This window comes from Bos taurus, chromosome 1 (genome assembly GCF_002263795.3).
Source record: "Bos taurus isolate L1 Dominette 01449 registration number 42190680 breed Hereford chromosome 1, ARS-UCD2.0, whole genome shotgun sequence".
Classification (NCBI taxonomy): Eukaryota; Metazoa; Chordata; class Mammalia; order Artiodactyla; family Bovidae; genus Bos; species Bos taurus.
Genome location: NC_037328.1, coordinates 54,859,304 through 55,003,482, shown reverse-complemented (window position 1 = coordinate 55,003,482; position 144,179 = coordinate 54,859,304). Strand labels below are relative to the sequence as shown.

At 37.3% G+C, this 144,179-nt stretch overlaps 1 long non-coding RNA gene across 1 annotated transcript; it reads left to right on the top strand.

The window, feature by feature from the left end:
• Positions 1 to 50,660: 50,660 nt before the first annotated feature.
• LOC132346264 (uncharacterized) lies at positions 50,661 to 119,324 on the top strand. Its single transcript, XR_009496044.1, has 2 exons — positions 50,661 to 50,839; positions 117,120 to 119,324. It is a non-coding gene; the product is annotated as an uncharacterized lncRNA (long non-coding RNA).
• Positions 119,325 to 144,179: the final 24,855 nt, after the last annotated feature.

Here is a 144,179-nt window from a genome sequence, read left to right as displayed (position 1 = left end):
AATGACGTGGATGAAACTAGAGCCGATTATACAGAGTGAAGTAAGCCAGAAAGAAAAACACCAGTACTGTATACTAATGCATATATATGGAATTTAGAAAGATGGTAATGATAACCCTGTATGCTACACAGCAAAAGAGACACAGATGTATAGAACAGTCTTTTGGACTCTGTGGGAGAGGGCGAGGGTGGGATGATTTGGGAGAATGGCATTGAAACATGTATAATATCATATATGAAATGAATCGCCAGTCCAAGCTCGATGCATGATATTGGTTTCTTGGGGCTGGTGCACTGGGATGACCCAGAGGGATGGTACGGGGAGGGAGGAGGGAGGAGGGTTCAGGATGGGGAACACATGTATACCTGTGGCAGATTCACATTGATGTACGGCAAAACCAATACAATATTGTAAAGTAATTAACCTCCAATTAAAATAAATAAATTTATATTAAAAAATAAAAGTAATGAAAAAATACACCACATAGAAAATAATCAAGAGAATGCTTGGATGGCTATATTATTTTCAGACATAGTGGATTTATGAACAAAGAAAATTACTAGGAGAAAAATAGCAGAGGTTACTTTTCATAATCAGTTTTCTTTTCTTTTTTCAACCACTTGAGGTAATGATAGATGTCTTTAAAAATTGTACATATTTAATGTATAACACTTGATGAGTTTAGAGATAAGTGTATATCCATAAAACCATCACCACATTCTATACCAAAACACATCTAACACTTTCAAAAGTTTCCTCCTGCCCTCTTTATTCATTGCTATTATTATTGTTACTACAACAACACTTACTACTATCATTATCAATGGAACAATAACACAAGGTCTACCCTCTTCAGTTCAGTTCAGTCACTCAGTCGTGTCCGGCTCTTTGCGACCCCATGAATTGCAGCACACCAGGCCTCCCTGTCCATCACCAACTCTCAGAGTTCACTCAGACTCATGTCCATCAAGTCGGTGATGCCATCCAGCCATCTCATCCTCTGTCATCCCCTTCTCCTCCTGCCCCCAATCCCTCCCAGCATCAGGGTCTTTTCCAAGGAGTCAACTCTTCCCATGAAGTGGCCAAAGTATTGGAGTTTCAGCCTCAGCATCACTCCTGCCAATGAACACCCAGGACTGATCTCCTTCAGGATGGACTGGTTGGATCTCCTTGCAGTCCAAGGGACTCTCAAGAGTCTTCTCCAACACCACAGTTCATAAGAAATGATTCTTCAGAGCTTAGCTTTCTTGACATTCCAACTCTCACATCCATACATGACCCACAGGAAAAAACATAGCCTTGACTAGACAGACCTTTGTTGGCAAAGTAATGTCTCTGCTTTTGAATATGCTATCTAGATTGGTCATAACTTTCCTTCCAAGGAGTAAGCATCTTTTAATTTCATGGCTGCAGTCACCATCTGCAGTGATTTTGGAGCTCAGAAAAATAGTCTGACACTGTTTCCACTGTTTCCCCATCTATTTCCCATGAAGTGATGGGACCAGATGCCATGATCTTAGTTTTCTGAATATTGAGCTTTACACCAACTTTTTCACTCTCCTCTTTCACTTTCAACAAGAGGCTTTTTAGTTCCTCTTCACTTTCTGCCATAAGGGTGGTGTCATCTGCATATCTGAGGTTATTGATATTTCTCCCGGCAATCTTGATTCCAGCTTGTGCTTCTTCCAGCCCAGCGTTTCTCATGCGTATAAGTTTCTTATATGTGTTTCTCTGCATATAAGTTAAATAAGCAGGGTGACAATATACAACTTTGATGTACTCCTTTTTCTATTTGGAACCAGTCTGTTGTTCCATGTCCAGTTCTAACTGTTGCTTCCTGACCTGCATACAGGTCTCTCAAGAGGCAGGTCACGTGGTCTGATATTCCCATCTCTTTCAGAATTTTCCACAGTTTATTGTGATCCACACAGTCAAAGACTTTGGCATAGTCAATAAAGCAGAAATAGATGTTTTTTTCTGGAACTCTCATCCTTTTTCTATGATCCAGCAGATGTTGGCAATTTGATCTTTGGTTCCTCTGTCTTTTCTAAAACCAGCTTGAACATCTGGAAGTTCACAGTTCATGTACTGCTGAAGCCTGGCTTGGAGAATTTTGAGCATTACTTTACTAGCATGTGAGATGAGTGCAATTGTTCAATAGTTTGAGCATTCTTTGGCATTGCCTTTCTTTGGGATTGAAAATTTAAAAGTATACAATGCAGTATTGTTACACAGGCTCTCTGCTGTATAGTAAAGCCTTAGGCTTTATTTATCTTATATGACTAAAACTCTGCACCCTCCTTTATTACCTCCCATGTCCTCTTCCCCTTAGGTTTTCTTATCTCTCCTTTCTATTCTTTGGAATTCTGAATTCAAATGGGTATATCTTTCCTTTTCTCTTTGCCTTTCGCTTCTCTTCTTTTCACAGCTATTTGTAAGGCCTCCTCAGACAGCCATTTTGCTTTATTGCATTTTTTTTAATGGTCATCGGTGTTAAATTCACCCATTTCAGTCCATTTTAGTTCACTGATTCCTAAAATGTCGATGTTCACTCTTGCCATCTCCTGTTTGACCACTTCCAATTTGCTTTGATTCATGGACTTATCATTCCAGGTTCTTATGCAATATTGCTCTTTACAGCATTGGACTCTACTTCTATTACCAGTCACATCCACAACTGGGTGTTGTTTCACTGTTGGTAGAAATGTAAATGGATGCAACCACTATTAATCAGTATAGAAGTTCTCTAAAAAAATTTAAATGTAACTACTTTATGACTCAGCAATCCCACTTAAGATGTGTATTTAAAGGAATTTAAATCAGCTTATTGAAGAGATATCTACAATACCATTGCAGCATTATTTTTAATCACCCAAAACATTGAAGCAACCCATACGTCCACTGATGGATGAATGGATAAAAAAAAATTACGGGATACGTGTTCATACACAATGATCTTGCCATCTGTGACAGTACTGTTAAACCTGGAGGACATAAACACTAAGTGAAATAAGGCGGACAGAGAAGGATAACACTACATGATAGCACTTACATGAGGAATCTAAGGGCCTTCCCTGGTAGCTCAGTCGGTAAAGAAACTGCCTGCAGTGCAGGAGACCCAGTTTCAATCCCTGGGTCTGGAAGATCTGCTGGAAAAAGAGATGGCCGCCCACTTCAGTATTCTTGCCTGCAATTTTAAAATAAGTGTTCTTTTTATTGAGTGTTCTTCTATTATTGAATAGAAATAACAAATGTCTACTTAGCAGGGGAAAAGACTCACCAGGGGAAGAGACTCTACCAGAGCCTTATTCCACAAAGACAAAAGGGGACTTATGCAGCTCAAGAGCTTTGCAGCCTTCCTGTCTTTCTGAAGTGGGTGCTTGGTAAGCTAACGGAGCAGAGTATTGTGAAGAACACAGCCCAGAGACAGAGGCACTGAAAGACAGATTTAATCATAAGATTACAGAACACTTCCTCTTTCTACATCTTACCATCATATTAAATATAACAACAGTGGCCTACAGCTGAAAGAACTGCAAGACACTGACTCTTTTAAGGAGTTTTGGTGTATCCAAAGACAACAGGGGAAGAATAAAAGGATACCAGAGCAATTTGCAGGAGGGATAAATTGAAGCTAGAATAAAATTGGCACCAAAGCAAGCACTAAATACAGCACAATTCCTATTCAGATTAATATAAACCTCATATTAAAGACCCAGTAAGTCAGTTCCCATTTCTAATACATCATGTTTGTCTTTAACTAAAAATTACAAGTCATGATAAAAGGAAAAAACAAACAAACAACAAAAAACACAGCCTAAAAAGACAAAACAGAAATTAGAATCTATGATATGACATATATTTTGGAATTATTAGATAATATAAAATGACTAGGGTTAAAATGTTAAAGAGCTTTAATGGAGATTAGTAGACAACATGGAAGAAAAGAATTAGCAATGTAAGAAAAAAAGATTCAGATTCTAAGAAAGTATCAAAAGGAAATGCTAGAAATTGAAAACACCATAAAGCAGAAAGGAAGTGTACCTTTGATGGAATCATAGGATTGGACATAGACAAGGAAAGAATCAGTTTCCTTAAAGATATGTCAGTTGAAATTTCCCAAATAAAAGTAAAAAGAAAAGAAAAAGAATTGAAAAAGATGGACTAGCTCATCTGTGAACTATGGGACAATTTCAAGAGGTGTATGATATATGTATTTGGAATATCAGAAAGAGAAAAATTATATTGAGTGGATTAGAAGAAATAATTGAATAAATAATGACCAATAATTTTCCAAAATTAATGACATATACAAAACCACAGACCCAGGAAGCTCAGAGAATACTAAGCAGTATAAAAAAAGCACACCTAGATATAGCATATGCAATTGGCAGCAAATTAAAACACTGAGAAAAATATCTGGAAAAGGTCAAACAAAAGAAGAACAAGTATAAGAAATACAGTGGACTTCTTGTCAGAAACCATGTAAACAAGAAGAGAGTGGAATATAATATTTAAAGTATTGGGAAAAAAAAAACAAAACAAAACTTGGAATTCTATATCCAGTGAGATTATCTTTCAAAAATAAAGGCAAAATATTTTCTCAGAAAAGTAAAGAACTTAATTATCAGCACATCTGTCCTTCCAAATATGATAAAGAGTTCTTAAGGGAGAAGGAAAATGATAGAGGACAAGAATTCAGACATGCATAAAGATATAAGAGCATAGGATAAATAAATAAAGGTAAAATAAAATCTACTTTTTCTTATTGTTAACTTATCTAAAAGATATTTTTGAAGTATTTGATATAAGGGTAAAGGAAATGTATGACATGTCATAGGGGTATAAGGGAAGGAATTGATAGTACTGTTATGAACTGTCTACACTATACATGAAGGGATAGAGTTATTAGGAGACTCACTTAGATTGGTTTCAAATATATATTTCAAATTCTAGAACAATCATTAAAAAATGAAATAGAAGTATAATTTATGTCTTAAGAAAATAAATAAAATAGAGTCATAAAAATGCTCTACTAAAACCAAAAAAGGCAGGAGAAAAAAGACAGGGCAACAAATAGAAAGCACAAACTTGGCAGAAGTGAATTTAACTGTATCACTGACCACTTTAATGTCAACAGTATAAGTATACAGAACTTATCAGAATGGATAAATTAAAAACACCAGCTATATGCAACTATCTACAAGAAATCTATTTTAATATAAATGGATTCTAATTGGTTAAAAGTAAAGGGGCTGGGGAATATATGCCATGATAATACTAGTCAAAAAATAAGATAGAGTAGCTATATTAATTTAACATAAAGCCAACCTAAGAATAAGGAAAATTATCAGGGATACATAAGCATTACATAATGATAATGGTGTCAGTTTTCAGCAAAACCCTGATCCATAACATGTATATACCTAACAACAGGAAATTAGAATGCTTGGCTATGAAAATTGCTAGAGTTAAAAAAAGTCAGTCAACAAATATACAACTATAGTTGATGACATCAAGAGTAATCTTCAATAATTGATAGACCAAACAGGCCAACTTCCCTGGTGGCTCAGGCTGTAAAGAATACCACCTGAAATGCAGTAGACAGAGGTTCGATCCCTGGGTTGGGAAGATCCCCTGGAGAAAGGAATGGCTACCTACTCTAGTATTCTTGCCTGGATAATCCCATAGACAGAGAAGCCTGATGAGCTACAGTCCCTGGGGTCACAAAGAAACAGACACAACTAAGCGAATAAGCACACACACATAACAAGCAGGTAGATGATCAGTAAGAATAAAGCTATCCTAAGGACCACATTCAATCAACTTAATCTAAGTGATACAATATATTTCATCAAGCAACAGTTCAGTTCAGTTCAGTTCAGTCACTCAGTTGTGTCTGACTCTTTGAGACCCCATGGACTGCAACATGCCAGGCCTCCCTGTCCATCACCAATTCCTGGAGTTTACTCAAACTCATGCCCACTGAGTCTGTGATGCCATCCAACCATCTCATCCTCTGTCATCCCCTTCTCCTCCTGCCTTTGATCTTCTCTAGCATCACGGTCTTTTCCAATGACTCAGCTCTTTGCATCAGCTGGCCAAAGTATTGGAGTTTCAGCTTCAGCATTAGTCCTTCCAAAGAACATTCAGGACTGATTTCCTTTAGGATGGACTGGTTGGATATGCTTGCAGTCGAAGGGACTCTCAAGAGTCTTCTCTAACACCACAGTTCAAGAGCATCAATTCTTCTGAGTTCAGCTTTCTTTATGGTCCAACTCTCAAATCCAAACATGACTAGTGGAAAAATCATAACCTTGACTAGATGGACCTTTGTTGGCAAAATAATGCCTCTGCTATTTAATATGCTGTATAGGTTGGTCATAACTTTTCTTCCAAGGAGCAAGCATCTTTTAATTTCATGGCTGTAATCATCATCTGCAATGATTTTGGAGCCCCCCAAAATAAAGTCTGTCACTGTTTCCACTGTTTCTCCATCTATTTGCTGTGAAGTGATGAGAGCAGATGTCATGATCTTAGTTTTCTGGTGTTGAGTTTTAACCCAAATTTTTCATTCTCCTCTTTCACTTTCATCTACAGATTTTTTAGTTCCTCTTCACTTTCTGCCATAAGGATGGTGTCATTTGCATATCTAAGGTTACTGATATTTCTCCCAGCAATCTTGATTCCAGCTTGTGCTTCATCCAGCCCAGCATTCTCATGATGTACTCTGCATGTAAGTTAAATAAGTAAGATGACAATACATAGCCTTGAGGTACTCCTATTCCTATTTCAAACCAGTCTGTTGTTCCACGGCCAGTTCTAACTATTGCTTCCTGACCTGCATACATATTTCTCAAGAGGAAGGTCAGGTGGTCTGATATACCCATCTCTTTCAGAATTTTCCAGTTTGTTGTGATTGACACAGTCAAAGGCTTTGTCATAGTCAATAAAGCAGAAATAGATATGTTTCTGGAATGCTCTTGCTTTTTCAATAATCCAGCAGATGTTGGCAATTTGATCTCTGGTTCCTCTCCTTTTCCCAAAACCAGCTTGAATATCTGGAAGTTTACAGTTCATGAATTGTTGAAGCCTGGCTTGGAGAATTTTGAGTATTACTTTACTAACACATGAGATGAGTACAATTGTGCAATAGTTTGAGCATTCTTTGGCATTGCCTTTCTTTGGGATTGGAATGAAAACACCTTTTTCCAGTCCTGTGGCCACTGCTGAGTTTTCCAAATTTGCTGGCATATTGAGTGCAGCACTTTCACAGCATCATCTTTTAGGATTTGAAATAGCTCAACTGGAATTCCATCAGCTTCACTAGCTTTGTTCATGGTGATTCTTCCTAAGGCCCACCTGACCTCACACTCCAGGATGTCTGGCTCTCGGTGAGTTATCACACCATCGTGATTACCTGGTCATGAAGATCTTTTTTTGTACAGTTCTTCTGTGTATTCTTGCCAATCTTCTTAATATTTTCTACTACTATTAAGTCCATATCATTTCTGTTCTTTATGAAGCCTATCTTTGCATGAAATGTTCCCTTGGTTTCTCTAATTTTCTTGAAGAGATCTTTAGTCTTTCCCATTCTATTGTTTTCCTTTATTTCTTTGGACTGATCACTGAGGAAGGCTTTCTTATCTCTCCTTGCTATTCTTTGGAACTCTGCATTTAAATGGGTATATGTTTCCTTTTCTCCTTTGCTTTTTTTTTATTCTCGTCTTTACACAGCTATTTGTAAGGCCTCCTCAGATAGCCATATTGCTTTTTTGCATTTCTTTCTCTTGGGGATGGTCTTGCTCTCTGTCTCCTGTAGAATGTCATGAACCTCTGTCCATAGTTCATCAGGCATTCTGTCTACTCTATTTAGTCCCTTAAATCTATTTCTCACTTCCACTGTATAATCATTAGGGATTTGATTTAGGTCATACCTGAATGGTCTAGTGGTTTTCCCCACTTTCTTCAATATAAGTCAGAATTTTGCAATAAGGAGTTCATGATCTGAGCCATAGTCAGCTCCCAGTCATGCTTTTGCTGATTGTATAGAGCTTCACCATCTTTGGCTGCAAAGAATATAATCAATCCAATTTTGGTGTTGGCCATCTGGTGATGTCCATGTGTAGAGTCTTCTCATCTGTTGTTGGAAGAGGGTGTTTGCTATGACCAGTGCATTCTCTTAGCAGAACTCTATTAGCCTTAGCCCTGCTTCATTCTTTACTCCAAAGCCAAATTTGCCTGTTACTCCAGGTGTTTCTTGACTTCTTACTTTTGTCTTCCAGTCCCTTACAATTAAAAGCACATCTTTTTTGGGCGTTAGTTCTAGAAGGCCTTGTAGGTCTTCATAGAACCATTTAAATTCATTCTTCAGCATTATTGGTTGGGGCATAGACTTGGATTACCATGTTATTGAATGGTTTGCCTTGGAAACGAACAGAGATCATTCTGTCGTTTTTGAGACTGCATCCAAGTACTGCATTTCAGCCTTTTTTGTTGACTATGATGGTTACTCCATTTCTTCTGAGGGGATTCCTGCCTGCAGTAGTAGATACAATGGTCATCTGAGTCAAATTCACCCATTCCAGTCCATTTTAGTTCGCTTATTCCTAAAATGTTGACATTCACTCTTACCATCTCCAGTTTGATCAATTCCAATTTGCCTTGATTCATGGACCTAATATTCCAGGTTCCTATGCAATACTGTTCTTTACAGCATTGGACCTTGCTTCCATCAACAGTCACATCCACAACTGGGTGTTGTTTTTGCTTTGGCTCCATCTCTTCATTCTTTTTGCAGTTATTTCTCCACTGATCTCCAGTAGCATATTGGACACCTACCAACCTGGAGAGTTCATCTTTCAGTGTCCTATCTTTTTGCCTTTTCATACTGTTCAGGGAGTTCTCAAGGCAGGAATACTGAAGTGATTTGCCATTCCCTTCTCCAGTGGACCACATTTTGTCAGAAATCTCCAACACAACCCATCAAGCAACAGCAACACATTTTTCAAAGGCTCAGTGGAAATTTAATAAATCACATTGCAGGTCATAAAACACACTTTAGCAATCTGAAAGAATAGAAACCATACATAATGTACTCCCAGACTACAACAGATTTAAGGAAAATCAAATACTAGACACTAGTAATAGAAAGATAGTTGGAAAAGTCTCAATTATTTGGAGATAAAATACATACTTTTATATAACGCTGGGTCAAAAAAGTCTCAAAATAAAGTTAAATAATTTTGTACGAAAAAATTTACATACAGTCTATCAAAATGTCTGAAAAAAGCATAATGCAATTCTTAAAGGGAAATTTGTAATATTAAATGCATATATAAACTCTAAAATAAATAAACTCAGCTTTGAGAAATAAAAACTAGAGAAAGAATAATTTAGGTCTAAGCAAGCAGAAGAAATAAAAAAAGTCAGAGCAGAAAACAATGAAGTTAAAAACAGAAAATCAATAGAGAAAAACCAATGAAACTTGACCTCGTTCTCTGAAAAGAATTGATAAGTTGGTTCTTTGAAATGAAATTTTTAGGTCAGGAAGCAACAGTTAGAACTGGACATGAAACAACAGACTGGTTCCAAATAGGGAAAAGAGTACCACAAGGGTGTATATTGTCACCCTGATTATTTAACTTATATGCAGAGTACTTCATGAGAAATGCTGGGGTGGATGAAGTACAGTTCAGTTCAGTTCAGTCGCTCAGTCGTGTCCGACTCTTTGTGACCCTACGAATTGCAGCACACCAGGCCTCTCTGTCCATTACCAACCCCCAGAGTTCACCCAAACTCACATCCATCAAGTCCGTGATGCCATCTAGTCATCTCATCCTCTGTCGTCCCCTTCTCCTCATGCCCCCAATCCCTCCCAGCATCAGGGTCTTTTCCAATGAGTCAGCTCTTCCCATGAGGTGGCCAAAGTATTGGAGTTTCAGCCTCAGCATCAGTCCTTTCAATGAACACCCAGGACTGATCTCCTTTAGGATGGACTGGTTGGATTTCCTTACAGTCCAAGGGACTCTCAAAAGTCTTATTCAGCACCACAGTTCAAAAGCATCAATTCTTCGGCACTCAGCTTTCTTCACAGTCCAACTCTCACATCCATACGTGACCACTGGAAAAACCATAGCCTTGACTAGATGGACCTTTGTTGGCAAAGTAATATATCTGCTTTTTAATATGCTATCTAGGTTGGTCATAACTTTACTTCCAAGGAGTAAGTGCCTTTTAATTTCATGGCTCCAGTCACCATCTGCAGTGATTTTGGAGCCCCCCAAAAAATAAAGTCTGACACTGTTTCCACTGTTTCCCCATCTATTTGCCATGAAGTGATGGGACCAGATGCCACAGTCTTACTTTTCTGAATATCTATTAAGATGCAGTGAATTAATAATATTCCAAAATGGTAGAGCACAGGTCTTTATGTTTTTACTGGAATAGTCTATCAAACTTACAAGGAAGGAAATGATATCAGTTTTTCAAATTAAAATATTTATTACTTGTTCTTTACAAGGATTAGAGTACAGAAAGCACCCAGAGCCTATTACCTGACATAATGCACAATAATAGCTATCAAATATCACTTAAAAAGTTTTCATATTTAATAATTTGAAAATAACCCAGGAGAAAGGAATTTATAAACAGTTAAATTTTATTTTATATTCATTTTAAATGATAAAATTTTTTAAAAAAAGAGTATGTGATTTGTTCTTTTCCTTAAAATATAGAGATTTAAAAAAAAAATCAGGTTATAAATACATAAGAGCATCCAAATGGTTCTTCAGCAATAGAATGGCCAGGGAAAGTATCATCTTCATGTAATTTAGAAAATGGCACCCCACTCCAGTACCCTTGCCTGGAAAATCCCATGGACGGAGGAGCCTGGTAGGCTGCAGTCCATGGGGTCACTAAGAATTGGACACGACTGAGTGACTTCACTTTGACTTTTCACTTTCATGCATTGGAGAAGGAAATGGCAACCCACTCCAGTGTTCTTGCCTGGAGAATCCTAGGGACGGGGGAGCCTGGTGGGCTGCCGTCTATGGGGTCGCACAGAGTCAAACACAACTGAAGCGACTTAGCAGCAGCAGCAGCAATTTTTTATAGAAGATGAATCCTAATTTTTATTTTTATTATTATTTTTTAATTAATTAATTAATTTTTTAAATTCATTTTAATTGGAGGCTAATTACTTTACAATATTGTATTGGTTTTGCCATGCATCAACATGAATCTGCCACGGGTGTACACGTGTTCCCAATCCTGAACCCCTCTCCCACCTCCCTCCACATATATTAACTGTAAGTGCTTTGTGTTCATAAGCAGTTTTAGTATATTGCTATTTTCTGTTTAGTTGCTGAGTCATATCTGATTCTTAGCAACATCATTGACTGTAGCCGGCCAAGCTCCTCCATCCATCAAATTTTCCAGGCAAGAATACTGGAATGGGTTGCCATTTCCTCTTCCAGAGGATCTTCCTGACCCAGGGATAAAACCTGCATCTCCTGCTTGGCAGGCGGATTTTCTACCCCTGAGCTACCAGGGAAGACTAACTGTATTTAGTATATTAGAGAAAGAATTAGTTGCCCAGTCTTGTCTGACTCTTTGCAACCTCATGGACTGTAGCCCACCAGGCTCCTCTGTCCATGGAATTCTCCAGGCGAGAATACTGGAGTGGGTTGCCATTCCCTTCTTCAGGGGATCTTCCCAACTCAGGGATCGAAACCAGGTCTCTGCATTTAAATTTTGAGGTTATTTATGTCTTGTATGTTTAGTTCAGTTGTGGCTGATTTGGTGCATTACAAATGAAAGATTATATTTTCAACTTTAATTTCTCATAGAGTCAGAGTGTGTGTTTCTTGTTAGAAATGACTTAAAGGTAATTAGTTTAGCTAACCTAGAAACAAACAATTTACTAGGCAAGCAGAATTTTTAAATCTTTGTGGATACATGATTTGGTGCATCATTTTCCAGTCAGAATATATAAAGTAGTTTTATATTGGCTCTGATGCATCCTTTGGCGACTCTAAGTCAGATTTGATTTATATAGTGCAGTAATATTGAGAATACATTTTTAGAAAATGTGTGTTATCTTTTCACACATGCATTCTACAAACACAGTTTACAATAAATAAGCAACATTATCAATCTGAGTGTTTAATAGGAGTTATAAACATACATAGGACCTCAGTAGAAATAAAATATTTGATGCTCATGATATCTTAAATAACTTACACTTTTAATCTCAGGAAAAATGTATGGATTCAACAGGTTGTCTTAGACATACACTTACATCCATGGGTTCTAACTTTTCTTTCTAAACTGAACTCATCCATCCCAATTTAATTCATTATTAGTTTTTTAGTAGGTAACACAAATGTAATAAACAAAACAAAGTGTCAGGATGTTGAAATAATCCTCCTTTGTTGTTTTAAATAATTAGTACTTCTTGGTAATCAGTATGAAGTGGACATAGAGTTTTTATGGGGGGATACACTTTAATTGGAGAAGGCAATGGCACCTCACTCCAGTACTCTTGCCTGGAAAATCCCATGGACAGAGGAGCTTGGTGGGCTGCAGTCCATGGGGTCACTAAGAGTCGGACATGACTGAGTGACTTCACTTTCACTTTTCACTTTCCTGCATTTTAGAAGGAAATGGCAACCCACTCCAGTGTTTTTGCCTGGAGAATCCCAGGGACGGGGGAGCCTGGTGGGCTGCCGTTTATGGGGTTGCACAGAGTCGGACACAACTGAAGCAACTTAGCAGCAGCAGCAGCACACTTTAATTATTTTTATTAGATAATCTAACAGGTATATCATTTGCTATTTTACAGATAGCATCTGAAGACTGTTGCTAGTTGCTAGATTTGCCTTTCAGGGCTATGGCAGCAGTATCCCAGCAGGGTACAACAGGACACAGTCATGTGACTAATCACAATGGATTTTATGTCCTTGAGGTTGCAGTACCAAAATTGATATTTTTTTAAATGAAAGAGTTTGAGTCCTGACAAGCACCTGTGAGGTTTTTCTGCTTCATCTTACTCCTATCTGTATTACTATACTGTAGTATACTGTAGTAATAGAACAGGAAAATAAGATTGTCATTTTAAAAATCAGCTTCAATGATGCAGAGAATAGATGGAAATGGCAATCCACTCCAGTATTCTTGCCTGGAAAATCCCATGGACAGAGGAGCCTGGTGAGCTACAATCCATGGGGTCGCAAAGAGTCAGACATAACTGAGCAACTAACACTTTCTACACTTTCTACTTTCTTGAATACATATACATATACAATCAATACATATATTCATATATACCAAGCTCCTTCCTAACTTCAAGTTTTTACTTAGACAAAATATTTGTATATAAGAAAATGTTTATATTAATAACCTTCTCAAAGATTAATCTAGGAAACTGTCAATAGTGGTGATAAGAATTCAAAATAAAAAAGAAATCTATCCTTATTTCTTATTTTGCTTTCTACGACACAAGATAAAATATTGACATGAACAGAAATCAATGTTAGAAGCAGAAACACTTTAAGGAAAGGGCATTTAGACTACTTATAGGGTTCTATTTTCTTTAAAAAATATTATCACTTAAAAAGCAGTAAAAGTTTACATATGAGATGGATGGGCAGTTAAGTTAAAGAGCATTGGTTCAAAGCTTGAAAAAATGTTAAGACTAAAACACACTATTTGATTGAGTACTAGCTCTTGTTACTCAGGAGTCTGCCAAAAAGTTTGAATCTTGTCCAAAGCAGTCTATTACATTCTTTCATTTTAAAACCCTCAAAGCAAGAGAGACAAAATAAACATGCATTGTTTAAAAACTGAAAAGAAAGTATTAATTTGGAACAAATGTCCAACTCATGTGATTAAATAAAGCCATAAAAAAAGAACCTAGTGACAGCTTATAGGTGTTATAATTTTACCTCCAGGAATAAAACTGTTTTTAAGTCTTTTGTTGAGTACTTAAAGTTTTCAGACTCAAGAAAAATTTTCCTTTCAAACTTTGAACATTAAATTTACTCAAAATATATTCATTTAATATATATCAAATTAACATGAAGATCTATAATGTAAGTGCTAAAACAGTAGTTTTGACTTTTCTCAACAGAATTTCAGAAAATATATTCCAGTGCCCAAAGAAAAGAAAATAAATTATATAAGCTTATTTTCAATTCATTTTTTTAGGAGACAAAGACAGAGATTTGGATGTGGAGGTACTTTATATATTTTACAGTAAATCATAAGGCTATCTTCTAGACAGACAGTATATGTAATATTTTCAATCATGTTTTACCTAGTTACCTTGCTTGGATTTCTATAATTTGTTCTACTAGACTAAAATTGACTTTAGTACTTTATATGTTTAAAAATTACATGGTTTAAATCACTATATAAAGAAGATTTAGTGGTATGATAAGTGAGGTTACAGTATCAAGGTGAAAGTGATGTTACTATTTAAAAATAATCTTTATTTAAAAATAAATATTTAGAATAATCAGAAAATGAACAGAAGACAAAAGAAGAAAAATGCCCATAATATTCACCCAGAGATAAGCATTTTTAACACATTGATATAAATCTTTCCAAAGGAAAATGTGTTCTTGATATAAATCTGTTTAAATAATTTCAATATATTTCAGTGGAGGCATTTCAATTGGGAGAGTTAAAGCTACTGCAATTGGGCTTCCCTGGTGGCTTAGATAGTAAAGAATCTGCCTGTAATGCAGGAGACCTGGTTCAGTCCCTGAGTTGGGAAGATCCCCTGGAGAAGGAAATGGCAACCCACTCTACTATTCTTGCCTGGAGAATCCCATGGACAGAGGAGCCTGGCAGGCTACAGTCCATTGAGGTTGCAAAGAGTTGGACACGACTGAGAAAGTAACACACAAAGTTACAATTATTATTTAGGTCTCTGATTTTTTTTTTCATATTAAGGTACTTTAAGTAAAATAGGTGGAGGTTTCTGATGATATTAGAGACTCAGCACATTGAAGGTGAATAATAGGTTATAAAGTAAATAGATATACCAATATTTATGTTATAAATCATATTTGACTTTGGGATACAGGAAAGGTACTGGGATGGCCTTTCAGTTAGGCAATTAGGGTATTTCACATAAATCTAATCTGGATGTGAAAGAAGCCCACATCAAAAATATTAATCAAATAACAGGTAACTCACTGAACAATCACTCTGTGTCGTGTGCATAGGATCAATTCTATGAATGAGATGATTACAATTACATGAATTTTAGAGGTGAGGAATGAGATGCACAAAAAGAATAAAAACATCCAGAGGCAAACAAAAGTATGTGACAGAGCTAAGTGTTGGTCACACATACCCAACATAAGAGCTTACCTCCTTAACCATCAGAATTACTGACTCACAATTACAGCTGAAGATTCTAGGTGCTAATAAAGGTAGATTTTTTTATTCAACCCCACTTTTGGGCTCTGAGATAAATTTTGGGCCATCTGGAGTTACCTAATATAATTATTTAGAAGTAAAACTTTACAACTATTGGTGCAACTATAGTAAGGGGACTGAGGGCATCATCACGTTTATCAACAGATACAAGCTGCCAGTATAACCATTTGGAGTTAAGATATTAAAGCAAAATAATTTTAGGGCAGCAATGGAGATGCAGACATAGAATACAGATTTGTGGACCCAGGAAGGAAAGGAGAAGTTGGGATAAATTGAAAGAGTAGCACTGAAACAAATACATTACTGTATGTAAAATTAGATAGCCAGTGAGAATTTACTGTATGATGCAGGGAGCTCAAATCCAGTGCTGTATGATAACCTAGAGGCGTGGGATAGGGTAGGAGGTGGAAGGGAGGCTTAAGCGGGAGGGAACATGCATATATACCTATGGCTGATTCATGTTGATATATGGGCTTCTCTCGTAGCTCAGTTAGAGAATCTGCCCACAATGCAGGAGACCTGGGTTTGATTCCTGGGTCGAAGAAGCCTAGGAAGAATTTCTGCGTTGGGAAGATTCCCTGGAAAAGGAAATGACAACCCACTCCAGTATTCTTGTCTGGAGAATCTCCATGGACAAAGGAGCCTGATGGGCTATAGTCCATGGGGTTGCAAGAGTTGTACATAACTTAGCAACTAAACCATGGCTAATTCATGTTGATATATGGCAGAAACCAACACTGTATTGTAAAGCAATTATCCTCCAATTAAAATTAAATAAATAACTTTTTTTAGAAAAAGACAACATGAAAGAAAGTCAAAAATTCAATTTGCTGTATTAAAATAAAATGTTTCCTTTTTTCAGGGGAAAAGGAAAGTGGGGATGGTAAAATCAGTAGGACCAGTTAAAAATGAAATGAAGTATACTGAGTGTCCTAAAACATACATTAAAAATTGATTGTGATGTAATTTTTTCAGTTTCACTGCAGAACTTCTAAATATGCCAACACATACAAACACACAAACTATATGCACAGCCAGTTATAGGAAGAAAACAATGAGTTCAAGTCACCACACTGGTGTTTCATGGGTGCCAGGGAAACGGGGTCAAATTGATTTTCCAAATGCAGGAGGAACTTTTGTAAGTCTGAACTCCAATACAATGATTGTCAATTATAAGGTGGGTTTAAAACATATCATGCACAAGATATCACCATAAATAAGTTGCGATCTTGTTAATGTGGCCTAGTTAGCACTGGTGGTCTTTAACTCCTCCCAGGTGTAAAAACTTTCTCTATCAGGTGATTCTGCTGCTACTGCTGCTAAGTCGCTTCAGTCATGCCTGACTCTGTGCGACCCCATAGACAGCAGCCCACCAGGCTCCTCCATCCCTGGGACTCTCCAGGCAAGAGCACTGGAGTGGGTTGCCATTTCCTTCTCCAATGCATGAAAGTGAAAAGTCAAAGTGAAGTCGCTCAGTCATGTCTGACTCTTTGCAACCCCGTGGACTGCAGCCTACCAGGCTCCTCCATCCATGGGATTTTCCAGGCAAGAGTACTGGAGTGTTTTGCCATTGCCTTCTCCGATCAGGTGATTCTAGTGGGCATGAATCTGTGAGAAATTCCATCCCTGAAAAAGTGTTACAAAGCATTCAGGTGTCTCATATCTATCAGCTCCTCTTCCTTGATACTCATCAAACATACCATGAGATGAAATAGAGAGCAGAAAATAGCCAGCCCCCTGTTTACACTTAGCAGCTCATAGTTATGTAAAGGTAACTGCACAACAGCATAGGATGGGCTTCACCTATTCCTACCAAAAGTCTTCATTATTTTCAGTGAGTCCTGGGTAAAAACATACAACCAGGGGCTTTGCTCATGGTCCAGTGGTTAAGAATCTAATCTGTCTTGAAATACAAGGCACACCAGTTCAGTCCCTCGTTTAAGAAGATACCACATACCACAGAACAACTAAGCCTGTGCATCACTACTAAGCCCTCATGCTGCAACTACTGAAACCCTCACACCTAGCTCCACAACAAGAGAAAGCAACTCAATGAAAAGTCCACGCACCACAACGAAGAGTAGCCCTGTTCACTGCAACTAGAGAATGACAATGTGCAACAATAAAGACCCACCACAGCCAAAAAAATTAAATGAAAACAAGGAATCAAAAACATGGCTGGTCTTGTTACAGTACAAGGTGCCTTATTGCTCTCTTATATTAAGTTCTAGTGGTCAGAGTAGAATCAACAAATATTAGAGTGGCTCCATTTCATAAAAGAGCCTGTGTTTGTCTGGTATCCTTATTAGGCCTACAGATTACACACTCATACACATACATAAATAATTTGTATATACATATATATGTATAAACACACACACACACACACACACACACACACTCACTTGTATATATTTGCAGCCCAATCCACAAAAAGGAAAATGAATAAAATATAGACAGATTTTAATCTCAGGACAGCATCTAATCCATACCTGTATCCAGGCAATCCAGCAGTCAAAACTACAGAAATACATGAACATTCATCTTTGATTTCTGAAAGATGCAATGGAATCAATTTGCTACAGAAGGAACATCCTAAGAATCTAAGGAGTGACTGCTGCACAAGAGCCCCTGGAGACTGCTGCTGTGGAGTCTGACACAGTTCTAATTTGGTTTCCTTCCAAAGGAGGCATTCCAATCTTTTCTTCAAATAATTGAGCAAAGCAATTATGCAGTCTCTAGAAAAGCATTAATGTGCCCACAGAGGACATCTCAAAATATTTTCTCATCATTCCATAATTTATTGATTTTAGAAAACAGTCCATTCCTTTTTAAATGACCTACATTTTATCAATTCATGAAAACTGCCTAGTTAACCACTTCTTAGATACAAACTGAAAGAAGCTTGTGTGTGCTTCCTGGTCCTGTATCGGTGATTTCACCACTTATTTACTCCAAAGCATTATAGTAAATATTGTTTTAAACTTTACAATTTATTTCAATCAGCTCACATTTTATAATGCATTTTAGATTATTTATAATGAGATTGCTCAATTGATTAGTTGCAATAATCCCCAGAGATACTCTACTTTGAAAGTGTGAAAGACTCACTCTTAAGTGACTATAAAATGACAGTGATGAATAAATTGGGAAAGGGGAACATCCATCAAGTGAGCAGTGGTTATAAGACAGTTTGGAAGCTGTATATTCTGAAAGTTGAATACAAATAAAAAGAAATAGGGGCTTCAGTTCAGTTTAGTTCAGTCGCTCAGTCGTGTCCGACTCTTTTCGAAACCATGAATTGCAACACGCCAGGCCTCCCTGTCCATCACCAACTCCCGGAGTTCACTCAAACTCATGTCCACCGAGTCAGCGATGCCATCTAGCCATCTCATCCTCTGTTGTCCTCTTCTCCTCCTGCCTCCAATCCCTCCCAGCATCAGAGTTTTTCCAATGAGTCAACTCTTCGCATGAGATGGCCAAAGTACTGGAGTTTCAGCTTTAGCATCATTCCTTCCTAAGAACACACAGGACTGATCTCCTTTCGAATGAGCTGGTTGGATATCCTGTAGTCCATGGGACTCTCAAGAGTCTTCTCCAACAGGAAAAACAAAAAATAACATTCAAAGCCAAAATAAAAAGGGGGCATTAATACTTGAAATCATGAGCAAAAATCCACAATAGAGAAAGCTTAGATATTTTCAGCATAGGAACATTGCAGGTAACTGTCAAGAGTAGAATGGGATATTTTTCTCTTTCTGTTCACCATAACAAATTTATCACATTCATTCAAACTTTGGCAGCCATTTTTTTAAAGTTCTTTTTATAAAAATTATTTTCTTAACTACTGTTTTTTAGAAGAAAGGAAAAAATCATCAATACTTCGATTTATTAGGTTAAATCTCCATAAATATTTTAGCCTGTATATGTCCAGTAGTATTTTGCTAATTCTAGATCTCTTCTTATTGTTTTAATACACAGATAATATACAATCATTATAGAAAAGTAGAAGATATAAATAATGAAAACAAAAGTTAATAAAACAATCTGGAAACCCCAAATTAAGATATAACCACTATTAACACACTGGTTACTATTTTTCTATAACAAAATGAACTTAGAATGAGATTCAACACCAATGTTATCTGAATCTCATTGGGAGTATGAAAAAGAAGAACTGAGTTTGTCTGACCCATTGAGATTGCACTCTTGCTGCACTCATGGAAGATACACTGCTGCCACACTCTTGCATGACTGGGGTTGAAGCTAAAAGATCAGGATGCAATTCTGTGAAAGATCAGGCTTTACTTTTCAGTGAAATGGACTGTTCCACTGTCAATCATCCTGAGATAATTCTAATAAGCTTCTCTTTCCCCAGTGGGTGGAGTGGGGCAGTCGGAGGACTCAGAGGATAGGATTTAGATCACAGTATATAAAATTTTCTTTTCTCTTTGAAAAACTTTGATAAATATCAGATAGTTCTGCTTTCAAATTCTAATAATATAATTTATGTAAAGCGCTATGCATTTGATTTTATATTTTTAAATTACTTAACATATCTATACCAAATCTATAAAATCTATGAAATATTTCTCTTTAAAAAGCTTTTATTGGAATATAGTTGTTTTACAATGTTGTATTAGTTTCTGCTGTACAACAAAGTGAATCAGCTATATGTATACATATATCCCCTCTTTTTTGGATTTCCTTCCCACTTAGGTCATTACAGGTCATTGGGTAGAGTTCCCTGTGCTATATAGTAGATTCTCAATAATCATCTATTTTATATATACTAGTATATATATGTCAACTGCACTATGAAATATTTTTTAAAATAGCTTACCACTTTATGTCTCTGAACTGCTCAAAGTATTAATTATATTATGATCACTACTTTCTAAGATACATAATTTTTGCACTGTGTTTTGTAAACATATCAATAATTTCTTAATATGGAGAAGAAAATTAAAATACATATAGTTATTATTATCATAAAATAGAAAATGATTACTAACAATTTTTTAAAATTTCTCTGAAATGATACAATGCAAATGATTACCAACAATTTTTTTTTCTTTTTTTTTTTTTGGAGCACTTGATTCTTTTCTTTTCTTTTCTTTTTTATTTATTTTTTTTAATTTTATTTTATTTTTAAACTTTACATAATTGTATTAGTTTTGCCAAATATCAAAATGAATCCGCCACAGGTATACATGTGTTCCCCATCCTGAACCCTTCTCCCTCTTCCCTCCTCCCTCCCCATACCATCCCTCTGGCTTTTTAAAAAATTTTATTAAAGTACTTATTTTCTGAATCACCAGTCCAAGTTCGATGCATATGTAAAATAAAGATCAAAATTGACTCAATATTTAATAACCAGACAAGTCAACGTAATTAAAATGTGCTACTGATATTAAAGATATATTTACCAAATAAAAAGGATTCACTCTTATAGAATAATTTTTTCAAAATTTAAGAAAATAATTTCCAAACTATAAAAATATTTTAGAGCATAAAATATGTGGTACTCTTCACAGTTCACTTTAGGAATCTAGTAAAATGAATCTAATGCATTTATCTGATAAAAAAATTCTGAGAAGTTTACTAAAAGACTACTGATAAGTGCATGAATGCAAGCATGAATAAGAATAGCATTCAAATTAAATAATATGCCATGCTGAGTGAAGTAAATCAAATAAAGAAAGACAAATATCATGATGTCACTTACATGTAGAATCTTAAAATAAAGCTACAAATGAATTTATTTACAAAACAGAAGTAGAGTCAGTTCAGTTCAATTGCTCAGTCTTGTCTAACTCTTTGCAACCCCATGGACTGCAGCACATCAGGCTTCCCTGTCCATCACCAATTCCTGGAGTTTATTCAAACTCATGTCCATTGAGTCAGTGATGCCATCCAGCCATCGCATCCACTGTCGTCCCCTTCTCCTCCCACCTTCAATCTTTCCCAGCATCAGGGTCTTTTCCAGTGAGTCAGCTCTTTGCATCAGGTGGCCAAAGTATTGGAGTTTCAGCTTTAGCATCAGTCCTTCCAATGAACAGCCAGGACTGATCTCCTTTCAGATGGACTGGTTGGATGGACTTATGGTTATAAGGGATAAGGATGGAGAGAGGTAAATTGGGAGATTGGGATTGATATATACACATTATTATGCATAAAATAGATAATTAATAAGGAACTACTGTATAGCAGAGGATTCTACTCAATAATCTCTAATGACCTATATGGAAAGAGACTGAAAAAAGAGGGGAGATATATCTATATAGATATAGATATAGATATAGATATATAGATACATAGAGATATATAGAGATATAAAACTGATTAACTGTGCTGTATAACAGAAACTAGTACAATATTATAAATCAACTATACTTCAATAAAATTTAAAAAATTAATATCATGAAAGGTTAAACTACACAATCAAGTAAAATATAACCTTATATTTTGTTGATTTAATATTAGAAATTGTTTTCATCTACTATATATCATATTAGCAGTAGAAAACCAGTATCTTGATAGATGTAGAAAAGGCTTTTCAAATGCAGTTTGACATCATTCTTAATATCTAAACCAACTGATAACTTAAAAATCAAAAGTAATTTAAAGTAAAATTAATACAACCTTTTCAGAGTATAACAGAAAATACTCACCATCAGTAAAACAGCTGCTGGAATATCATGGTGGGCAGAAAAAGACAGAATGCCCTAGAAGACAAAATACAATGGACAATTAAGGAGATAGTTTTACTCAGGTGATTGCAGTGAAGAAATATTCATTAGTCAGAAGTGTCTTGAAGAAATGGAAGGAATGTGAGATTAGATTAATACAGGAAGACAAATGAGTCATGTGTCAGTCTTAAGATGTCATGACAAAGTTTAAAGTGGGTCTTACCCAAGACATTCAGGAAAGGTGAAGATAGGTTATAGACTTTGCAAGAACAGGACAATCCATGGTCATTAGTATATCCTGGAACACAAAGAGGGCTAAGATTTCCTAACTATTGATGTTTTCTTGGAGCAAAGTGCTTAGATGGAGTTCAGCATTGCAATGCCTTACCAGGACTATCAAATGATTATGGAACTGAAATTATCCACCATAAGCTTGATATTATCAGATATGCTGAATCTTGCAGTCAGATAGGCACAGTAGCTATTGCTATACACCATTCCATGCAAATGGTATATTCTGTATTAGGCCCCAAAAGCTCCAAAAAGCATGGGTAAATTATACATGAAGGTGACTCAAACTTTCATGTTACCTGCTTCTAATATACCTGTGATTCTTTTTCATGGCAAACTAACCTTATGAAGAAGTTCATATTATCAACTGACAAGGAAAGCAAAAACAAGAGAGATGGTTAATATATTGGTGCACTGTTATTCTAGCTGCTGTAACTGTCATTATAAAGCTACTCAGGGGGTTACTTTAATGACTGTCATGAGTGAATAGTGTTCTAGTAGGTAAGCAATTATTACAAGGAGAAAAGTTGCTTGAAGTATGGATATACAAGGACTCCTCAACTGTGGGAGAGCAGTTTTGCTGATTAATTAAGGCTCTGTAAAGACCAAGATTTGAAAATGAGAAACAAAAAGCTCGGAGAAAAGGGGTATAGATATATCTATGAGAAAAGCTACAGAGCATATGGCTACCAAAGAGTATGTACACAGAAGAAACTCTTGAAAATTATTTTCAATGAAAAGAATAACTCTTCCAATGGCTATCAGCTTATTTCTTTTAAGATTCCAGGTGCTGGTCCAAAGGAGAAAGTAACCATGAAGACAGACATGAAGAATATGTATGGACCCAACATCATTAGCTCCTGTTATTTCAAATCCTGTTTAACTGATGACGCTGTAGACTGACCCACCTGCCACTCAAAAAACTGATGCTGAGTAATTGATACAGCAACATTCCTTAAATACATAGCTATTTTTTTTGGTAGAAAGTGAATGATACTAGATAATTCCTTAGAGGGAATAGTGATTTGTTCCTAACTAAATTGACTGATACCGTGGCTATGCATTTGCTTTTCTGTCCACAATGCCACTGATAGCACCACTAACTGAGGGCTTGTAAAACAATCTATTAACATGTCATTCCATATAATATTTCTGCAGAGCACTGCATATGTTTTAAAGCACTAAGGGCAATAATGGGTGCACAGGATGGGATACACCAATCTTCTATATCCACTGCTCAAAAGTAGTTGACTAAACTACACAGTGGAATGGTCTGTTAGAGGGTCAGGTAATGTGTACCAAATTAGGCCAAACACTCTCCAGACTGGAGTCCTGTCGTCCAGGATATAGTAAATACTCTGGACTACCAGCTGACATATGGTACTTTGCCATCTATAGATTGAATATATAAATCTGGGTACCAAGAGGGACAAGTAAATTGATTCTTTTACCTTCACTTCCAGTGAACTGATTACAGAATTTGTCTTTCCATTCCCATTCCCATGACCTTACACTCTGGTTGGTTATAAGTACTGATTTCCAGGAGGAATAATTCAGCTGGAAGACATAGCAAGGGTCCCAGTGAACTTGACACTAACTAGCCCCTTGCCTCTGGCCTCTTCATGTCACTGATACCAGCTGCATGATCGGTAGGAGCGGGTTATTGCTTCTAGTCATCCTCAAGAGTGAGGGAATCCCTATGCAATGGGAGTAGGGAAGACTATGCCTATAGTACAAAGGCTTTACTGCAGAATTTCTTGATGCATCTATGCCAGTGATAACTATAAATGAGAAGTTGCTACAAGCATGGGCTTCCCTGCTGGCTCAGACAGTAAAGAATCTGCCTGAAATGTGGAAGACCTGGGTTGATCCTTGGGTTGGGAAGATCCCCTGGAGGAGGGCACGGCAACTCAATCCAATATTCTTGCCTGGAGAATCCCCATGGACAGAGGTGCCTGGCAGGCTACAGTCTATAGTGTCACAAAGAGTCAGACATGACTGAGAAATTCAGCACATAGCAAGCATGGCCCAAGAAGGAACCATAACTAAGGATTTAAATTCTTGGTGATAGTCTAGGTCACACCAGAAGACAAGAAAGCAACCCAGGCTAGCTATGGCACTGGTCTAAGTTCAAGGACATATAGAATGTGTGGTGGAGAAGGGAGATTATGAAAACCTATTATAATCTTAGGACCAGCTATAGCAATAGGGATTATCCTGTTTGACTTCACCTCTCTCTGTTCAGCTGTCACACTGGTGGCAACACTGGCACTTTCTCTGCTAGAATGCAGTTTTTCTAGATGGTCACATGGCCCATTCCTACATTCCATCCAAATATTCTCATGTTACCTCCTTAATGGTGCCTTTCTCATTATCTAAAATCAGTTTTTTTCCTGTTCTGCAGTCTTCCCAGCCCTTTCCCCCACTGTACACTGTACTTGTGCTCTGAACTATGTCTGTTCAGTCACTCAGCCGTGCCTGACTTGTTGTGGCCTAGGTGGCCTGTCGGGCTCCTCTGGCAGGGATTTTCCTGCCAGAGGAGGAAAAGTTCATGGGATTTTCCAGGCAAGAATACTGGTGTTGGTTGCCATTTCCTACTCTAGGGCATCTTCCTGATCCAGGGGTCAAACCCATGTCTTGCATCTCCTGCATTAGCAGGCAGATTCTTTACCACTAGCACCACCTGGGAAACCATTGTACTTACCCATTTCAAATAAAATTATTTACATATTTATGAAAGTATGCATTAACTGCTTATTAATACGTATTTTTGTTGTCTAGCTCCCTCCTTGAACGCAAGATTCACAGGGAAGTTACTTCTGTGTTTTTATTCATACTGTATCTCCATCACTTGGAAGAGCGCCTGGCTCATAGCAAATATTTAACAAATATTAGTAGAATAAATGATTTAGTTTCATTTTTTTTCTTTATAGATGACTTCTAAATCTACATCCTCAATCTACACCTGAAAATCATCCAAATTTATCTCTTGATCCATATTTTTGCATTGCATGCAGGCCCTGGATAACCCTGTGTACAAGCAGTTGGCAGGATATCTTTTAGTTTCATTTTAGTGGTGATGGGAAAGCTCTTTTCTCAAATGTTAAAGCATGCTGCTCTTAGCTTGATGACTGATATTTCACCTTCCTCACAGAGAGTAATGATAAGGTTGAAATAGAAATAATCTTGAGGGAATTAGATATTTATATAAATATATTCAAGCTGTAGTGAAAGGGCTTATATTAAAGTAAAAGGCAGGAAGCATAGGGACTCTTGAGTGGCAGAGGCTGCAATAAAGGGTAAGAAAGAATCTTTGAAAATGAAGATTAGATATTGAGGGGGAGGAGCCAAGATGGCGGAGGAGTAGGAAGGGGAGAACACTTTCTCCCCCACAAATTCATCAAAAGAGCTTTAAACGTCGAGTAAATTCCACAAAACAACTACTGAATGCCGGCAGAGGACATCAGGCACCCAGAAAAGCAACCCAAGTCTTCGAAAGGAGGTAGGAAAAAATATAAAAGACAAAAAAAGAGACAAAAGAGGGAGAGACGGAGCTCCGTCCCAGGAATGGAGTCTTAAAAAGAGAGAAGTTTCCAAACACCAGGAAACCTTCTCACTGCCGAATCTGTGCCGAGCTTTGGAAGCACAGAGGGCAACATAACAGGGAGAAAAAATAAATAAACAATTAAAACTCGCAGATTGCGAGCCCTACGGTAACTCCCCCAGCGGAGAAGCAGCGCAGACATCTGCACACGCCATTAGCAAGCGGGGGCTGGGCAGGGAGGCGCAGCAGGGGCTGCATCGCTCAGAGTAAGAATCTGGCCGGAATACCCTGAGCGCTATCTGAGCGAAATAATTTGGGCTAGCAAACCAGACTGTGGGATATCTACCACGCGAAAAGCCAGCCCCAACCTAAGACATCGCCAGGCCTGCGCACGGAACAAAGGACTGAACAGAGATAGCCGGCTGCAGACCTTCCCCCTCCGGTGACAGGCAGCCAGAGCCGGAAGGGGGCAATCGCAGCCCCAGAGAGACATTATCTATAAGACTGTAAGCAGGCTTCTTTGCTAACGAAAACTTCTTGGGGGTCTGGACGGTCAACATTTGCCTGAGAAGGTGCACCAGTTTTACACCCAGATAACCGAGTGGCGGGGAGGCGATAAGTCGCAGCACTGGCGCTCGCCAAACACCTCATCACCTGAGCTGCTCGGACCTGGGAAGAGCACAAAACGCAGGCCCAACTGAGTCTGCGCCTCTGAGGACTACCTGAGTGCCTGAACCTGAGCAGCTTGGACCTGGGAGGTGCATGCAGCCCAGGGCCGGCCTCGGACTGTTCCCGGCGGAACACCCTAGAGCCCGAGCAGCGTGGGCAGGGAGGCTACATGCGCCGTGAGCGGGGGCAGACCCAGTGTGGCTGAGGCACTGCGAGCACACGCCAGTGTTATTTGTTTGCAGCATCCCTCCCTCCCTCCCCACAGCGCGACTGAACAAGTGAGCCTAAAAATAAAAAAGGTTCCCCCACCGTCCCCTTTGTGTCAGGGCGGTAACCAGACACTGAAGAGACCAGCAAACAGAAGAAGTTATAACAGAGGGAAACGCCTTGGAAGCTACAGGCAATAGATTAAAACCCCCTGGTTACTACAGACAACATAGGAAGGGGCCTATAGATCTTGAGAAATATAAGTTGGACCAAGGAACTAGCCAAAAATGAACTGAACCCATAATACTCAAAATAAAACCAGAAAAAGTACTAGATATATTTTTACTATTTTTACGATCTTTCTTTCTTTCTTTCTTTTTTTTATTTTTTTAATTTTTAGAAAAAAAAATTTTAAGTCCTCTATTGTTCCTTTAATTTTCACTTTTATAACCTATTACTTTGCAAAAAAAAAAAAAAGACCCTATTTTTTTTCTTCTTCAGCAAACTCCATATATATATATATATTTTATAATTTCTTGACCTTGGTTTTTTTTTTTTTTTAACCTTCTTTTCTTCTTTTCTTTAACATTGTATTTTTGAAATTTCAAACTCTAGTTTTTTAATTTTAGCTTTTTGGTATATGTTATCAATTTTGTACCTATAGGTTTTTTTATAATTTCTGTGACTTTTTTTTTTTCTGTTTCTTTCTCTTCTTCTTTTATATAACATTATATATCTGAAATTCCAAACTCTACTCTAGATTTTTAATTTATGCTTTTTGGTATTTGATATTAATTTTGTACCTGTATTTTCTTTATCATTTTTGTGACATTGTTTTTGTTTGTTTGTTTGTTTTCTCTCTTTATGTCTCTTCTTCCTTTTTTTTAACATTGTATTTTTGAAATTCCAAACTCTACTCTAGATTTTTAATTTTTGCTTTTTGGTATTAGTTATCAATTTTGTACCTGTATTTTCTTTATAATTTTTGCGACCTTGTTTGTTTTTCTTTGTTCATTTTTTCTCTCTTTCTTTTCCTTCTTCTTTTCTTTAACATCGTATTTTTGAAATTCCAAACTCTACTCTAGATTTTTAATTTTTGCTTTTATGTATTTGTTACCAATTTTGTACCTTTAAGAACCCAATCCTCAGGATCCATTTTTCACTAGGGAGTGAGATTACTGACTTGACTGCTCTCCCTCCCTTTGGACTCTCCTTTTTCTCCACCAGGTCGCCTGTGTCTCCTCCCTAACTCCTCTCTACTCTACCCAACTCTTTGAGTTTCTGTGTGTTCCAGATGGTGGAGAACACTTAGGGAACTGATTCCTGGCTGGATCTGTCTCCCTCCTTTTCATTCCCCCCTTTTATCCTTCTGGCCACCTCTGTCTCCTTCCTCCTTCTTCTCTTCTCTGTATAACTCCGTGAACATCTCTGAGTGGTCCAGTTGTGGAGTGCACATAAGGAAGTGACTACTGGCTACCCCACTCTCTCCACAATTGATTCCACCTCATCTCATTTGGGTCACCTCTAACTCCCTCCACCCTCTTCTCTTCTCCATGTAATGCTGTGAACCTCTCTGAGTGACCCTCACAGTAGAGAAACTTTTCATCTTTAATGTAGATGTTTTATCAATGGTGCTGTATAGAAGGAGAAGTTTTGAAACTACTGTAAAAATAAGACCAATAACTGGAAGCAGGAGGCTTAAGTCCAAACCCTGACTCCAGGGAACTCCTGACTCCAAGGAACATTAATAGACAGGAGCTCATCAAACGCCTCCATACCGACACTGAAACCAAGCACCACACAAGGGCCAACAAGTTCCAGGGCAAGACATACCAAGCAAATTCTCCAGCAACAAAGGAACACAGCCCTGAGCTTCAAGATGCAAGCTGCCCAAAGTCACCCCAAAACCATAGACATCTCATAACTCATTACTGGATATTTCATTGCACTCCAGAGAGAAGAAATACAGCTCCACCCACCAGAACACCGACACGAGCTTCCCTAACCAGGAAACTTTGACAAGCCGCCTGTACAAACCCACACACAGCAAGGAAAAGCCACAATAAAGAGAACTCCACAAACTACCAGAATACAGAAAGGACATCCCAAACTCAGCAATTTAAACAAGATGAAGAGACAGAGGAATAGCCAGCAGATAAAGGAACAGGATAAATGTCCACCAAACCAAACAAAAGAGGAAGAGATAGGGAATCTACCTGATAAAGAATTCCGAATAATGATAGTGAAATTGATCCAAAATCTTGAAATTAAAATGGAATCACAGATAAATAGCCTGGAGACAAGGATTGAGAAGATGCAAGAAAGGTTTAACAAGGACCTAGAAGAAATAAAAAAGAATCAATATATAATGAATAATGCAATAAATGAAATTAAAAACACTCTGGAGGCAGCAAATAGTAGAATAACAGAGGCAGAAGATAGGATTAGTGAATTAGAAGATAAAATGGTAGAAATAAATGAATCAGAGAGGATAAAAGAAAAACGAATTAAAAGAAATGAGGACAATCTCAGAGACCTCCAGGACAATATTAAATGCTACAACATTCGAATCATAGGGGTTCCAGAAGAAGAAGACTAAAAGAAAAACCATGAGAAAATACTTGAGGAGATAATAGTTGAAAGCTTCCCTAAAATGGGGAAAGAAATAATCACCCAAGTTCAAGAAACCCAGAGAGTCCCAAACAGGATAAACCCAAGGAGAAACACCCCAAGACACATATTAATCAAATTAACAAAGATCAAACACAAAGAACAAATATTAAAAGCAGCAAGGGAAAAACAACAAATAACACACAAGGGAATTCCCATAAGGATAACAGCTGATCTTTCAATAGAAACTCTTCAAGCCAGGAGGGAATGGCAAGACATATTTAAAATGATGAAAGAAAATAACCTACAGCCTAGATTATTGTACCCAGCAAGGATCTCATTCAAGTATGAAGGAGAAATCAAAAGCTTTTCAGACAAGCAAAAGCTGAGAGAATTCTGCACCACCAAACCAGCTCTCCAACAAATACTAAAGGATATTCTCTAGACAGGAAACACAAAAATGGTGTATAAATTCGAACCCAAAACTATAAAGTAAATAGCAACGGGATTATACTTATCAGTAATTACCTTAAATGTAAATGGGTTGATGCCCCAACCAAAAGACAAAGACTGGCTGAATGGATACAAAAACAAGACCCCTACATATGTTGTCTACAAGAGACCCACCTCAGAACAGGGGACACATACAGACTGAAAGTGAAGGGCTGGAAAAAGATTTTCCATGCAAATAGGGACCAAAAGAAAGCAGGAGTAGCAATACTCATATCAGATAAAATAGACTTTAAAACAAAGGCTGTGAAAAGAGACAAAGAAGGTCACTACATAATGATCAAAGGGTCAATCCAAGAAGAAGATATAACAATTATAAATATATATGCACCCAACACGGGAGCACCGCAGTATGTAAGACAAATGCTAACAAGTATGAAGGAGAAATTAACAATAACACAATAATAGTGGGAGACTTTAATACCCCACTTACACCTATGGATAGATCAACTAAACAGAAAATTAACAAGGAAACACAAACTTCAAATGATACAATAGACCAGTTAGACCTAATTGATATCTATAGGACATTTCATCCCAAAACAATGAATTTCACCTTTTTCTCAAGCGCACATGGAACCTTCTCCAGGATAGATCACATCCTGGGCCATAAAGCTAGCCTTGGTAAATTCAAAAAAATAGAAATAATTCCAAGCATCTTTTCTGACCACAATGCAGTAAGATTAGATCTCAATTACAGGAGGAAAACTATTAAAAACTCCAACATATGGAGGCTGAACAACACGCTGCTGAATAACCAACAAATCACAGAAGAAATCAAAAAAGAAATCAAAATTTGCATAGAAACGAATGAAAATGAAAACACAACAACCCAAAACCTGTGGGACACAGTAAAAGCAGTCCTAAGGGGAAAGTTCATAGCAATACAGGCACACCTCAAGAAACAAGAAAAAAGTCAAATAAATAACCAAACTCTACACCTAAAGCAACTAGAAAAGGAAGAAATGAAGAACCCCAGGGTTAGTAGACGGAAAGAAATCTTAAAAATTAGAGCAGAAATAAATGCAAAAGAAACAAAAGAGACCATAGCAAAAATCAACAAAACCAAAAGCTGGTTCTTTGAAAGGATAAATAAAATTGACAAACCATTAGCCAGACTCATCAAGAAACAAAGGGAGAAAAATCAAATCAATAAAATTAGAAATGAAAATGGAGAGATCACAACAGACAACACAGAAATTCAAAAGATCATAAGACTACTATCAACAATTATATGCCAATAAAATGGACAACGTGGAAGAAATGGACAAATTCTTAGAAAAGTACAACTTTCCAAAACTGGACCAGGAGGAAATAGAAAATCTTAACAGACCCATCACAAGCACGGAAATTGAAACTGTAATCAGAAATCTTCCAGCAAACAAAAGCCCAGGTCCAGACGGCTTCACAGCTGAATTCTACCAAAAATTTAGAGAAGAGCTAACACCTATCCTGTTCAAACTCTTCCAGAAAATTGCAGAGGAAGGTAAACTTCCAAACTCATTCTATGAGGCCACCATCACCCTAATACCAAAACCTGACAAAGATCCCACAAAAAAAGAAAACTACAGGCCAATATCACTGATGAACACAGATGCAAAAATCCTTAACAAAATTCTATCAATCAGAATCCAACAACACATTAAAAAGATCATACACCATGACCAAGTGGGCTTTATCCCAGGGATGCAAGGATTCTTCAATATCCACAAATCAATCAATGTAATACACCACATTAACAAATTGAAAAATAAAAACCATATGATTATCTCAATAGATGCAGAGAAAGCCTTTGACAAAATTCAACACCCATTTATGATAAAAACTCTCCAGAAAGCAGGAATAGAAGGAAAATACCTCAACATAATAAAAGCTATATGTGGCAAACCCACAGCAAACATTATCCTCAATGGTGAAAAATTTAAAGCATTTCCTCTAAAGTCAGGAACAAGACAAGGGTGCCCACTTTCACCATTACTATTCAACATAGTTTTGGAAGATTTGGCCACAGCAATCAGAGCAGAAAAAGAAATAAAAGGAATCCAAATTGGAAAAGAAGAAGTAAAACTCTCACTATTTGCAGATGACATGATCCTCTACATAGAAAACCCTAAAGACTCTGCCAGAAAATTACTAGAAATAATCAATGACTATAGTAAAGTTGCAGGATATAAAATCAACACACAGAAATCTCTTGCATTCCTATACACTAATAATGAGAAAACAGAAAGAGAAATTAAGGAAACAATTCCATTCACCATTGCAACGGAAAGAAAAAAATACTTAGGAATATATCTACCTAAAGAAACTAAAGACCTTTATATGGAAAACTATAAAAGACTGGTGAAAGAAATCAAAGAGGACACTAATAGATGGAGAAATATACCATGTTCATGGATTGGAAGAATCAATATAGTGAAAACGAGTATACTACCCAAAGCAATTTATAGATTCAATGCAATCCCTATCAAGCTACCAACAGTATTCTTCACAGAGCTAGAACAAATAATTTCACAATTTGTATGAAAATACAAAAAACCTCAAATAGCCAAAGCAATCCTGAGAAAGAAGAATGGAACTGGAGGAATCAACCTACCTGACTTCAGGCTCTACTACAAAGCCACAGTTATCAAGACAGTATGGTACTGGCACAAAGACAGAAATATAGATCAATGGAATAAAATAGAAAGCCCAGAGATAAATCCACACACATATGGACACCTTATCTTTGACAAAGGAGGAAAGAATATACAATGGATTAAAGACGATCTCTTTAACAAGTGGTGCTGGGAAATCTGGTCAACCACTTGTAAAAGAATGAAACTAGAACACTTTCTAACACCATACACAAAAATAAACTCAAAATGGATTAAAGATCTCAACGTAAGACCAGAAACTATAAAACTCCTAGAGGAGAACATAGGCAAAACACTCTCTGACATACATCAACGCAGGATCCTCTATGACCCACCTCCCAGAATATTGGAAATAAAAGCAAAAATAAACAAATGGGACCTAATTAACCTTAAAAGCTTCTGCACCACAAAGGAAACTATAAGCAAGGTGAAAAGACAGTCTTCAGAATGGGAGAAATAATAGCAAATGAAGCAACTGACAAACAACTAATCTCAAAAATATACAAGCAACTCCTACAGCTCAACTCCAGAAAAATAAATGACCCAATCAAAAAATGGGCCAAAACTAAATAGGCATTTCTCCAAAGAAGACATATAGATGGTTAACAAACACATGAAAAGATGCTCAACATCACTCATTATCAGAGAAATGCAAATCAAAACCACTATGAGGTACCATTTCACACCAGTCAGAATGGCTGTGATCCAAAAGTCTACAAATAATAAATGCTGGAGAGGGTGTGGAGAAAAGGGAACCCTCTTACACTGTTGGTGGGAATGCAAACTAGTACAGCCATTATGGAGAACAGTGTGGAGATTCCTTTAAAAAACTGGAAATAGAACTGCCTTATGATCCAGCAATCCCACTGCTAGGCATACACACTGAGGAAACCAGAAGGGAAAGAGACACGTGTACCCCAATGTTCATCGCAGCACTGTTTATAATAGCCAGGACATGGAATCAACCTAGATGCCCATCAGCAGATGAATGGATAAGAAAGCTGTGGTACATATACACAATGGAGTATTACTCAGCAATTTAAAAAAAATACATTTGAATCAGTTCTAATGAGGTGGATGAAACTGGAGCCTATTATACAGAGTGAAGTAAGCCAGAAGGAAAACACCAATACAGTATACTAACGCATATATATGGAATTTAGAAAGATGGTAACAATAACCCTGTGAACGAGTCAGCAAAAGAGACAGTGATGTATAGAACAGTCTTTTGAATTCTGTGGGAGAGGGAGAGGGTGGGAAGATTTGGGAGAATGGCATTGAAACATGTAAAATATCATGTATGAAACGAGATGCCAGTCCAGGTTCGATGCACGATACTGGACGCTTGGGGCTAGTGCACTGGGACGACCCAGAGGGATGGTATGGGGAGGGAGGAGGGAGGAGGGTTCAGGATGGGGAACACATGTATACCTGTGGTGGATTCATTTTGATATTTGGCAAAACTAATACAATTATGTAAAGTTTAAAAATTAAATAAAATTAAAAAAATTAAAGTACTAGATTAAAAAAAAAAGATTAGATATTGAAAATTAAATCTAACTCCAAATTTTTCAGAAACTGCGTAACTTTCTCAAACTTACCATTTTTGCCCTAAAGTTTTATTATTTCACCATCTGTATTGAATCTGACTCTAAAATTATTATTCCACCTGATTTCCTACTTTCAGTCTTTAGGAGTACCACTTTTTTATCATTCCTAACTAGACATTTTTTTTTGAATCCTCCCTCATCTTTGTGCACCATTTATAATCAGTCATCCAGTTTTGCTAAGTCTTATTGCAGGGTATCTCTAGCAGTGAAATCAACATTCCATACAATAGATTATAAATGCCCTACCATATACCATAAAGAATGTTTCTTTCAACAAAATGAATTACTTTTTACTTGACTTTAACCCATGTATTTCTTACTACTTTGTTGATGCTGTTTCTTCCACCAAAATGTCTATAAAATTAGTATTTATTACTAAATGTCCATCTCAAATGTCAGCATCTTTAACCTTGGTAGACATCCAAGTGACGACATTTCTTCCATCCTTAAACTCCCTCTCTAAAACCTGTTTGTACCATATCTCTTGATTCAGCTGACATGCAGTTTTCTGTTAATGTGATTGTGCATTTGCATTTACATCATATATAGTAAACGACTAAAAGCCTAAGGCATAAGCTCCTCAACAATGCTTAGAGCATCTGTTGAACAAAAGTGAATGATGTCATTATTTGACTTATAGGACTACAGTTTAACTTCCATCTACTTCCTGAAAGAATTTCTGGATCTCATGGACTCCATGTTGTCTTAAGAATAAATTTCACATTTTTTCATCTCATTCTCAGATTCACTACTCTCAGTAACTTGTTCCATTTAATTAGCTCAAGTTTACTTTCCACTACCACTAAATACGTGAACCGTGAACATCCAGATGTTCAAGCTGGTTTTAGAAAAGGCTGAGGAACCAGAGATCAAATTGGCAACATCTGCTGGATCATCAAAAAAGCAGGAGAGTTCCAGAAAAACATCTATTTCTGCTTTATTGAATATGCCAAAGCCTTTGATTGTGTTCAGTTCAGTTCAATTCAGTCTCTCAGTCATGTCCGACTCTTTGCAACCCCATGATTGCAGCACGCCAGGCCTCCCTGTCCATCACCAATTCCAGGAGTCCACCCAAACCCATGTCCATCAAGTCAGTGATGCCATCCAACCATGTCATCTTCTGTCGTCCCCTTTTCCTCCTGCCCTTAATCTTTCCCAGCATCAGGGTCTTTTCCAATGAGTCAGCTCTTTGAATGAGGTGGCCAAAGTTTTGGAATTTCAGCTTCAATGTCAGTCCTTCCAATGAGCACCCAGGACTGATCTCCTTAAGGATGGATTGGTTGGATCTCCTTGCAGTCCAAGGGACTCTCAAGAGTCTTCTCTAACACCACAGTTCCAAAGCATCAGTTCTTTGGCACTCAGCTTTTTTTATAGTCCAACTCTCACATCCATACATGACTACTGGAAAAACCATAGTCTTAACTAGACGGACCTTTGTTGGCAAAGTAATGTCTCTTCTGTTTAATGTGCTGTCTAGGTTGGTCATAACTTTCCTTCCAAGGAGTTAGCATCTTTTAATTTAGTGGCTGCACTCACCATCTGTAGTGATTTTGGAGCCCAAAAAAATAAAGTCAGCAACCGTTTCCCCATCTATTTGCCATGAAGTGATGGGACCGTATGCCATGATCTTAGTTTTCTGAATGTTGAGGCTTAGGCCAACTTTTTCACTCTCCTCTTTCACTTTCATCAAGAGGTTCTTTAGTTCCTCTTCACTTTTGGCCATAAGGGTGATATCATCTGCATATCTGAGGTTATTGATATTTCTCCCGGCAATCTGGATTCCAGCTTGTGCTTCCTCCATCCCAGAATTTTTCATGATGTACTCTGCATATAAGTTAAATAAGCAGGGTGACAATATACAGCCTTGACGTACTCCTTTTCCTATTTGGAACCAGTCTGTTGCTCCATGTCCAGTTCTAACTGTTGCTTCCTGACCTGCATATAGGTTTCTCAAGAGGCAGGTCATGTGGTCTCATATTCCCATCTCTTTCAGAATTTTCCACAGTTTCTTGTGATCCACACAGTCAAAGGCTTTGGCATAGTCAATAAAGCAGAAATAGATGTTTTTCTGGAACTCTCTTGCTTTTTTGATGATCCAGCAGATGTTGGCAATTTGATCTCTGGTTCCTTTGCCTTTTCTAAAACCAGCTTGAACATCTGAAAGTTCATGGTTCATGTATTGCTGAAGCCTGGCTTGGAGCATTTTGAGCATTTTGAGCAACTACTGTGTGAGATGGGTAAAATTATGCCATAGTTTGAGCAATCCTTGGCATTGCCTTTCTTTGGGATTGGAATGAAAACTGACCTTTTCCAGTCCTGTGGCCATTGCTGAGTTTTCCAAATTTGCTGGCATATTGAGTCCAGCACTTTCACAGCACTTTCACATCATCGTTCAGGATTTGAAATAGCTCAACTGGAATTCCATCATCACCACTAGCTTTGTTCATAGTGATGCTTCCTAAGGCTCACTTGACTTCACACTCCAGGATGTCTGGCTCTTGGTGAGTGATCACACAATCATGATTATCTGAGTTGCAAAGATCTTTTTTGTACAGTTCTTCTGTGTATTCTTGCAACTCTTCTTAATATGTTCTGCTTCTGTAGGTCCCTACCATTTCTGTTCTTTGAATGTGTGGATCATAATAAACTGTGGAAAATTCTTAAAGAGATGGGAATACCAGACCATCTGACCTGCCTCTTGAGAAACCTGTATGCAGGTCAGGAAGCAACAGTTAGAACTGGACATGGAACAACAGACTGGTTCCAAATAGGAAAAGGAGTACGTCAAGGCTGTATATTGCCACCCTACTTATTTAACTTACATGCAGAGTACATCATGAGAAACACTGGACTGGAAGAAGCACAAGCTGGAATCCAGATTGCCGGGAGATATATCAATAACCTCAGATATGCCGATGACACCACCCTTATGGCAGAAAGTGAAGAGGAACTAAAAAGCCTCTTGATGAAAGTGAAATTGGAGAGTGAAAACGTTGGCTTAAAGCTCAACATTCAGAAAACGAAGATGGTGATGGACAGGGAGGCCTGGTGTGCTGCGATTCATGGGGTCCCAAAGAATCGGACACGACTGAGCGACTGAACTGAACTGAACTGAAATCAGCTTAAATATATATTTACATTACTGTTTTTGAAAAGAGTTAACCCCATTATGACTGTAATATCCCTGCACAACCAGGACTATTAAAATCATTGACTGCAATGCTCATTTGGATACTGTACCAGTACATTTCCTCAGAGAAGCAGATGTTAGAATGAAATCCATTATCCAAGAGATTTATTGGAAGGAAAACTTGTGAAAAATAAAAGGGGAAGGAGTCGGTGAGTGGGAGGAGCCTTCAGACCTCAATGAAGTTTTGACTTCTGCTAAATAAGAAAGGAAGGTTGGATAAGAGGAGCCTCACTTCGTAGTACAGTTCTGAAAATGACTTGATGGTTTTCTCTGGCTGATGGGGAGTCCCAGAGCAAGTTTTTCCATTAGATAAGATGCTCACTGGGCAATGGAATGGCTGGAGAACCCCCACTATGCACAGTTATCACCTGAAAGGATCTTGAGGACTGAGTAGCTTCAGCATGTACACTGTAGTACAGGCTGCCAGTTAGCTAAGTCTACTCCTTTTAGAAAGTTCTCTCATCAAAGAATATGTGAACAATACATTCTCATGACTGCCTCAGCCACTGTCTCTTTCTGTTCTCTCTCAGTGTCTTCTTCTCAACAGAAGGTAAAGATTGCAAAATCAAGTAACTTATACACCTCTGTTCTTTCCTGCATACGCATACCCTGCAAATCCTAACCTAAAGTAGGGGATATAGTATTATCAAAGGCAAAAGGTTCTGCACTTGCTACAAGGTTAAATTTATGAGATGCCTTGGTGTAGCAGTGGATAATTTCCTCACAATGAAAATAGTTTCTTTACCTTTAGAATTTAGTATGAAGCAGAATTTTCAGGTTCACAGAAATATTTAAGGTCTATTAAATGGCAACCCAGTCCAGTATTCTTGCCTGGAGAATCCTATGGACTGAGGAGCCTACTGGGTTACAGTCCACAGGGTCACAAAGAGTCGGACACAACTGAGTGACTTCACTTTCACTTTAGTTAATATGAGTAATGAAAACATTCAGTACACCATATGTTCCTTTAAAAAACCTGATTCCATAGGTTGATTGTAGCTCACTGTTAAACTCTGACTTTTTATAGTATCTTTCATCATATACTGCTTTGCAAACAAGCCATGATATTGAGATACAATGTTTCATTTAAGATTTGCATACAAAAGTTTGGGCCAGAGAGAGTTGAAGAAAGAAGCTAAGGACCTCTTCAAAATCACAAAATACATGACTGGGAAAACTGAAATTAGGATTCACAGCAGATGAAGTTTTCATTTTCTCTTTACAAATTTACACTGCTGCTGCCTTTATTTAAAAATGAAAGTCTATATTTCTGTATACAAAAATATTTAAAGATCAAAAACACTACTGATGCTCAATGACTATCTGTTGGTCATCTTCAGGGCATGGGGTCCTCTTGGGTGGGGCAAGTTGATATGCAAGGATTCCTTGGAAAATAAAGGAGCCCCAGAAGTATCCTAATAGTAACCATCATTTACTTATTGGTTCCCAAATACACTGCTAAGCAATTAATAAATATTATTGTATTCTTAGATAATCTCATCCATATTTTATAGATGAGGAAACTGGGCTAGAGAAAAATTAATTGTCCAAGAGCACAGAGCTAGCATGGGATAGAAGTGAGATTAGAACCCAAGTTTGTATGATTAAAAATGTGTGCTTATTTACCACAACATCATGCTATATTTTTCCTTAGAAACCAATTTTATTTTTCATTTAACACACTTAGATTTCAAAGGAATTCCTGAAAAGATAAAATAAATTCAGTTTGATTACAGAAACCAGAGATCCAGTAGAACTAAGATGTTGGAGTCATTTCAGCCATTCTGCCATCTCTAAGGGTGGAATGAAAGGAAAAGAAAATCTATACATATTAAGTAATTAACATGAGCCAGGCTTGGCTTTATATACATATATTTGTAAGTCTTCCAACAACCTTGTTACCATAGTTCACTTCTACTTTTTCCTATGCTCATCACTTCTCCCTTACTTGATTGTAGTCACTACTTAAGGACCTGATCCTTTTCTTCCTTCAGGCATGACACTCCAGTGGCTGCTGTCAATTATTCTATTCCATCTCCCTGGATTTATACGTAGATAATAGGTATAGGCCAATTTAATCAAAGCTCTTCTGCGGGATGTTTCCTATTAGATCCAAGAGACACAGGTCTGTGTTTTTAGTCAAAAATTCATGAAGATGATCGTAAAAATAGTAAAAATATATCTAGGACTTTCTCTGGTTTTGTTGTGAGTATTGTGGGGTCAGTTCATTTTCGGCTAGTTCCTTGGTCCAACTTATATTTCTCAAGATCTATAGGCTCCTTCCTATGTAGTCAGTACTAACCACAGGGTTTCATCTATTGCCTGTAGCTTCCAAGGAGGTTCCCTCTGTTATAGCTTCTTCTGTTTGCTGGTCTCTTCAGTGTCTGGTTTCCGCCCTGACACAAAGGGGACAGTGGTGGACACTTTTTTTTTTTTTTTTTTTAGGCTCACTTGTTCAGTTGCACTGTGGGGAGGGAGGGACGCTGCAAACAAATAACACTGGCGTGTGCTCGCAGTGCCTCAGCCACACTGGGTCTGCCACCACTCACGGTGTGTGTAGCCTCCCTGCCCACACTGCTCAGGCTCTAGGTTGCTCCGCCGGGAACCATCCATGGCCAGCCCTGGGCTGCTTGCACCTCCCGGATCCAAGCCGCTCAGCTTCAGGCACTCGGGTAGTCCTCAGAGGCGCAGACTCGGTTGGGCCTGCGTTTTGTGCCCTTCCCAGGTCTGAGCGGCTCAGGTGATGAGGTGTTTGGTGAGTGCGATTGCTGTGACTTATCGCCTCCCCGCCACTTGGTTATTTGGGTGTATAACCGGCACACCTTCTCGGGCAGATGTTGACTGTCCAGACACCCAAGAAGTTTTAGTTAGCAAAAAAGCCTGCTTACAGTTTTATAGATAATGTCTTTCTGGGGCTGTGATAAAAAATATACAAGCAACTCACAGCTCAATTCCAGAAAAATAAGTGACCCAATCAAAAAATGGGCCAAAGAACTAAATAGACATTTCTCCAAAGAAGACATACAGATGGCTAACAAACAGGAAAAGATGCTCAACATCACTCATTATCAGAGAAATGCAAATCAAAACCACTATGAGGTACCATTTCACACCAGTCAGAATGGCTGTGATCCAAAAGTCTACAAGCAATAAATGCTGGAGAGGGTGTGGAGAAAAGGGAACCGTCTTACAATGTTGGTTGGAATGCAAACTAGTACAGCCACTATGGAGAACAGTGTGGAGATTCCTTAAAAAACTGGAAATAGAACTGCCTTATGATCCAGCAATCCCACTGCTGGGCATACACACTGAGGAAACCAGAAGGGAAAGAGACACGTGTACCCCAATGTTCATCACAGCACTGTTTATAATAGCCAGGACATGGAAGCAACCTAGATGTCCATCAGCAGATGAATGGATAAGAAAGCTGTGGTACATATACACAATAGAGTATTACTCAGCCATTAAAAATAATACATTTGAATCAGTTCTAATGAGGTGGATGAAACTGGAGCCTATTATACAGAGTGAAGTAAGCCAGAAGGAAAAACACCAATACAGTATACTAATGCATATATATGGAATTTAGAAAGATGGTAACAATAACCCTGTATGCTAGACAGCAAAAGAGACACTGATGTATAGAACAGTCTTTTGGACTCTGTGGGAGAGGGAGAGGGTGGGATGATTTGGGAGAATGTCATTGAAATACGTATAATATCATATATGGAACGAGTCGCCAGTCCAGGTTCGATGCAGGATACTGGATGCTTGGGGCTGGTGCACTAGGACGACCCAGAGGGATGGTATGGGGAGGGAGGAGGGAGGAGGGTTCAGGATGGGGAACACATGTATACCTGTGGCAGATTCATTTTGATATTTGGCAAAACCAATACAATATTGTAAAATTTACAAATAAAATAAAATTTAAAAAAAAAGAAAAAAAATTCATGAAGAGAAAGCTGATCCAAGGGGAAGGAAATAAAGGGAAATGAAGCGAGAAATCTTGACACTGTTGGACTTTCTGGCTTTGGGCAGCCCTGAGCTTCATCACTGCCCTTGATTCAATTTGATTATATCAGCCAAAACATTATCTTAATTGCCAAAAACAATTTTTATTGGGTTTTAATTATTTGAAACCAGAAGACTCCTAGCTATTTTGATAAAGCAAACAGGAATTCAGAGGCTCAGTACAATATCTCACTAACCAGGGAGTGACTAAACAGACTGAAATCCAAGCAAATCTACTTCTCAGGTTTAGCTCTTTTTTTTCTTATGAATTCTTACTTTACAATAGAATTATATATGTGTTTGAGTCTCTGATATACAACTAATAGGGATGGTTATATTCTTCTTTTCATTTATCTAAACTGTGAGTAGAAATTAAATGCTAGACACAGTGTTCTTATACAACAAGTCCACACCGCCTTTACTTTGAGGAATACATACCACCTTAGTGGCTGTAAAGAGTTAATCTAACTCATCCAAACTTCTTTTGGAGAAGTAAAACTTTGATTTCAATGTAATGGAATGAAAGAGGTACAATCAGGTGAAACTCTAAATATAGATGACCTAACTTACATTCCATCTAAAGAGATTCAGCTTTCTCACATTTCCCCCCAAAAGTATCTTGGCATATCTTCTATTTCTTTTCACACATATCTGAGCAACTATTTTCTTCATGTACTGCCTACTTCAGAACATAGCTGTAAAAAATTTCCCTAGAAAATGCTATAAATGCAACTTCAAGCATAAGATCAGCAAAGCCAGTACAAAAAATAAAAATAGAAAAACTGGAAGAGGAGGAAAGAAGTACTAATGCACTGGATTTTGGCATAAACTAAACTGTTTTTCTCCTAAATATTAAGGATCCTAAATCAAACCTAATCATGATACAGACATATAAAAAATTATTAGCTGATTGAGTTTGACCAGAGTGAATCAATTATAATGGAGAGAAGACAGGTCGATATTAAGAATTATACAGAGACTAATGAGGTTCTGGGAAGGGTTCCCCTCTCTGTTTTATATCTGATTTTACCTAATTTCAAAATACGAAAAGAAAGCTGGAATAACATTCATCTTTAAATCACCATTATATGGTATTCCTAAATATCATTATTCACACAGTTATATGAATAATGGAAATTGATGTTTTTGACATATGTTTTAAATATTGTATGGAACTATCTAATCAACATTGAAGTTTTATAGTGTAGATCCTTGAAATCAATTTCTTAAAGTTAAGAAATTACATGGACCTCTCTGCCTCCTGATATTATAGTGATTGTATTTATTATATTTATGGAATAAGAAAGTACCTAAAGTGAAATGCTCCTTTAAGTTCAATAATGTTTACAAATAATTTGAAAGCTATTTCCACAAAATATTTACCTATATATATAATGGTAATATGTATATAGTTAAATATACTATATACACTATATATACACTGTCTTTTAATTATCCTAGTGGGACAAAAAACTATATGATCACCCTCCTTATCAAAGCACAACTAATATTTATCATAATTGTTTATCTGTCTTTATTTACCTATAAGCATTATAAAAGCTAAGTTCTTCTTTCATTTTTTTAAAATAAATAAAATATACTATGCTTATTTTTATCATATTTTTGTATTTATTTAAAATATACATAACAGAATGGCACGTTATATATATTGAGTGAATGTTTGTATAATGGGTAAATATTCTAATGAAAACCTAATTGACCTAATTAACCTAAAATGAAAATGTGTATTCTAATATACACTGAAAACTTAGAAAATATTCAAGGCTTGAATTCACAAAAGTTATGCAATACTTAGAGAATATATAGCATACTTGATCTCAGGGACATCAATTGCTTTGAATGTTGAAAATATTACTAGGTAATATTCTGGGCCTGGCTCCACCATCCACATTATATATTATATATTATACTATTTAATACTCATAGTAAGTCAGTGAATGGGGAAAGCATTAATATTCCAGCAAGATTTAGAGTTTATTCACAGTTACAAAACTAGTAAGTTGCCAAGCCAGATGATAGCCTCTGTTTTTAAATACATTTTCATATTCTACTATCTTTCTATATGAAAAAACTTGGAAAGAGTCATGTTAGTTATAAGAAGAAATGAAATGTCATTCAATTTTTTGTGGAGGTTGAGGAATGATAAAACAAAGATTTAGGTTTCGTTATATTAGGAACAGAGATAATTCCTGCAAAGTCTAGACTAATTAATATATTTGTGAAGAAACCGAGGTGGTTTTTTTTTTTTGAGTTTTTTATTTGCATACCCTAATTTAAACAGTTTTTTAAATAATCCAACTTGTTAGATAATCATAAGGGATTTGATTTATGTCACACCTGAATGGTCTAGTGGTTTTCCCTACTTTTTTAAATTTTAGTCTGAATTTGGCAATAAGGAGTTCATTATCTGAGCCATAGTCAGCTCCTGGTCTTATTTTTGCTGACTGTGTAGAGCTTCTCAATCTTTGGCTGCAAAGAATATAATCAATCTGATTTCAGTATTGACCATCTGTTGATGTCCATGTGTAGAGTGTTCCCTTGTGTCATTGGAAGAGGGTGTTTGCTATGATCAGTGCATTCTCTTGGCAAAACTCTATTAGCCTTTGCCCTGCGTCATTCTGTACTCCAAGGCCAGATTTGCCTATTACTCCAGGTATTTCTTGACTTCCTACTTTTGAATTCCAGTCCCCTATAATGAAAAGGATATCTTTGTTGGGTATTAGTTCTAGGAGGTCTTATAGGTCTTCATAGAACCATTCTGTGAAATGGTGAAAAATTCTTAAAGAGATGGGAATACCAGATCAACTGACCTGGCTCTTGAGAAATGTGTATGCAGGCCAAAAGGCAACAGTTAGAACTGGACATGGAACAACAGACTGGTTCCAAATCGGGAAAGGAATACATCAAGGCTGTATTCTGTCACCCTGCTTATTTAACTTATATGCAGAGTACATCATGAGAAATGTCGGGCTGGATGAAGCACAAGCTGGAATCAAGATTGCTGGGAGAAATATCAATAACTGCAGATATGCAGATGACATGACCCTTATGGCAGAAAGTGAAGAAGAACTAAAGAGCCTCTTCATTGAAGTGAAAGAGGAGAGTGAAAAAGTTGGCTTAAAGCTCAACATTCAGAAAACTAAGATCATGGCATCCTGTCCCATCACTTCATGGCAAATAGATGGGGAAACAATGGAAACAATGACAGACTTTATTTTGGGGGGCTCCAAAAATCACTGCAAATGGTGACTGGAGCCATGAAATTAAAAGACACTTACTCCTTGAAAAGAAAGTTATGACCAACGTAGACAGCATATTAAAAAGCAGAGACATTACTTTGTCAACAAAGGTCCATCTAGTCAGAGCTATGGTTTTTCCAGGAATCATGTGTGGATGTGAGAGTTGGACTTTAAAGAAAGCTGAGCACCGAAGAATTGATGCTTTTGAACTGTGATGTTGGAGAAGACTCTTGAGAGTCCCTTGGACTGCAAGGAGATCCAACCAGTCCATCCTAAAGGAAATCAGTCCTGAATGTTCATTGGAAGGACTGATGCTGAAGCTGAAACTCCTGTACTTTGGCCACCTGATGCGAAGAACTGATTCATTTGAAAAGACCTTGATTCTGGGAACGATTGAAGGCTTTAAGAGAAGGGGACAACTAAGGATGAGATGGTTGGATGGCATCACTGACTTGATGGACATGAGCCTGAGTAAAGTCTTGGAGTTGGTGATGGACAGGGAGGCCTTGCGTGCTGCAGTCCATGGGATCACAAAGAGTCAGACATGATTGAGCGACTGAACTGAACTGAATTTAACTTTTTGTAACTATTAAAATCAGGGTTCTAAGTTAATGATAAACAAAATATTAGAATACTGTATTGGAATTTATGATAGATACATAACCAGGAAAATAATTGTGCTTAATTCTTACTATTTTAGAATCTCAGATTTGGAATGTACAATTACTCAAACATTCTGACTTCTGCTTCAAATTTTTGGAGAAAGTAGAAAGGAAAGAATTTTGCTAGTAGTAAAAGTGATCATAAGATCACTTATTCAAATTTTAAACAGTTAAAATTTTTAGTTTGTCAGTTGAATTATACAGAAATTTACTTTCTTTTCTCGTCCCCCATAAGATCTTAGAAAAGATCTTAGATCTTTTCCTCTGAAGTAACCCAGGATACATGTAAATAAACATAGATACAAATATGCACATCTTTAATATGATAGCTCTTCTGATATCTGAAGATAGCTTTTAGAACATCATTTCACTACATATACTTTCTCACACACACAGTACTAATATTTCCCCAGTTTCCCCTGTAACTTGATCATCCTTCTTATTATCAAGTTTGTGCATAATTTCTCTCTATTGTTCTGTTCCCTCTTACAATCCATTTTGTCAAGTTCATGATATTGGACTAATTCCAGATATATTCAAGACAAAGTAGTTACAAAATTGTTTAAGATTTATTTGTATCCATTATAAGATCAAATTATTTAATAATGTTTAAAGAAAATTAAAATAATCTAGAATATCATTCTGTTTAATGTTTACTGTATCAGTTTGATAGACATTTTCATGTACATAGATGTATATATTTAAACAATTTTTATGAAATTAAATCACCATGTATACACTTTTATACCTATAGTAATCAGTCAGGCATCTTTCAAAGCTCTACACACTTCTACAAAAGTTTATTTGCCATTATTATTAGGATAGCACATGTTTGTTCCTTTATATTAATGAACTATCCTTTTGAGAGCAACAGGGGGCCTCTTATATGACAGGGGCCAATATTAAGAGAAGCTGTTGGGAAAAGAATTAAAACTGATAAAAATTTTAAAAGATGAAAACATTCAGGATTATATACTCGGATTGTGATCCCTGTCTTAACTTTTTGAAAATGAGCTTTGGAATTATTTTACTATTGCCTCATGCTTTTTTTTTATTTTCTGACTTGGGTGAATTCCAAGAAGGCAGTATCCGCATGGACCAGAACTGTGTCTAAAATTGTGGTCTCAAATCCAGAACCATATCGTTTGACACAGGTAGCACCATTACCAGGCTGGACAAAGACCAAATTTGTTCTCCCAATTTGATCATTCCCCAAATTGCCTAAGATCTTTATTGAGATCATACGCTGAGCAGAGCAGATGCAATGTTAATAAGAAAGTACCCACCCCCTAGAATAGAGATTAATTAATGAGTTAAATAATAAAAGTAGAATCCAGTGCCAAAATTAAATTTCCCTCTAACTCAGTGAAGAGTCACAAAGATAGTAAATTCAATAGATGAGACTTGGTTATTAGTTAAATCTTTCAAAGCCCTGTGCTCCCAAGCATCTCAATCCGATACTGATGCTTGTCAATCCTGGAAAACTCAGAATATAACTAAGTTAAAGTCAATGTGTTAGTCACTCAATCATGTCCGGCTCTCTGCGAACCTATGGATTGTGTAGCCTGCCAGACTCCTTTATCCATGGAATTCTCCAGGCAAGAATACTGGAGTGAGTTGCCATTCCCTTCTCCAGGGGATTTTTCCCAGGGCTTGAAGCAGGGTTCCTAAATTGCAGGTATTCCTTACCATCTGAGCCACCAGGGAAGCCTAGGAATTTTCATAAAGCTATGTTCAGCAATAATACCATCTGCTTAAGTGGGTTTAAAATTTCAGGAGGAAATGAGTAATACCTCTTACGAAGAAACTTAACAGAGGAAGAAATTTGGTTTGTCTCGATGTAGCATTTATATAAAAATGTTCCTAAAACTCTCATATCTTAGAGAAAGGTATATACACATATATATCAAGTATATTTGATATGTATGTAGATAATAAAGCAACATATTTTCTACTTTAAAATTTAACAATGATTTAGTGTTTGTGTCTTTGAATTATCCCAACCTGGGGTTCATTGCAGCACATCCTAACTCAAGGCAACTAATTTCCATCCAAAGCTGTTGCTGGAACTTTAGATTTCATAATCAGTAAGAGACACAAATAATTTAAAGCAATGCTTTCAAGACTACACCTTCATTTTTAATACAATTTCAAAACAGTAACTGAGATATTTTGCCAATATGCAATGAACCAACAGATAAAATATAGTTTGCCATTATCATCACTATGTTTCAAATAATGGTTTAACTTCAAAAGAAAGAAAACAAATCTCAGAAAAAAAGGCCAGTCCTTTAGAGTGAGTGAATTTCTCATTATGGGAAAAAAAAAAAAAAAAAAAACTCACTACAATGCATTTGCCCTTTTATCTCTCTCTTTTCACCTCCAAATGGTTTTTAAACTCTATTTAGGAACCACTCCTCTGTGAACTTTGAAAATCCTGCTCATTAAATGTTGTAAGTGTCATGGCTCAAAGCCCCAGAAGTATTGTTACTGTTTTTGTTTTCTATTTTGGTCTCATCTGCCTGCACGTTTACAAGCAATTCCCCTTCCTTAAAGCTCCATGGTTCCTAAAGTTATGCTGCCCGAAGTGCCCACATTACTATGCAAATAGCTAGTACTATGTACACACTCTGTATCTACAAGAATGCAATAATAAGTTAGAACATAGTTATTAACAAGAAAAGCCAAACTTCCTCTTTAGATCTGTGCAGCTTTTAATATCCACAAATGACAAACACATGGTATGCTTTCAATTCAAGATAAGAAAATTCAAGATTTCTGGGTCAATGATCATTATTATTTGAAGCAATAAAAAATTCTCCACAGTCCTTTCCCTTCTTTGAATTGATGAGTTATCAGGAAAGTCTCTATGACAGAAGAGGAACCCAGAGATATGAATTTTGGAGCTTATATAGAAACTACTACACAGCAGTCCCTCTTTCTCTCCAGAAAGAGAAGACATTACATTTCTAACATAAACAAATCCTCTCTTAGAGAAGACAGGAAGGTCCCTAGATGTTTGCAACCCTTTGGAATGAAATATAAGGCTCCAGGGGAGACAGGGCTATAAAGATCTTTGGAGGTCTCCAATATCCAAGGCATGTTAACCAGACAAACATCTTTAATCCTGGTTGCCAGTAATTTTTTCTTAGAAAGACCAAATTGTGCATACATTTAAAAATATTAGTTATTTCTGAACAATATATATATGCCACTCATATTTTATTTCATGTCTATTTTCCTTATGTCCTCTCCGATCCCCCTTGGGTTCTCTTCCTATAAAGAAAAAATCTGTTCAGAGGTAGTCTTTCTCTACTGAGACTTTGTGCTTCTCTGAGTTAATAGAGCTTGTTCAGAGTACATCACTGTCCTGACAAAGGTCAGTATAGTCAATGCTGTGGTTTTTCCAGTAGTCATGTACAGATGTGAGAGTTGGACCATAAAGAAGGTTGAACACCAAAGAATTGATACCTTCAAACTGTGGTGTTAGAGAAGACTTTTGAGAGTCCCTTGGACAGCAAAGAGATCGAACCAGTCAGTCCTAAAGGAAATCAACTCTGAATATTCATTGGAAGAACTGATGCTAAAGCTGAAACTCCAATACTTTGGCCACTTGATGCAAAGAGCTGACTCATTGAAAAAGCTGACTCATCTTTCCCTGATGCTGGGAAAGACTGAAGGCAAAAGGAGAGGGGAGCAGCAGAGGATGAGATGGTCAGATAACATCACTGATTCAATGGACATGAATTTGAGCAAACTCCAGGAGGTAGTGAAGGACAGGGAAGCCTGGCTTGTTACAGTCCTTGGGGTTGAGAAGAGTTGGACATGACTTAGCAACTGAACAACAACAACAAAACTCTGAGTAATACTATTGTGCATATTTTCTGACAAAATGTGGTTAAATTCTGAACCACATTAGAAAACCCAGCCCTCTCATCATGGTCCTACTGTGCTCCAGAAAAGTAGAGAGCATGTTCATCTCTAAGTTGTTCAATGTTCTTTAGACATCTCTGCAGATGAGAACTTAATTGGACATGGAGCAATATTTTGTCAGTTTACTTATCAACAATATACCTTTTAAATGCACCATCTGCTCCAAGTGTTTAAGCAGGTGGTACATGTGCTCAACGTACCCTCCTCCATCACCACTGCATTTTGTCAATGGTTTTTAAAAGTGGCTTTTACAAAAAAATAAAGGCAGTAAACAGAAAGGAAAAACATTCAAATTTCTTGTAATGGAAACTGAAATTTAAATCTCATTGAGATCCTAAATTTTACTCATCAAATTATGTAATTTATCTTTTCCTTATTTTTATTAATGGCCATAATCAATATTGGTGGTATTGTTCTAAAAGAGGGACAATCATATGTTGTTGATACAGCATTTAAAATACTATTGGAAAATATTTCACCAGTATTTTATATATAGTTTTGTATAGTATGTAAAATATAAGTGAACCTTTTTTCCTTTTTAAGAAATTATTTGCCTTTTTAATTTGTTCTTGATATTTTATGGACAAAATTTTAAATTTTCTTGTAGTCTAAGTAGTATGTACTTTTATGATTTCCTCAATTCATTACTTTATTTATAAGTTGTTTTATTTTATACAAATAAGTGTTTATCTTACATAAAACTAGACTATTAAAAACAGCTACAATAGCATATATGGCATACACTTATCATTACAGTATTACAGAATTTTATAGGCTAATCTTCCCTATTTAGAAATACTTTGTCAATCTCTGAAAAATATTTCATAGATAGTTTATAATTTTAATAATACCATATAATTTTAAGAAGTATATATTTAAAAATTAAAGCATTGCATTCTAGAATATGATATAGTAACAACAAAAGGGGATTTTTGCATGTCAGGCACTGTGCTAAGTATTAATACTTTGAATGTTTTATGAAACTTAATCTTTAGAATGACACTCTGAGGTAGGACTTATTATCATATTCATTTTCAGGTGAGAAAGGTTGAAATTAGACAGGTGAAATAATCTCAATGTTTCAAGCCAAGAATCAAAGATAACTTTTATTTTAAACTTGGCTCAGAGAAAAACACCAAATTAGACAGAGAAGATAAAAGGCTAAAGGAAAGTTTGTTTATCCTAGGATGTAATATAATTCAATGCCAATCATATTTTAGTTGAAGGAACACAAATTTGTCCAAGCGCAAATGCTCAGCACACAGTTGCACAAGCAGAATTTATACTCAAGAAAAATGCTATAGATGTAGATATGAGTCACTAACTCAGACAGGATTGCTTAAGTAGAGAATTTATTCAAGAGTCAGTGACTAAACAGAGTCTAGACAAAGAAGAGTAAAAACCTGAAGTCTTAATCTTAAGGCACTCCTATATTTAAGAAGCCAGAGAAAGAATCAAGATCAAGGAATATCAGCAAGTCATGGGAAAATGAACCTGAGGCACAGAACAAGTGGAAGAGCTCCAAGAAAGGGTAAAAAATAAGGAGAATTCAATGCTGGAAAAGGTAAATGGTCAGGGAATATAATTTTATTTGTATATTATTGATAACCTTTGGCATAGCATGGTTATATAGAATATGGAAGGTTAAGAGTGTCTAATGAGGAAAAAGATGACAAGCTTTTGCAACTGTTGATGGAAGTTTACTGCAAACAGAAGGAAAAATAAAACAGGAAAATGTAAACTAGGCTGAAATGCTGCATAGGGGTTAAGCAAACTGAAAGATTTAAGGGTAATGACTGGTTCCAAAAAAAAAGAAAAGAGGGCATGAGTGATATTAGAATTATGTCTCTTCATGTATTTGATGTTATTTTACAATTCTATCCTACAGAAATTGATACAAGATTTGCATCTTATATGACACATATTTGCTACTTAAATATCTCTGTCATCTTTTTAGAATAATAGAACACAGTTAATAACATGTAGTCAGAGCTAAATGTTGCCATTTGGGGGATGCATAATCTTTAACACTAGAAAATCCCTAACTGCAATTCACAGGAATAGAATGCATGGGTTCCTTTTGTAATTAATGACCACTTTGTATGTATGACCAGTCTACTAGGCTATTGGATTATGATAAATTACTTTCTTCATACTAGATTACCTTTCCTATTCTTAATTTAGAAGCTAATCTCTGGAGACAAGTAGTCTTTCTAGGATTGTATGCAACATGTGGCAAAGACTACATGTTCTCACCTTAGCAATAAGAAAAGGTTGCAAAGAATGGAGCTACATAACAATGCTAAATACAAATGGTGCTCAGGACTAAATAGCTAAGAGTTTGCCTAGTGGAACTTTTCCAGCTTTCACTTTTACTCAGCAACTGACACTATATAAAACACAGTTGACAGTATTAAGAATTTATATTTGCAAAACTTAGGCTGTTAGTGTGAAAACACTGTAAAAAAATCATATTTATGGCTTCATAGTCTTTCATTTATTTTTAATATTTAAGGCAGAGGTTTATTTGTAGGACTTATGATAAAGGGTATTGGGAAGTATCACATGCTTCTTAAAAAGTCTTTGACATTTTGACTAGTTAATGTGATGGGAAGCTTATGAAATGGCAATCAATCATCCCCATCTCCTGATACTGATATTTATGCCCATTTGTAATACTCCTTGTTTCTGTGTGCACTGAACCTAGTGACTTGCTTGTAAAATAACAGTTAAAGAATGCCACTTCTGAAATTATGTCACTAAAAATATAATTCCCATTTTGCTTACAATTGCTATCTCTTGGGCATTTTGAGCTTTTTATCTAATGAAGGAGGATGCCATTTTGTGAGCTTCCTGAGAGAAGGACCCACACGAGAAGACACTAAGGGTTACACTTAGCGAACAGTCTAAGTCTGCAAGGAATGAAACCACTCTTCCAACAGTTCTTGAGAAACTGAATCCTGGAAATAATCACATGACTGTATTTAGCAACCGAGCTTTGGATACACCCCTGATTGAGCCTTCAGCTGAGAATCCTTCCCTCCAACACTGTCACTGCAGCCTTGTGAGAGACCCTGAAGCAGGGAACTCAGCTAAGTCAGGCACAGATTTCTGACCTACAGAAACTGTAAAGTAATAAATAAATGCTGATTTAAACCATTAACATTTTGGCTAATGTAAGAAATAGGCTTATTCAATTCTTGGTTTGTCAGAATGCTATCACTTTTTAAAAATGAAGCTCATCTCTAAAGTAGCCACTCTAAACCCAAAAACTCTGTATGTTACTTTAATAGATCTTTCCTAAATGATCCAAGATTCATTCTTCTTATTCTTCAAAACTCCAGGAATCTCTCACTTGTCCATGAGTGAGACACAATTTTTCACAAATGACACAAGTTTTCCCTTCTATGAATTCCCATTGCATCTACAGTAACACGAAATACAGCAAATTTGATAAAAAGTTGTTTAAACTAATGAAGAATTGTCAAATATCAAATTGCTGGATTTTTGTTTTCATTGTAAGACCTTAACAGAGTCAATTTTTCCTGTCAATTAAATTAATAAAAATGAAATACAATTTAAAGTTTTACTTTTTCAGTCACCTTAGACAAATTTCAAGTGCTTAACTAACATATGAGTAGGCATTACCGTGGTGGGCAGTGAAATATAGCACGTTTCCATCATTATAGGCAGGTTTATTGGGTAGTACTTCCCTGGAAAAATCTCTTAACTTCCCATAATAAGAAACACTACACAATATTTAACACTAAATTTGCAATGCTAAATAACTAGATTAAATATCCTACAAATAATGATGAGTATTAGTTAAAAGACTGTCTAATCACAACATCTGACTTGGAGCCTATATATTTTTTCTTTCTACAGATAAATTTTCTTTCTAAAGATAAAGATAAATTCTAAAACATTCTGTAACAGTTTAAATGATAAACAGTTATCATTTAAATAGTTTTCAATTTTCAGTAGTTAAATACAATTTGATAATTTAGTAACATTTTAAAAGTTAGATATTTTACATTATAAAATTAATAATTAGTGCTTTCAAATAAGCAAATATTTCAGAAAAAATCATTCGATAAGAAATTATTTTAATTATGAAGATCAAAATTTATTACAACATTATTAGGCTGAGTAAAGTTGTTCCATTGAGTAATTTGATATCATTCACACATAATTTGAATTATAAGTGAATTTAGCTTTGTCGTTTGGATAGAGTTTTCCCATTTTCCATTCTAACTATTAGTGGATTGAAGCACTTTTTTTTCTGTATTTTAACATTATTTTTTGTAAGATGAATTGTCAGTCATTCAAACATTTTCTTCTCATTATCCATTATGTACCAATCCATGAGATTTAAATGATAGCATGAATAGTTCAATTAGCTTAAGCATTTTACTCAATATATGCCAGTAATATATCCATAGACATAAACAGATGTGATGGTGTGGAGTTTAAAAGATCATTTGAATTCTCTGTAAACTAGGAATAGAGGGGAACCTCCTCAACTTGATAATGAATATCCAAAAAATCCTACAGTTAACATCATACTTAACAGTGAGAAGCTAGAAGCTTTCCTACCAAGATTAAGAAAAAGTCAAGAAAGCCCCCTTTCAACTTTCAACACTGTACAGGAAAGAAAAAAAAAAAAATGTTTATCTAAGAAAATTTCACTTAAAATAAAAATATATTTCACCACAAACTTTCTAATATAAATCTCAATAAATAAAGCAATTCAACTAACCTATGGAAAAAAAAAAAAAGCTAATGCAACATGACAAGCAAAAAACTATAAAAGGTATATATATTGAGAAGGAAGAATTTAATCTGATCTTATTTGCAGGTGCCATGATGGTGTATGTAGAAAATTCAAAAGAATAAACAAAAAATTTCTGGAACTAAAAGTGATTTAATTAAGGTTATGGAATATAAGGTTAATACACAAAAGTCAATCATATTCCTATATACAATCAATAAACAAGTAGAATTTAAAATTAAAAGAATAATACCATTTATTGCATTAACATCAAAAAAGAAATACTTATGCATAAACATAACAAAACATATACAAAATCTATATGAGGAAAACTATAGAACTGTGATAAAAAAATAAAACAACTAATAAATGCATATATATTCCAACCAAATTCATGGATAGGAAACTAAATATTTTCAGGATGCCAGTTTCCTTCCCAAATTGATCTAAAGAGTCAATGTATTCCTAATCAAAATCCCAACAAGTTATTTTGTGGATATTAACAAACTGATTCTAAATTTTATACAAGGAAACAAGAGTCAGTAGCCAAGACAATATTGGAGGGAAAGAATACAGTTGAAGGACTGCACTGCCCTACATAGCTTCAAGACTTAGAAGAAAGCTAAAGTAATTAAGACAACATAGTAGTGGAAAATAATAGACAAACAGATTAGTGGGACAGAATAAAAAGCCCAGAAATAACCTACATAAAAATAGTCAACTGATTTTTTACAAAAGAATAAAAAAAACTGTAATGGAACAAAGATATTCTCTTCAACAAATGGCGCTGGAAAAATGGGACATTCACGTGGAAAAAATGAATGTAGACACAGACCTTGTACCCTTCATGAAATTAACTTAAAATGAATCATACCTAGGGTAAAACACAAAATTATAAAATGCAAAATTATAGAATTTAAGTGTTTTCTATGTAAAATAAAAAAAAAAACAAAAATAGATATGTGAGGTGATGGCTATGTTAATGAGCTAGACAGGGAATCTGTTCACAATTTACATGTACATCAATTTATCACATTATACACATTATGTATATAACAATTTAATTGTCAGTTATACCTCAGCAAAGCTAAAAAATTAGCTATGGAGCCACAAATAGACACAGAGGAAGTATAAATGCATATTACTAAGTCAAAGAAGCCAATCTGAAAAGGCTAAATACCGTATGATTCGAACTATAGGATATTCTGGAAAGGGCAAAACTATGAAGATAGTATAAAGATCTATGATTACCAAGGGGTGGGATGATGGGAAGGGATGAACCAACTGAACACAGTTGATTTTCAGGGCAGTGAAAATACTGTGTGGTAATTAATGATGGATACATGTCATTACCTAAATCCATAGACTGTACAATGTCGAGTGAACCCTTATGTAAACTATAGAGTTTGGGCAGTTATGATAGAGCTTTATTAATTATAACAAAAGTACCATTATAGTAGAGGTTGTTGATAGTGAGGAAGGTTATTCATATAGTGGGGTAGGGGTTACATGGTCTATTTCTGTGACTCCCTCTCCATTTTGCTATGATCCTAAAACTGTTTTTCTTAAGTCTTCAAAAAAAAAGGAAATACTAATGTTCTGACATTTAGGATGGTCATATTTGCTAATGTTCAGGGTAAAAATAAATAGTTCATTTGAAGACAAAATTAAAGGTATTATGAACACAAAATTCAAACTACAGTTACTTGGGGAGGAAGAGAGAGGGAGAGGAGACAGGGAAATAAAAGGCTCCATATAAATTATTTTCACAGTTGTAGTTCTTTCTTTGGATAAAGAACTTGTAGATAGGCATTCAGATCAGATCAGTCGCTCAGTCGTGTCCGACTCTTTGCGACCCCATGAATCGCAGCACGCCAGGCCTCCCTATCCATCACCAACTCCCGGAGTTCATAAAATTAATTACTAAATAACTAAGTAAACAAGCAGAAATAGTCCATGTGTGTACCAGTGATGAATATATGCTTTGAATCAAAAATTACTAATTATTTATAATTCCATTCCAGATACACGAGGGAAAAAAATAGGTATAAATTTTATCTTGATTATTTAGATTCCATTAAATGACATTCCATTAAATTCCACGTAAATGACCTATGCCCCCAAATCAGCCAAAAATGAGGGAAGAGGTGGAGCACATGCTCACCTTGAGCATGTACATCTAAGCATGCTATAAAAAATTAGGTCGTATACTCGATTGATTATTGCTTTACAAAATAAAAAGGCATTGGAGAAAAACATGACTATGAGACAGTTAGACAAGTAAATCATAACAGGATACATTTTCTATAAACTTTCCTACCCCAGCAACCTATGGTGTAGGCTCTACTCTCCCAGCGCAGCTCCCAAACCCAGATTCACTCACTCACCTCCAGTGAGAGCTTGGATATGTCTCTGACATGCCTCACACACAACCTCCTTGGATTTTCTTGTGCACACTTTTCTCCAGCGTCAGTTCCACCTTCAGTGTATTAGGTCTCCAACATTCTAAACCGGTTCATTCAGATTATATATTTTATGCACTTAAATAATTTTCATTAAAATGAATCATCTGAGAACAAGGCTATAACGTCTAGCTATCACCCTTGGTGGTGCTAGTAGTAAAGAACAAGCCTGCTAATGCAGGAGACAAGAGATGTGGGTTCAATCCCTGGGTCAGGAAGAACTACTGGAGAAAGAAATGGCAACCCACTCCAGTATTCTTCCTGGGATAATTCCGTGGACAGAGTAGTCTGGCGGGCCACAATTCACAGAGTCACAAAGAGTTGGACATGACTGAAGCAACTATTTGCAGAGGAAATTACAGTCATCCTTATAATTTTCTACCAAAAATACCTACCTAGAAATAAAATTTGCAGCTAGACTCTCATTATGAAACATTATAAAAAATCTTACTATACAAACCTTGATAAAATAAACATTTCTAAAAAATTACTTAAGATTTAAAGTCTCCAAACCACAATTTTTAATACAGCCACTAAATACACTGTAACCTGTGATACAACTTTAATCAAACTTGATTCCTCAGTTTCTGCTAATTAATTTTCTCCATTAACATATGACACTACTTAGAGTGCATTTTTTACTTTGTATAGTTCCATAGAAATTTAAAAAGAGAAATCTGGTTTGGAGCAATGAATATTTTAAAACATTTAAAATATTAATAACCTAAATCTTTTCTCCAAAGCAGTATTTGATATAATTTTAGGCATTATATTTGCATGCTGAAATAAACATGAATCTTTTTTTCCTTATGTGAGAAACCAAATCAAGACAGTTAAATTACATTGGTACAAATGATCCATAACAGAAATTTTGGGGCAGCTTTTAAAATGAAGTTAATATGGTCTTCTTGGAAGTATTTATGATTAAACCACCACACACTTTACTTTGTGGGCTATGGAAAATACCTATGTGCATGGATAATGATTAAAGATAATTTATAATTAACTTGTTTCTATTGTAATAGGCAGAGCCATATATAACATTATGAATCAAGAAGACTGAGTTTAGTGAGTTAGTATTATGTTGCTTCTGCTAAGTCGCCTTCAGTCGTGTCCAACTCTGTGTGACCCCATAGATGGCAGCCCAACAGGCTCCCTCATCCCTGGGATTCTCAAGGCAAGAACACTGGAGTGGGTTGCCATTTCCTTCTCCAATGTATGCAAGTGAAAAGTGAAAGTGAAGTTGCTCAGTCGTGTCCGACTCTTAGCGACCCCATGGACTGCAGCCCACCAGGCTCCTCCATCCATGGGAGTTTCCAGGCAAGAGTACTGGAGTGGGGTGCCATTGCCTTCTCCGTATATTGGTTCTATCCCTATGCCAATTGTGAACTTTCTTCATGGCCCATTTTACTTTAGCACTTACTGAACAGACACAGTGTAAAGCACTTTACATTACTTACTTCTTTTAAGCCTTAGAACTTCTCTGTGAGATTGATATCATTACTCAATTTATCAAAGGAATGAAGACTTATCAAGTTTTAGTATCTTGCCCAAACCCAGGGAGATTTTAAGTCGCCACTAAGAATCAAAAGGAAGTTTGTCTCACAGCAGAACCTGAGTTCTTAACCATTATTGTTGTTGTTCAGTTGCTCGGACATGTCTTACTTTTTGAGACCTCATGAACTGCAGCATGCCAGGCTTCTCTGTCCTTCACTGTCTCTTGGAGTTTGCTCAAACTCGTGTTCATTGAGTCGGTGATGCCATCCAAACATCTCATCCTCTATCATCCACTTCTCCTCCTGCCTTCAATCTTTCCCAGAATCAGGGTCTTTACCAATGAGTCTGATCTTCAGATCAGATGGGCAAAGTACTGGAGACTCAGCTGTAGCATCAGTCCTTCCAATGAATATTCAGGGTTGATTTCCTTTAGGACTTACTGGTTTTATCTCCTTTCTGTCCAAGGAACTCTCAAGAGTCTTCTCTAGCAACACAGTTTGAAAACAGCTATTCTTCAGTGCTCAGTCTTCAAGGTCCAACTCTCACATCCATACATGACTACTGGAAAAACCTTAGCTTTGACTATCCAGACTTTTGTTGGCAAAGTGATGTCTGCTTTTTAATATAATGTCTAGGTTTATCATAGCTTTTTTTCCAAGGAGCAGACATCTTTTAATTTCATGACTGCAGTCACCATTCACAGTGATTTTGCAGTCAAATAAAGTCTGCCACTGCTTGCATTGTTTCCCCATCTATTTGCCATGAAGTGGTGGGACTGGATGCCATGATCTTAATTTTCTGAATGTTGAGCTTTAAGCCAGCTTTTTCACTCTCCTCTTTCACTTTCATCAAGAGGCTCCTTAGTTCCTCTTCACTTTCTGCCATCAGAGCAGTGTCATTTGCATATCTGAGGTTATCGATACTTCTCCCGACAATCTGAATTCCAGCTTGTTATTTGTCCAGCCCAGCATTTCACATGATGCACTCTGCATGTAAGTTAAATAAGCAGGGTGACAATATACATCCTTGACATACTTCTTTCTCAATTTGGAACCAGTTTGTTGTTCCATGTCTGCTTCTAACTATTGCTTCTTGACCTGCATACAAGTTTCTCAGGAGGCAGGTAAGGTGGTCTGGTGTTCCCATCTCATTAAGAATTTCCCACAGTTTGTTGTGATCCACACAGTCAAAGGTTTTATCATGGTCAATGAAGCAGGTGTTTTTCTGGAATTACCATACTTTTTTATAATCCAATGGATGTTGGCAATTGATTATCTGGTTCCTTTGCCTTTTCTAAACCCAGCTTGTACATCTGGAAGTTCTTGGTTCATGTACTATTGAAGCTTAGCTTGAAGGATTTTGATTATTAACTTGTTAGCATGTGAAATGAGTGCAAATGTGTGGTAGTTTGAACAGTCTTTGGCACTGCCCTTCTTTTGGATTGGAAAGAACCCTGTGATATATTAACCATCATACCCTATGATTTTTTTTGAAAGCACCACTTTAACATAGGAGGTTGTGCTGCTGCTGCTGCTGCTGCTAAGTCGCTTCAGTCGTGTCCGACTCTGTGTGACCCCATAGATGGCAGCCCATCAGGCTTCCCCGTTCCTGGGATTCTCCAGGCAAGAACACTGGAGTGGGTTTCCATTTCCTTCTCCAATGCATGAAAGTGAAATGTGAAAGTGAAGTCGCTCAGTCGTGTCTGACTCTTCGTGACCCCATGGACTGCAGCCCACCAGGCTCCTCCATCCATAGCATTTTCCAGGCAAGAGTACTGGAGTGGGGTGCCATTGCCTTCTCCAAGGAGGTTGTGCTACTAAACTGAAAAGCCTGAAAATATGTATACTCAAAAGATGTGAAGCCCATTTCTCAACATTTTTTAGAGACTAACTTGGTCTAAATTATTTTATTACTCTTCTTTTGTAGTTGTATATTTTCTCATTGCTTTTCCATTTTATGCCTCACTGATGACCTACTGAAGCAGTACTGTGATATTCTCATCCTGTTAGAGTCTGATGCATTGTAGTGAGATATATGCCAATCTAGGTATGTATGACATCTTTCTGTGTGGCTACTGGATCCATTCCAAGTGGAATGCTATTGAAAAGTATATGATGGTTCAATTTAAGCTTATCATTCCAAATAAATATGTCTTTGGACATGGCAAGTCCTCATTATGAAGAAGTTTGAACCAAGCACTACAGGTTGCCTTTATAAAAATATTCTTTGCTCAAAATGATATAGTATTCAGTTCAGTCAGTTCAGTCACTCAGTCATGTCCGACTCTTTGCGACCCCATGGACTTCTGACTGCTATTAGTATTAGTTTGAATATTTTGTAAGTCTTGAGGAAAACCACTTAAACTTTCTATGAATCACCACCAAAATATACAGACCAAAAATAAAAAGAACTCATTGTACATCATTTATGTTTCCAAATTATTATTTTAACTTAAAGTGACATTATTACAACATGTAACATTGGTCTGTTTTACAAATGTATAGTCTTGAAATATTTGTTATTTGGCACCTCTAAAATCAAGTTTAATTTTGTTATATTTCTTTAAATATCCTAATAAAAATATAGACAGTTAACCATAAAGGACAATGAATGCTAGAAACATAACAATGTACCGATTACTGTGTAAACTGGTTTCAGAGTGTCAGTTCTAGACTTATACTTTGTAGAATGTTTTCCATCTTTGCAAGCATTTTAACCAGTTAAGTGTAGTTTTTCAATATAATGATCATGTCTTTAATTTTCACCAGTAATTATAATATTGAAAAAGCCTTTCATTCTAAATCTTAAAATGCACCCATTAAATTTGATATGTGGAATTTGATAAAGTAAATTACATAAGGGTTTCATTCACAGTCTCTGACATGTGCTCTATATATGCATATTTCAATACTGGAGGTTTTGCCACTCCCACTATGATTAGTTCTAAAATGCTTCACCCTGTTGTTGGCATGAAATACTTAAGAAAACACTGTCTATACATGAATCCAAAGAAACTGTTCCATACTGAACATAGTTGTCCAGAATGTACTTTAATAGAAAGTGCCAACGATATATGGGGCTTCCTAGGTGGCTCCATACATAAAGAATCCACCTGCAGTGCAGGAGATGCAGGAGACATGGATTTGATCCCAGGGTTGTGAAGACTGCTTGGAGGAGAGGGCATGGCAACCCAGTTAAGTGTTCTTGCTTGGAGAATCCCATAGACAGAGGAGCCTGACAGGCTGCAGTAAGGTCACAAAGAGTCAGACACGACTGAAGTGACTGAGCACACATACACTAAAGATACATAAAGGTAATGACTTTGGAGTTGATGAAAACAAGTCCATTTTTCAGAGTCATCATTCTCAGTGTTTCCTACATTTCAACCTGACTTTTATCACCACTGAAAAGAAAACTCTTCCAGCTTTAGGTAATATAATCTAGTGATGTTAAAATGCTTTTAAACTCAAAATCATAAACATTGTCAGGGTTTAAGTACATTAGTAAAACAGAGAACTAATTCATGATTTAATTTGACTCTAAGACTGTCTTCCTCTACCATCTTGTCTCCAAGCCTATTCAGTGATAAACAAGATATATTGTCTACAATGAACCTTTACCTCATAACTGTGATCTCTTAAAATATCAAAGTTTATTTATCTATGTGACAGCAACTATGGACCTAACAGGCTAACTTTTTCTAAAGGAAATAAGTGGCATGGTAGTTAAGTTTAAACTACAACTCTGGCAGTTTGTTGCTTTATGTTTGTAATTTGGATGTCTTCAGCCAAATTCTGATGGTGCCAAATTCACAAAATCTGGAAAATGACCAATTGATGCTTGGATCATAACAATTTGATACAACTTAATTCATTAACACAAATCAATTTCTTGATATTAGATAATTCCAACATTAAACCATTTCAAGGTTATTTTTGGAAATGGGAATGTAAATAACTTTTAGCCAGTTGGAAAATTCTGTTGAAATTGTAATGAGTTTTATGAACATGTATTTGCAGAACCACAGTTTTTGCCAATTTTAATTTCCATAACTACATACTACTTTTGCTATAAAACATATTATTATTACACCATAGTTGATGGGTTTTCACAGAAAAGAAGAGATTGGAAAACAGGATCTGCTTTCATTTAGAATTGTGGAAAAGTTTCTTGAGCATGAAGCCATGTAAATATTTGCCAGTTTTAATCCAGAAGTTGCAAACTGAGATTGATGTCATTTACCATCAAATGTGAATCATCCAACACATGTTAATTAACCTTCATGGGGATGACACTATGCCTGATATTAAGGAGAATCCAAAGAAATATTACCTATAAACCTTGTGCTCAAAGAGTAAAAATGGAAAAAGCAAAGCAGTGTGAGCAAAAAAGGTAAAAATAACTTTATTATCAGAGTACAGACAACCCCAATTTATGCTCATTTGATATACAACTTTTTTACTTTACAGTGCTATGAAAGTTGCATGCATTCAGAAGAAACCATACTTGCAGTTTTTAATTTTTTATTTTTTTCCTAGATATATATGGTACAGTACTTTCTTTCAGTGTTGGGCAGTTCCCAGTCAGCCACTTGACCATGAGGATGAACAACCAATACATTCACAACCACACTGCACCCACACAACCTTTCAGTTTTTTACTTTCACTACAATATCCAATAAATTACATGAAATACTCAACATTGCTACTATAAAAGAGTCTTTGTGTTAGGTGATTTTGCCTAACTTAAAATTAATAAAAGGCTTCCCAGGTGGCACTAGTGGTAAAGAACCCACGTGCCAATGCAAGAGACATAAGAGACTCGGATTTGATCCCTGGTTCAGGAAGATCCCCTGGAGGAAGGCATGGTGACCCACTCAATACTCTTGCCTGAAGAATCCCATGGACAGAGAAGGTTGGCAGGCTATGATCCATAGGGTTACAAAGAATTGGACATGACTTAAGCGACTTATCACGCATGCATGCAAGGCTAACAGAAGTGCTAACATGCAAGGCTAAAACAGGCAAGGTAGGCCAGGCTAAGCTATGATGTTCAGTAAGATAAGTGTATTAAGGGCATTTTCAAATAGCAGTATTTTCAACTTATGATGGGTTTACTGGAATGTATCATAAATTGAGGAAAATCTGTATACAGTTTATAATTATGCTATGTGAAGAATAAGGACTATGTGAATTAATAGAAATAAAAGTTCACTGAATAAGTATGATCAGAGGCATCTCCTTGGATCACCTGAGATTTGAATAAGGTTTTACATACTAAGTAGAATAAAGGGAGTTTTAGGTAAAATAAACATAAACAAAGGTGCTGGTAGGAGAAAACACAAAGTAAAGACTCAGAAATGTTATGGACATGGGGAGGGGGAGAAGAGGGTGAGATGTATGGTGAGAGTAATATGGAAACTTACATTGCCATATGTAAAATGGATAGCCAAGGGGAATTTGTTGTATGTCTCAGGAAACTCAAACAGAGGCTCTTGTATCAACCTAGAGGGGTGGTATGGGGAGGGAGATCGGAGGGAGGTTCAAGAGAGAAGGGATATATATATATACCTATGGCTGATTCATATTGAGGTTTGATATAAAACAACAAAATTATGTAAAGCAATTATCCTTCAATTAAAATAATAAATTTGAAAAAAGAAAGACTGAAAAGTGTTCATGGAGCCATGGATTCATATAAAGGAATAATGGAGGCTCTGAGATCAAGTTTGCACATTAGACTATCCAATATCAGCCAGAGTTTGAAGACTGAGTTTCCTGATTGTTAAATGGAGAAATGTTCTAACCATACCTACAAGCCCTAAATTCAATTTAAGTAAACCAGTAAAATTTAAGAGTAGAACATTAATGCAAAAAATATCTAAACTTTTCAACAATACACTGGGGTTTAGTTTGAATATCAGTTCTAAAACAGATGCTGATGAAGCCAAAGAAATCTAATAAGGAGAAAGTTCCCCTGTATGAAAATAAGCCAAGCCTCACCTACAAGGAGACAAAATTTAAGAGATATTAAACAGATATCACAATGATCTATTGTGATTTAGAAAAGGCAGAGGAACCAGAGATCACATTGCCAACATTCATTGAATCACAGAAAAAGTAAGAGAATTCCAGATAAATCTACTTTTGCTTCATTGACTACACTAAAGCCTTTGACTGTGTGGATCACAAGAAACTGGAAAATTCATAAAGAGATAGGAATACCAGACCACCTGACCTGCCTTCTGAGAAACCTGTATTTAGGTCAAGAAACAACAGTTAGAACTGGACATGGAACTGGACTGGACTGGTTCCAAATTGGGAAAGGAGAATGTCAAGGCTGTATATTGTCACCCTGCTTATTTAGCTTATATGCAGAGTATATCAAATGAAAGGCCAGGCTGGACGAAGCACAAGCTGGAATTCAGATTGCTGAGAAAAATATCAATAACCGACATGCAGATGACACCACTCTAATGGCAGAAAGCAAAGAGGAACTAAAGAGCTTCTTGATGAAAGTGAAAGAGGAGAGTGAAAAAGCTGGCTTAAAACTCAACTTTCAAAAAATAAAGATCATGGCATCCAGTCCCATCAATTCATGGCAAATAGATGGGGAAACAATGGAAACAGTGACAAGACTTTATTTACTTGGGCTCCAAAATCACTGCTGATGGTGACTGTAGCCATGAAATTAAAAGATGCTTGCTCCTTGGAAGAAAGCTATGACAAACCTAGACAGTGTATAAAAAGCAGAGACATTACTTTGCCAGCAAAGGTCCATCTAGTAAAAGTTATGGTTTTTCCAGGAGTCATGTATGGATCTGAGAGTTGGACCATAGAGAAGGCTGAGTGCTGAAGAATAGATGCTTTTGAACCGTGGTGTTGAAGAAGACTCTTGAGAGTCCTTGGACTGCAAGGAGTCAAATCTGTTAATCTTAGAGAAATCAATCCTGAATGTTCATTGGAAGGACTGATGATGAAGCTGAAGCTCCAATACTCTGGCTACCTGATGCAAAGACCTGACTCATTAGAAAAGACCCTGATGCTGGGAAGGATTGAAGGTAGGAGAAGAAGGGGGCGACAGAGGACAAGATGGTTGAATGGCATCAATGACTCAATGAACACAAGTTTGAGTAAGCTCTGGGAGATAGTGAAGGACAGGGAGGCCTAGTGTGTTGCAAAGACTCAGACACAACTGAGCGACTGAACAACAACAATGATCTATTCACAGTGGACAAATAATCCAAAGCATTTGGACTTGGTGGGACTTCTTTTTCTTTTCTTTCCTTTGGGGACTAAAAATATTGTATATAACTGATTTTATTAGAATTCATATAAATTGCTGCCTTTCTCTGAATCTCACATGTGTATACCTGTTTGTGATCTATGACAAAGCAATTCACCAAATGTTGCTTAAAATTAATCTGAATGACCCTTCTCTATAATTTCTCTAGTGATAATTTCAAAAGAATAATGATGAATAAGATGAGATTAAATATGCCTATGAGCAGAAGGCTCTGAATATTTGGAGTAACAGAAAAAGATAAAGTGGTTTTAGGTCAAAACATTAATAATAGGAAAAGAAGGTGAAATTTGAGTTGGGCATTTGGGTCTTGAAAGTTAATTAGGTTTGTTTCAGGGTTTATTATTGACCAGTGTGCACAGATGAGTTTTGATGGAGGGAATACCATTAGTCAAAATCTTAGTAAGATCCATAATGAAGAATAACTAAGGAATCACTAGAATAGACTGGAAAGGATTTAAAAGGTTATTTCAATTGTGAAATTGGGGAGTGTTAAACAAGATTTTCATATTTATCATGAGTATATCCATATTTAGTGATACATTGTGGAGTAATTGAGGGTGTGCATCATGAAAGTATTTGGTCAGTATGGTTGTGTTGTTGTTGTTTAGTCACTAAGTCATGTTCAACTCTTTGTGACCCCAGGGACTGCAGTGCACCTATCCTTCTACTGAAGGATAAAGTACTAAAGGAAACTCCCAGAGTTTCCTCAAACTTATGTCCGTTGAATCCATAATGCCATCCATCCTTCTCATCCTCTATTGCCCTCTTCTTCTGCTGCCCTCAATCTTTCCCAGCATGAGGGTCTCTTCCAATGAGTCAGCTCTTTTTAGTAATTCATACAGATTATGCCATATGTTGTGATTTTTTCTTTCAAGTGCACTCAGGCATGAAGGAAGGTTGAAATCATCTGGATAACTCTGGAAAGGAAATTTTAACCCATGTGATGCTCTCTCTGCTGCCAAGTGGGAATTTGGTTTCTCTTTTCAAGTCACTCACAAAAATCCTTTGAATGATCAGTATGTGATCTTTTCAAATCTCTTTAATGCATAGTAGTTTACATAATGCCTGGTACACAGTAGGTCCTCAATATAGTTTCTTTAATACTGTGTCAAGTACTCTATCCTAGTAGATGATAGCAAAGTTAAATTATTTATACATAATTGCATGAAATTATATCGTGTGTTTATTTACCAAAGGTTTTGAAAATTTTACCTCAAAAATGTAAGGTTAAAGTAAGATAACATATTGAAATTGTTTTGTGAATAATTTTAAGTGCTCTCCAGATATGGAATGTGACACTAGAAGTTCTAATAGTACTTGCATTCAACATTGTTTCCTCCAACTAAAGGCAATAGAACACTCTAGTATTTAAATTAGCATAGCACAGTTACTCAGTTAATATATATACAAGGGTCTGATTTGGTTTTGCCCAATTGGAACTGAAGGGAATGAAAAAATAAAACATTTCCTACTCACAGATAGGAAGTCTAATTGAGTTGCTTAAAGAAGCACCAATTTTTGCTCAGGTTCAGATAAAAAAGAGAATACAATTAAATGTGCATGTATATTATACAAAGATATATAAGATATTCAAAGCTCTTGTGGTAATGATATAGTCATTTCCCAAGGTTGTCCTTTTGAATTGTACACGTTATTTACTATATAAGAAATCATAAACTCTAAATGGCTCCAGAAAAAGATCCTTAGCTGACTATATCTTTTTGTGCATATAGTAAAAATTCTAACACTGAATTTTATAATAGACTCACAGCTCTTTGGCAGTACCTAAATACAGCAACTCTTCAAAGTAGCATTAAGATCCTAGCCAATGCAATAAGGCAAGAGAAATAAAAGAGAATAAAAATTGGAAAATTGAATTGTTGTAGAGAAAATGATTATAAAGAAAATATAAAACCAACACACCATTAAAATTATTAATAGCATGTAAATATAACCAAGTCATTGGATTCAAGGTAAATGGATTATGTTCAATAATACAAAATCAATAATTTCATAGGTCAAAAAAATTAATGTTGACTATTTTAAATACTTAATATATCAGTTTATTTCTATATATCATTATTAATGTATAAAATATAGTTTATTGAAAGATACTATTTATAATTATATCAGAAAACATCAAATGCCCAGGAATAAATCTAATAATAAGCAATAAATCTAATAGACTTATTAGAATTAGTCTAATAAATATTTTAAATAAAATTTTTGTAAAAACTCTATGTCTCTGGAATTCTCCAGCCAAGAATACTGGAGTGGGTTGTCATTTCATTTCCTACTCCAGGGGATCTTACTGACCCATGGATCAAACCTGGGTCTACTGGACTGCAGGCAGATTTTTTACCGTCTGAGCTACAAAGGAAGCCCAACATACAGATACATATATTTTATTTATGTTTATCTGTCTGCAGGTCAGGAAGCAATAGTTAGAACTGGACATGGAACAACAGATTGGTTCCAATTGGGAAAGGAATACAATCAAGGCTGTATTTTCTCACCCTGCTATTTAACTTATATGCAGAATACATCATGAGAAATGCTGGGCTGAATGAAGCACAAGCTGGAATCCAGATTGCCAAGAGAAATAACCTCAGATATTCAGATGACGCCACCATTATGGCAGAAAGTGAAGAACTAAAGAGCCTCTTCATGAAAGTGAAAGAGGAGAGTGAAAAAGTTGGCTTAGAACTCAACATTCAGAAAACTAAGATCATGGCATCCAGTCCCATCACATCAGGGCAAATAGATGGGGAAGCAATGGAAATAGTGAGAGACTTTATTTTGGGGGCTCCAAAACCACTGCAGATGGTGACTACAGCCATAAAATTAAAAGACACTTGCTCCTTGGAAGAAAAGTTATGACCCACCTAGACAGCATATTAAAAAAACAGAGGCATTACTTTGCCAACAAAGGTCTGTCTAGTCAAAACTATGGTTTTTCCAGTAGTCATCTATGGATGTGAGAGTTGGACTATAAAAAAAGCTGAGTGCTGAAGAACTGATGCTTTTGAAGTGTGGTGTTGGAGAAGACTCTTGAGAGTCCCTTGGACTGCAAGGAGATCCAAGCAGGCCATCCTAAAGGAAATCAGTCCTGAATATTCTTAGGAAGGACTGATGCTGAAGCTGAACTCCAATACTTTGGCCACCTGATGAAAAGAACTGACTCATTTGAAAAGACCCTGATTCTGGGCATGATTGAAGGCAGGAGAAGGGGATGACAGAGGATGAGATTGTTGCATGGCATTAACGACTCAATGGACATGAGTTTGAGTAAACTCCGGGAGTTGGTGATGGACAAGGAGGCCTGGCGTACTACAGTCCATGGGGTCCCAAAGAGTTGGATATGACTGAATGACTGAACTGAACTGATAGAATAAAAAATCATTTTATATGTATTTATATAAATTGCATATGTTTGCATAAAAAAGGAGGAAAGAATTAGAGAAAGATTTTAAATCTTTGAATAAATGAGCAATATGTCATATTACTAAATAAATAGAGGAATATATCATGGTATTGAGTTGTAAAATTTAATATTGCACATACAGTTATTCTTTCCAAATTCATGTTCATTTATAATTCACTGCAATCATAATCAATATCTCAGAACTTTTCTATGTGTAGGTGTATGTGAATGTATGCACATTGATAAGCCAATGATTCATAAAAAGACAAAAGCCCAAGAATAGGCACAGCAATCTTAAGGACACATGATGCTGGAAGACCTAAAGTACTAAATATCAGTACCATATTGCCTTAGTTAAAATAAAGCTATATTACTTATTACAATGTTGAATTGGCAATACTATAGATAAATCAAGTTAAAATATGCAATATCAGTGCAGCTGTGAAAGGATGGTCATTTTTAAAAATCAATGCTGGGTTGCCTAGGTGTCATAAGGGAAAAAAAGGATTTTGGCCTCTCTTCACATCTAACACAAGAATCAATTCTAGGTAAATTGTAGATATAACTGCAGAATTTAAACTATAAGGATTTAGAAGAAAACGTAGAAAATCATTTCCTTGACATATGTGGAGGCAATGATTTCTTAAGAAGGCATAAAGAAACACCAACAATAAAGCAAATGTGCATGTGTGTATGTGTGTGCACACGCATACACATCTATATTAAGATTTAAAACGTCTCTTCATTAAAGTTCAGTTCATGAAAAGCACCATTAAAATTGTGGATGTAGCTACTCATTGAAAGAAGTTTGCAAAACATTTATGTCCAACAATGAACATTCATCCCAAAAATATTTTTAAAACTTCTACAAATCAGTAGGAAAAAGGCAACTTTTCAGAAAACTGAGAAAAGGACAAAAGTTTTTCATGAAAGAGGATATCCTATTGTTCAATGAATTTATGAAAAAATATTAATCAATTCTGTTATTTAGTGAGGAATTACAGATTAAACCAATAATATACCCCTTTGTATAAATAAGAATTGCAAAAAAAAAAACAACAAAAAACTGCTGGTTAGAATGTGAAGCAATCAGAACTCACTCTCATACACTGCTGATGATAGAATAAATTAATAGAACTGTTTCAGAAAATTGTTTGGCAATATCTTCTAAAGGTGAGCTTAGGTTTATTTTATGATCCTACAATTCAACTCTTTCATATATGTGCTACAAAATATGTATATATATTATCAGAAGATACCACAATGATGTTCATACCAACACTATTCATACTTTCCGAATACTGGAATCACCCAAATATCCAAAACAGAATGAGTAAATTGATTATAATATATTCCCAAAGAGAATATTATGCATCACCTGTAATACAGAAACTATAAATGTACAAAAGAAAATATTTGAAAATTCATGGATGTAACATTGAATAAAAGAGTTTAGATATTTTTAAAAGTATATAGTACGTCTATTTTTTTTTAATTGTTGTGAAGTTTAAAAAAGAAAAAAATAATCTATGGTGTTAGAAGTCAGGTTATGGCTTGTTTTTAACAGTAGTGACTGAAGAGGGGCATTGGAGGCCTGAGTGGTATTGGGAATGTAATATTTCTTGACCTACATGCCAGTAACATGGGTATATTCATTTTGCACAAAATTAATCTATTTATGAAGTATTATTCTACATGTTAACATTCAGAAAAATATTCAAAACTTTGCCCTCAATGTCATTGTTTTGATGGCATGAGCATCACAAATAAAATCAGTATATTATTTTATTTTTTATTAAATAAAACAAAATTTAGGCAAAAGATCCATTCCTGAGTGATCTTTAGCACACTATCTGGAATTTTAGTAACTTTCATTTTGCTGTCATTTAGTCTTATTATTCCAGTGTATAGGATAATTTATCTTCAAACATTGCTAAGTAGGCATAAAGACATGCCCCTATATAAGCCTATAAATCTAAGTGATGTATATGTCTTCATTTATCTTTTTTTCCCCTTTCTCTCAGCCTCATATTGTGTGCTTTTCATTCTGTAAAGGTCATGATGGTTTATAAATCTTCTAACTGACAAGAGATCAAATTCATTTTCAAAAAGCAAGGAATTGTCACTTTACATAGTTTGAAAAGTATTGTTATTATAAGAAACATTCACTGTTTTATTGATAATAAGCATTTGGATAATTTACATAGATAATATATAAACAATTTACCCTCAAGAAGGTGGATCATGATATCCTTAAGCATGGACTGTGCATATTAACTTTCATCCATGTTACATTCAATTGTCATGTCTGCTTCAATTCCTTTCAGTTATGACACTTTTTGAGATTTTATTGTGTTAATGACCTTGACAATTTTGAGAAGTATTGGTCAAATATTTGCAGAATATTCTTCTATGGGAAAGGAGAAAAAAAGAATAACTTTATAGTGGATAGCTCTGAGATTTTCTATATGAACAGAGAATGGTATTTTTAGTTTTTATATTACACTTTATGTTATCTGTACTTCTAGAGTAATGTGGCTCACCTTCAAAAGGTGGCTGAATATTGCAGTTTGCAAGGCTTGCATTTTTAATTTTTAAAACTTAAATTTTAGAAAACATTTCAGATATCATGAAGAGACAATAGCAGTTGATGAAAAATGCAATAGCATTTATATTTAAAGTATATTGTTATAATACAGTAACATATATATTTAAAACTCTATATAATAAATCTTAAGTAAATATATAGGCATTCAAATATAATTTAAAAGGTGGGGAAAAACACATCAAATTACTATAAAAGGAGTCGTCTCTATGGAAGAGACTGAGGGACTGGGCCAGGGTCAGTGGTCAGCAGACCACTGTACTATTGAAAATTTTTGCATTAAGAGTATAAGTATTTATACTCTGCTGGCTCAGAGATAAAGAATCCATCTGCAACATGGGAAGCCTGGGTTCAATCCCTGGGTGGGAAGGTCCCCAAGAGAAGGGAATGGCTACACACGGCTACCCACTTGCTCGGAGAATTCCATGGACAGAGGAATCTGACAGACTACAATCCATGGGGTCACAAAGAGTCAGACAAAACTGAGCTACTTTCACTTCACTTCATTCATTTTTTTATGTTATTAAACATAATACACAGAATAAAGTAACATTTTGGTGCCCCCACTATAGCTTCATTCAGAAGACAAAGAAGATGTAACCTGTAAAAGAAATGGTACGGACCTAAAAGAAGCAGAAGATATTAAGAAGAGGTGGCAAGAATACACAGAAGAACTGTACAAAAAAAGATCTTCATGACCCAGATAATCATGATGGTGTGATCACTCACCTAGAGCCAGACATCCTGGAATGCAAAATCAAGTGGGACTTGGGAAGCATCACTACAAACCAAGCTAGTGGAGGTGATGGAAGTCCAGTTGAGCTATTTCAAATCCTAAAAGATGATGCTCTGAAAGTGCTGCACTCAATATGCCAGCAAATTTGGAAAAGGCAGCAGTGGCCACAGAACTGGAAAAAGGTCAGTTTTCATTCCAATCCCAAAGAAAGGCAATGCCAAACAAGGTTCAGCTACCACACAATTGCACTAAATGGCACCCCACTCTAGTACTCTTGCCTGGAAAATCCCATGGACGGAGGAGCCTGGTAGGCTGCAGTCCATGGGGTCTCGAAGAGTCGGATAGGACTGAGCGACTTCACTTTCACTTTTCACTTTCATGCATTGGAGAAGGAAATGGCAACCCACTCCAGCGTTCTTGCCTGGAGAATCCCAGGGACGGGGGAGCCTGGTGGGCTGCCGTCTATGGGGTCGCACAGAGTCGGTCATGACTGAAGCAACTTAGCAGCAGCAGCAGCACATGCTAGTAAAGTAATGCTCAAAATTTTCCAAGACAGGCTTCAACAGTATGTGAACCGTGAACGTCCAAATGTTCAAGCTGGTTTTAGAAAAGGCAGAAGAATCAGAAATCAAATTGCCAACATCTGTTGGATCATCGAAAAAGCAAGAGAGTTCAAGAAAAACAACTACTTCTGCTTTATTGACTATGCCAAAGCCTTTGACTGTGTGAATCACAACCAACTGTGGAAAATTTTTCAGGAGATGGGAATACCAGATCAACTGACCTGTCTCCTGATAAATATATATTCATGTCAAGAAACAACAGTTAGAACTGGACATGGAACAACAGACTGATTCCAAATAGTGAAAGGAGTATGTCAAGACTGTATATTGTCACCCTGCTTATTTAACTTATATGCAGAGTACATTATGAGAAACACTGGGCTGGATGGAGCACAAGTTGCAATCCAGATTGCCAGGAGAAATATCATTAACCTCAGATATACAGATGGCACCACCCTTATGGCAGAAAGTAAAGAAGAACTAAAGAGCCTCTTGATGAAAGTGAAAGAGGAGAGTGAAAAAGTTGGCTTAGAACTCAACATTCAGAAAACTAAGATCATGGCATCTGGTCCCATCACTTCATAGCAAATAGATGGGGAAGCAATGGAAACAGTGAGAGACTTTTATTTTGGGGGGGGGGGGGGCTCCAAAATCACTGCAGATAGTGACTACAGTCATGAAACTAAAAGACACTTGCTCCTTGGAAGAAAAGTTATGACCAACCTACACATCATATTAAAAAGCAGAGACATTATTTTGTGGACAAAATTTCGTCTCATCAAAGCTATGGTTTTTCCAGGAATCATATATGGATGTAAGAGTTGGACTATAAAGAAAGATGAGTGCTAAAGAATTGATGCTTTTGAACTGTGGTGTTGGAGAAGACTCTTGAGAGTCCCTTGGACAGCCCGGATATCCAACCAGTCCATCCTAAAGGAAGCCAGTCCTGAATATTCACTGGAAGAACTGATGCTGAAGCTGAAACTCCAATACTTTGGCCACCTGATACGAAGAACTGACTTGTTGGAAAAGACCCCAGTTCTTGGAATGATTGAAGGCAGGAGAAGAATGGGACAACGGAGGATGAGATGGTTGGATGCATCACCGACTGATTCAATGGACATGAGTTTGAGTAAACTCCAGGAGTTGGTGATGGACAGGGAAGCCTGGCATGCTGCAGTCCATGGGGTCGCAAATGGTCAGACAGGATTGAGTGATCGGACTGACTAACTAACTGAACCTGTGAAGATGCATAAAGCATGATCCATAAAAGATTGACTTTGAGAATTGATATGAACTTTGAAAAATTCTCTCTGCAAAATTGCCAAACTTCTTCCTTTAAAGTGTGACCCTTGAATGAAGTGCATAAGTATCACAAGGGAACTTTTAGTTATCCCATTTCCTAGACCCCATCCAGACTTCTTGGATCAGAAACTCTGAAGATGAGGTCCAGCAGTCTGTGTATACAATAAATGATGAAAATCTCCATTTTAATGAGCTAGTATCAGAAAGGAGCTTTAAAATGAGTCAATTCACTTAATTAATTAAAAGTAATAACAATCTTCCTGTACATTATTGTTAAAACAGGAGTCAGAAATCAGTATTAACCTCAGTAGGGCCACTGCAGTAAACACTACTTCAAATTCATTCTTTACTAAAGAGAATCCCAGGATTTTTTTCAGTCCATTATAGAGGGTGGTCATACTAACCAGCTCTGGCCAATGTGATACAAACAGATGTAACTATTTTTAAAGTACAAAGATTCAGCTGACATGCTTTTAGTCTGGTTGGTTTTTCTGTTTTTCACTGTTTTCTCCTTGTTATTTAGTCGTTCAGTTGTGTTTGACACTTTGCAACCCTTTGGATTGTAGCCAGCCAGGCTCCCCTCTGTCCATGCGGGTTTCCATGTAAGAATAGTGGAAAGGGTTGCCATTTCCTCCTCCAGGGGATCTTCTTAATTCTTTTTCTCCTCTGGCATGTATAGAGGTGACCTATAGGTACAGAAGTATCTCAGAATCATGAGACTGAAAACTTTGTGCTAAGGTTGGGATGGAAGAAAAATTGCAGCTAGTTGGGACATTTTTGACATAATGGGGACCATTTCACAGGTCCACCACAGTTTATCCTCAGACCTCACAAGTAAACTCTGATTTGATAAAGTTGCTGTCATTTTAGACATTGAAGGCAAACCAACATAGCAAATAATATAGAGGTTCAGTTTGGGTCAGATAAAAGGAGTAAAACAAAATGAGATGGGGAAAAAAACAGAAATGAGAGATATAAAATATATACAAGGCAATAGAGTAAAAGTTGATGAAGATCAATAAGAATGACACTGCATTCAATCTACACTTTAGATTCTCTAAATTTAGATCTGAATTTTACTCAGTAGTCTGTTATAAATGTGCCTGTCACTGTTAGGCTCTGGCAAAAACCCCAAATAGACATGTGCATCTTGTTTGTAACACAGCCACGCTATAGACACACAGAAAGAAAACTTAAGAAAGAAAAGATATAGGACGTCATCCTGCTTTACTGTTTGGTCCTTTATTTCTCTAGTTTCTAGTGGCCATAACCAGTAAACTCTTTCCATTCTAGCTTAAAAATTCTAAAAGAAGATGGATATCACTTGTTGTAATAATATATATAAACTAAAATACAAAATAAATTTTTCCCACTATTACACTCTGATTTATTTATTTAATTATTTTTGCTGGGAAGATGACCTTCCCCACAACATCCTGGTTGTGCATTCCAGTAAGCAACAGGAACTCTTTCCCCCAAATACCATTCTCACACACTTTGAGTTCTTGATTTCAGATGTAGCTATAATCCACAGTTAAAAAGCCTTTTTCCACATGAGTTCTTACTTCCTATTACAAAAGTGGGCTCATTGAATATGCTCTCTTTGTATAATACTGTCTATTGATGGCGGTGATTTCACATTCACCCTGGGGCCAGTGTTGTATTCATTTCCAAACAAAGCACTTTGCCACTTGTTTTCCCCTTTCTTATAGTAGCAGCCACAATGCCAACTTTTGGCATGAAACACAAGACAGCATTTCTGACTATTAGATCTGTGCCAACTTTTAGAATCTTGTCTTTTTTGTGTTTCTACCTCGGGGACAGTAGATTAAAGAAGAATTTGCAGTAACATTTATACCCTTGGTCTGAGCATCAGGAAGATACAACTAAATGTGTGGTGGGAATTTTTTGTTGTTCAAGAAGATTTGAAAAGTAGAAGTGAAAAATAGCTCATTAAGGTGATATCTGTTAACTCCATTTCCTGACCTCTTCAGTCCTTCAGAATCAAATTGTATCCTTTCAATGCTGAGGGGCACAGTTGCTTTCCAAGCCGCAGCACATCTGCTCCAGTGATAACATCCCAAGAGTGTTTATTTAACTCTAGCTACTGAAGTTGGATACGCTCTGGATGAGCTGCGTAAATGACTAATTTGTCCCCCTTTCACTCATATAATGATGTGCATATTTTTTTTTCGAGAAGCGTCAAAAGATTTTACACTTTACTAATAAGACCCCAGAAGACAACCATTTTCATCACCGTTTTTATTTTCTTGATGGGAAAGCTGAAGCACAAGAAGCCTTTGATTTTTTGAAGAATGCTCCAACAGAGCACATTTCTCCTCAAAGACACTGAGTGGCCCTTTTGATATTTTGAAGAGCTCTATAATTCCAAGAGAATTAAGTTGAAAGGGGGACAGAAATATGGCGTCTTGAGTGCAGATCACTGGTTTTTAAGTGTTCTTTGCTTTTCTTCTGTTATTAACTGTGTATGCTTTGCTCTTCAATGTCAAGAGAAACTGTGCCTGTTCACAGGAGGCTAAAAATGTCTTAGAAAATTTCAGTGAGTACTTATAAGATTAAGATGTTTCCATCCACAAGTATATCTAATCTCAGTGATAATGCACTGATTGGTACCGGTGGCCTCTCAATTAACAATGCACTTCACTGAAGTATGACCTTTCACAAGCAGGAACAGCCTTCCTCAATTTGGCATAAATCAGCAAAGTTTCTTATATGACCAGTTTTTTTTTAGTCTTATAATGTACCTGGAACTCCTGGCACAGTCCTGAATATTTGACATTTTACTTCTGATATGAGGGAGTCCTGCAGGTAGAGTGTAAACTAATCTTATTCAATAACATCTGGACTTGCTCCTTCAGAGTAGTTTAAGATTATAAATACCAAAATGTACATATTCATATATATATATATATATATATGTCTTCTATAAATATAATTACTTTTAAACCATTTACTAAGACATAATCCATAAAATGTACAATGTAGCCATTAAGGTATACAATATTATTTAGTTTAATCACAAATATGTGCAATCATTACTGTAATCTAGAACATTTTCATCACCTCAAGAATGAAACCCTGTTCCCATTAGCTATCACCTCCTTATCTCTATTTATGTTTTCCCAACCCTAAACAACCACTAATCTATTTTCTATCTTGCTCTCCTTGGACTTTGCACATTAAAACAAAACTAAAAACAAACAAACAAAAAAGCTTTCTCCTTGTCTTTGTATTTCAGCATTTTTACTCTTATACCTTGTCAACTTAAAGAAAAATGTACAACTTGAATGTTGTGTATTTAGGTTTTACTCAGAGTCTTACTGAGGACTATAGCCTGGGAGATAGCTCTGCATAGTCAATCAGTAAGCTCTGTGTAAACAGCTCCACAGAGGTAGGGGAGAAGCCTGTGTATGTGTGTAAGTGTGTGTGTGTGTGAATTTTGAGGGCCTAGGAAATACATGCTGTCAAGCAGATATCTTGGTAAAGATTACTGCTAATCATAGATTCTCAAGGTAATGATTTCAGTGCTTTTCTATGTACAGGAAGATACCAGAATCCAGGGTCAATGAAACTCTTCCTGAGATATGTACTTAACTATCTAGAGGTGTGTTTATCCAATGCAGAGAGTGCCTCATTCTGTTTTTCATCTTGTATCCTCAAAGAGTATACTGTTGGTAGGCAATTGCAGTGGGTTGCAACTTCAACCTTTGTACAAAAAAAAGCAACACTCTTTGTTCTTTTTTGTTCACAATCTCCCCTGTTTTGGTCATAAATTCAATCAAGATTTAGGAGGTATTTTATGATGAATTTGTTCCACATTCACCTAGGAAGTACATTCCTAGGTCAGATAAGGATTTTCTTGATGGGACATTCATGTGTTAGAAATTCTCTGGATTATCTGTCTTACTGGTCTATTACAAACCAGGAAGTATTTTTCCCTGATTGCTTCATCCAATATCTATAGTTATAGTTATTTTATTAAAATTAATTTTATATAGAACTATATATGTGATCAATTGCCTCAAGACATTTAGCCATCATTAATTTTGTCAGAGATCTGGTTATACATTGGGTAATACAAGGAATAACAGTAATACCAGTACTAACATTAATAAGGTCATATTACAGCAGCAACAGACATAAATTATAAATAGTTTAAAAATAACAAAGAGGGGACTAATTAGGACAATTATTAGTGCAACTAGTTTCAATCTAGATTGCCATAAGACACCAGGTCTGGAGGTGAACCAGATGAAGAAGCCAAATTCTGCAGGAACCAGGTAGAGAACAAAAGATAAAAGTTTCATCTTCATGTACAAAGACACACTTTACTGCTTATTGTGTTTTATAAGTCACAATTAGCATAAGGGGAAAGGCTTCCTTGTATCTGGAAAACAAAGATTAAAAGCTGTAGGAGATCAGATCAAGATGGCCAGGAAAGAGGACTTGGAGCTCACCTCCCCCCACAAATACATCAAAAATATGCTTATATGTGGAACAATACTCACAGAAAACTAACTGGAAGAATAGCTCCTATACAACCAAAACTTCAAGGAAGATGTCCACAGACCTGAGTAGAATGGAAAAAAAAGAAAAAAGAAAAGGCATCAAATCAGGACCTGAGCCCATAGGAGAGATCTAAAAGGAAGAGAAGGTCCACATGGGTGGACTCTCACCCTGGAGAGTGATGAGATTCAGGCACAGACTGAGTGTCCCACTTCTGGGATACTATGCTAAGGAGACAAGTCCCCTTGCCTGATGGAAAAACGGCTGGGACAGATATAAAGGCTGGAAAAGCCTAGACTCTACTCAAGAAGAGTGCACATGTGTTAGGTTGACAACAATCAGGGTGGAGAAAGCTCTGCGCTAGCAGCTACCATCTTGTTGCATTCCCCAATCTGAGTCGGGTAAACACCCAGGCCCTGCTCACTCAACACCACAGCTTGGCACAGGATCTGAGCCAGCCAGAACCTGAAAAAAGATACTGTCATAACTAAGCAGAGATAGACCCAAGGCCTAGGTGGTCCAGATGGGGTAGCGGTGGTCATTCTCAGTGCTTATTCAAGCAGCAGCTGCTGCTGCTGCTAAGTTGCTTCAGTCATGTCCGACTCTGTGCAACCCCATAGACGGAAGCCCACCAGGCTCCCCCATCCCTGGGATTCTCCAGGCAAGAACACTGGAGTGGGTTGCCATTTCCTTCTCCAATTCAAGCAGCAGTAGAAACCAAATTACCATGGTCCCTGTTCCCAGTTCTTGCTCCCAACTCAGTCTTTGCATTGCTGTTGTTGTTCAGTTGCCATGTCATGTCCCATTCTTTGTGATCCCATGGACTGTAGCACACCAGACTTCCCTGTCCCTCACCATCTCCCAGAGTTTGCCCAAGTCCATGTCCATTGAATCGGTGATGCCATTCAACCATCTCATCCTCTGTCATCCTCTTCTCCTTCTGCCTTCAATATTTCCTGGCATCAGGGTCTTTTCCAATGAGTCAGCTCTTTGCATCAGGTGGCCAAAGTACTGGAGATTCAGCTTCACCATCAGTCCTCCTAAAGAATATTCAGGTTTGATTTCCTTTAATATTGACTTGTTTGAACTCCTTACTGTCCAAGGGACTCTCAAGAATTTTCTCCAGCACCGCGGTTCAAAATCATCAATTCTTTGGTGCTCTGCCTTCTTTATGGCCCAATTCTCACATCCATACCTGACTACTGGAAAGACCATAGCTGTTTATGATGAGAGCTTTCTAAAAATTATAAATTTAGAACACTTCCCTCTTTAAAGAATCCATCATCTGACCATTGATAAGTAGGATCTTAATAGCTACTCAAACTCAAAGATGCAAGAGACATCTCCATGTGAGAGTACAAAGGATGTAGATTCATAAGATCTAGGAAGTGTACTCCCCCCCCCCAAAAAAAAAGTCCAGAAAATAAAGCTTATATTGTATAGACAGACACAAAGGCAGTTGAGATGATAAAGGCCCCTAATGGACTTGGATCTGTTATAACAAATTTCTCTGAGGCTAGCTTGGATGGATAAAGAGGTAATAGACTGAACATCAAATACATTAATATGTATACCTTTCAGATGGCAGAGACCACAGAGAATTTTTCTAACTGGTCAATACACCAAACTTTCAAGACATAGGACAAGACACCTAAGATCAGGCAGAACATTTATAGCTAATGCACAAAAAGGTAATGAACGTTTCTCCTGAAAAGCTTTGGTTCCCTTAAGAGCAGAATTAAAAAAAAAAAAAAAAAATTGTTGTTTTCAAAATGGCCAGAATAATCAAGCATATTTTTATTGCTTTTTAGAATTATTGTTGCCTTCTCCAGAAAATCAATTTTGGTGTTATATGAGGAAGTTCAGAGAGAGAGAGACAGCAAGAAGATCACTGTGGTGGGCATTTAGAAAAATGTGCATGTGTGCATGTTAAGTCACTTCAGTCATGAACAGACTCTTTGCAATCCTATGGACTGTAGACTACCAGGGTCCTCTGTCCATGGGATTCTCTAGGTAAGAACACTGGAGTGGATTGCCACGCCCTCCCCCCCCCCCGGGGAACTTCCTGACCCAGGGATCGAACCCAAGTATCTTATGTCTCCTGCATTGGCAGATGGGTTCTTTACAACTACTGACACCTGGGAAGCCCTTTGAGAAAAACAGGGAGGAGCAAAGGGAAAGCCTGAGCCAGCATCAGTTGCAATTTTAAACTTTGATATGGTTTCAAGCAATTTTAAAAATTGATTTCCTGTAAAGAAGTTACTATTTCCTTTTTCAGAAGCACCTAAATACCAGTCAAAATAAGTTTTCACTCAATCTCTCTGATTTTACTTCCTGCTTTCTCTAGTGGTATATGAAAAAAAAAAAAGTGGGAATGTCAAAAGAGCCCCATCTCAGCCATTTCAGAATGAGATCTCTTTTAGTTAATAACTTTACAAAAAGTTTAAAGCCATTACACAAATTAAAAAAACCCAGACCCAGATTGCATAACTTGTGAATTCTACAAAATATTCAAGGAAGAAACAATACAATTTCTACACTAATATTACCAGAAAAGAGAAAATATCTTTCAACTTATTTTTTAAATTCAAATTACCCTGAAACAAAAAGCAAACACATTTATCAAAAGAATAGGGAGAACTACAGGCTAATATCTCTTATGAACTTAGAGACAAAATGTTCTTAAAGCAAACAGCTATTCCACGTGATACTGATGGTCCTAATCCAGGTAATAAGGCAAGAAAAAAGCATGACAAACCTTTAAAAACTGCTAAGTAGTGGGCTAAAATCTCTTTATTTTTAGACAATACAATCATCTACATTAAAAATCCCAAGAAGTCTACAACGGGCCTAGGATATAAGGTTAATATAATAAAATCAATAATGTTTGTATATGTTAAAAAATTGTAAATTAAAGTTTTAAACAAACAAAAATTCCCCAGGTAACTGAAGAAATTCCTTGGAATAAAAAAGGCTCTTCCTATCTCAGGAAGATGTCTCACATGCTCTTCTCTCTTGAGAACCTTGTACATTCTCAGAGTGAAGGGACATAGAGCTAACTCTTTTGTTTCAAGTAAATTATGATATAGAGTTTGGGTTCACACTCAACTTGCTATCGATGTACCAGACACCCTTGAAATATTCAGAATGGAAGTTAAGGAAGATGCCCATTTTTACATTCCGTTACATAGATTCCCAACAAAATTAATTTCCCAATACTGCCAAGTCACTTCAGTCGTGTCTGACTCTGTGAGATCCCACTGACAGCAGCCTACCAGGCTCCCCCAACCCTGAGATTCTCCAGGCAAGAACACTGGAGTGGGTTGCCATTTCCTTCTCCAATGCATAAAAGTGAAAAGTGAAAGTGAAGACGCTCAGTCGTGCCCGACTCTTCGCAACCCCATGGACTGCAGCCCACCAGGCTCCTCCATCCATGGGATTTTCCAGGCAAGAGTACTGGAGTGGGGTGCCATTGCCTTCTCCGATTTCCCAATAAATGGGTGGTAAAAAAATAACCTACGCAGGTTGACTATTTGATTTCCTAATGTTGAACAACAGATCATAGAAAATATAGATTTCTTTGTACTTGACAGGAACTCTTCACTCCCACTCTCAGGGCACTCTGTCTCAATTTCAGCAGGTCTCACATCAAATTTCACTCTTTCTTTGCTATCATATGTATAAAGAACTCTCTCTTACTTTTCTCAAGTCTCTAAATCAGAACCTCCTATTTCATTTTTATTTTAAAAATACTCATTCCTACCTAATATACACATAATATGTAATATAGACATAAAATCATGATATTTATTATCTGCCTCTCTTGCTAAATAAAAATTTGAGGATAGAGCTGGACATTTTTCCCCTCACAGCTATGGTCCTAGTATCTAGCACCATATTTGAAGGTCAGCAAATCTTCATTGAATTAATTAATTGATATTTACCAGTCTCTGAAATTTCCTTGTCCAGTTATTTACTTATATATTATTTGTTTCCTTTCTAGAATGTAAGCTCTTGAAAGTAATAACTATGTGCATCTTCTCTATTGCTGAATCCTTGGATCCTACAAGAGTTCATAGCACATAGGAAGCACTTAGCTATTGTTCAAAATTCTAGAAATTATCTATGAATCCATGATTATAATTGGTGATGAATTTTACTTTTTAAAATATTGAAATCTAAAAATAAATAAATGACATTTCAAATATCTCTATGAAGCTATTGTGATATTCTTCATGTAGTCAGTCAATTTCATAAATGGTTCTTCTTTCTGTAGAGATCATAACACATGACTTGCATTGTAAGATTTGTTTATAGCTAGCATTTGTGTCAGAGGATACTGAGTTAATTAACTAAATTGGCTTCATTCAGATTACACCTGTTTCTAATTTCCAATGGATTAAGAAAAAAGACATTTAAAACTAAAATGTCCTGGACCTCATTTTAGATGATGAGTGATTGTTTTGATGTATTAAATTATTTCTCATATTTTTGTCTTCACCATTTCTTTTTTTAATTTTTTTAAAATTTAAATTTATTTATTTTAATTGCTTAAGATAAAATAGTATAGAGGAATATAACTAGTGAAGTAATGCAAACATTTTCACAGGTTAAGTAATGAATATCTGTGTGTTGCAGAAGTGGCAATAAGCAAATGTTTGGCAAACATATAGGGATCAGTGAAGAATTGTGGATACCTCAGGAGACAAGAGAAATAATAAGCCATTAATTCCTAAGAACTCATGGGCACCTTATGAATAAATCACAAATAAACCACAGGCTGGACAGGTGATGCTGCATATAATTTGTAACACAGAAATTCAAGGAAGTAGAAATTCAAAAACAACAATATTGGAAAGACCAGCCACACAAATATGCTCAAAGTCAAAAGATAAATAATCATAATTATGTACACAAAGAAGTGATTTTTGAGACATCATTCTTAAATGGGAAATGATTGAATAATATTTCTCTACTGAGATCCATAATCCTGGAGACAAATTCATGGATTTGTTTACAATGGTTTATGGTCAAGAGGGAAGAGGTGCCCCCCTAGAACTTCCACCTAGAACTGATCAAAGGTGGTGAAATTCTATAATTGTGATATTATTAGTCCACTATCTTACTAAGTTTCAAAGAATGAAGAACCTAGTTATTAGAAAATATTCTTTGAAAAGTCTGGTAAGACTGCTTCTCAAATCCATTCATGTTGACTTTTATTGAGTGTGCTTCTTCTCTTTTACTATTATTTTAATTTTTCTAGAGCTTCAGGAAGAGTGTTAAACTGCTATGAGACTGGCATATTAAACAATTCTATTTCTTCAAAAGATACCAAAGACAGGTCAGTGTGGCACCTCAAGAAAAAAGATTTTTATGTACTTTCCACTATGATCATGGTGTTGTTGAGTGGCTAAGTTGTGTCTGACTTTTTTGCAGCCCTGTGGACTGTAGCCCCCCAGGTTCCTCTGTCCATGGGATTTTCCAGCAAGAAAACTGGAATGGGTTGCCATTTCCTTCTTCAGGGGTCTTCCCAACCCAGGGATCAAAACTAAGTCTCTTGCATTCCAGGTGGATTCTTTATTTTTTTTAAATTTAATTTTATTTTTTAACTTTACAATATTGTATTGGTTTTGCTATATATCAAAATTAATCCGCCACAGGTATACATGTGTTTCCCCATCCTGAACTCTCCTCCCTCCTCCCTCCCCATACCATTACTCTGGGTCGTCCCAGTGCACCAGCCCCAAGCATCCAGTACCATGCATCAAGCCTGGACTGGCGACTCATTCCATATATTATATTATACATGTTTCAATGCCATTCTCCCAAATCATCCCACCCTCTCCCTCTCCCACAGAGTCCATAAGACTGTTCTATACATCAGGGTGTCTTTTGCTGTCTAGCATACAGGGTTATTGTTACCATCTTTCTAAATTCCATATATATGCGTTAGTATACTGTATTGGTGTTTTTCTTTCTGGCTTACTTCACTCTGTATAATAGGCTCCAGTTTCATCCACCTCATTAGAACCGATTCAAATGTTTTCTTTTTAATGGCTGAGTAATACTCCATTGTGTATATGTACCGCAGCTTTCTTATCCATTCATCTGCTGATGGGCATCTAGGTTGTTTCCATGTCCTGGCTATTATAAACAGTGCTGCGATGAACACTGGGGTACACGTGTCTCTTTCAATTCTGGTTTCCTCAGTGTGCATGAGATTCTTTACCACTGAGCCACTAGGGAATCCATTATAGTCCTGAAGCCATACTTATTCTATGCCTCAAGGTTCTTGGTTTTTAAAATTGATAGCTCCCTTAGAGGGTAGATTGGTTACAATATTTTAGTCAATTTCCATTCTTGAAACCCACAAAATACATTTTTTCTATGAAGGTCAGGAACATGACAAGAAAATTTGTGAAGCGTTCCATATATTTTAAGGCTTCCCTTTAGGCTCAGCTGGTAAAGAATCCGCCTGTAATGAGGGAGACCTGTGTTCGATCCCTAGGTTGGGAAGGTCCCCTGGAGAAGGGAAAGATTACTCATTCCAGTATTTTTGCCTGGAGAATTCCATGGACAGAAGAGCCTGGTGGACTACAGTCCATGAGGTCGCAAAGAGTGGACTGGACTGAATGACTAACAGTTCACTTTTTCATTTGCTGATGAACTACTGAAATTGACTATAAGATCAATTTTCTATGACATTTGTGGTTTACTTTAGACATTTTCCTTCTTTCTCTTTCCATTTTTCCCCTATTTAATTTGCTGTGTGTATACTTTGGTGATATATTGTCTTTTCCTTTGTTAAGGTTAATTGTTAGAACTATTCCTAATATTTAAATGTTATCCTGTTTTCTTAACCCTTCTATCAGATTCTTTTTTATTAAGGCTTATTAGTGATCTAGTAGGTTAGCCTTTTCTCATGTACATCACTGCTGCTCTTTAGCTCTTCAATGACTTCCGTTCTTCATAACAAGCATAGTAAGATGTCTCTTTTTCCTTTTCTAAGAAGCTAATGTATCATTATCTCTGTAGGTTAAACTGATCAATTTCTCTGCTTGAACCTGTGTTTGGATATTCTCTTTTTCTATTTTAGTTTCACTCCTTCTATTTAAATAAAGTTGCAAGCAAATAACAATTAAACCAGACTAGTTTTTCATTCAGCAATGTTTGGTGGCTAGAGTATTTCTTCTAGATTTTATCTTTTATCTTAAACTCTAACTCCTGACACTTAGGGCCAGAAAGGCACAATGCTTCAAAAGCAAGATATGAAATTGTCAATAAAAATCAGAGAATAGTTGTTTAGAATATTTCCCTCATGCAAAAGCCAATAAATATGTGCCAATGAGAAAAACAATGACAGTTAATATCAGGACAGTTGATAAATGACAAGTGGAAACAGACTTAAGTAGGAATCCAACTGCCAGTATGATGCTTATCTGTAATCCTGTGATATCATCAACAAATAATTATTGAGTAGTGTTTGAAGAACTATAGGTTGACCACTTAGACATAGGACAGAGGGCAATAAATTTATTGATTATTTTATATTCATCTATTTCATAATAGTGTATTCTCAATAATGTTTGAATGATGCTAAAGCGTCTTTCAGAAAAAGGCAACTGAGGTTTATACAACTAGTAAAAATGCAGACTTTGTGTTTGTAGTCACTTCTCTCTGATGCCCAAAACCATGCCTTTCCAATACACAGCACTGACTGCTAACTAATTGTTCTAAATCATGTGAGCTTAGTAAAGAACAAGTTAATGAACCATTAATCCACATAAATGCAACATTGAATATTTGAACAGCAAGCTACCTATAGTACTAAAGATTTTAAAACATGGTTCTAGGTGTTCTGATTCAGAAAAATGCTTTCTAATTGAGTGCTGCTAAATATGAGAACCATTGAGCTGGTATAAAATAAATTAAAAATTGCATGTCAATACATAATGTAAATCGAAGCATTTCCACAATCTGAGTGGCAAAAATAACTGCTGTCCCTCTTCGTTAGTGTTAGGAATATTTTATTCAACTATTTCTGAGCCTTCTTAAAGCTTAAACCGACTCCCCAAATCATTTCAGAGTAGAGATTTGGGCACAGGTGTGTAACATTAATTTACAATCACAACTCCTAAGGACAAGAACTGTGCTATTTTAACACTTCCTGCAGTATCAAATATCCCCCAAATTTGCCAATAATAGGACAGTAATTATCAGTGGTCATAAAGACAACTGTCAAAAGGTTGTCTTTTTGTGATAAAGAAACACTCTTTATCAGTGTTTCTTCACTGAGAACATGCAAACAACCATAGACTGGGAGGATTCCAACTGACTTTTTTTTTTTTTGAAGTTTAAAATTTACAAGAGAATAGAATCTTAAAGTGAATTTATTTAACATTTTCAAGTCCTACCTGGTTTGCAAAGACTTCTGAATTCTGACGGACTCAGAACTCAGATTTGAACCAGTATCCACTGCTGCCCCTCCCTACTAAGTTCCGCCAAGAAAGGACTTAGGTGACCTCCCATGCTCTTCTATTTCTACTAGGAAGAATGACATCACACTTAAAGCTATAAAAGCATAGAAGTTTGAACTTTTGCAAAAATTCCATGGGTTTGAAACAGACACAGCTTGGCTAGTGGGTGGATTTAGAAAACTTTTTTTTTTGGTGCATCATCAGTTTCCTTCATCTCGGTTCCATTTGGTTATCTATTTCCTCCGTTTTCTTCAGATGTTGTTTCTTTGCACTTGTTTCTTGGTTGGATCATATTTTTAAGTCTCTAATTAGAGAAGCCACCTGTGGATAGTGCCTTCTGTCTGCTAACGCTGACACTGAAAATTCCCTTTGTTCCTCTTCTATTCTGGTTTCATTTACCAACCTCTCTTTTTTCTCCTTTTTTTTTTTTTTTTTTTTATTTCACACTGACAAAATAGAGACTTCCAAATGAAGTATACTTTGCTACAGTTGGAAATCTCTGTGGGGTTAATAATGTGCAGCTTTCTGTTGCTTGGAAAAAGAAACTTGTAATCTAATTTTGATTGTAGATAGGCATTAACACATCCTTACTGTCATGCAGTCAGGGCCTGTGTTACTTATCCTTAATTTATTGTTGCTTTCACTTTAAAGGACAGTCCAATTCACCTCAGCCAGTGAATTGCTTCTCCCAACAATTTTTCTTCTTTCTCTGCTTTTCTCCCTTTCTGCCTTAGGAGTCATCATATCTCCAATCATCAGTTTTCCAACTTCCCTCACCAAAGTTGAAGGTCAATGTACAGCAGACTCTTTAGTGGTAGAATTGTGGATGGGGCTCCTTTTTATTCCAGCTGAGGACAGACCTGTTTCCACAGTGTCATTATCATTGTCTTCCACCATCCCTCTTTTGTTCTTTATTTCAGAATCTGAGCTATTTGTTTACTTATTCACATTTTATTTTTTGTACGTACTATATGTTTTAGGAACTGTGCTAGATTCTAGGGATACTGCAGTGAGTAAAAAATAAGAGAAATGATTTGTGCCTTTTAAGCCTACAGCTAGTTGAGTTTGGGAAGATGGACATCAAGAAAAGAATCACATACATAAATATAATATTGTCCTGAGATAAGCACTACAAAGAGTATACCATGTTATGAATCTGTATAAATAGGAAAAATGGACCCAGTCATGGAAGTGACAATCAGCCTGAATCTGAAGAAAGACTGGGAGTTAGCTAGGACAGAACGGAGAATGGCGTATATACTGAGTTGAATAACATCCCACCAAAATTCATGTCTGCCTAGAACCTAAGAATGTGACCTAAGTTGAAATAGGGTCTTAAAAATGTAATCAACTTACAATAAGACCATACTGTATTAGGATGAGTCTGGATTTGATGACTGGTGTCCTTATAAGAAGAGAGAAATTCAAAGCCACAGTCATCAAGACAGTATGGTACTGGCACAAAGACAGAAATATAGATCAATGGAATGAAATAGAAAGCCCAGAGATAAATCTACGCACCTATGGACACCTTATCTTTGACAAAGGAGGCAAGACTATACAGTGGAGAAAAGACAATCTCTTTAACAAGTGGTGCTGGGAAAACTGGTCAACCACTTGTAAAAGAATGAAACTAGAACACTTTCTAACACCATACACAAAAATAAACTCAAAATGGATTAAAGATCTAAACATAATACCAGAAACTATAAAACTCCTAGAGGAGAACATAGGCAAAACACTCTCCAACATACATCACAGCAGGATCCTCTATGACTCACCTCCCAGAATATTGGAAATAAAAGCAAAAATAAACAAATGGGACCTAATTAAAATTAAAAGCTTCTGCACAACTAAGGAAACTATAAGCAAGATGAAAAGGCAGTCTTCAGAATGAGAGAAAATAATAGCAAATGAACCAACTGACAAAGAACTAATCTCAAAAACACACAAACAACTCCTGCAGCTCAATTCCAGAAAAATAAATGACCCAATCAAAAAATGGGCCAAAGAACTAAAAAGACATTTGTCCAAATAAGACAGACAGATGGCTAACAAACACATGAAAAGATGCTCAACAGCACTCATTATCAGAGAAATGTAAATCAAAACCACAGTGAGGTACCATTTCACACCAGTCAGAATGGCTGCGATCCAAAAGTCTACAAGCAACAAATGCTGGAAAGGGTGTGGAGAAAAGAGAACCCTCCTACACTGTTGGTGGGAAAGCAAACTAGTATAGCCACTATGCAGAACAGTGTAGAGACTCCTTAAAAAACTGGAAATAGAACTGCCTTATGACCCAGCAATCCCACTGCTGGGCATACACACCGAGGAAACCAGAATTGAAAGAGACACGTGTACCCCAATGTTCATCGCAGCACTGTTTATAATAGCCAGGACACGGAAGCAACCTAGATGTCCACCAGCAGATGAATGGATAAGAAAGCTGTGGTACATGTACACAATGGAGTATTACTCAGCCATTAAAAAGAAAACATTTGAATCAGTTCTAATGAGGTGGATGAAACCGGAGCTGATTATACAGAGTGAAGTAAGCCAGAAAGAAAAACACCAATACAGTATACTAACGCATATATATGGAATTTAGAAATATGGTAATGATAAACCTGTATGCGAGACAGCAAAAGAGACACAGATGTATAGAACAGTCTTTGGCACTCTGTGGGAGAGGGCGAGGGTGGGATGATTTGGGAGAATGGCATTGAAACATGTAAAATATCATATATGAAATGAATCGCCAGTCCAGGTTAGATGCACGATACAGGATGCTTGGGGCTGGTGCAGTGGGATGACCCAGAGGAATGGTAAGGGGAGGGAGGTGGGATGGGGGTTCAGGATAGGGAACACGTGTACACCCGTGGTGGATTCATGTTGATGTATGGCAAAACCAATACAATATTGTAAAGTAATTAGCCTCCAATTAAAATAAATAAAGTTATATTAAAAAAAAAGAAGAGAGAAATTCAACACAAAGATACACAGAGAAGGAAGATGACATGAAGATATAGAAGCAGAAGGTCATTGGAAGACAGAGGCAGGGACTGGATCAATGTCTCCACAGACCAAAAATATAGTAAGGACTACTGGCCACCACCAGAAATAAGAAGAAAGGCATGGGATGGTTTCTTCCTCAGAGCCTCCAGAAGGAATGGATCCTGTTGACACCTTGATTTCAGATTTCTAGCATCCAGAACTGTGAGATAATACATGTCTCCTATTAAGGTACTCAGTTTGTGGTACTTTGTCATCACATCCTTAGGAAACTATGAATAGGAAGAGTGCCTCCACTGGCTATCACTCCCAGTGACCCACTGGGAGATTCTGGACATCTCATCCCCACACTTCTGGGATCTGCACGAATGGGTGTCCTGGTTCCCAAAATGTAGCAGTTGACTGAATAGGCAATGGCAAGTTGGATGTCCTAGTCTCCCATGATCTAACTAACATTTGTAGAATGCTGCATTCACAAATCATATAAAAGTCTTTTGAAAAACACATGGTTAATTCATCAAGATTAAACATATAAAGTATCACAGAAGATGAAAACATGAAGCTGCAGGGATTAGTCATCCTGCCAAAGCAATTAATAACTAGGAAAAAAACTGAGTTAACTGTTTGGGTATCAAGTTGTGGAAGTTTAGGATAAAGAAGGAATCTATGTCTGGAATTCTACAATATAATGGCTATAGAAGAGAGGGACAAGAACCAGCTAAGTTTGCCACCAAGTTTTGAGGCTTCTTGTGTACATGGACCAACAAAGTAGCAAGAGTAGTCTCCATCCTGACAGGAGTAATTAAACACCATCAGTCAGGGAAGGGAGGAATGCCTTTATACTGTTAAGTCATGGAAGAATATGTATAGATCCAGGTCACCCACTTGGGCATCTTCTGGGAGGGTTCTTCCCATTGCTGACTGAGAATGGACATGTGTATCAACTCTGGCCTGAAAGTAGCATGAGTGCTAAGGGGTCAGACTGCTGAAGAATGAAAGTCTATATCACACCACCAGGTAAGTCTTTATATTATGCCCAAGTGATAGTTGAAGATGAGAGGAATGCAGAATGGAGAGCACCACAGAGAGGCTAAGTATCAACTGAATCCCTGAGACCATCTAGGAAACATGGGCTACAGTTCTTCCCACTAACCTCCTTCTTTTACATTGTCCCTCAGAAATAAAAGCTCAGAAGAACTATAAAGAAGCTCTTCTCCAAATCTGCATGAAGAAATAGGACTATTTGGAGCAAGAGGGACACAGTAGCCATAAAAATGAGCATTTTAAGCCTACTAGTTTTCCCTTCTTGATCCTGGCCAAGTTTTAAGCACAATTGGGAGTACTAACACAGGCCCATTCTTGCAAGACATAGAACTCTTCTAATAGGAAACTGGTTCAAGAATTCATTATCAGTCTGGCTGAAACCCTGGAATTGCTCTGCAGTTGTTGATTCTTCCTTTCTCTGCCTTTCCTTCACAAATATCAGACCTGCACTACAGTATGAAGGTTCTTTTTCTTGTCTGCCCCCCTGCCCTTTATCCTTGCAAATTAAGTATAACTTATACATTTACTCCTGTCCTGGCAACTGCCTCCTGGAGGACATGAGCCAACATAACACGTGAGAGAACCTGAAACAGCAGTGTAGTGGGAAAACAGAGTGAGGTGAAGCATGGTGTCAGATTAGACCATAGATGCAAGCAGACCTAAACCACTGGACCTTCTCCGGACTTATGTTTTGTATTTTGTATTATCTTTACCCTAAGAAAAATGAGAACTCTCTTTAAAAAGGCAATTCCAAGGAAACCCTATAAGAAAATGTTTTTTGGTTTTTTTTTGAAATATGAACACTTCAAGATTGTTTGCATGTAAACACTAGCAAGAAGCACATATTTGTATATTTTTCTTCAGCTATAGTTTCTACAATGAACTATAGGCAAATACAACAAACATACCTAAGCTTGTGCTTTTGCTCAGTTGCTGCGTCATCTCTGACTCTTTGCAATCCCTTGGACTGTAGCCTGCCAGGTTCCTCTGTTCATGGGATTTCCAGGAGAGAATTCTGGAGTGGGTTGCCATTTCCTTCTCCAGAGTATCTTCTCAACCCAGGGATCTAACCTGAGTCTCCTACATTGGCAGGTAGATTCTTTACCATTGAGCCCCCTGGGAAGCCCAAACCTAAGCTACTAAGTCTGTAAATGATAACAATTACCAAACTTCAGTAATCATGTATCTCAATAAAAATCCAATTAAATGAGAGAGGGGACATATGTATACCTATGGCTGATAAATGTTTATATTTGGCAGAAAATTTAAAAATGCTGTAAAGCAACTATTCTTCCATTAAAAAGTTTTAAAAATACATAGAAAAACAAAGACTTCATAATATGGTACAAGCTGATACTCCTAGCAGCAAGGAAAAAAAAAAAAAAAAAACACCTTGAATAACTTACAAAAAAGTATATATTTGAAATCATATCAAAAGTTTACAGAATTGATGTAAATTCTGGAGGTTCACTGGTATGGCCATGAACACGTACATTTTAGGACACCCCAATATTCCCATCAGATGATACTTCTTCCAAGCCACTCCCAGCCAATGACTGACCACAGCAAAGTACTACAGATAACCTGGGCTATTTCTGCCTAACGCAGGATTTCACTAATGTGCAACTTTTTCTTAGGGACATCTCAGTGACCTCATCAAAACTCTCAGAAATACCCAATCCTACCCTTCTTATCCCTCTCTGTTCATGGGTGTCAGACCCACACTGCAGTCTGAAGCCTACTCTAGTTTATTGCTGCTTCCTCTGCCTTCTTCATCCTCTTCACACATTTCTACATATGAAATCTTTATCACATCTTAATCCATCTGGTGTGTACTTCTTGTAGGCTACCAAGGGTTTTTTTTTTTAAATGGACACAAACCAAGGGAGAGGAACTGAACCACAAAACCACCACCAAGCGCAGTCCAGAGGAAGAGCCAGGTCCAATACCATCACTGCTTTGCCCCTTATCATCATCAAAAACAGTCACCAGTACTGCTGCCAGACTCCTGCTACTGTTTCTCCTGCAACCAGCCCCATTATAATAAATATTTTCTCACTTGTCCTTGTATTTCACATGACTCCCTCAAAGGTTTGAAGTCCTAGGAAGTAGTGAATGATTAGCTGAGCCTGAATATGTGTCTGGGCTGCCAGTGAAAGAAAAATGAAATGTTGTTCTTTATTTTATAGGATGATGGTGTACTGCATTCCACAAATATTTCACGCAGTAAAAAGCAAAATAAATATACTAAATACTAAAAGCATTTGAAAGCAAACCAAACAAAAGCATTCACGGCAAAGGCAGACCAAAATTTCTTGGTAAATACAGGAAACATGTTTTAATCAGGACTTTAAATTTTTTACTACATTCTATTTTTAAAAGAGCATAATATATATGTCATGTATTTGACAGAAAGTAGCTTGTACATTAATCTTTAGAAATCATGAATTGTTTATTTTTGATGATTCAGCCAAATTTCATATTAGCCCAATGCTGTGATTTTTAAAATTTAACTTTTTTAAAACACAGTAATAAAAATAGTCACATCTGCAAATTATTCAAGGACCTCACCAATTTTCCCAATAGCTTCCTAAAATCCTTTGATAATCAAGTCAGTCTCTTTGAAATGCCAATCATTATTACTCTTTTACTTTACTTTTAACTGGTTTAATTTTGCCATTCCAAGAAACAGTAGAGTGCTCTGTGCTCTGATGCAGACTGCTTGCATTTGCACCCAAGCTAGCTCATTGCTTTAGAACTAAGTTGCAGACACAAGCTACTCTGTATGAGTTATTTTCTTCACTCCAAAGTGAAGATAATTAAATAACCTCCTTCATAAGTTTGTTGACAAGACAAAATAAGTAAATATCTTGGAACAGTGCCTAACCCATAGCAATTGTTCAAAAGGTGTAAACTGCTATCATAATCTTTATTTGATAATGTTTTGTCTCAGATGTCAGAATATCCCTAATAACATTTTTTTCAATGCCTTGAAACCATGCATCAGTTGCAAGTTTTACAGCTTAAATTTGCAACTGAGTTGCATTTTTAATAAATTTTGATTTTTCAGGATAGATAGATGATAATGATAGATATGTATATATGTGTTAGGGGAAGCACACTGACTGAAACCACCCACGCTGGCCAGGCACCATAGTAACCATTTGCATGAGATGTTTTATGACAAGAGGTCCTGGTAAGGAACAGGGAACTAATAAGCCACCGCCAACCAGAAGAGTTAGAGAAAGGTCAAAAGGAGACACCACATGTTCGATCCCCTCCCAGAATTCTTGCTGGCATCCAACTCAGCTGAACAATGAAGGACTTTGAGTCAGAATGATTGGCTAGAGACAACCCAGAAACTAATCCCTTCATCATAAAACACCATAAAGCCACGTGGCAGAGCAGTTCTCCTAGGTTTCCAAATATACTGCTCTCCACCCAGGCACCCTTTCCCAATAAAATCTCTTGCTTTGTCAGCACATGTATCTCCTCGGACAATTCATTTCTGAGTGTTAGACAAGAGCCCAGTTTTGGGCCTTGGAAGGGGTCCCTCTTCTTGCCACATATGCACATTATCAAGAAATTTATTCAGATGTTGACAAATTAACTAGTATAATGGGTTAAGACAAATATTATGTTAAACTAAGAGGGATGTCTGAGTGGGGACTAATGAAGTAAGTGGTGGCTTAATTAGTGAATATTTTTAGGACTACATTTGTACGCACTCCTCTAGTGGATTTCTGGAACAGAAAATCACAGTTACATAAAATAGATAGTTTCTGGACCAAAGCTATAGTTTTAATTTTTTTCTTTTCAATTTCTATTTTCTTGTAGTTAATGATTTGAAAATGACTATTTTAGAAAATAAAAATGTTTTCTTTTTCTTTTGGAGCTTGCAGATAGCTCAGAAAAACAACATTCATTCAGATAAACTTGGTTTTAAGTACAACTATCATGAAATATGTTGAAAGTAATATAGGAAATATTTTGTAAGAAAACAACACAAATTTTTTGAAGGTCAAGGAGAGCTTCACTAATTTTTTCATCTCATTTAATATACAAATTTGGCATAAGGAGAAACTTTAAGAGACGTTTTTTTCAAATTCTCTTAGGATAGAGACTAAACTTAGTGCATCACACAAGGACATTCTTGCCTCCCCATCCTCTCAGTCTTCTCTTTCCTTCCTGCTCTTCAGGAAATCAGCCTTTTCACATTTCCTCCTGTAAGTCATGCTCTCTCTTGCCATTAGTCCTTTGCACATCTTATGCCTTCCTCCTACGTTACGTTTTTCCCATGTTCACAGTTGCCTATTAACTATAACTCATTCCTAAAATTTCAGCTCAGTTATTATGTTCTCTCATTTTTCAGTACTCCCAGAGTCCTAGGTTCCTTTCCTTCATGACAATTCCTATTAATTAGTCATTACTGGTTATTCACTCTCCACAGGTTCTAAACATCACAAAAGCATAAAATTTGTCTTTATTCTTCCTGGCTGGAATCCATTACCTATCAGATTTCTGGTCACAGGGTAGGTGCTTAATATATATTTAATAGAGATACTTATGCAAAATAAGTTAATGAATGGGACTCTCTGAATCAATTAACCTATTTAAATTTCATGCAGTTGTGAGTGTATCTTAAGGGAAAAGAATCAATAGTTTTTGTTTCATGTTGAGATTTGACATAAAACAACAAATTTCAGTAAATCAATTATCCTTCAATTAAAAAATAAATTTTTAAAAGAAATAAACACATTACATTTTCTTTCGATTAAAAAAAATAGCTTTTGTTAAACATGCACCAGTGTTTTAAAAATATAAATTGAGGGCAATGAAGAATCAGAGTTTAAGATTCTTCTCAAAGTCACTGAGCCAGAATCAAAAAAAAACTAGGGTTTAAACCTAGTCTTCCTGCTTCCAACTCCAGGGAAAAACTAATATACTACATTACATATTATAACATTTATTCAAAAAACAACTTTAAAAAATGATATATACTCCACACCATCCTAGGTGCTAGGGATATATAGAGAAAAGACACAGACTACTTCAGACACTACTCATAAAATGTTTACAATAAAGGATGCATGCATTGTGTAGAAAATATTGCCAATGTAGAACTGTAGAAATTATAGAATTATATTGCATAGAATAGAATAATATTGTACAATAAAATTGTAAAAAATGTAGAAATAACAAAATGTTTATTTATAAATTCAACAGAAATACCACACATGCACACATAAACATTTACTAGTTTTTACAGAGACCCTTGAACTTCCCATGTGGCTCAGTGGTAAAGAATCTGCCTGCCAATGTAGGAGATGTGGGTTCCATCCCTGGGTTGGAAAGATCCCCTGGAGAAGAGAATGGCAACCCACTCCAATAATGTTGCCTGAGAAATCCCATGGAGCCTGGCAGGTTACAGTCCATGGGTGTCTCAAAGAGTTGGACATGACTCAGCAACTAAACAACAGAGCACCTCAGACCATTACATATGTGGTCCTTTCTAAAAACTGTGAGTTGTTTGCATAATTTTATTTTCCCATTTTACAAATAAGAAAACTGGCATTAGTTTACCCAAAATTAAATATCTACTTAGGAAACAGAGAAGTTGTGCTGAGGACTAGACTCCTGGTACTGGGTATCCTAGAGGGGGCTCTTCTCAATAAACTCCACTGTATTAAATAATAATAGTGCTTTAGGATAATAGATAATTCAATCTCCTTGGCTGCTAAACAAAGGATAAGTGTTAGTTGCTTAGTCATGTCCTACTCTGTAATCCCATAGACTATAGCCCACCAGGCTTCTCTGTCCATGGAATTATCCAGGCAAGAATACTGGAGTGAGTCGCCATGCCCTCCTACAGAGGATCTTCCAGACCCAGGGACTGAACATGGGACTCCCACATTGCAGGCAGATTCTTTACCATCTGATCCACCAGGGTAGCCCAAGATTCTCTATCAGTTCAGTTTAGTTCAGTCATTCAGTCGTGTCCGACTCTGCGACCCCATGAATCGTAGCACGCCAGGCCTCCCTGTCCATCACCAACCCCCGGAGTTCACTCAGACTCACGTCCATCGAGTCATCGATGCCATGCAACCATCTCATCCTCTGTCATCCCCTTCTCCTCCTGCCCCCAATCCCTCTCAGCATCAGGGTCTTTTACAATGAACACTCAGGACTGATCTCATTTAGAATGGACTGGTTGTATCTCATTCAGTCCAAGGGACTCTCAAGAGTCTTCTCCAACACCACACTTCAAAAGCATCAATTCTTCGGCACTCACCTTTCTTCACAGTCCAACTCTCATATCCATACATGACCACAGGAAAAACCATAGCCTTGACTAGACGAACCTTTGTTGGCAAAGTAATGTCTCTGCTTTTGAATATGCTATCTAGGTTGGTCATAACTTTTCTTCCAAGGAGTAAGGGTCTTTTAATTTCATGGCTGCAGTCACCATCTGCAGTGATTTTGGAGCCCAGAAAAATAAAGTCTGACACTTTCCACTGTTTCCCCATCTATTTCCCATGAAGTGATGGGATCAGATGCCATGATCTTCGTTTTGGAATGTTGAGTTTTAAGCCAACTTTTTCACTCTCCTCTTTCACCTTCATCAAGAGGCTTTTTAGTTCCTCTTCACTTTTTGCCATAAGGCTGGTGTCATATGCATATCTGAGGTTATTTATATTACTCCCAGCAATTTTAATTCCACCTTGTGCTTCTTACAGCCCAGCATTTCTCATGATGTACTCTGCATAGAAATTAAATAAGCAGGGTGACAATATACAGCCTTGACAAACTCCTTTTCCTATTTGGAACCAGTCTGTTGTTCCATGCCCAGTTCTAACTGTTGCTGCCTGACCTGCATACAAATTTCTCAAGAGGCAGATCAGGTGGTCTTTCAGACCCATCTCTTTCAAAATTTTCCACAGTTTATTGTGATCCATGCAGTCAAAGGCTTTGGCATAGTCAATAAAGCAGAAAGAGATGTTTTTCTGGAACTCTCTTGCTTTTTCCATGATCCAGCAGATGTTGGCAATTTGGTCTCTGGTTCCTCTGCCTTTCTAAAACGAGCTTGAACAACTGGAAGTTCATAGTTCACGTATTGCTGAAGCCTAGCTTGGAGAATTTTGAGTATTACTTTACTAGCGTGTGAGATGAGTGCAATTGTGTGGTAGTTTGAGCATTCTTTGGCATTGCCTTTCTTTGGGATTGGAATGAAAATGGACCTTTTCCAGTCCTGTGGCCACTGCTGAGTTTTCTAGCAGCACTTTCACAGCATCATCTTTCAGGATTTGAAAGAGCTCAACTGGAATTCCATCACCTCCACTAGCTTTGTTCTTAGTGATACTTTCTAAGGCCCACTTGACTTCACATTCCAGAATGTCTGGCTCTAGGTCAGTGATCACACCATCGTGATTATCTGGGTCGTGAAGATCTTTTTTTGTACAATTCTTCTGTGTATTCTTGCCATATCTTCTTAATATCTTCTGCTTCTGTTAGGTCCATACCATTTCTGTCCTTTATCGAGCCTATCTTTGCATGAAATGTTCCCTTGGTATCTCTAATTTTCTTGAAGAGATCTCTAGTCTTTCCCATTCTATTGTTTTCCTCTATTTCTTTGTGTTGATCACTGAGAAAGGCTTTCTTATCTCTTCTTGCTGTTCTTTGGAACTCTGCATGCAGATGCTTATATCTTTCCTTTTCTCCTTTGCTTTTCACTTCTCTTCTTTTCACAGCTATTTGTAAGGCTTCCCCAGACAGCCATTTTGCTTTTTTGCATTTCTTTTCCATGGGGATGGTCTTGATCCCTGCCTCCTGTACAATGTCACAAACCTCAGTCCATAGTTCATTCCACTGTATAATCATAAGGGATTTGATTTAGGTCATACCTGAATGGTCTAGTGGTTTTCCCTACTTTCTTCAATTTAAGTCTGAATTTGGCAATAAGGAGTTCACGATCTGAGCCACAGTCAGCTCCTGGTCTTGTTTTTGTTGACTGTATAGAGCTTCTTCATCTTTGGCTGCAAAGAATGTAATCAATCTGATTTCAGTGTTGACCATCTGGTGACGTCCATATTTAGAGTCTTTATAGAAACTAATAAATGTTTAAATATATAGTGAAGTGAAGTGAAAGTTGCCCATTTGTGTCTGATTCTTTGCAACCCCACAGACTATACAGTTCTTGGAATTCTCCATGCCAGAATACTGGAGTTGGTAGCCTTTCCCTTCTCCAGGGTTGTCCGGGGAGTTTGTAATTTCCTTGGTTCTGTCTCGTCACAAGAAAAATGTGAAGGGATGGACCAGTGTTACAGCCCTCGGATGAACCAGTGTTACAGCTCAATGTTACAGCACAGTTTTAATTAGAAAGTAAAGGAAAATAGATCCTCGAGGTGTGAGGGCATGCCAACCCAAAAGACACGAAGAGAAGAGAGGCCCCCAGACCAATTTTGGCTTCTTTTTTATATGTTTTTTCTCCTCCCCCTGGGCCTGTCCTATGCAAATTGGTGTTTGTTTTACCTGAGGTCCTCATTCTGGTCCTCGGACCTTCATTTGTTCTATTTTCACGGGCTTTTCCCTTCCTTGTCTTTTAGCCACTGCCATTTTGGACTCATTTCTCCTATTCTAACTGCCTAACATTTCCACCCTAAAGAGATGTGAAGCCCAATTCTTTGGGAATAGGGGTGTCAAGATCTCTCAGTAGTTCAGCTACTTCTTGCTGAACTGGCATGGCAAGGGGCATTGGGCTTCCCCCTCTTGCTAGTCTCAAGCCTCAGAGTCCTTATAGCAGTGTCCATCTAAAGGTGAGTGGTATTTCATGGTAAGCTGTAGTTTTATATATCCTTGTTGAACTGGCACTACATATTGAAGCTTGTTGACCTGGGCAAAGACAAAATGGGTTAGACAGTTGATAATATGTGGAGCAATCACAAGCAGCATCAATATGACAGAGACTAGTAGTGGCATTCAGTTCAGTTCAGTTCAGTCACTTAGTCGTGTCCGACTCTTTGCGACCCCATGAATCACAGCACGCCAGGGCTCCCTGTTCATCACCAACTCCTAGAGTTCACTCAAACTCATGTCCATTGAGTCAGTGATGCCATCCAGCCATGTCAACCTCTGTCAACCCCTTCTCCTCCTGCTCCCAATCCCATTAGCCAACTCCAACTTTCCCATCGCCAGAAGGATCCCCCAAAGAGAGATTGTAGCCACCCAGAGAACTCTCCAGCTTGTTCTTTGAGATCCTGTGGGGTCTGAATATTTTTCTTGAGGACTGTGAGACTTTCTTTAACTTAGCTGGAGGTATTTAACCATAAACAACACATCTCATTCAACATGGCTCAAGTCCCTCTTTGTTCAGGGATCAGAAGATCTATCTCCTATCCATTTTGGAGTACAACACCTGCCAAGCTGTGTTGGCTCATTAGAGCTGTCCTGAGAAATCTCATCCCAAGAAACTTAATTTTTGGGGTATTCATTAGAATAGCACTCATTTGTAGTTCTGAATATGTATCTGAGATCTCCCAGGGGCTCACAGGTGTATTGAGTGTCCTTTTCTGTTTTCTTTCACAGCTTGACTCGTGGGTAGTGAATCCAGGAAACATGTCCTGGTACTTTGACTGCTGTGGGTAGAAAGTATTACAGGGTAGAGGCTCTTCCATGTGGGCTGGAGTTGAGCCTTTGGGGACCCATCTTTCCAGACGTTAATTAGGACTTAAGTCCCTGGAGCATATAGTGGTGACTCTTTAGAATCTTTTGGGTTCTGGTTGACTCCCCACAAGCATATATCCTGTTAGAATTGCCCAGTGGCCATGGTATAAGACTGGAGGGTCTGAGCCTCTGCATCTAGGAAGAGGTCATTGACTTAAACAAAAGGCCTCCATATAGCATCTCATTAGGACTAAGACTGACCTGTTCCTAAGGGGCAATGCGGGTGTGGAGGAGAGTTATTTGTAAAGCCTCCTTCCATCCCAGGGAGGTCTCCTGGCTTTTTTTTTTTTTTTTAATTGCTGATTTTAAGGCTTGGTTGTCTCTTTCTACTTTTCCTGAAGACTGAGCCCTCCAGGCACAATGGAGATAATAAGTAATGCCCAATGGTTTAAGATCCTTTGGGTGACCTTAGAAGTAAATGATGTCCCATTGTCACTTTGTAATGACCTGGGCAGACCAAATCTAGGAATGATTTCATGGAGCAGTGTTTTTACCACCTCCTCAGACTTCTCAGTCTGGGTGGGAAACCCTTCAATCCATCCTGTGAATGTATCTGTCATGACTAATAGGTATTTATACCCTTGAGAAACTGGCTTCTGGGTGAAGTCCATCTGCCAGTCCTCTCTTGGGTAGGTCCCAAGTTGTTGGGCAGGCTGGGCCAGCTGGAGTCTTCAAGCTCTTTGGGGGTTGTTCAATTGGCAAGTGGGGCAAGAGAAGACCACTAGCCTTATGGTTGTTTGGAAGCCTGTTCCTATGAAGGACCTGTCTAATAATCTTTGGAGGGCCTTTTCCCCTAAATGAGTGGTGGGATGTAAGGAGTTAACCAACTTTCACTGGAGGTTCCCAGGCAGAAAAAGGAGTCTCTCCTTTTGGAACCACCCCATATGATCTTGAAAGCCCTAACTCTTGGCTTTAAGAGTCTCACGTTCAGTATATGAAGGAGTTTCTGGTAAATTAGTCTGTGGAACTAAGGTGGCAACCCTTGTTAGGTCATTGCTCTGTAATGCTGCCCTTTTAGCTGTCTGATCAGCTGCTTGGTTCCTTTGTGCCACGTCCGTGCTCCCTTTTTGGTGTCCTTTACAGTGGGAGACTGAACCTCAGTGGGCAGATGGATTGCCTCCAAGAGTCTAAGGATTTGATCACCATATTTGATTGGGGACCCTCAGGTGGTCAAGTGGCCCCTTTCTTTCCAAATAGCAGCATGTGCATGTAGCACCAGGAAGGCATACTTGGAGTCAGTGTAAATGGCTACTCTTTTTCCTTTTCCCAACTCTAAAGCTCAAGTCAGGGCTATGAGCTCAACTAATCTGGCTGAAGCATCTGGTGGCAAAGGCTTAGCCTCTATGGTCTCTAAGTTGGAGACTACTGCATATCTGGCTCTTCTTTTTCCATCCAAGGCAAGGCTGCTTCCATCAGAGTACCAGATTTCCTCAGGATTGGTCAGAGGATCTTCTGACAATCCCTCTCGGGTTTTGTCCAGTGGTCCAAGGTTTCTAGGCAAGAGTGAAAGTGGAGAGAGCCCTCGGGAATGGCAGGAGGGTGGCTGGGTTAAGAACCTCACAAGGGGATACAATGAGGCCTGGATTTTCCATCAGCACTACCTGGTATCTGAGGATTCTTTGATCAGAAATCCATAAATGGCCTCTCCGATTTAGGCTGGTAAAATAGTTAGTTTGTCCCCAAAAGAGAGTTTTAAAGCATCTTTTATCAGGATTGCAATAGCTGCAAGATTTCAAAGGTAGGGAGGCCAGCCTCAGGCAGCTGGGTTGAGACTCTTGGATAAGTAAGCTACTGGTTGGTGCTCAGGTCCCAACCTTTGAGTTACCACTCCTATCATTTAATGCTCTTACTCTGTTTTTAAAATAGGTTTATAAGAAATTGTTAAGATGTTACCTCTCCTTAAAATTGAAGTAATATGGGAATTTTCCATTAAAATGATGCTAGGTGGAAAATGCCATCTTTAGTATTTTTACATATAAATATTAATTATTTTCCTCTTATGATTTTAATTCTTGCAAAGTGAGTTAAACCTTGATTTGTTCTTATGATTATTTTAATCTAGTTAAATGGAAATTAATAATCAAAAAGATTTATTTTACAGAATGTAAATTTTGACAAATAGCTTTATCTTAATTAATGTATTTCAACGTATTTTATGAAAACAGTATTAAAATTTTATTTTGTTTTTTACTTTGCTTTTTGTAACAATCATCAGTAAGCATGTAAGCATGAAAGCCAATTCTAAATTGGTTTCACTATTAATTGTCATTACCTTTTGTGTTAATTTCCAGCCCATAATTATAGAATGTCAGAATAACAAAAGAATAAAGTTTTTCCTATTTCAAAGAATCTTTACAATTTTAAGAATTATTGTTGATGCTGGTCATATTGAGGGAGAACGCAATACTATAAAAAAATAAAAACTCTATTTGTGTTATTTAATAAGAATTATATAGCATTTATACTTACAAAGGGCATCTCTTTAATCTCCATTTTCTGTGCCAGAATGATGAAAAACAATACACACACACACACACACACACACACACACACACACATTTAAATCATATGAACACAATATATTTGCACTCAGAACAATATATCACAATTCAAAGAATTTTTAACAGCCTACAATTCTCCTTACAACTGTATAGGGATAGAAGGTCCTATTTAAAAATAGATACTCAGCAATTTTCACTTAAACTTTTAACAAATATTTATCTTTGTGTCCCAGATCCAGTTTTTATATAAAAGATCATTGGCTTTAAGAAACTCACAGTAGAAAGGGAACTTAAATTTCATAATATATCATTATAAAAGTGTCATAGGTAAAATTCAATTGTAATGTAGTCATTCAACAAATACTTCATGACCTACTACAGTGTGCATAGGCTTTGACCTTCTGGGGCTTAGAGGGGAGCAGAGGAAACAGCTCAAACACTGTGTGTTCTGCCTAAAAATAGATATTTAATTTTTTTATTTATTATTTTTTAAACTAAAACACAGACATTATTCTTAGTTTTTCGTTGAAGTCCTTTTGTTACCTGATCCAATCTAGAATCCAATAATACATTTAGTTCTTGTGTCTCCTCCTTCTTTAGCCTCCTCCAGTTTTCAAGAATTCTATCTCACTTCGTCTTTCATAACCTTGACACTTTCAAAGAGTACTGAGAAACTATTTTCTAATGCCCCTCACTTTGGATTTCTCTGATGTTCCTGATGAGTATCATAAAAGTCGTGGAAAGTTATGATCAACCTAGATAGCATATTCAAAAGCAGAGATATTACTTTGCCAACAAAGGTTCGTCTAGTCAAGGCTATGGTTTTTCCTCTGGTCATGTATGGGTGTGAGAGTTGGACTGTGAAGAAGGCTGAGCACCAAAGAATTGATGGTTTTGAACTGTAGTGTTGGAGAAGACTCTTGAGAGTCCCTTGGACTGCAAGGAGATCCAACCAGTCCATTCTGAAGGAGATCAGCCCTGGGAGTTCTTTGGAAGGAATGATGCTAAAGCTGAAACTCCAGTACTTTGGCCACCTCATGCAAAGAGTTGACTCATTGGAAAAGACTCTGATGCTGGGAGGGATTGGGGGCAGGAGGAGAAGGGGACAACAGAGGATGAGATGGCTGGATGGCATCACTGACTCGATGGACATGAGTCTGAGTGAACTCCAGGAGTTTGTGATGGACAGGGAGGCCTGGCGTGCTGCGATTCATGGGGTCGCAAAGAGTCAGACACGACTGAGCGACTGATCTGATCTGATCTGAGAAGTACACGATTACAATATATCTTTTTATTGATGATTCTATTCTTAACTACTTGGTCAAGGTGGTATCACACAGGTTTTCTATTGGAAAATCACTATCCTCCCTTTGTCATTAAAAAGTATCTTGGGAGGCACACTTTGGGACTATAAATGTCCTGTATTTTCTCAAACTTTCACCCACAACTTCTAACATTCACCACGCAACAACTATTACTATATTTTACTAATGGTAATTTTTTTCTTTTATCCCTTGCTTCTTCTACATTCATTATTATTTGGTAAGAAAACATTATCTCTTCTCCATGTGTTTATCCATTATTTATTTATATCATGAATATTATTTTATTCTAGAGGTTATAATTGAATACTATTATTATTTTGTTACTCACTTTGCTCTAACTTTGCAATTAAGACATCTTTAAGGTTGGCTCCTTTGCCCTTTTAATGTATCTCTTTCCTTTTTCTGAGTATTTACTTTCTGACATTACAAGACACTCTATAGGCTCATCTTGTATTTTCCCTGCTTCTGCTCTGGAATCAACTACTTCTCCAAAGAGCTATATTCAAACATGGTCTTTAGAAACCAAGATCAGTTGGTTGGTATGTTCATTCTTACTTACACTTACACACACACACACACACACACAAATTCTTGCTGCAAAGATATACAATAGTACCTCATAATATATCATATGGAGTAATATAGATATAATATACTATTATCAGATCAGATCAGAACAGTCTCTCAGTCGTGTCCGACTCTTTGCGACCCCATGAATCGCAGCACGCCAGGCTTCCCTGTCCATCACAAACTCCCAGAGTTCACTCAGACTCACGTCCATCGAGACATCAATGCCATACAGCCATCCCATCCTCTGTCGTCCCCTTCTCCTCCTGCCCTCAATCCCTCCCAGCATCAGAGTCTTTTCCAATGAGTCAACTCTTCGCATGAGGTGGCCAAAGTACTGGAGTTTCAGCTTTAGCATCATTCCTTCCAAAGAAAACCCAGAGCTGATCTCCTTCAGAATGGACTGGTTGGATCTCCTTGCAGTCCAAGGGACTCTCAAGAGTCTTCTCCAACACCACTGTTCAAAAGCATCAATTCTTTGGTGCTCAGCCTTCTTCACAGTCCAACTCTCACATCCATACATGACCACAGGAAAAACCATAGCCTTGACTAGATGGACCTTTGTTGGCAAAGTAATGTCTCTGCTTTTGAATATGCTATCTAGGTTGGTCATAACTTTCCTTCCAAGGAATAAGCGTCTTTTAATTTCATGGCTGCAGTCACCATCTGCAGTGATTTTGGAGCCCCCCAAAATAAAGTCTGACACTGTTTCCACTGTTTCCCCATCTATTTCCCATGAAGTGGTCGGACCGGATGCCATGATCTTCGTTTTCTGAATGTTGAGCTTTAAGCCAACTTTTTCACTCTCCACTTTCACTTTCATCAAGAGGCTTTTGAGGTCCTCTTCACTTTCTGCCATAAGGGTGGTGCCATTTGCATATCTGAGGTTACTGATATTTCTCCCGGCAATCTTGATTCCAGCTTGTGTTTCTTCCAGTCCAGCGTTTCTCATGATGTACTCTGCATATAAGTTAAATAAGAAGGGTGACAATATACAGCCTTGACGAACTTTTTTTCCTATTTGGAACCAGTCTGTTGTTCCATGTCCAGTTTTAACTGTTGCTTCCTGACCTGCATACAAATTTCTCAAGAGGCAGGTTAGGTGTCCGGGTATTCCAATTTCTTTCAGAATTTTCCACAGTTTATTGTGATCCACACAGTCAAAGGCTCTGGCATAGTCAATAAAGCAGAAATAAATGTTTTTCTGGAACTCTCTTGCTTTTTCTATGATCCAGCGGATGTTGGCAATTTGATCTCTGGTTCCTCTGCCTCTTCTAAAACAGCTTGAACATCAGGAAGTTCACGGTTCACATATTGCTGAAGCCTAGCTTGGAGAATTTAGAGCATTACTTTACTAGCGAGTGAGATGAGTGCAATTGTGCAGTAGTTTGAGCATTCTTTGGCATTGCGTTTCTTTGGGATTGGAATGAAAACTGACCTTTTCCAATCCTGTGGCCACTGCTGAGTTTTCCAAATTTGCTCACATATTGAGTGCAGCACTTCCACAGCATCATCTTTCAGGATTTGAAAGAGCTCAACTGGAATTCCATCACCTCCACTAGCTTTGTTCGTAGTGATGCTTTCTAAGGCCCACTTGATTTCACATTCCAGGACGTCTGGCTCTAGGTCAGTGATCACACCATCATGATTATCTGGGTCATGAAGATCTTTTTTGTACAGTTCTTCTGTGTATTCTTGCCATCTCTTCTTAATATCTTCTGCTTCTGTTAGGTCCATACCATTTCTGTCCTTTATCGAGCTCATCTTTGCATGAAATGTTCCTTTGGTATCTCTAATTTTCTTGAAGAGATCCCTTGTCTTTCCCATTCTGTTGTTTTCCTCTATTTCTTTGCATTGATTGCTGAAGAAGGCTTTCTTATCTCTTCTTGCTATTCTTTGGAACTCTGCATTCAGATGTTTATATCTTTCCTTTTCTCCTTTGCTTTTCACTTCTCTTCTTTTCACAGCTATTTGTAAGGCCTCCCCAGACAGCCATTTTGCTTTTTTGCATTTCTTTTCTATGGGAATGGTCTTGATCCCTGTCTCCTGTACAATGTCACGAACCTCATTCCATAGTTCATCAGGCACTCTCTCTATCAGATATAGGCCCTTAAATCTATTTCTCACTTCCACTGTATAATCATAAGGGATTTGATTTAGGTCATACCTGAATGGTCTAGTGGTTTTCCCTATCTTTGCATCATATACCTGCAATGATATATCATAATATATCACTGAAGGAAGGATTTTTGAGCATGTTTGTATATGTGTGTATAAGTGTGTTCTCCTAGCACTGTACCCTGAGAGGGCCTAAAATAATTGACATTTTAGTAGAAATGTCACCAGCTTCCTTCTAGAGGACTAGAAAAGAGCTTTGAATACTTAATTTATTTGCATGTATAGTTGTGGTAATAAAATATGATTTTAAAAATAGATCTATGGAAAATGACAAAACATATAAACTTAACATTGTATAACTGATTATTTTCTTCTAGAGTCAACTGTTCTCCCATTTTCCTAGATGATTACTCTAATGTCTTCTCAAATATCAAAAACGTCCTCCACCATCTTCACTCTTGACTGATAACCTTGCTTCACATTATCTGAGAAAATAGATGTAATTAAAACATCATTTTACAAGTTTCCAAAATGTCTACCACCTACCTGTCCATATATTCTGGCTTCTCTTCTATTACCAACAGATAGATGGATACGTAGATAGACAGACAGACAGAATTTTCTTTGCTTCTAACAGAGGCAAATCACTTACTCAAGGATATTTGACCCAGCAATTGTCTCCTTAGAAGTACAGTAACAATTTTTCTCTCTGTTCAATATTACAACAATATACACATGCTAATGCTTCTATATAATATTGTATATCCTTTCAAAACACCTGGTGATATAAGTGCTTTCTGTAACTCCATTTCTCACCTTTGTTCCACTGAAACTGCTCTCGACAAGGTCACAAATCATCTTCATCTACAATGTTAAATCCAACAGATAATTCTAAATTCTCATTTTATTCAACTCTGTAATTTGACACTGCCTTTATCACTCTTTTCTGCCGGAAACAATTCCTACATTGACTCTCAGATTGGTAATTCATCCTATCTTATTCTCTTTCACTTTGTAGCTGTTCCTCATTTTCGTAACCAAAACAAATCTTACTAACTAAAATGCCCCAGAATTTAGTTCTTAGGTGGACTTTCTTTTCTTCTTAAGTGTATTTCCTTGGTGGCTTTATTTGGGCTTATCCTTTCAGTATATCTGCATGTTTATGGAATGCAAATATAAATACCCAACTTGGAGTTTTCCCTGAATTTCAGAATTATAAATACAATCGACTACTTAACATATCCACTTGGATATATTATCTTAAACCTAAGATGCCAAAATTGATTCCCCCCCCCCCCCAAATCCTTCTACTTTTTTAGGTCTTACCTAGCTCAGCAACTGGTAGTCTAATCTTCAATTGTTAAAAACCTTGGAGATGTCCTTGACTTCTCTTTCTCTCACAGATTCCATCTAGTCCTTAAGCAAATATTGCTGGCTTTAAAGCTACATCAGGATTTGACCATTTCTCATAATTTCCACTGCTATACCCCCAGACCAAGCTACCATAATTTTTCACCCTAATTATACACTATTTCCTAGTGTGTTTCTATGCTAGAATCTCTTTTCTGGTGCTGTGTAGTCTCAACACAGAAAACCAAGCAAGCCTTATAAGAGGTATTTACAGAGAACTCTTTTCTAGTGTATAGAAGGAAAGAAACCACAGATGGATTAAAATGCAGCTAAGTGTATAGTCAATAATATAGGAGTTGAGACAAGCCCTTGTTTGTGACTTCTAATGTCTCTGTAAATAAGTTAGGAAGTCATTTGCCTGAAGAAAGTCAAGGGGAGATGTGAGGATGTGAAATATAAGATAATTAAATTTTAAACAGTAGCTGTGAAGAAAAGAAAAATAATAGAGCAGGGAAATGTATAAGCAACATAACAATTTAAATCTTGTTTCAGTTTGTGCATCATACTTTTGTATTAGCACTAGTCTGGGTGATTTGTTGATTTTTGTTCAGCTCAATTTAACTATCAGGGAACAGAAAACTAAAAAATGGCCAGTTTAAATCATCCAGGGTGGATTTTTTTCCCACCTGGAGTTACCATGGAAAAACACCAGAAAATGTGAGTTGAAGATATTGTCAACAGAGTAAAATCTTGGATGGTCTGAAAATACAAGCCAAGAAAACACAGATGTGATGGTAAATTTTATATGTCAACTTGCCTAGGCTAAGTGATGCCCAGATAGCTGGTAAAACACTATTTTGGGGTGTGTCTGACAGGATGTTTTTAGAAGAGATAATTATTTGAATCAGTAAACTGAGTAAAGATCCACCCTCACCAGTGTGGTAGGCATTACCCAAACTCCTGAGGTACCCAATAGAACAGAAAGTAGAGCTAATTCCCTTTCTTTTCTTGAGCTAGGACGTCATTCTACTCCTGTTCTCAGATATCAAAGTTCCACATTTCTAGGTCCTGATATATATATATATATATATATATATATATATATATATATCAGGATATATATATATATATATATATATATATATATATATATATATATAGAGAGAGAGAGAGAGAGAGAGACATATATATATAGGCATAGATATAGATACATTTCACCAAAGGAAGGATGGGAGAGGGGAGTAAGAGAGAAAGAAAGGAAGCAAGGAGAGAAAGACTAGAATAAGCTGAGAAACTAAGAGCCAGGTTATTTTTCAGCAGCAGCAGTGGTATAGGGATCAATGACATAATTTTTTTTTTATTTTATTTTTTAACTTTACAATATTGTATTGGTTTTGCCATATGTAAACATGAATCCGCCACATTTCACTGTATGAAATTCTATACTTGACTGAATTAGTAATTTTAGAGAGACAAAGATTCAGAAAGTTTGCATTCAATATACTTTATCTAAGGAAGTTACTTGAAGAATGTACTTTAGTCAAATAAGTGTGAAGACTAAAAGAAGGAAAAAAATGGGATTACTTCAAAACTTTAATACAAATGAAGTTCAGAATGACATAACAGTTTATGATAGATCTGAGTAGTAACCATCCAAAATAAAATAGGAAATCAAAAGCTTCCAAATTCAAGTAACAGAAGAAAAACCTAAAACATATCAGCCACAAGTTTAAGAAGATATTTGTATATAATTCTAAGAAACCAAAAACAATTTAAAATCTCAATAATATAATATCTAAAATATTATATATTATATAATTTAAAATCTCAATAATGTACATAATATATTATATATTAGTAATATTATAATATTAATAATATATGTTAATAATTTAATAACATTTTATCATATATAAATTATAATATATAATTGTATAAATAATATATATCATATATATTATTGAGATTTTAAATTATATAATATATAATACTACAGATATTACATAGTATATTACTGAGATTTTAAATTGCTTTTGGTTTCTCACTTAGAAATATATATAATAAGTATATATAGTATATATTATTCTGTATAGTATAATAACTGGAGAGAAAAACTACAACAAAGTTGCAACCCAAATATTAAGTAAACTGACCTGCCAAATCTTAAATCACTGATACACTAGGACCATGTGTTTTCAGGGCTTCCCTGGTGGCTCAGAGAGTAAAGAATATTTCTGCAATGTAGATGACCCAGGTTGAGTCCTTCCATTGTGGAGATCCCCTGAAGAAGGGAAAAGCTACCCACTCCAGTATTCTTGCCTAGAGAATACCATGATCAGAGGAGCCCGGTGGTCTACGGTCCATGGAATCCCAAAGGGTTGGACATGATTGAGTGACCAACACTTTCAACTTTTTTACTTTTATGTGTTTTTGATGCCACAAGGTTATAATGAATCTATGAGAAAGAAACAATAACTTATCACTCTGCTTGCTATTATACTGCATAGTAAGGGCTTCCCACAGGGCTCAGTTGGTAAAGAATCTGCCTGCCATGCAAGAGACTCGGGATTGATTCATGGGTCAGGAAGATTCCCTGGAGAAGGAAATGGCAACCCCCTCCAGTATTCTTGCCTGGAGAATCCCATGGACAGAGGATCCTGGCAGGCTACAGCCCATGGGGTCGCAAGAGTCTGATACGACTTAGCAACTAAAGAGAGAGAGAGAGAATGTTTCATTGTAAAGTAAATCCTCTTATTTGTTTTTTAACATTCAAAGTTGACCTTGAGATCAAACAAGAGTGTTTAAATAGAGTTTAACAAACAAACTCATAGGAAAAAATATCTTATTTGTGGTTACCAGGGGCAGGAGGGTGAGGAGAGGAGGAAATGGATGAAGGCAGTCACAGGGTACAAACATCCAGTTACAAAACAAGTTCTAAGGATAAAATGTATAACATGAATATAATTAACACTGTCATCAGTAATATATGACAGTTGTTAAGAGAGTCAAAACTAACAGTTCTCACCACAAGGAAAAAGAAATTTTTCCTATTTCTTAACTCTATAATTCTTTGCTGGGAGAAATATCAATAACCTCAGATATGCAAATGACACCACACTTATGGCAGAAAGTGAAGAGGAACTTAAGAAACAATTGATGAAGGTGAAAGAGGAGAGTGAGAAAACTGGTTTAAAACTCAACATTCAAGAAATGAAGATCATGGCATCTGGTCCCATCACTTCATGGCAAACAGATGGTGAAACAGTGGAAGAGAGACAGACTTTATTTTCCTGGGCTCCAAAATCACTACAGATGGTGACTGCACTGATGAAATTAAAAGACGCTTGCTCCTTGGAAGAAAAGCTATGACCAACCTAGACAGCATATTAAAAAGCAGGGACATTTCTTTGCTCACAAAGATCTGTATAATCAAAGCTACAGTTTTTCCAGTAGTCATGTATGGATGTGAGACTTGGAGCATAGAGAAGGCTGAGTTCCAAAGAATTGATGCTTTTGAGTTGTGGTGTTGAAGGAGACTCTTGAGAGTCCTTTGGACTGCAAGGATATCAAACCAGTCAATCTGAAATGAAATCAATCCTGAATATCCATTGGAGGAACTGATGCTGAGGCTGAAGCCCAGTATTTGGCCACCTGATGTAAACAGCTGACTCACTGGCAAAGACCCTGATGCTGGGAAAGATTGAAGGCAGGAGGAGAAGGGGATGACAGAGGATAAGATGGTTGGATGGCATTACAGACTCAATGGACATGAGTTTGAGCAAGTTCTAGGAGATGGTGAAGGACAGGGCAACATGGCATGCTATAGTCCATGGAGTCACAAATAGTTGGACACAACTGGGTGACTGAACAACAACAACAAATTAAAGGACACTCCTTGGAAGAAAAGTTATGACCCACCTAGACAGCATACTAAAAAGCAGAGGCATTACTTTGCCAACAAAGTTCCATCTAGTCAAGGCTATTGTTTTTTCAGTAGTCATATATGGATGTGAGAGTTGGACTATAAAGAAAGCTGAGCACTGAAGAATTGATACTTTTGAACTGTGGTGTTGGAGAAGACTCTTGAGAGTCCCTAGGACTGCAAGGAGATCCAACCAGTCCATCCTAAAGGAGATCAGTCCTGAATATTCATTAGAAGGACTGATGCTGAAGCTGAAACTCCAGTACTTTGGCCACCTGATGCGAAGAGCTGACTCATTGGAAAAGCCCCTGATGCTGGGAAAGATTGAAGGCAGGAGAAGGGGATGACAGAAGATGAGATGGTTGGATGGCATCACCGACTCAATGGATATGAGTTTGAGTAAACTCCAGGAGTTGGTGATGGGCAAGGAGGCCTGGCTTGCTGCTGTCCATGGAGTCATAAAGAATTGGACCCGACTGAGCAATTGAACTGATGAGATGATGGATATTCACTAAACTTTATTGTGAGAATAATTTCATGATGTATATAAGGCAAATCATTATGCTTCAAAATCATTTGAAGATGTATTATATACATCTTCAAGGTGCACAGTGCTATGTATCTATTACATTTCAGTAAAAATGAGGCAGGTACAATGTTAAAATAATAAATAAGGTTTAAAAATAAAATCAATATTACATATTCTTAAAATTTAGTAAAACAGTTGACAAAAGTTGAGGTTTGAAAAAGAAAGAGAGGTGTGGAGGAAAAGTTGTGACTAATAAAACACAACAGACAGAGTTGTAAAGTTTAAGAAGGAAAGAATATATGGTACAAAGTCAAACATTAAAATAACTATTAGTTATTGGAAGTTAATCAAGGATATGAAAGGGTAAATTTAAAATAACTACATTAAGTATAAAGAGTGGAGGGGTGAAAATGGTAGATAAGTATGTGAATGAAAAATCTTTCTTTTCACAGAGTAAATAAATAATTCCTAGATAAAAATAATGTTTTATTCCTATGATTTATTTTTCAAGGAATAATCATCAATAGGAATAAAAAGTAGATATTAAAAATGATTTCTTCTAGGGGAAGGGACTGAGGGCTTAAAGGCTTAAGCTGGAGCTGGAGGTGGCTAGCTTTTTACTGTATTAATAGACTTTGTGTTGCTTTTACTTCTGTATTGCCATGTGCATATATAATTCATGGACAGAGGAGCCTGGCAAGCTATAGGCCATGAGGTCACAAGAAGTTGGACATGACTGAGCATTCACACACATATAACTGTGTTACAACAAATAGGTCAGTCTTTTTCTCAGATGGTTGTATAAAAGCATCTTGCCTTGATATCTTCTCTAGCCATGGTATAAGTCACCCAGGAAAAATCCAGAGCAGGAGGAGACTTAGGAACTACTCAGCTATGGTGATACTTTAACTATAAAGCCAGAGTTGAAGTTTAGAGAAAATAGCTAAAATAGTAGAGAACTAGTGTGTATGTGCTTAGTCATTCAGTCATGTTCGATTCTTTGCAACCCCATGGACTGTAGCCTGTCAGGCTCCTCTGTCCACGGAATTCTCCAGGCAAGAATACTGGAGTGGTTAGCCATTCCAGACCTATGGATCAAACTGGGTTTCCTGCACTGAAAGTGGATTCTTCACCATCTGAGAAACTAGGGAAATGCAGAGAACTAGTAGGTACTAAAAATTCACTAAAACAAGCAGAGCCTAGAACCAAAAAGTAGATAGTCACAAAATATGGATATGAGAGAAAAGAATACTGATAAGCCAGTCTGAATTTGTTTGAAGCTTCTGTCTATTCATTGGATCCTCAAGTGCTAACTGAGATGGGAAGTATTATAGCCAGTTAGAGACTGGGACAAAAATAATGAAATCACCAGGAAGTTCCCCAAATGATTCTTGCCTAACAATTTTATGGTCACTGCTTTAAGTAATATGAATTAGAAACTACTGAAGTCAGTGTCTACTTTCTTAACTGGTATAATTCATTCTCATTATTCATAGTTATTATGCTCTATAGAGGGCTTCACAGGTGGTTCACTGTTAAAGAAACCACCTTTCAATGCAGGAGACTCAGGAGACATGGGTTTGATTCTGGGTCAGGAAGATTCCATGGAGGAGGATATGGCAACCCACTCCAGTATTCTTGCTTAGAAAACCCCACAGACAGAGGAACCTGCTGGGTTACAGTTCATATGGTTTCAAAGAGTTGGACACAACTGAAGCGACTGAGCATGCATGCTCTATAGAGTCACTATGAACACTGCATTAGAGCATATTGAACCACTGCTCCCAGGAGAAATACAGGGTTAGGTTCCTATGAGTCTTTGGTCACAACATGTTCATCCACAGAATGATATATAGTCTTGTTTTATATGTGTTCTATTTACAGGCACTTCATTAAATAGATATTGCTGAATCATTAACATTGAACTCATGGCCAGCAGCACTGTAACTCATACTTGAATAAAGCTTATCTACCATGTTTACTGATATTTTCTCAGTAAGGAATGTCACAGCTTTTTTTGTATTTACAGACACTAGAATACATTTGCACTATGCTTTTAAACAATGAAGTCACTATCCACAAAACATGAAAATTGAGAAATATTGCACTAAACAGATCATGGAAGGGACATTTGCTCACTGTATGATAGTTGAAACAAGAAAGCAGAGAATCACTTTGTTCCAAGTCATTTGAGAATGTGCTTTGACCTTAGATGGAAAAGTACAAAAACTCGACTAAGACTTTTGATCTCTGAGCATGCCTGCAAATGACTGCAAAAGTGCCATCAATATCAATTTTGGAGTTTACAAATAAATTTTAGCAAGAAGATGAATTCTTATATATGAAATCTATAAATAATTATGATTACTATGGCTTTCCTGGTGGCTCAGATGGTAAAGAATTTGCTTGCAATGCAGGAGACCTGGGTTTGATCCCTGGGTCAGGAAGATCCTCTGAAGAAAGGAATGGCTTCCTACTCCAGTATTTCCTGGAGAATGCCATGGACAGAGGAGCCTGGCAGGCTACAGCCCATGGGGTCTCAGGCTACAACTGATCAACTAACACTTTCGTTCTTGGCTTCCCAGGTGGTGCTAGTAGTAAAGAAACCACCTACCAATGCAGGCAACATAAGAGATGTATGTTGGATCCCTGGGTCAGGAAGATCCCCTGGAGGAGGGCAGACAACTCACTCCAGTGTCTCTTGCCTGGAAAATTCCATGGACAAAGGTGTCTGGTGGGCTACAGTTTGTGGAGTGGCAAAAAGTCAGACATGAGTGAACATGCACACACACACACACTGTATATATATATACATACTTATATTCCCATATATATCTGAAGTTTTACACTAAGGTGTATGTGTGTAACCTAAAAAATTCAAAAGTATCAGCAAATGCATTTCATCTCCCTGATATTTTTTACTCAGATATTAAAGAAAAAGGATTACTACTCTTAATGTGATAAGAGCAACATCTTTGTTTTTCAGCCTGGTGCAATTGACATAAAATTTGAAAAATTTTTTCAAGGCTGGGCAAGTATCTAGGAAGTGTTATAATAATGATGATGACAGTCATAAAAATATTTTATGCAGTTTATTTCACATGAAAATTAACATGTGCTTTTCATATTGCCATCCCATAATTAATGCCATATGTCTTTTTTATTGAAAAGACAGTTTGGGATGATGTAGCAGCAGAAAATTATTTCTAGCCTGCTTTAAATTATATTACTTACAAAAACATCATTTCCTGAAAACACTAGGAGAATATTACCATTTTCCTTTATAATCAGATGTTATGTCTACATTGACATATTTAGTCATTGTTTACACAGAAAAGTAGCAATTAATACAAACAGTCTATCCTTCCTTTTCCACCTCCTTTTTTATCCATTCTGTAAGTATCTTTTCCTTTAGTGACCTGATCATTCAGTAGTTTTGGGACAACATTTTTTACTGTGTTTTTCTTAAAATAATCACTCAAGATGTTTACATACTGTTTAGCTCCTTACATTCTGATTACATTCAACATGTATATCTTTTCACATTTTTCACCATCTTTTTAAAAAAATAAACTTTGAGATATGAATACAGAAATAAAGCATGCTGTTTTTAATTATACAATTAACGAACTTGGGTAATGTATACTCCTGTTTAACCCCTATCAAAATTAAAATATAAAGCATTTCTACCAACCCCAAATTTTCTGGAGTGCCTCTTTGCAGCCAGTGCAATGTATCTATGAAATTCAGACTTACTTTCTGCTACTAAAGATTGTTTTGACTTTCTAACATTTCATATAAATAGATTCATACACTATGAACTTGTATTCATCTGGCTTATTTCCTACAGCATACTATTTTTTATATTCATCCATATTATTTTCTATATCAGCAGCTTGTTTCTTTCTGTTATTTAGAAGTATTCCATTGTATGAATTTATGAAAATATGTTTGTTAAATTTCTTGTTATTAAATATTTAGGTTGCTTTCAGTTCTTGACCCTTATCAATAAAGCTTCTATGAATATTATTGTACAAGTTTTTTTAATGAATGAATGTTTTCACATCTCTTTGATAACAGTGAAAGAAGAGATGGCAAGAATACACAGAAGAACTGTACAAAAAAGATCTTCACAACCCAGATAATCACGATGGTGTGGTCACTGACCTAGAGCCAGATATCCTGGAATGTGAAGTTAAGTGGGCCTTAGAAAGAATCACTACAAACAAAGCTAGTGGAGGTGATGGAATTCCAGTTGAGCTATTCCAAATCCTGAAAGATGATGCTGTGAAAGTGCTGCACTCAATATGCCAGCAAATTTGGAAAACTCAGCAGTGGCCACAGGACAGGAAAAAATCAGTTTTCATTCCAATCCCAAAGAAAGGCAATGCCAAAGAATGCTAAAACTACTGCACAATTGCACTCATCTCACACGCTAGTAAAGTAATGCTCAAAATTCTCCAAGCCAGGCTTCAGCAATATGTGAACCGTGAACTTCCTGATGCTTAAGCTGGTTTTAGAAAAGGCAGAAGAACCAGAGATCAAATTGCCAACATCCACTGGATCATGGAAAAAGCAAGAGAGTTCCAGAAAAACATCTCTTTCTGCTTTATTGACTATGCCAAAGCCTTTGACTGTGTGGATCACAATAAACTGTGGAAAATTCTGAAAGAGATGGGAATACCAGACCACCTGATCTGCCTCTTGAGAAATTTGTATGCAGGTCAGGAAGCAACAGTTAGAACTGGACATGGAACAACAGACTGGTTCCAAATAGGAAAAGGAGTTCATCAAGGCTGTATATTGTCACCCTGTTTATTTAACTTATATACAGAATACATCATGAGAAACGCTGGACTGGAAGAAACACAAGCTGGAATCAAGATTGCCGGGAGAAATATCAATAACCTCAGATATGCAAATGGCACCAGCCTTATGGCAGAAAATGAAGAGGAACTCAAAAGCCTCTTGATGAAAGTGAAAGTGGAGAGTGAAAAAATTGGCTTAAAGCTCAACATTCAGAAAATGAAGATCATGGCATCCGGTCCCATCACTTCATGGGAAATAGATGGGGAAACAGTGGAAACAGTGTCAGACTTTATTTTTCTGGGCTCCTAAATCACTGCAGATGGTGACTGCAGCCATGAAATTAAAAAACCCTTACTCCTTGGAAGGAAAGTTATGGCCAACCTAGATAGCATATTCAAAAGCAGAAACATTACTTTGCCAACAAAGGTTCGTCTAGTCAAGGCTATGGTTTTTCCTGTGGTCATGTATGGATTTGAGAGTTGGACTGTGAAGAAGGCTGAGCACCAAAGAATTGATCCTTTTGAACTATGGTGTTGGAGAAGACTCTTGAGGGTCCCTTGGACTGCAAGGAGATCCAACCAGTCCATTCCGAAGGAGATCAGCCCTGGGATTTCTTTGGAAGGAATGATGCTAAAGCTGAAACTCCAGTACTTTGGCCACCTCATGCGAAGAGTTGACTCATTGGAAAAGACTCTGATGCTGGGAGGGATTGGGGGCAAGAGAAGAAGGGGACGACAGAGGATGAGATGGCTGGATGGCATCACTGACTCGATGGACGTGAGTCTGAGTGAACTCCGGAAGTTGGTGATGGACAGGGAGGCCTGGCGTGCTGCTATTCACGAGGTCGCAAAGAGTCGGATATGACTGCGAGACTGATCTGATCTGATAATAGGTACACATTTAAAGATACTGTCAAATAGTTTTCCAAAGTGGCTCTATCATTTTGCATTCTTACCTGCAATGTATAAGTGTTAAAGTGGCTGTGCATCCTTGCTAACACTTGTTATTTCAATGTCAGCCATTCTAATAGGTGAGGAATTTTATCTAATTGTGTTCTTAACTAAATTTTCCTGATTACTAAAGATGCTAAGCATCTTTTCAATACTTACTTCACATTCATATATCTTACTTTATGAAATGTTTGTTTCAGTGTCTTGATTTTGCCCATTTCCCACTGCACTGATTTATTTTTCATTCTGTGACAACTGTCTATCTATGTATCTGGATATCTCTCTCTACATAATATAGACTATATAGATTACATAAATGTCTGTGTAAAGTTTTGAATCATAGTGCTATTTCTCTAACTTTGTTGTTATTTTGCAAAATTGCTTTAACTATTTTAGGTTGTTTGGATTTTCAATCAATTTGGCAATATCTTACCATATATTTAGGACTCTGGTTTTTCTCGGTATTATTTTGTAGTTTCCAGTGTGTATGACTGGTACCTATTTTGATAAATGTCTCTATTTCATATTTCTTAGTATGTTATTCCTTTATAAATTAGCTTCTACAATCATTTTATATTGTATATTCAGAAATAATCACATCTAGAAAGGGCATTGATAGAGTTAATCTAATTACATAGCTAAGCCAAGTATCTATTAGATCTTTGAATCTACTCTATATCCTCACAACTCAATGACAGTTTAATATCCTTGACTATTTCCAATAATAACACTCTTCTTGTTAAAGCAAACCGTTATAGCATTTTTAAGTGACTCTGAATATTAGAAGGAGATTTTTTTTAAGTTAAGGTGAAATTTATAGTCTTAGTTTTTCATCTACTTCCCACTCCCTGAAAGCCTAAAAAAAAACAATTCTAATTGGTGCATAATATAAAAGTCCCTAAAATATTTGAAGACCACTATTAAGTTTATTTATTTATTTATTTTTGTTTTGTGATTGGCCTTTCTTTCAGGCCAGTACCCCAGTTACTAATTATGTGGTCCGAGGTCCCAACAATCCATGTATTAGACAAGTTCCAGCATACGAATATCTCCTCTCAAGGGTGATGTTCAGAAGTAAACACAGTGCTTACATTTTGGCCTTTATAGTATTAAATATATTGGGAAGATCATCTCCCTAAACTCTGACAATTCTAGATTTTCACAATTTGGTTCCAAGCATATTCAACAATTAGATATCTTAGGCCTTTGGTTAGGTATGCCTGGAACACTTGATCATTGTTAATTTTTGTTTGTTTCTCAGAATTCTCACAGTTTCATTTTGTAGTGAATTAGAATGCTAAAATATTTGCTCTCACAATGAAGAATGGTTTGTTAAAAACCTCTGCTTTGTGTGCTTAGTTTTGTGCTACCTGCATAAGACACTCATTTCCACATTTAGTCTAGATATATACCATGTTAGGTGGGCATGAAATATGTCTCTAATTTTAATTGGTTACAGTTAATCAAAAGAAAAGGTCAACAACTCACATAAATGAACATAAACACTTTATCCGTGATGAAAGCCAATTATAATAAGAATTTTATGCAATCAAAGATAAACTTAAATCTATATTGTTAATTAACCCTTTATCCCATGGGTAAGTTCCAAGATTTTAGTTGTTTATTTTCAAAGAAGAATATGAGTAGATAGAAAAACAGTGCAGCTTCCTTCATGAAACAACAAATACTTGGAAATGGTGTGTGTGTGCTAAGTCGCTTCAGTTGTATTCAACTTTTTGTGACTTTATGGACTGTAGTCCGCCAGACTCTTCTGTCCATGGGGATTCTCCAGGCAAGAATACTGGAGTGGGTTGCCATGCCCTTCTCCAGGGGATCCTTCCTACCCAGGGATCAAACCTGCCTCTTTTATGTCTCCTGCATTGGCAAGCAGGTTCTTTACCACTGAAAAGCCCTTGGAAATGGTACAACTACTCAAAATTCAGGTCTAAGATCATTTTAATAATTGTCTACTCTTCAAAATTCCCATGTATCAGACAATTAAGATTTTACTTATGCTTAAATGACTACTAATTTAACAAAATATTCATGATAGTTTTACTTGTTACACTAAACTCTTGAATATAATTAAACTAATAATTATGAGTGATTCAGTTGATCACAAAGTTATCACTGATTAATATATATTAAATTTAACAGAGTGATGTCAGCATGATAAAAGAATGGGGAGTTCCAGCCTTTCTCACTGAAACACCTGTTTAACAATCATCCATGGATAAAAATGACTTCATGAAATCTCCAGGATCCAGATGAAGCCTCAGTGTCCTGGAGCAGTATAGACATAAGAAAAAATATATTGAAAATGCTAAGAAAAGCAGTATTGCTTTTCCCCTCCCCTAAAACAGCACATCACAGCCCCATGGGGGAAAGAGAGAGTAAAATGAGCATCTGACTTTCCCAGACTTTCAGAGATCACTTCTCTCAAAGCCTCATGCAAGACACTGAGGGAACCAGCATGGCTGGATCACTTGGGGTTAGCTAAGAACAAAAGAAAGGGGCAGAAACTCTCAATGGCTAGAGTAAGGATCTCAACACCTGGCCCATCACTCCCCGACTTCTGCAGGAAACAGGCTTATCCATTCTGGGAACCTGTTATTGGGCCTGCACACATGTAGATCCTGGCAGCCAGCTCACTCATACACTACGCTTTGGCCAGGTTGACTGATGAGGGGCTTTCCTTGATGAAGCCAGTCTACAAAGAAGAGGTGGATTTGTGTCTTCAAATGCACAGAGACCAATGCATGGCCACAAGAATTGCAAAGAATTAGGGAAATATGACATGACCAACAGGCTTCCCTGGTGGCTCATATGGTAAAGAATCTACTGGCAATGCAGGAGACCCAGGTTCAATCCCCTGGAGAAGGAAATGGGAACAAAATAAGGTTCCTAAACTGAACCTAAAGAAATAGAGACCTACAAACTGCCTGACAAAGAATTCAAGTAGTCATCTTAAAGATGCTCAGTGAACTACAAAAGAACAAAAACAACTAAAAAAATCAGGAAAATAATATAAGATATAAATATATTACAAAACTACAGTAGTCAAAACAGTATGGAACTGGCATAAAAACAAACATATAAACCATGGAATAGAATAGAGAGCCCAGAAATAAACCAAACAGATATGATAAACTGATCTTCAACAGGGATGCTAAGAACAGACAATGGGGAAGGATATTCCCTTCAATAAATGGTGTTGGAAAAACTGAATATCCATGTGCAAAATAATAAAATTGGACTCATTTTATATCCTACACAAATCGACTCAAAATAGATTAAAGACTTAAATGTTAACACCTGAAAACAACACTTCTAGAAGAAAATAGGAAAAACCTTCTTGACATTGGCCTTGGTAATGATTTCTTGGCTATAACACCAAAAGCATAGGCCAAAAAGCAAAAATAGACAAGTATGACTACATCCAACTAAAATGATTCTGCATGATAAAGAAAAAAATCAATCAAAATGAAAAGAAAACTTAAAGAACAGGTGAAAATATGTGCAACCCATATAACTGATAAAGGGCTAATATCTTAAATATATAAGGAACTCCTATAATTCAATGGCAAAAACCAAATAACCCATAATAGACAAAGGACTTAACCATTCCACCAAAGAAGATACACAAATGGCCAACAGATTTATGAAAATGTGCTCAGTATCACTAAACACCAGGGAAATGCAAATTAAAATCACAATGAGCTAATCTTCTTTTAAGAAATAGTTTCTATCCTCCTGTTGGGCCCTAGTAAAAAATGGAATGATTAACTACAGGCCCCTTAGTTACTATATGACTTGAGCTATGCATCATGAACTAGATATTACATGACTCATCAAGCTATAAAGGTGGATTGCATAGCAGCAAGTCATCATCACATGGAAGTGGGATATAAGGGTTTGGGCCTGAGCATGTCATGAAGGCTCATGCAAGTTATATGGAAAAGTGGCCTAAATGTCCATTATCCACATTCCTACTACACTGCCACACTAGAGTCTCTCTCCCAGCCTGCAAGTATTGCCTCATAGACAGCTGCCTATGATCACTAGACCAAGGAAGAGAAGACTCCAGTCTGGTTACAGATCAGTTCAGTTAAGTTCAGTCACTCATTCATGTCCAACTCTTTGTGAGCCTATGGACTGCAGCATGCCAGGCTCCCCTGTCCATCACCAGTTCCCAGGTTTACTCAAACTCATGTCCTTTGAGCCGATGATGCCATCCAACCATCTCATCCTCTGTCATCCCCTTCTCCTCCCTTCTTCAATCTTTCCCAGCATCAGGGTCTTTTCAAATGAGTCAGTTCTTCACATCAGATGGCTAAAGTATCAGCTTTAGCATCAGTCCTTCCAGTTGTCAGCAAAGTAATGTCTCTGCTTCTTAATAAGTTGTCTAGGTTGGTTATAGCTTTTCTTCCAAGGAGCAAGCATCTTTTAATTTCATAACTGTAATCACCATCTGCAGTGATTTTGGAGCCCCCAAAAATAGTCTGTCACTGTTTTCACTGTTTCCCCATCTATTTGCCATGAAGTGATGAGACCAGATGCCATGACCTTAGTTTTCTGAGTTTTAAGCCAACTTTTTCACTCTCCTCTTTCACTTTCATCAAGAGGCTCAGATGGTTCTACACAATAAGCATGCAGCACCAGAATGTGAATCACTATAGCACCCAGAAGGCAGAATTTGAAGCAGTGCACCTGGTTTTTCAATTTGTTTGGAAGGATAAATGACCAGATGTGCAATTATATACTGAATTCATGGCTTGGCTAGATGATCAAGGAACTAAATAGAACATGATTAGAAAATTGATGACGAGAAAATTTGGGGAAGAAGTATCATAAGTGGGTAAAAAACATGAAGATATTTGTCGTCAATGTAAATACTCACCAAAGGTAATCTTAGCAGAAGATTATTTTAATTATCAAGTGATTTAATTATCAATCTGTTCTGTGAATACCTATCAGCCTTCATCCCAAGCCATCCCTGTCATTACCCAATGAGCTCGTTAATAAAATGACCATAGGGACAGAGATGGAGGCTACACATGAGCTCAGCAATACAGACTTTCACTCACCACAACCTATCTTGCTATGACTGCTTCCAAGTTTGCAACCAGACATCAATACTGAGTCACCAATATGGTACTATCCCATGGGTTGATTAACCAACTACTTAATTGCAGGTTGAATATACTGAACAACTTCCATCATGGAAGAGGCAGCATGGTATTGTTATTGAAGTAGACATTTACTCTGGCTATGTATTTAATCCCTGCATATAATGCTTCTGCCAAAATATTATCTGTGGACTTAGAGAATGCCTTATCCACCATCATGTCATTACATAGAGCATAGTTTCTGATCAAGGAACTCGCTTCACAACAAATGAAGTGAGTACAATGGGTATATGCCCATGGTTATTCAATATTCCTCACCATCCTAAAGTAGCTAGTTTGATGGACTGGTAAAACAGCATTTCGAAGATTAAGTGTCAGCTAGGTGACAATGTCTTACAGGATTGGGACAAGCTTCTTATCTGAATCAGTATCCAATATATGATGTTCTTTCTACCAAATCCAGAATTCACATGTCCAGGGATAAAGGTGTACAACTGGAATGGCAGCACTCCCTACTACCCTAAATGACCCTCCAGTAAAAGTTTTGCTGGCTGTTACTGCGATCTTATGCTCTGTTGACTTAAAGGTGTTGGTTCCAAAGGGAGGAATGCTTCTATCTAGAGCCACCACAATGGTTTGACTGAAGTGAAAGTTAAGGCTACCCAGACATGTTGGACTCCTGAGTTTCTGAATCAACAAAGTTTATTACTGTGCTAACTGGAGTGACTGATTGTGACTACAAAGGGGAAATTGAACTGCTACCTCACAAAGGAGGAAAGGAAGAGTATGTCTGCAATATAGGTGATCCCAAATGTCCTGTGGTTAAGGTCAAGGTAAAACTATAATAATCCAATCCAGACAGAATTACTAACTAATACTAATTAAAAGATGCTTAGTCCTTGGAAGAAAAGTTATGACCAAACTAGATAGCATATTGAAAAGCAGAGACATTACTTTGCCACCAAAGTCCGTCTAGTCAAGGCTATGGTTTTTCCTGTGGTCATGTATGGATGTGAGAGTTGGACTGTGAAGAAAGCTGAGCGCTGAAGAATTGATCCTTTTGAACTGTGGTGTTGGAGAAGACTCTTGAGAGTCCCTTGGATGGCAAGGAGATCCAACCAGTCCATTCTGAAGGAGATCAGTCCTGGGATTTCCTTGGAAGCAATGATGCTAAAGCTGAAACTCCAGTTCTTTGGCCACCTCATGCGAAGAGTTGACTCATTGGAAAAGATTCTGATGCTGGGAGGGATTGGGGGCAGGAGGAGAAGGGGACGACAGAGGATGAGATGGCTGGATGGCATCACTGACTCTATGGTCGTGAGTCTGAGTGAACTCTGGGAATTGGTAATGGACAGGGAGGCCTGGCGTGCTGCGGTTCATGGGGTCACAAAAAGTTGGACACCACTGAGTGACCGAACTGAACTGATTAATTAGTTAAGTATTGTTAACATTATATCATAGTATTTAAGTTATAAGATATCAAGGAGAAAAGTAAACATCACTATTACAGGGAAGAGATTAGTGTAGTTTGACAGTACATAACATAGCTGTATCATATTGGGTAGCATTTTGGTCTTATTTTCTTTACTTGGAAATTAAGTATAGTTAAAGGAGATGCATATAGGTGCCAAGCTGACATGACAGACTTCTGATGGTTAATTTTAAATGTCAAATTAACTAGGCCATGGGTTCCCCAGATATTTGCTTAAACATTATTCTGAGTATTTCTGTGAAGGTGTTTCTAGATGAGAGTAGCATTTGAATTAGTAGACTAAAGAAAGCAGGTTGCCCTCCCCAGTGTGAGTATGCCTCATCCAATTTATGGAAGGCTGAATGGTGCAAATATGCTAAGGGAGAATTCATTCTCTCTGCATGACTGCCTTCAAGCTGGGATATCAGTCTTCTTCTGCCCTCAGACTTGAACTTGGATTGGAATTTACACTGTTGGTTCTCCTGATTCTCAGGCTTTCAGACTCAGACTAGGCTGTATCGTCATCTTTCCTGAGCCTCCAAGTTGTCCTCTACAGATCTTGGAACTGCTCAGCCTCCACAACTGCATGAGCCAGTGCCTTATTTTTTACATATATATCTCTTATTGTCTCTGTTTCCCTGGAAAAAAGTATTATAAAAACAGTAGATAGGGAGGATGCCCAAATTTCTCTAACTATAGTATCAAGGAAACTTTTTCAAGTAGTTTATATACTGTAAACTATAAGTAGTTTTTATTTAATCTGAGGACTTTTTCAAGAGGTGTGAGCTGAGAGAAGTAGCTAAAGAAATCACTGAATAAATTAATTTTTATTGTAGGAAAAAATTAATACTGATGGAAGCCAGAGGATAATCAAATGTATAAGATACAAGAAAAGGATGGCATAATCAACAGACAGGCAAAAAGTAATAATATCCTGTTATTAGGACAGAAGTAAGGATGGGGTAGCTTACAGTATGATTAGGGTAACATTTCAATAATGTAAGGAGGCACTATTAATAGTTATCCTGGGATGACCTGCATAAGAGATTGTTCTGGGCAAACTGTGATGTTTCTAATAAATAGAAAGAAAACAAACAAACAAAAACAAAAATACACGGGTGCAAAGACATGTTGTGAATAAGGGGGCAGAAAGTTGAGATAATTTACTTGATGGTTTCTATACACTCTGTGAAATATATAGTCATCTATTGAGACTGAGAGCAAGTCCCTTGGTGAATATAAAGGTGAGTAGCTAGGTTAGAGTTCAGAGAGTAGAAAGCATTGAATTGCCAGCTGTATGAAATCAGAGAAAGCTAACTAGAACAAGAACCGATTAACTGGTGGTATCATTGATTGTTTAGTTGCTGAATCATGTCCAACTCTTGCAACCACATGGACTACATAGACTGCAGGGCTCCTCTGTCCATCGAATTTCCCAGGCAAAAATAGTGGAGTGGGGTGCCATTGCCTTCTCCATTTGGTGCTATTGAGTACTCAATTAAAATGGAGAGCATGTCTATAACAAAGAGCAAGATCTGCATTTGTGGTTCTTACTCAGCAAGAACTCAATGGTCTAGTGATGGCATTCAGAATCAGAACTTTCTAGATAAGTTTTACATAAGGAAAATGGGACTAAAAAGTAGAGCACTGTTTCCAAAGTAGGAGTTGATTTATTGTGGTGTCAAGAAAATTTTAAAAGTTGTACTTCTTTATAAACTTTATCTTGTCCATTTTCCAAATATTTAAAAGTAATTTAGATAATTAATATATTTAATAAATTAAAACTAATATTATGTGCTTTTATATTATTGTATTTTGTATATTTACATGCATAGAGAGATGAAGAGAGTGAGCAGTCAAAAAATAGCTTTCCAAAAGCAGCATGAAACAGGCAAAATATATTGAACATATATTTATTTAAGCTTATGATATAGTCTTTGAGATGCTAAATCATGAAAACTGACTTCATTAAAGCCTCTAATCCCTGGTGCCAACCTTTTTCTCACTTCCTTATGACTTATCTTAAAAATATAAAATGAGCATAGCTGAGTTAAATAATTGGAAATGTAGGAACTTTCATCATTGACAAGTGTTCCATCTCAGCTCTGAAAGCTAAATGCTTCCAAATTTGATCAACAGATGCAAAGAGGAGCTGTGGGAGCACTAATACAAATGAAGTGAAGGTAATGATCCAGGGGAAAAGAAGGCTGAGACATTGAGAGGATAGGGTTTTACACAAGTGTTTCACACAAATATGAAAATTATCAGGATGATAATAAAAGTAAAGAATAATGATGTGATACCAAGTAGTTTGTAAACATCAGTCACAATGAGGGTTAAAGATTTTTTTTTTTAAATGATGTAAAACATGGAATCTGGGGGACATAAATTTGGAAAAAAAAGTCAAAAGAAGTGGTGAGTGAGTTTTCCACAGAAAAGACACAAGTGGGATGAGGGTAAAGATTGATGGATTAGCCAGGATAGTGAGGTCAAAACAGCCAGAGTGTCAAAATAGCCACTCCGGTATTTTTGCCTGGGAAATTCGATGGATAGAGGAGCCCTGCAGGCTATAGTCCATGAGGTCACAAGAGATTCAGCAACTAAACAATCAATGATACCAAAAAAAAAAAAAAAAGGCCAAAAAAAAAAAAAAAACCACAAACACACAAAAAAGCCTTTTTTCCCTTGCTGAAAAGAGACAAGACAGTTATAGCCTGGGTGGATTTCACTTTTGAGGAATTTGGGGAATCTGTTGGATCAGGAGACTCTATTCTCCCTGGAAGGAGTCCTTTTCTGTCTAAATAGACTGTGTGGCTCTGGCTTTGAGGTTGCTATTCCACTGACTCTCAGGGAGTGGTGAGAGATCTGATCTGTATATAATAAGATTAACAGGCAAATGAATAGACAAAGGGCCCGGAGTCCAGAGGCCACATTAATCACTGGGGTCTGTTCCATCTCAGAACTCACTCACCTCAGAGTCCAGAGGACAGTCATGGGAGTACAGAGACAGGTGAAGAGGAGACAGTGGTTCTAGGGTAGGACATGAGAAGGAGGTCATGTGATTGAGATATTAGGGCAATCTGTAACATAGTAGCCAGATGTCATTGTAGGTGACTAGATGATACAACTGGGGCTCAGACTCATCAGTGCTGCTGCCTGCATATTTATCTAATTCTGGGAGTAAAACTTTCAATCATTTGTAAAACATTTATACACTATGGTTCCTACATCTAAGATGCTAAAGAATTACAAGACAGAATTCCAGGCTGCCCTGAATTACCTCACATTATGAAATTTTCTTCATTTTGAAGAATGATACAAAATGGATGCAAGTGGTAATGGCCTGAAAATTAGCATCTGGTCCCATTACTTCAAGGCAAATAGATAGGGAAACAGTGACAGACTTTATTTTCTTGGGCTCCAAAATCACTGCAGATGGTGACTGCAGCCATGATATTAGAAGATGCTTACTCCTTGGAAGAAAAGTCATGACCAACATAGCATATTAAAAAGCAGAGACATTACTTTGACAACAAAGGTCCATCTAGTCAAAGCTGTGCCTTTTCCAGTAGTCATGTATGGATATAAGAGTTGGACTATAAAGAAAGCTGAGTGCTGAAAAATTGATGCTTTTGAAATCTGGTGTTGGAGAAGACTCTTGAGAGTCCCTTGCACTGCAAGGAGAACCAACAAGTCATTCCTAAAGGAAGTCAGTCCTGAATATTCATTGGAAGGACTGATGTTGAAGCTAAAACTACAATACTTTGGCTACCTGATGCAAAGATCTGATTCATTTGAAAAGACCCTGACGCTGGGAAAGATTGAAGGCAGGAGGAGAAGGGGACAAAAAGAGATTGAGATAGCTGGATGGCATCACTGACTCAATGGACAAGAGTTTGAGTAAACTCCGGGATCTGGTGATGGACAGGGAGGCCTGGCGTGCTGCAGTCCGTGGGGTTGCAAAGAGTCGGACATGACTGAGTGACTGAACAGAACTGAACTGAACTGGAAAACTGTGTCTTTAAACAATTTAGTTTAAATTTTCTCCATCTATAAAATAATGTTATAAACATATATATATATATATACACACACAAGAATGCAAAAGTATGAAGTCAACAAACACCTGGAGTAACAGGCAAATTTGGCCTTGGAATATGGAATGAAGCAGGGCAAAGACTAATAGAGTTTTGCCAAGAAAAGGCAGTCATAGCAAACACCCTCTTCCAAGACTACAAGAAAGACTCTACATATGGACATCTCCAGATGGTCAACACGGAAATCAGATTGATTATATTCTTTGAAGCCAAAGATGAAGAAGCTCTATACAGTCAACAAAAACAAGACCAGGAGCTGACTGTGGCTCAGATCATGAACTCCTTATTGCCAAATTCAGACTTAAATTGAAGAAAGTGGGGAAAACCACTAGACCATTCAGGTATGACCTAAATCAAATCCCTTATGATTATACAGTAGAAGTGAGAAATAGATTTAAGGGCCTAGATCTGATAGATAGAGTGCCTGATGAACTATGGACGGAGGTTCATGACATTGTACAGGAGACAGGGATCAAGACCATCCCCATGGAAAAGAAATGCAAAAAAGCAAAATGGCTGTCTGGGGAAGTCTTACAAATAGCTGTGAAAAGAAGAGAAGTGAAAAGAAAAGGAGAAAAGGAAAGATATAAGCATCTGAATGCAGAGTTCCAAAGAATAGCAAGAAGAGATAAGAAAGCCTTCCTCAGTGATCAATGCAAAGAAATAGAGAAAAACAACAGAATGGGAAAGACTAGAGATCTCTTCAAGAAAATCAGAGATACCAAAGGAACATTTCATGCAAAGATGGGCTCAATAAAGGACAGAAATGGTATGGACCTAACAGAAGCAGAAAATATTAAGAAGAGGTGGCAAGAATACACAGAAGAACTGTACAAAAAAAGATCTTCACGACCCAGATAATCATGATGGTGTGATCACTGACCTAAAGCCAGACATTCTGGAATGTGAAGTCAAGTGAGCCGTAGAAAGCATCACTACGAACAAAGCTAGTGGAGGTGATGGAATTCCAGTGGACCTATTTCAAATCCTGAAAGGTGATGCTGTGGAAATGATGCACTCAATATATCAGCAACTTAGAAAACTCAGCAGTGGCCACAGGATTGGAAAAGGTCAGTTTTCATTCCAATCCCAAAGAAAGGCAATGCCAAAGAATGCTCAAACTACCTCACAATTGCACTCATCTCACTCGCTAGTAAACTAGTGCTCAAAATTCTCCAAGCCAGGCTTCAGCAGTACGTGAACCGTGAACTTCCTGATGTTCAAGCTGGTTTTAGAAAAGGCAGACGAACCAGAGATCAAATTGCCAACATCTGCTGGATTAAGGAAAAAGCAAGAGAGTTCCAGAAAAACATCTATTTCTGCTTTATTGACTATGCAAAACCTTTGACTGTGTGGATCACAATAAACTGGAAAATTCTGAAAGAGATGGGAATACCAGGACACCTGACCTGCCTCTTGAAAAATCTGTATGCAGGTCAGGAAGCAACAGTTAGAACTGGACATGGAACAACAGGCTGGTTCCAAATAGGAAAAGGAGTACATCAAGGCTGTATATTGTCACCCTGTTTATTTAACTTATATGCAGAGTACATCATGAGAAACGCTGGACTGGAAGAAACACAAGCTGGAATCAAGATTTCCAGAAGAAATATCAATAACCTCAGATATGCAGATGACACCACGCTTATGGCAGAAAGTGAAGAGGAACTCAAAAGCCTCTTGATGAAAGTGAAAGTGGAGAGTGGAAAAAGTTGGCTTAAAGCTCACGAAGATCATGGCATCCGGTCCCAACACTTCATGGGAAATAGACGGGGAAACAGTGGAAACAGTGTCAGACTTTATTTTGGGGGGCTCCAAAATCACTGCAGATGGTGACTGCAACCATGAAATTAAAAGACGCTTACTCCTTGGAAGGAAAGTTACGACAAACCTAGATAGCATATTCAAAAGCAGAGACATTACTTTGCCAACAAAGGTCCGTCTAGTCAAGGCTATGGTTTTTCCTGTGGTCATGTATGGATGTGAGAGTTGGACTGTGAAGAAAGCTGAGCGCTGAATAATTGATGCTTTTGAACTGTGGTGTTTGAGAAGACTCTTGAGAGTCCCTTGGACTGCAAGGAGATCCAACCAGTCCATTCTGAAGGAGATCAGCCCTGGGATTTCTTTGGAAGGAATTGTGCCGAAGCTGAAACTCCAGTACTTTGACCACCTCATGCGAAAAGTTGACTCATTGGATAAGACTCTGATGCTGGGAGGGATTGGGGGCAGGAGGAGAAGGGGACGACAGAGGATGAGATGGCTGGATGGCATCACGGACTCGATGGACGCGAGTCTGAGTGAACTCCAGGAGTTTGTGATGGACAAGGAGGCCTGGCGTGCTGCGATTCATGGGGTCACAAAGAGTCAGACACGACTGAGTGACTGAAATGAACTGAACTGAACTGAACTGATGCACACATATTTGAAAGTGTTAGTCACTCAGCCATGTCTAACTCTTTGGGACTTCATGGACTATAGTCCACCAGGATTCTCTAACCATGGAATTCTATAGATAAGAATACTAGAGTAGGTAGCCATTCTCTTCCCCAGGGGAATCTTCCCAATACAGGGATAAAACCCATGTCTCCTGCATTGAAGACAGACTCTTTACAGTCTGAGCCACCAAGGAAGCCCATATATATGTGTGTGTGCATGCATGCTAAATTGCTTCAGCTGTGCCCAATTCTCTGTGACCTTATGGGCTGTAGCCTGCCATGGGATTCTCTGTTCCTCTGTCCATGGGATTCTCCAGGCAAGAATACTGGAGTGGGTTGCCATGCTTTCCTCCATGGGATCTTCCCAACCCAGGGATCAAACCTGCATCTCTTATGTCTCCTGCATTGGCAGGTGGGTTCTTTACCACTAGCACCACCTGGTAAGCCATATATAGACTTCCTATTTGTGCGTGTGTATGTGTGTGTGTGTTGTGTATGTATGTATGTACGTATGCATATATATATACACAACCACATTCCCAGGTGGCACTAGTGGTAAAAGAATCTGCCTGCCAATGCAGGAGATGCAAGATAGATAGTTTTGATCCGAGTTGGGAAGGTCCCATGGAGTAGGAAATGGCAGCCTGTTCCAGTATTCTTGCCTGGGAAATCCCATGGACAGAGGTGCCTGGTGGGCTACAGCCCATAGGGTTACAGAGAATTGGACACCACTGAGCAACTAAGCATACACTCATACATAATATACTAAAGTGAGTAGAATGTATTTTATATCTCTCTTTGAGAGAGATAGGTCACAGGCTAAATGACTTGCCTAATGCCACATCGGAGAAGGCAATGGCACCCTACTACAGTACTCTTGCCTGGAAAATCCCATGGATGGAGGAGCCTGGAAGGCTGCAGTCCATGGGGTCGCTAGGAGTTGGACATGACTGAGCGACTTCACTTTCCCTTTTCACTTTCATGCATTGGAGAAGGAAATGGCAACCCACTCCAGTGTTCTTGCCTGGAGAATCCCAGGGACGGGGGAGCCTGGTGGTCTGCCATCTCTGGGGTCCCACAGAGTCGGACACAACTGAAGCGACTTAGCAGCAGCAGCAGAAGCAGCAATGCCACACAGTACTATACTAGGTTCTTGTTTGTAGAGGTGAATTTGGAGTCCAGGTCTCTGGCAGAGAGTTATATGATTCCACAAATTTGATATGTGAATGCTAATTGTATTTACCCCTGTTTTACAAAATAGTAATTTCTGTATCACGATGAATTCAGGATAAAACTTAACCTAAGAGGAAAGCTAGAAACAAAGCAGATTCTAGAGAAGTAATTATAATCAATGCTCAGCTAAGTATCCTAATGCTAATCCTGTCTTGATAAGTGACCCTTTCTTATAAATTTACCATGAGACTCATTCTGCATACAAGGGATATGTATAAATGGAAGAAAATGTCAATTTGATATTAATTAGTCTCATGTTTGAGATGTTGGAAGCAGAGGTATGGAAAAGCTCAGTTAGAAAAAAATGGCCAAGCACAAAGCCCCAAGAGATGTACAAAACTAAACATACAAAACTAAAATTCTGGCATTTTACCAATTTTGGGCTGAACTGCAGGTAGAAGGGGGAAAAGTATTCATGACTGTTCTTCAAACCAGGTGAAAGAAAGACTAGAGAGCAAGATGGATGAGTTCTAAGAGGATTCTGAATCAATTCACCACTGTCTGACATAGAAGAGTGGGTATACACAGAGTGAGTTTTTACACAAAGTGAGCTTGCCCGTTTCCTAAATGATTCTGTTAAAGTATTGCACTCAATATGCCAGCAAATCTGGAAGATTCAGCAGTGGTCACAGGACTGGAAAAGCTGAGTTTTCATTCAAATCCCAAAGAAAGGAAATTCCAAAGAATGTTCAAACTGCAGCAGCACACTCTAGCAAAGTAATACTCAAAATTCACCAAGCCAGGATTCAACAATAAGTGAACCATGAAATTCCAGATGTTCAAGCTGGATTTAGAAAAGGCAGAGGAACCAGAAATCAAACTGCAAACATCTGTTAAATCATCAAAAACAGCAAGAGAGTTCCAGAAAAACATCTACTTTTGCTTTATTCAGTTCAGTTTAGTCGCTAGGTCATGTCTGACTCTTTGTGACCCCATGAATCACAGCACGCCAGGCCTCCCTGTCCATCACCAACTCCCGGAGTTCACTCAAACTCATGTCCCTCGAGTTGGTGATGCCATCCAGCCATCTTATCCTCTGTTAGCCCCTTCTCCTCCTGTCCTCAATCCCTCCCAGCATCAGGGTATTTTCCAATGAGTCAACTCTTCGTATGAGGTAGCCGAAGTATTGGAGTTTCAGCTTTAGAATCAGTCCTTCCAATGAACACCAAGAACTGATTTCCTTTAGGATGGACTGGTTGGATCTCCTTGCAGCCCAAGGGACCCTCAAGAGTCTTCTCCAACACCACAGTACAAAAGCATCAATTCTTCGGCACTCAGCTACTTCACAGTCCAACTCTCACATCCATACATGACCCCTGGAAAAACCATAACCTTGACTAGATTGATCTTTGCTGGCAAAGTATTATCTCTGCTTTTTAATGTGCTGTCTAGGTTGGTCATAACTTTCCTTCCTAGGAATGAGCATCTTTTAATTTCATGGCTGTAATCACCATCTGCAGTGATTTTGGAGCCCCAGAAAATAAAGTCTAAAACTGCTTCCACTGTTTTCCCATCTATTTCCTATGAAGAGATGGGACAAGATGCCATGATCTTAGTTTTCTGAATGTTGAGCTTTAAGCCAATTTCTTCACTCTCATCTTTTACTTTCATCAAGAGGCTTTTTAGTTCCTCTTCATTTTATGCCATAAGGGTGGTGTCACCTGCATATCTAAGGTTACTGATATTTCTCCTAGCAATCTTGATTACAGCTTGTGCTTCTTCCAGCCCAGCGTTTCTCATGATGTACTCTGCATATAAGTTAAATAAGAAGGGTGACAATATACAGCCTTGATGTACTCCTTCTCCTATTTGGAACCAGTCTGCTGTTCCATGTCCACTTCTAACTGTTGCTTCCTGACCTGCATACAGATTTCTCAAGAGGCAGGTCAGGTGGTCTGGTATTCCCATCTCTTTCAGAATTTTACACGGTTTATTGTGATCCACACAGTCAAAGGCTTTGGCATAGTCAAGAAAGCAGAAATAGATGTTTTTCTGGAACTCTCTTGCTTTTTCCATGATCCAGCGGATGTTGGCAATTTGATCTCTGGTTCCTCTGCCTTTTCTAAAACCAGCTTGAAAATCTGGAAGTTCACGGTTCATGTATTGCTGAAGCCTGGCTTGGAGAATTTTGAGCATTACTTTACTAGCGTGTGAGATGAATGCAATTGTGCAGTAGTTTGAGCATTCTTTAGCATTGCCTTTCTTTGGGATTGGAATGAAAACTGACCTTTGCCAGTCCTGCTGCCGCTGCTGAGTTTTCCAAATTGCTGGCATATTGAGTGCATCACTTTCACAGCATCATCTTTCAGGATTTGAAATAGCACAACTGGAATTCTATCACCTCCACTAGCTTTGTTCATAGTGATGCTTTCTAAGGCCCACTTGTCTTCACATTCCAGGGTGTCTGGCTCTAGGTGAGTGATTACACCATCTGCTTTATTGGCTATGCCAAATCCTTTGACTGTGTGGATCACAACAAACTAGAAAATTCTTCAAGAGATGGGAATACCAGGCCACCTGGCCTGTTCCTGAGAAATGTGTACTCAGATCAGGAAGCAATAGTTAGAACTGGACATAGAACAACAGACTGGTTCCAAATTGGGAAAAGAGTATGTCAAGGCTGCATATTGTCACTCTGCTTATTTAACTTACATGCAGAGTACATCAAGAGAAATGCTGGGCTGGATGAAGCACAAGCTGGAATCAAGATTGCCAGGAGAAATGTCAATAACCTCAGATATGCAGATGACACTACCCTTATGGCAGAAAGCAAAGAACTAAAGAACCTCTTGATGAAAGTGAAAGAGGAGAGTGAAAAAGCTCACTTAACCTCTACATTCAAAAAGCTAAGATCGTGGCATCCAGTCCCATGACTTTATGGGAAATAGATGGGGAAACAATGGAAACAATGACAGACTTTATTTTGGGGGGCTCCAAAATCACTGCAGATGATGACTGCAGCTACAAAATTAAAAAATGCTTGCTCCTTGCAAGAAAAGTTATGACCAACCTAGACAGCATATTAAAAAAGACATTACTTTGCCAACAAAGTTCTGTCTAGTCAAGGCTATGGTTTTTCCAGTAGTCATGTATGGATGTGAGAGTTGGACTATAAAGAAAGCTGATTGCCAAAGAATTTATGCTTTTGAACTGCAGTGTTGGAGAAGACTCTTCAGAGTACCTTGGACTGCAAGGAGATCTAATCAGTCCATCCTAAAGGAGATCAGTCCTGGGTGCTCATTGGAAAGACTGATGTTGAAGCTGAAACCCCAATACTTCAGCCACCTGATTCAAAGAGCTGACACATTTGAAAAGGCCCTGATGCTGAGAAAGATTGAATGCAGAAGGAGAGGGGGACGACAGAGGATGAGATAGTTTGATAGCATCACTGACTCCTTGAACATGAGTTTGAGTAAGCTCCAGGAGTTGCTGAAGGACAGGGAAGCCTGCGTGCTGCAGTCCATTGGGTCACAAAGAGTCGGACATGAGTGAGTGACTGAACTGAACTGAACTGAACTGAGCTTGCCTGTTAGAGAAAGTGACCTAATCAATTTTTTGTATGTCTGAAACTGTATCTTATTAATTGCTCCTTCTGTGTGCTTGGGTATAAAAAAATAAAAAAACAGGAGAAAGAGGAAGAATAAATCTTTTTCATGTACACACTAATAAAAGGCAATGCCAGTTTGTGGAGGGTGAGGGCAGTGATTAAGCAAAAGCTATACCTACTTCTGAGCTTCAAATATTGAATTTTACATCTCTTTGACTAATGCTGCTGAGATGAGTCTCAGGATTTTATATTTTTCTATTTGTTTAATGTGAGGAGCAGTAGTTGATGCATTCTAGCACACTGGGGATAGAAGGAAAGTCCCATGTGCATACTTTGGAGGTGACTAACACCCAAACAGGAAACACCAGCAAAGTTTCCTAGAGAAAGGATTACTGGAGCAGAACATGGAAACATAATATAGTGTATGTAGTTAACATATATGTGCTCATAATATGGTACAACTTGTTCTAAGTGCTTTCCATACTTTAACTCATTTAGTCTTTGTATTAACACTAAAAGTGCTATCGTCATCTCCATTTGACAAGTGAAGAAACTGAGGCACATCACCAGTAAGGAGCAAAATGAGTTTAAAGTCAGCTGTCTGCTCTTAGAGTCCATGGTCTTCCCTAATACTATAGTGCCTTTTAAGAAGAGGTGATAGTGGTTTTCACAGAACATGCAATGGCATAAAAGGAGAAGGAGGAATTTGAAAAGCTGAAAAAAATGAGCATTGTCAAGGCACATGTACTTATGTGTGTACATATATACATACATTTATATGTATAAATATTATGTAACTCAAATTATGTAATTAAAAAGTCACTTTGGAGGAGGAGCTAAGATGGCGGAGGAGTAGGATGGCTAGAACACTTTTTCCCCCACAAATTCATCAAAAGAACATTTAAACGCTGAGTAAATTCCACAAAACAACTTCTGAATGCTGGCAGAGGACATCAGGCACCCAGAAAAGCAACCCAAGTCTTCAAAAGGAGGCCCGTGCACGGAACAAAGGACTGAACAGAGATAGCCGGCGGCAGACCATCCCCCTCCAGTGATAGGCAGCCAGAGCTGGAAGGGGACAATCGCAGCCCCAGAGAGACATTATCTATAAAACTGTAAGCAGGCTTCTTTGCTAACTAAAACTTCTTGGGGGTCTGGACGGTCAACATCTGCCTGAGAAAGTGTGCTGGTGCACAACTAGATAACCGAGCGGCGGGGAGATGATAAGTCGCAGCAATCGCGCGCGCAAAACACCTCATCACCTGAGCTGCTCAGATCTGGAAAGGGCACAAAACGCAGGCCCAACCAAGTCTGCGCCTCTGAGGACTACCCGAGTGCCTGAACCTGAGCGGCTTGGACCTGGGAAGTACAGGCAGCCCAGGGCCGGCCGCGGATGGTTCCCGGCGGAGCAACCTAGAGCCTGAGCAGCGTGGGCAGAGAGGCTACACGCGCCATGAACGGGGGGCAGACCCAGTGTGGCTGAGACACAGCGAGCACACGCCAGTGTTATTTGTTTGCAGCATCCCTCCCTACCTCCCCTCAGCGCGACTGAAAAAGTGAGCCTAAAAAAAAAAAAAAAAAGTGTCCTCCACCATCCCCTTTGTGTCAGAGTGGAAACCAGACACTGAAGACACCAGCAAACAGAAGAAACTTTAACAGAGGAAACCGCCTTGGAAGCTACAGGCAATAGATTAAGACCCTGTGGTTACTACCATCTACATAGGAAGGGGCCTATAGATCTTGAGAAATATAAGTCGGACCAAGGAACAAGCCAAAAATGAACTGAACCCACAATACTCACAACAAAACCGGAAAAAGTCCTAGATATATTTTTACTATTTGTACGATCATTCTTTCTTTCTTTTTTTTTAATTATTATTTTTTAATTAAAAACATTTTTAAGTCCTCTATTATTCCTTTAATTTCCACTTTTATAACCGATTACTTTGCAAAAAAAGAAAAAAAAAAGAAAACCCTATTTTTTTAAAGCAAACTTCATATATATATTTTTTTAATATAATTTTTGACCTTTTTTTCCCTTCTTTAACATTGTATTTTTGAAATTCCAAACTCTACTATAGATTTTTAATTTTAGCTTTTTAGTACTTGTTATCAATTTTGTACCTACAGTTTTTTTTGTTTGTTTGTTTTTATATAATTTCTGTGACCCTTTTTTCTTTTTCTTTTTCTCTGTTTCTTTCTCTTCTTCTTTTTAATAACATTGTATATCTGAAATTCCAAACTCTACTCTAGATTTTTAATTTATGCTTTTTGGTATTTGTTATCAATTTTGTACCTGTATTTTTTTTTATAATTTATGCGACTTTGTTTGTTCTTGTTTGTTTTTTTTTTCTCTCTCTCTTTCTTTTTCTTCTTCCTTTTTTAACATTGTGTTTTTGAAATTCCAAACTCTACTCTAGATTTTTAACTTTTGCTTTTTGGTATTAGTTATCAATTTTGTACCTACATTTTCTTTATAATTTTTGCGACCTTGTTTGTTTTTGTTTGTTCATTTTTTCTCTTTCTTTTCCTTCTTCTTTTCTTTAACATCGTATTTTTGAAATTCCAAACTCTACTCTAGATTTTTAATTTTTGCTTTTATGTATTTGTTACCAATTTTGTACCTTTAAGAACCCAATCTTCAGTACCCATTTTTCACTAGGTAGCAAGATTACTGGCTTAACTGCTCTCTCTCCCTTTGGACTCTCCTTTTTCTCCACTAGGTTGCCTGTGTCTCCTCCCTAACCCCTCTCTACTCTACACAATTTTGGTGTGTTCCAGACAGTGGAGAACACTTAGGGAACTGATTCCTGGCTAGATCTGTCTCCCTCCTTTTCATTCCCCCCAATTTATCCTCCTGGCCACCTCTGCCACCTTCCTCCTTCTCTTCTCTGTATAACTCTGTGAACAACTCTGAGCGATCCAGCTGTGGAGTGCACATAAGGAAGAGATTACTGAATAGCCCACTCTCTCCTCTGTTGATTCCACCTCATCTCATTCGGGTCACCTCTAACTCCCTCCTCACTCTTCTCTTCTCCATATAACGCTGTAAACCTCTCTGGGTGAAACAAGTTTCAGGGCAAGACATACCAAGCAAATTCTCCAGGAGCAAGGAACACAGCCCTGAGCTCCAAGATACAGGCAGCCCAAAGTCACCCCAAAACCATAGACATCCCATAACTCATTACTGGACATTTCATTGCACTCCAGAGAGAAGAAATACAGCTCCACCCACCAGAACACTGACACAAGCTTCCCTAACCAAGAAACCTTGACAAGCCACCTGTACAAAGCCACACAGAGCAAGGAAACGCCACAATAAAGAGAACTCCACAAACTGCCAGAATACAGAAAGGACACCCCAAACTCAGCAATTTAAACAAGATGAAGAGACAGAGGAATAGCCAGCAGATAAAGGAACAGGATAAATGCCCACCAAACCAAACAAAAGAGGAAGAGATAGGGAATCTACCTGATAAAGAATTCCGAATAATGATAGTGAAATTGATCCAAAATCTTGAAATCAAAATGGAATCACAGATAAATAGCTTGGAGAGAAAGATTGAGAAGATGCAAGAAAGGTTTAACAAGGACCTAGAAGAAATAAAAGAGAGTCAATATAAAATGAATAATGCGATAAATGAAATTAAAAACACTCTGGAGGCAACAAATAGTAGAATAACAGAGGCAGAAGATAAGATTGCTGAATTATAAGATAGAATGGTAGAAATAAATGAATCAGAGAGAATAAAAGAAAAATGAATTAAAAGAAATGAGGACAATCTCAGAGACCTCCAGGACAATATTAAACGCTACAACATTAGAATCATAGGGGTCCCAGAAGAAGAAGACAAAAAGAAAGACCATGAGAAAATACCTGAAGAGATAATAGTTGAAAACTTCCCTAAAATGGGGAAGGAAATAATCACCCAAGTCCAAGAAACCCAGAGAGTCCCCAACAGGATAAACCCAAGGTGAAACACCCCAAGACACATATTAATCAAATTAACAAAGATCAAACACAAAGAACAAATATTAAAAGCAGCAAGGGAAAAACAACAAATACCACACAAGGGAATTCCCATTAGGATAACAGCTGATCTTTCAATAGAAACTCTTCAAGCCAGGAGGGAATGGCAAGACATACTTAAAGTGATGAAAGAAAATAACCTACAGCCCAGATTATTGTACCCAGCAAGGATCTCATTCAAATATGAAGGAGAAAACAAAAGCTTCTCAGACAAGCAAAAGCTGAGAGAATTCAGCACCACCAAACCAGCTCTCCAACAAATACTAAAGGATATTCTTTAGACAGGAAACACAAAAACGGTGTCTAAACTCGAACCCCAAACAATAAAGTAAATGGCCACGGGATTATACTTATCAGTAATTACCTTAAATGTAAATGGGTTGAATGCCCCAAACAAAAGACAAAGACTGTCTGAATGGATACAAAAACAAGACCCCTACATATGTTGTCTACAAGAGACCCACCTCAAAACAGGGGACACATACAGACTGAAAGTGAAGGGCTGGAAAAAGATTTTCCATGCAAATAGGGACCAAAACAAAGCAGGAGCAGCAATACTTATATCAGATAAAATAGACTTTAAAACAAAGGCTGTGAAAAGAGACAAAGATGGTCACTACATAATGATAAAGGATAAATCCAAGAAGAAGATATAACAATTATAAATATATATGCACCCAACACAGGAGCACCGCAATATGAAAGACAAATGCTAACAGGTATGAAAGGAGAAATTAAAAATAACACAATAATAGTGGGAGACTTTAATACCCCACTCACACCTGTGGATAGATCAACTAAACAGAAAATTAACAAGGAAACACAAACTTTAAACAATACAATAGACCAGTTAGACCTAATTGATATCTATAGGACATTTCATCCCAAAACAATGAATTTCACCTTTTTCTCAAGTGCACATGGAACCTTCTCCAGGATAGATCACATCCTGGGCCATATATCTAGCTTTGGTAAATTCAAAAAAATAGAAATCATTCCAAGCATCTTTTCTAACCACAATGCAGTAAGGATAGATCTCAATTTGAGGAGAAAAACTATTAAAAATTCCAACATATGGAGGCTGAATAACACGCTGCTGAATAACCAACAAATCACAGAAGAAATCAAAAAGGAAATCAAAATTTGCATAGAAACTAATGAAAATGAAAACACAACAACTCAAAACCTGTGGGACACAGTAAAAGCAGTCCTAGGGGAAAGTTCATAGCAATACACGCATACCTCAAGAAACAAGAAAAAAGTCAAATAAATAACCTAAATCTACACCTAAAGCAACTAGAAAAGGAAGAAATGAAGAATCCCAGGGTTAATAGAAGGAAAGAAATCTTAAAAATTAGAGCAGAAATAAATGCAAAGAAACAAAAGAGACCATAGCAAAAATCAACAAAGCCAAAAGCTGGTTCTTTGAAAGGATAAATAAAATTGACAAACCATTAGCCAGACTCATCAAGAAACAAAGGGAGAAAAATCAAATCAATAAAATTAGAAATGAAAATGGAGAGATCACAACAGATAACACAGAAATACAAAGGATCCTAAGAGACTACTATCAACAATTATATGCCAATAAAATAGACAACGTGGAAGAAATGGACAAGTTCTTACAAAAGTACAACTTTCCAAAACTGGACCAGGAAGAAATAGAAAATCTTAACAGACCCATCACAAGCACGGAAATTGAAACTGTAATCAAGAATCTTCCAGCAAACAAAAGCCCAGGTCCAGATGGCTTCACAGCTGAATTCTACCAAAAATTTAGAGAAGAGCTAACACCTATCCTACTCAAACTCTTCCAGAAAATTGCAGAGGAAGGTAAACTTCCAAACTCATTCTATGAGGCCACCATCACCCTAGTACCAAAACCTGACAAAGATCCCACAAAAAAAGAAAGCTACAGGCCAATATCACTGATGAACATAGATGCAAAAATCCTTAACAAAATTCTAGCAATCAGAATCCAACAACACATTAAAAAGATCATACACCATGACCAAGTGGGCTTTATCCCAGGGATGCAAGGATTCTTCAGTATCCTCAGATTAATCAATGTAATACACCACATTAACAAATTGAAAAACAAAAACCATATGATTATCTCAATAGATGCAGAGAAAGCCTTTGACAAAATTCAACATCCATTTATGATAAAAAACTCTCCAGAAAGCAGGAATAGAAGGAACATACCTCAACATAATAAAAGCTATATATGACAAACCCGCAGCAAACATTATCCTCAATGGTGAAAAACTGAAAGCATTTCCTCTAAAGTCAGGAACAAGACAAGGGTGCCCACTTTCACCATTACTATTCAACATAGTTTTGGAAGTTTTGGCCACAGCAATCAGAGCACAAAAAGAAATAAAAGGAATCCAAAGTGGAAAAGAAGAAGTAAAACTCTCACTGCTTGCAGATGACATGATCCTCTCCATAGAAAACCCTAAAGACTCCACCAGAAAATTACTAGAACTAATCAATGACTATAGTAAAGTTGCAGGATATAAAATCAACACACAGAAATCCCTTGCATTCCTATACACTAATAATGAGAAAACAGAAAGAGAAATTAAGGAAACAATTCCATTCACCATTGCAACGGAAAGAATAAAGTACTTAGGAATATATCTACCTAAAGAAACTAAAGACCTATATATAGAAAACTATAAAACACTGGTGAAAGAAATCAAAGAGGACACTAATAGATGGAGAAATATACCATGTTCATGGATTGGAAGAATCAATATAGTGAAAATGAGTATACTACCCAAAGCAATTTATAGATTCAATGCAATCCCTATCAAGCTACCAACGGTATTCTTCACAGAGCTAGAACAAATAATTTCACAATTTGTATGGAAATACAAAAAACCTCAAATAGCCAAAGCGATCCTGAGAAAGAAGAATGGAACTGGAGGAATCAACCTACCTGACTTCAGGCTCTACTACAAAGCCACAGTTATCAAGACAGTATGGTACTGGCACAAAGACAAAAATATAGATCAATGGAACAAAATACAAAGCCCAGAGATAAATCCATGCACATATGGACACCTTATCTTTGACAAAGGAGGCAAGAATATACAATGGATTAAAGACAATCTCTTTAACAAGTGGTGCTGGGAAAACTGGTCAACCACTTGTAAAAGAATGAAACTAGAACACTTTCTAACACCATACACAAAAATAAACTCAAAATAGATTAAAGATCTCAATGTAAGACCAGAAACTATAAAACTCCTAGAGGAGAACATAGGCAAAACACTCTCTGACATACATCACAGCAGGATCCTCTATGACCCACCTCCCAGAATATTGGAAATAAAAGCAAAAATAAACAAATGGGACCTAATTAAACTTAAAAGCTTATGCACAACAAAGGAAACTATTGGCAAGGTGAAAAGGCAGCCTTCAGAATGGGAGA